The sequence below is a fragment of the Balaenoptera acutorostrata genome, chromosome 3 (genome assembly GCF_949987535.1).
Source record: "Balaenoptera acutorostrata chromosome 3, mBalAcu1.1, whole genome shotgun sequence".
Lineage (NCBI taxonomy): Eukaryota > Metazoa > Chordata > Mammalia > Artiodactyla > Balaenopteridae > Balaenoptera > Balaenoptera acutorostrata.
In genome coordinates this window covers 36,449,984-36,593,451 of record NC_080066.1, presented here as the reverse complement: position 1 = coordinate 36,593,451, position 143,468 = coordinate 36,449,984, and the positions used below count along the sequence as shown (strand labels likewise).

Sequence of the window (143,468 nt, the reverse complement as noted above, 5' to 3'; positions counted from 1 at the left end):
TGTGAACAAAACAGAAGTATCAATAAAGAGATAGGAAGCTTGAAAAGAAACCAAAAAGAAATTCCAGAGCTGAAAAGTACAATAACTGAAATGAAAAATTTGCTAGAAGAATTCAAGGGCACACTTGAGCAAGCAGAAAAAAAGAATCAGCAAACTTAAAGATAAGATAATAGAGATCATCAAGGCAAAGAACAGAAAGAAAAAAGATTGAAGAAAAGCAAACAGAGCCTAAGAGAACTATAGGCCCTCATAAAAGAGACAACACTGTGGGATTTCTAGAAGGAGAAGAGAGAGCCAAAGGGGCAGAGAGAACACTTGAAGAAATAATGGCTGAAAACTTATGAAGCAAAAACTGACAGAATTGAAGGGAGAAATAGATGGTTCTACAGTAATAGTTGGAGACATCAATATCCCACCACAGTAATGGATAGAACAACCAGACAGAAGATGAGTAAGGAAACAGAGGACTTGAACAACCTGATAAGCCAACTAGATCTAACAGACATATACAGAACACTCCACTCAACAACAGCAGCACATGCACATCCTTCCCAAGTGAACATGGGACATGTCTTCTCTGACCACAAAGAGATGAAGTTAGAAATCAATAACAAAGGGAAAATGGGGAAATTCACAAAATTTTGGAAACTAAACAATATACTTTTAAACAACCAATAGACCAAAGAAGAAATCACAAGAGAAATTAGAAAATACTTAGAGACAAATGAAAATGAAAACGCAAAATACCAGGGACTTCCTGGCGGTCCAGTAGTTAGGACTTTGCCTTCCAATGCAGGGGGTGTGGGTTCAATCCCTGGTCAGGGGGCTAAGATCCCACATGCCTCGTGGCCAAAAAACCAAAACATAAAGCAGAAGCAATATTGTAACAAATTCAATAAAGACTTTAAAAATGGTCCACATCAAAAAAAAAAAAATCTTAAAAAAACCCCACAATATACCACACAACATTGTAAATCAGCTATACATCAATTTAAAAATATATATATACCAAAACTTAGGAGATGCAATAAAAACAGTGCTAAGGGGGAAATTTACAGCTATAAATGCTTATGTTAAAAAACAGGCAATATCTCAAATCAACAACCTAACTTTACAAGTTAAGGAACTAGAAAAAGAAGAACAAACTAAACTCAAAGCTAGCAGAAAGAAGGAAATAATAAATATTAGAGCACTGATAAATAACATAGAGAACAGAAAAACAGTACAGGAAATCAATGAAACCAAAAGTTGATTCTTTGAAAAGATCAACAAAATTGATAAACCTTTGGCTAGGTAGACTAAGGAAAAAAGAGAGAAGATTCAAATTACTAAGATCAGAAATGAAAGTGGGGACGCTACTACATGCTACAGAAATAAAAAGGGTTATAAGAGAGTACTGTGAACAATTGTTTGCCAAAAAATTGGATATCCTAGATGAAATGGACAAATTCCTAGAAACTCAAAACAACAACAACAGAAACCTTTTAAAACACTTTTTTAAGGGACTTCCCTGGTGGTCCAGTGGGTAAGACTCTGTGCTCCGAACGCAGGGGGCCTGAGTTCGATCCCTGGTCAGGAACTAGATCCTTCATGCCGCAACTAAGTCCACACACTGCAACTAAACTAAAAAATGCAGATCCCACAGGCCGCAACAAAGATCCCGAGTGCCACAACTAAGACCCAGCGCAGCCTAAATAAATGTCTTAAAAAAAAAAAAACCCAGTTATTTATTTATTTATTTATTTTAAATAAATACATTTATTTAAAAAATAAATAAATAAAAGAAAATGAACAAATACAATACAATACAAAAAAAGCCACTGTGACCTATTCATCATTCTGTGTCAGAATCTAAACATGGTCACCTTTGGACAGAGTCCCACCAGTCAGCCCACCTTGGGCAACACGCCCACTGATGACACTTCTTATCCATTACCCAACCAAAACCATAACATGAATTTGAAACAGGGAAGGAAAAAAGAACCAAAATTTCTAAGGCCCTGCTTTTTTTTCTTCTTTTTCTTTAAATTGAAATATAGTTGACTGTAAAATATTGTGTTAGTTTCAGGTGTACAACATGGTGATCCAACAATTAAATGCATTATGAAATGATCACCGCAAGCCCAGTAATTATCTGCCACCATACAAAATCATTACATTATTAACTCTTAATTAAAATTTAGTTAACCTTACAGTATTAACTCTAACTCTACACCCCTGTAACTTACTCATTTTATAAGTTGAAGTTTGTATCTCTTAAACCTCTTCACCTATTTCACTCAACCCCCGCCTCCTTCTCCTCTGGCAAACACCAGTTTGCTCCATGTATCTATAAGTCTGTTTCTTACTATTCTTTAGTTTTGTTTTCTTTGTTCATTTGCAAAACACTTTTTTAAATGGTAAGGAAGACTTTATTCAAGTCCATTGCAATGGGGACATTGCAGTAGGGGAGAGTGATCAAGCTCAACTCCAAATACAGCAATGAAAGCTGAGGATTTATAGCCAATAAGCAAAATGAGGGGGTCAATAATGGAAAATTACTAAGAGGAAACATCAAGGGTAGGGAGATTCTTGCTAAACTAATTTAGGATTTTTGCTGAAGGCAAGCCAGAGTAATCAGATATCAAGGGTAGGGAGTGAGAAACTTGATCAGGTATTGAGGGTAATCAGATAAAGGGTGAGGGCCTTCTTCCTAAACTAACTTAGAGGATTCTTGCTAAGACTGAGTTAGGCAGGCCAAAGACAGGCCTGGGGCCGAGGTTGAGGCACATCTGAGAAGAAGGCTCAGAGGAGCCTGAGTAAAGTTTGGTCAAGGAGAGTCTTTGTCAGAATTAAAGAATAAATAATGCAGATAAGACTTGAGGGACTAGGGTCTTTAAGAGAAGGGAAGTACATGAGATTTACTCTTGCTTTTTCCCTGAGGGCATTTTCTAATTTGTTGCTTATTTCTCAAGCAGAAAGAACTCAAGAGACAGACTATGAAACTGCCAGAGTAGTTGGGGCAAAGTCCTGGAAAGGAGGGAACTACAAAGAAGTGAACCCCAAAATCTTCATACAAATTAACTTTATGCTATTGGATAACTTCTAAGTTCCACATGGGCAAGGAGAAACAATAGCAGCCGAGAGAACAGAGACAAGGAGAGACTTCACATGTGCTGCAGTGTTGGGGAGACAGAGGTTGTAGTTCAAGGTCCACCAAGATGGAGGAGCCTTAGTGATTACAAGGGACTTTGGCTGAGATCCCATAAGGACATGCCCTAGAAGTAAGGGTTACACACTAGTAGTAAGAGAAAAATTAACTAGGTTAAAACCTGTCTTTGACAGGTTCAAGGTGATCTGTATGAGCTGCTGTGAGGAAATTTAATTCTGTTCAAAGAAAGATATATCATCTGGAGACTCAACATTTTTTCTTCTACAGTGTTGTTGGGAAAAAAATAAAAATTATGAGGCGTGCTAAAAAAAAGAGAGACAGAGAGAGAGATAGAGAAGGAGAAAGAATAGACAACAGAATCAGTTCTATGGATGATTCAGATATTGGATTTATCAGATGAGGACTGTAAAATAACTATGATTAATATGATGAGGAAAATAGACGAAAGATGGAGAATTTCACCAGAGAGTTAGAATCCATGAAAAAAGAGTCAGGTGGAGATTTCTTGACCTGAAAAGCACTATAACAAATTAATACCTTGACACTTTGTGTTTAATAGCAAATTAGACACAGCAGAACAGATGACTAGTATAACTAGACGACAAGTCAGTAGATGTCCAAATTGAAATACAGAGAGAAAAAAGGACAGAAAATACAGAAGGGAATGTGTCTATTTATCATATGAGACAGAATTAAAAATGGAGTACTAGAAGGAGAACAGAGAATGAGGCAGAACAGTATTTGAAGAAATACTGGCTGGACATTTCCCAGAGCAAGTGCCCCAAGAAAACCAGGTAGAGCTGCATAATTTTTTGGATCTAGCCTCAGACGTCATGCAAGGATGCAAGGTCATATCCATTGCATTCTATTGGTTACAAACGAGTCACTAAGACCAGTCCAGATTCAAAGAGGGGGGGACACAGACCCCCACCTCTTGATGGAGTAATATCTAAGAATTCATGGACATGCTTTAAAACCACCACCCTACTAAAACTACACATACCTCTATCCTATGACCCAGCCATTCCACTCCTGGGTATATATGCAACAGGGTACTTATGCCCACCAAAAGAAGTACATGAATGTGCATAGCAGCTTTATTCATAATAAATGACCAAATAATTACCAATAGTAGAATGGATAAATGGTGGTATATTCATACAATGTATGAAAAAGAGCAAACCCTAATATTGAAATAATAGGAATTAATTTCAAAAACATGTTAAGCAGAAGAAGCCAGACATAAAGAATATATTATGATTTCATTTGTATCAATCTTCACCATAGGCAAAACTAATATGCAGGGCTATAGGTATAGAATAGCAGTTAGCTTTTGGGGGGTTGTTGACTGGGAGGGTACATGAGGGAATTTCTGGGGTAACAGAAATGTTCTGTATTTAGTGGTAGTTATAGGGCTGTTGTTCTGGTTATTTATTACTGTGTAACAAACCTGTCCAAAACCTAGCGGCTTAAAACAACAATTATTTTTTGTGTGTGTGAATCTGCATTGCAGGCAGGGTTTGGCAGGGAAGGCTCTTGTCTCTCCGCCCAGAGTCATCTAGGGTGGCTTGACTGAGGGCTAGAAGATCCACTTCCGAGAAGCCTCACTCACGTGGCTGGCAAGTTGGTGCAGGCTGTTGGCTGGGAGCTCAGTTGGAGTTGAGGGCCCAGGACCTTGGTTTCTCTCCACATGAGCCTCTCCATGTGACTGGGCCTCCTCATAGCATGGTGGTTCCAAGGGCAAGTGGCCTGAAAGAGAGAGAGAGAGCCAGGAAAAGGTTCTATCTCCTTTTATGACCTAGCCCTGACAGTCACACAGCATATTACCTCCACACTTAGTTTGTTGAGGTGGTCACAAAGCCCTGCCCAGGTGCAAAAGGAGGAGACAGACTCTGCACTTGATGGGGTAGTGGCAAGTCACACTGTGGGAAAGTCACATGGGATTATAGACATTGTTAAGTCATCTTTAGAAAATACAATCGGTTATAGGAGTTTACACATGTAAACATTTGTTAGCTTTATACTTGAGACTTGTGTCCTTCACTATATATAAGTTATATCTCAATAGAAAAGCAAATAAAATGTGAAAAACTTGTGAAAGAATATATAAACTTACAAAGATTGACAATTCTTGCCCTTCTTTCCTGTACAACCATTCTGTGGGAGTCACCACCATTATCTGTTTGACATGTACACTTTTTTTTATATGTACACTTTTAAACTTTATCCTGTATACTTGAAAACATTGCCTATCTATCTATCTATCTAACTATCTAAATCTCTCTATCTATCCATCCATCCATCCGTCTATATAGACACGTATACTCCTAAATACAATTTTTTAAAAAATAAAAATGGTATCACATTACACATATTGTTTTGAAATTTGCTTTTTTTCACTTAGTACATTGTGGAAATCCTTCCATGCCAGGCAGTTTGGGAGTGGAATGCCTTCAAATGTTCAAAGAATAGATGCTAAATAAATGAGAGCTTAGATGATAGATTTCCAAATTCATATTGTGAAGTTAGCTTAACTTTGTTACCAAAACCTGACCAAGAGAACTCACAGAAAGGAAAACTATCAGCCAATCTCATATGTGAATATAATATCAAAATCTCAAAGTAACAGCAAATCAAATTTAGCACTAATTAAAAGCATAATTAACCACAACTAAGTAAAATTTATTCACGTAGTAATTCGAAGGTAGTTCAATATAAAGAAATAGTACTGGCAATTATCTCTTCAAATATGGACATCTTGACCCAAGTATCAAAAAGACATCTCCAAATACCCTTTGACACAATAGTTTTCCTCTTGGATATTTATCTGATTCAAATATACTCATTTATTTGTGAAATGACAGAAGTACCTGGATATCATGACAGTTTTATTTGTGTAATAAAAGATTTGAATTTCCATTAAGAGAGAACTGGTTAAATTGTGATATATTCATATAATGGAACACTATGAAGTCATTAGAAAGAATGAGGCAGTATTATATGTACTAATATGGCAGCAATTCAAGTTATATTGTCCAGTGAAAAAGGAAGATTACAAAAATAAATTAAAATGAGTTATACAGCTGAAATAATACAAAATTTAGTAGGCATTATAGTGTATAGCAAAAATCCTATGTGACGATGTATTATCCAACTGTTGGCCTTGACCTCTCTCTACCTCAGTTTCCTCATCTGTAAATTTATTATTATATCAATAAAAGTCATATCACAGAGTCAGGAGTGGACCCAGGTTTTACGGGTCTGAAGCTAATACAATAGTGTGTGTGTGTGTGTGTGTGTGTGTGTGTGTGTGTGTGTGTGTGTGTGTTGGGGGGGGTACTTTTTAAGAAAAAGAATGCAAAATCAGATAGAAAATTGGGGTATATGGGTCTTAATTGCACAAGTCTTTCAAACTTTTCTATATGTTTGAAATTATTGAAAAATTAGTTAGAAAAGTATTTATTTATAATGAAAAAAAATCATAAGAAATCACACATTTTTAAAAAGCTGACCAATATCACAAACAGCACAAATCCAGAAAATAACATAATCTTTTAAATTAAGTAACTGCCTGAAAAACTTCTATAATACTTTCCCTCTGTAGTTTTGTCTTTATACTCTTTATCTCTTGACATGAAAATGATTTTGGAACATCATTTTCTAGAGAGAGAACAGAAAAATTATTTATGCTTTTCCTCTAACAGGATCAAAAAATTTATTATTGGTTGTTTAGAGAAGTTTTTTCATGTTCAGAACTTGTTACTGATAATATGCACATTCTAAGCATTATTATGAAACTTGGGAACCTCTCTCTGTCGTTTCTTCTCTGTCTGAGCTGTAACAGACATTTACAGTACTGCTAGACGTTTGTGTCCAACAAACCCAGGAATTCTGATAAATTATATTTTGTGTGATTCCTGTCACAAAAGGCTATGATTAGCTATCATTGTAACCAACGAATAATCAAGAACATTCCCAAAAAGAGAGGACTTCTTTCTTGACCAGATATTAATAAAAACCAAATCTTCCATTTGCAATTTTACATTTTGATAGATTGGAAAAATTTCCCACAGAAATCTGTTGTTATTTATTTTTAACCTTGTTTTTTTCCACTGCCCACATACCTCTGGGGCTGAGTCCCAGAAGATCCATTTAAATTGTAATAAGAGTTCTGGCTTGTACCTTTGTGTCATGATGCTGGGTAAGTTGGCACAAAAGGCAGTAGAAGTATTCCTGGAAGCTATTCCTACAGTGGCCATCTAGCAAAAGTGACTGATAACCACATAAGGATATCCTACTAAACCTAACTAAATCTATCCCTGACTCAGGTTCTCCTTAAGGCCAGAGGCCATTCCAATGCCTCCCGGTGACATAGAGAAATTGCGATGGAAGATTTATCAGAACCACCAGTCTTAACCAACAGTCATTAACATATCTTATTTTGCAAATTTTACAAAAACATAACATTGTGTGAATATATTGCTAGGGCCCCTCCCAGACTCTTGGATGAGGTTTGTGCAAGTGAAGGGCCCTGAAGCTTAAGCTTCATTAGTTTCATGATAAATCTGCCTCTGCATAGAGTTGATGTAAGGCTTAACTGAATTAATATATGGAAAGCATTTAGAACAGCCCGAGTAAGTGCTCAGTAAATACTATTTATTATACATTACTGATATAGAAATAGATAGATAAATACAGCAGACTAGCAAGTCCAGAAAGAGACTCGATTACATATATACATTCATTTATTGGAGGTAGATTATATTTCACTCTCTATTCCAAAATATACACCTGAAAGAATAAATCTATATATTAAAGAAGACTGATAACAGAGAAGAAAAGAAGAAGAAGAAGAACAACACGACAAAAGGAACCAAAATAAAGTGCAAGTGAAATGATCTGGTTTTGAGGTGGGGAATTTCTTTTTTTTTTTAGAAATTAAAAAAATATATATTTATTTTATTTATTTTTATTTTTGGCTGTGTTGGGTCTTTGTTGCTGCGTGCGGGCTTTCTCTAGCTTCGGCGAACGGGGGCTACTCTTCGTTGTGGTGCGCGGGCTTCTCATTTGATGCCTTCTCTTGCTGCGAAACATGGGCTCTAGGGGCGTGGGTTTCAGTAGTTGTGGCTCGTGGGCTCAGTTGTTGTGGCTTGTGGGCTCTAGAGCGCAGGCTCAGTAGTTGTGGTGCACGGGCTTAGTTGCTCCACGGCATGTGGGATCTTCCTGGACCAGGGATCGAACCGATGTCCCCTGTATTGGCAGGCAGATTCTTAACCACTGTGCCACCAGGGAAGTCCCTCATCCCCTTTTTAAAATGGACAAAGGACATGAACAGGGACTGCATAGAAGTATAACCTTTCTGAACAGCAACTCAGAAATGTGTGTTCCAGTTTAAAATCTATGTATCTTTCGTCCCAGCAATTCTACCTATGGCAATTTATCCTGAGGAAATAAGAGCAGAGTATAGAACTAAAAACAACAACAACAACAAGGATGTCAAAGCATTATAATAAATTTTTAAAATGGAAACACCCTAGACAGATGATTGGTTAGGTAAATTGTGGTACAATCATATGACAGAACAATAAATATCTATTAAGGAATGCTTATTTGTATGAGAACGTCTTCTCAACCCATAACACTGAGTGAAAGAGCAGGCTACAGAACAAGATGTAGAGCATACCATTTTGTCCTATGGGCTCAGAGTATACCATTTTGTTTTAAATATCTGTATTATATGTATAACAAAGACAAAGTTTATAACCACTGCTGTTAATTTGATATATTGCAGGGTGATGGGACTGTGAGTGGTTCCACACACTTTATATTACTTTTCTTATTTGAAATTAAGAAAGAGGTAAAAATATTGTGAGGTTTGACTGCATACAATTATTGAATTGGTTAACTGGTAAGTTATAGCAAGGACACCAGCGTGTCTATGCCATAAGATGCAGTTTATTTCTTTGTCTTCCTCTGAAATGCTGTTAGGTATCACCTCTCATTTGACTAAATGCAATTTAATTCAGTTCAACACTCATTGCATACTCCTAGTGCAAGTCACTGGAGATGACATTACAAAGATGACTAGAACATATTACTTTCCTCAAAGAAGCTAATAATTTATTAGGAGGGGGAAACCCACTGGGGCCTGCTTCAGCTAGAAATAAAATTTCTTTTTGGATTAAAAAAAAAAAGCAACAGTAAGGGCAATTTGCCATCCCGTAGACTAAATTCAGCTTATTTATGGAGTTCTTCTTTCTTTGCTTGTCATCGCTTTCTGGAATTCAGCCTAGAAAGTAACATATGTCACCATGTGTGCTAGTTTATAATTAGAACAAATGTGAGGATTTATAAGAAAAAGAGCTATTGGCTAAAAAACATTTAGTAAAACTCTAGAAAAGGCAGTCAGGAGAAAGAAGGAGGAAGAGTTCTATTTTGGAAATTAATTTAATGCTAAAGAAAGAAAAGACTTTTAAAAAATATAAAAGGCAATTATTATGTCCTTAGGATTTTTATGTTTCAGGAGTGCGTGAAAAAGTAGATGCTATTGGATTACCCTGTATTTGAAAGGATGATTATTGTGCGTATAAATAGAAGCTAAGGTCAAGAAACTAAAGGCAGAAAAAGACTCACGTGTTCAGCAGAGACTGATAAGCATGTGAAATAAAATCTTTTACTCATAAGGCTGCAATTATGCCTGTGACCGGAGTTTGAGCTCCAGGGAAGAGGGGAGGGGTAAAAGTCAGAAAGGTCCAAGATCGCCCTTCTTGTAAACCTTAAACCAGTCCAAGACTTCACCAGACTTCACTATGATAACATTAACAGCAGAGACTTATTTCTAAGACCTCTGAGCCCATAGGGTCATTTTCTCCCTACACTTCACCTGTTTCCAACTGAGCATTAACACTTTTCAGAAAGATGTGGTTGACCTAAGCCCTAAAAACCACCATCTCCTCCCCATTTAGGGTCAAGAGTTTCTGAGAAGGCTTTCCCAGAGGCATGGCCCCAGGAATTAAAAAGCAGACAGGGGCTTCCCTGATGGCGCAGTGGTTAAGAATCCGCCTGCTAGTGCAGGGGACACAGGTTTGAGCCCTGGTCAGGGAAGGTCCCACATGCCGCAGAGCAACTAAGCCCGTGCGCCACAACTACTGAGCCTGCGCTCTAGAGCCCGTGAGCCACAGTTACTGAGCCTGTGTGCCACAGCTATTGAAGCTGGCATGCCTAGAGCCCGTGCTCTGCAACAAGAGAAGCCACCGCAAAAAGAAGCCTGCGCACCGCACCGCACGGCAACGAAGAGTAGCCCCCGCTCACCGCAACTAGAGAAAGCCCACGCACAGCAACAAAGACCCAACGTAGCCAAAAATAAATAAATAAGTAAATTTATTAAAAAATTAAAAATAAAAAGCAAACAGGTAGAGGGTCACCTCTAGTCTGAAGTAGCTTGATTTCCCACCATCTTTCCATCCCCCTACTGACCTCCTCTAGCCTAGAATTCCCATGTTCTGCTTTCCTCCTCAGGACAGAGCAATTCAGCTTTCATCCTTCTCCACTGTCCTGTCAGCTTTCATGTCCCCTCAGGCTTTAGCAGGGCATGTTTCCCTGAGCACTTCCCCACCCTCCCCGCCTTGACTGTCCCCTCTGTCTTTTCTTGGGCTCCTGTCCCAGCTTCCCTGGGCCAGACTCATTCACCATGGGCTCCACCACTACGCCCCACTGTGCATGGTTGCCAGGGTCTCCACTGAGTGGTGGTGGGTTACCTGGATGCTCAGCGGATCTGCTGCCTCTTCTTTGTCCTTCTCTGAGGGACTCTGCACTTGACTCTCATCACTAGAGGCTCTTCAAGGACAGGGGAGAGAACTGCCTTTTAGTTTACCAAGTCAACTCAAGTTCTCTAAGTCCACAGCTCTTAGAGAGATGGACACACCTCTCCATGTGGAATATCTCTCTTCTGCTTTCGCCTAGGAGCCACTCTTGCCGACTTGAATGAGAATGTAATGGCTGATACACGGTTTTAGTCTGTGACCCATCTGAGGGATAGGGGGACATATCTACCCATCCCAAACAGATTCTTGGTACCTTTTCACTAAGGAACTGGACTCGTGGGTGGAAACAGGAGGTACTGTCTGTTTCCTTTATCTTTTGGGTCCTATTTCTTAGGTTCCCTCAGGTAATAACATTCCTTCTGATCCAGCTTTCTGGGAGATGAGGAGGGGAAAGCTGAGATTTGTAACTCCAAATAGCCCTAGTTTCTTAACCCAAACATTTGTCCATTGGCTGGCCCTGGGGGATCCTAGGCATGATTTATCTTTATTGCCTTCCCACTATTTTTCTTCCAAATCCCAGATCCCACAGAATTCTCATGGACTCAAAGAATCTGTCATCTTCTGTCAAAATTTCACCTCCTTTCTGTGATCCCATGAGAGCATGCATTATTTTGGGCCAGTACAACTGAAATAAATGTTAGATTTTTAGTTAACTAATGTGACATAGAGAGGAGTGTAGGGAAACTAGGTTTGTCAATCAAGTAGAAGTCAGGGAACTCTGAGGAGAGTTTATTTAGATGCCACAACAATACCAATAAGCATATACACACAAGTACTGAGGATATTGTTTTTGGTAATCACTTTTCTCCTCCTACCCCTCCCCTTCCTTGTTCTGACACTACCTCATCACTTATTTTTAACAACTTTCTTGTTCAGAAATTCCATTTTTAATTCACCCTGGTTGCACAGCCACTGTGGAGAGTAGTATAGAGGTTCCTTAAAAAACTAAAAATAGAACTACCATGTGACCCAGCAATCCCACTACTGGGCATATACCCTGAGAAAACCATAATTCAGAAAGAGACATGTACCCCAATGTTCATTGCAGCACTATTTACAATAGCCAGGTCACGGAAACAACCTAAATGTCCACAAACAGAGGAACGGATAAAGAAGATGTGGTACATATATTCAATGGAATATTATTCAGCCATAAAAAGGAATGAAATTGGGTCATTTGCAGAGACGTGGATGGACCTAGAGACTGTCATACAGAGTGAAGCAAGTCAGAAAGAGAAAAACAAATATCGTATATTAACGTACGTATGCGGAATCTGAAAAAATTGGTATAGACGATCTTACTTACAAAGCAGCAGCAGCATAGCACAGGGAGGTTGGCTCAGTGCTTTGTGATAACCTAGAGGGGTGGGATAGGGAGGATGGGAGGGAGGCTCAAGAGGGAGGGGATATGGGGACATGTGTATGCATATGGCTGATTCACTTTGTTGTGCAACAGAAACTAACACAGTATTGTGAAGCAATTATACTCCAATAAAGATCTATTAAAAAAAAAATTGACACACACACACAAAAAAGAAAAGAAATAGGGACACAGGCGTAGAGAACAAACGTATGGATACCAACAGGGAAGGGGGGGGTGGGGTGAATTGGGAAATTGGGATTGATTTATATACACTATTGATACTATGTATAAAATAGATAACTAACGAGGACCTACTGTATAGCACAGGGAACTCTACTCAGTGCTCTGTGGTGACCTAAATGGGAAGGAAATCCAAAAAAGAGGGGACACATGTAAACGCAGAGCTGATTCACTTTGCTGTACAGCAGAAACTAACACAACATTGTAAAGCAACTATACTCCAATAAAATTAAAAAAACAAAAAAGAAGCAGCCAACAATTTGAAGCGGGATAGCATGAAGTGTAGAGCACACACCCTGGCGCCACACGGCCTGGGTTTGAATTCCGGCGCTGCCCCTTACTGATTGTGCGACCCTGGGCAAGTTGCTTAACCTCTGTATGCCTCAGTCTCCTTACCTATAAAATGGGGATTATGACATCTACTTTACAGAGTTGCTACGAAGATAATGTAATAAAGCACTTAAAATACTGCCTGACACATGGTGAGAGCTCTCTTTAAGTGTTTTAAAACAAATATATGGGGGCTTCCCTGGTGGTGCAGTGGTTGAGAATCTGCCTGCCAATGCAGGGGACACGGGTTCGGGCCCTGGTCTGGGAAGATCCCACGTGCCGCGGAGCGGCTGGGCCCGTGAGCCACAATTGCTGAGCCTGCGCGTCTGGAGCCTGTGCTCCGCAACAGGAGAGGCCGCGATAGTGGGAGGCCCGCGCACCGCGGTGAAGAGTGGCCCCCGCTTGCCACAGCTGGGGAAAGCCCTCGCACAGAAACAAGGACCCAACACAGCCATAAATAAATAAATAAATAAATAAATAAATAATTTAAAAAAAACAAAAAAAACAAATATATGTCTTTGAGCAAATTAGGGAGAATAAGCATTTGATTAGTAAGTTTTCTGAGACTTTGCAGACCTGAGAATGTCTTGGTGTTGCCTTGTTCTATGAATGACAGCCTTGCTGAGAAAACAATCCTTTGGAATAAACCTCACCCGTGCCCCCTCCCCTACCACCAAGCCCTGTAGATGCGGTTCTACTGCATCTGGGCTTGACCGGGTCCTCAGAAGAAGTAAAGGCAATCTGACTTGGATTCATGAAAGCCATCCCTGCTGGGAAAACCTGCAAACTATTTGCAATTGAAACAACCATGTCGCAGTCTCTGACTTGAATAAATTTTTGTTTTTACTTTTTATTGTGGAAGATTTCAAATCTACATAAAAATGAGAGGATTCCTGACAATTTTAATAAGGACTCTGTTTATGTATAAACTCATCTTTTCCCTCTCAAATTACCTTCATATCTTTAGTTATTGACTGTTGAGGGTTGGAAAATCTTCCTGGAGTTTCCCGAGGTCTGGAGTCCAGATGCTATTTTCTGTTGTCTAGGAGTTCTGTGATAAATGCTGTGGAAAGCCTGGATCTAAATTCTGGCTAGATCAGTTACTAATTATGGCTTTATTAATTTTCTCTACACATTTCTTCATTTTTCAAGCAATGTTCACGTCTTCAGATTATTGTATGGGATAAATTAGTTAATACTGTATCTCAGCAAATCCAGGACACCAGTGATTATAAGAACATATTTTATATACCACTAAGAAACAAACAAGGCTTCCAATTAAACTAATACACAATGAATTTTTTTATCACCTAAGATTCTTGTTTTATACTTATTGAAAGAATTCTTTCAGACTTATTTAGAAATATATATTTATCATTTACCACTTTGATAGGATTTCATTAGTATTTTCTATTTGACTAAACCTGTAGTTTTATTTTTTTCTCAGTTGAATGACACATATCAGTTATAAGATGCATTCTGATTTTAGAGCTGTTAAAATGGGAAGAAAATATACATTTAGAATTGATTAAATACAGTATATGTAAACCTTTCTGCTTACAATAGGAGTTCAGTGATTTTCTCCAGTTTTGTTTTGTTTTGTTTTACTGTACATTTTTCTTTTGGAGTTCTTTTATGTTCTGACTGATTTTCTACTGTGTCAATTTTTACTTCCACTGCTTCTAATAGTGACTTTAAGTAGTCTGGTATTAATTTTTTATAATAATTTTAAAACTTGCCTGTTGTTCTTGGATATATGTCCTCTTTTATCTCTTTCACAGCTCATGAACCTCACATGATATAAAAAAAAATCCATTCCAGATTTAAATGTAAAAGGACCAAAAAAAAAATTCTTATAGCAGAAAACAAAGGAGAAGATACTGGAGCAGGCAAAAATTTCTTAAAAAGGAAATACAAAGCACTTTACCCATCAAATAAAATTAATGAATTGGCCTATATTAAAATTAAGAACTTCTGTTTATCAAAAGATACAAATTAAGAGAATGAAAAATCAAGCTATAGATTTGGAAAAGATATTTGCAATACATATATCTGACAAAGGACTGTCATCCAAAATGTGTAAATTGATAAGAGAAAGGAAGCCAGTTGAATAAAAAATGGGCAAGAGGGCTTCCGTGGTGGTGCAGTGGTTAAGAATCTGCCTGCCAATTCAGGGGACACAGGTTTCAGCCCTGGTCCGGGAAGATCCCACATGCTGCAAAGCAACTAAGCCCGTGAGCCACAGCTACTGAGCCTGTGTGCCACAACAACTGAAGCCTGCATGCCTAGAGCCCGTGCTCCACAACAAGAGAAGCCACCGCAATGAGAAGCCCGTGCACCACAACGAAGAGTAGCCTCCGCTCGCCACAACTAGAGAAAGCTCGCGTGCAGCAACAAAGACCCAACGCAGCCAAAAATAAATAAATAAATAAAATTTTAAAGAAAAGGGCAAGAGACTTGAATAGGCACTTCATTAATGAGGTTACTCAAAAGGCCAAGAAGCACACAAAAAGTTGTTCAACATCGTCATCATCAAGGAAATGCGAACTAACACCATAATGAGATACAGCTATACCAGGACCTCAATAGCTAAAAATTAAATGGCTGACAATAACAAGTGCTGATAAGGATTTAGAACAATCAGAATGTTCATCGTCTCCTGATGGGAGTGTAACTTGATACAACCATTTTGAAATATTATTTGGCATTATCTCCTAAAGATGAACATACACATAATCTATAACCCAGAGATTCCACTCTTAGGGATATTCCCAACAGAAATATGTATGTATGTTCACCAAAAGACATGCCCAAGAATGTTCATAGGAGTACAATTTGTAATAAATGAAAACTAGAGAGCACCCAAGTGTTCATCTTCAATGGACAGAAATGTAAATTGTGACATATTATCACAATGGAAACCTACACAGAATGAACTGATACAAGAGCATAGATGAATCCTACAAACATAATATTGAATAAAAGGAGCCAGACCCCAAAGAGTACATACTGTGTAATCCTGCATATGTAAAGTTCAAAAACAAGAAACTAATCTGTGGTGTTATAAGTCAAGGTATAAAAATGATGTGAGGCAGTCTTCTGGTGCTGTTGATGTTCTATTTCCAGATCTGGGTATTGCAGAAGTGCAGACCCACTTTTGAAAATTCACTGAACTATACTCTTAGGATTTGTGCACCTTTTGGTGTCTGTGTTAGACTTTGAGTTGCCAGAAAAATGTTGAAGATTTGTTCTCCAAATTCTTACATTTCTTCTGGATGATTTAGTCAAGAAGTTTTCCTTAGGCTCTTACTGCTTTTTACTGTCATCATCCTTAGATTACTTTTTGCTTGTTTACGTATTGGTGATGATATTTTTGCACACAATAAATGGATGTATTTTATTTCCCTCTTAAATAATGTTCCCACGCAGCCTTCCCTAAGACAGGAGGCTTATCTTCCCAGAGCAGGAAAGAGTGACTATTTGGCCTCCTTATCAAAGTGATTGGTCTAAAATTAGGGTGGCCAGAGAAAAGATGCAGTGTTCATTCCTGAGCCTCTTTTAGCCCCCTCGTAATGTAGAATTGAGAGCCAGCAGCCCTGCCATGGATCTGCTGGGAGTGGGGAGGTGGTGAGGTGACCCCACTGCCTGGACCTCCTGGTCAGGGGCCAGATGGACAATGTGGTAGCGATTCAGTGAAGCCCATGGCTCAGTGAAAGCTACGGTGAGGTCAAGCCAGCTGGAGAGCAGCCCTCAGGCTCTGAGCAAGATAAATAAAACTGGGTTACAGGTTAGAGCAACTGCAGGGGTCAGCTGTGGACACCAGAAGCCAGGGCCAAGGCCAGTTGCGCCTCAGTGGTCACCAGCCCCCACAGAGCAAAGGGCCAGCATGAGGCCACGATATCTTGAGGTCACCAGGGCCCCTTCCCTGTACCAAAATGCTACCTTAGAGATAAGCTGGAGGAGAAGGGTGGAATCTGACAGACTGAGTCGTTTTGACTCTGAAGCAGCCTTACTAAAAGGGCTTGGTCCCATTCCTGACTGGGACTGATTGTACTAGAACGGACTAAAATACATATTTCCGTGTCACCTAATCAGTGGGACCCGGTAAGGTCAGATTGCTTAAAGATAAATAAAAGAGCTACATTTCTTTGGCACTTCTGAGTATAGTGCAACGAAATTTGCAGCCCTCTTTCTCTCTTTTATATTTTCTTGATTTTACCAACTTGTAAACTTTTGTTGCTGGAAATAATTCATTTTAGGAATTTTTCTAGCTATTTGAATAGAATGTGAAGAGAAAGCTCCTGGCATTGCTACTCTCCACAATCATCCCTTTATTTATTAGTAAAACAATTTTATAGTTTCTCTTACCTTTCCATTCTATTCATCATCCAACCATCTATCTACCCACCCAAACAGTAACCATTTTTTGGAGCCATGTTCCAGGTATTGAGCTAGAAGATGAATGACAGTCCTTTGCTATCAGGTGTCGAATACAGAGGGTAAGCAGATAGCCAACACTGTTCCAATTTCACCTTTCCACACATCCACACAGGCTTGTTTTCACTTTTGGTGTCTAGGCATACTAATTGCCAGGAATTATTGAAAGTACTGGGTTTCTGAGTCTTATGACCCGTTGGCAATCATCTTTAAGAGCTTCCTTGCTTTATAGTATGTCAAGATGTACATCTGCTGCCCTAGACCTGGAATCAGCCATTTCTCTAAGGAGCCTCGGTTCCATTTAATAGGAAATATATTTAGAAACCAGAATCTGGCCTCTAAGGAAGCTCATTTCTTCAGGGTTGGTCATTATTTCTAGTTCTTTTCAGTGGACAGAGATGAGATGAAGAATATTAGGGGAGGAACAGATTTTAGAGGGTAAAGGAGAACTAATTTTTCTCAGTCATTTTTCTATTATCAATCATAGATTATTATTTTTGACTATAAATACATACATCTGTTCTAAGTACCTTTATATATAGTTTTTATTCCCCTTTGAATTCATTCACTTAGGATAATTTACTCTTGTAGGTTTATTAGGACCGAGGGCAGGAACACTCAAGTGTCTTGCTTAATTATTTCCTGAGTCTATATACAGGACCAGCTATGTAATTTGCCATCCCATATAAAATGAAAATGGGGGCCCTGGTTCAAACAGCAGTTAATAAGTTCCACAAAGGTACTAAAATAAAAAGCTTTTCTCTTTTTTTTCACCGTCTCTCCCTCCCCGATCCTCCCTCCACCTGTCCTGGTGTTTCTAATTTGCTATTTAATGTCAGGTTCCCCTGGGCCCAGGGCTACTGGCAGGCTGAGTGCAGACCTCACAGGCTCCCTAGGGGGCAGTCCCCTTGGCAGCAGGCATGCACGGGGCAGAGCAGCTGCCAGGTTCCCTTCCCTGGCAAGACCAGCAACGTCCCCTTCCCATAGGCCAGTTGCCCTCACCCACAGGAATGGGAGAACCTCAAAGGTATTGCAACCTTCGTGCCAGGACGTGGTAGGTATCTAGATTTGGGGATGGGTGAGAGGTTTGCCCCGAGGCCAGGGTGTTTCTACTCTGGGGTGAGGTCAGCTGCCTGAGCCACCACCAAGTGCACTGTGCCCAACTCTGATCCTTCCCATGCCCTAGCCAAGGCTCCCACCAGGAACGAGGGTGCCAGTGGTTGCTGGGCAGGAAGGCAGGCCAGGTAAGGCCCAAGGCACCAAGGTTGGGGGAGTGGGTGGCTCAAGCTGGTCCCTGGGAGGCAGGCAGTCATCAGAAGTGGGGGACAGTTCATGAGCCAAGGCTCCAAGCCTCTGGTGCATGCCCCATTGTCCCACTGGACTTCACTTACGAAACACAAATTCAAAGATTAAATTCTTAAGAATTTCATGATGGTGACTACAGAGCATTAAACCCCAAATGTGGGGCTCTTCAGAGCACAGGGCTCTGTGTGCCTCCACTGGTCCTGTGTCCATGAAGTGGTCCCTTCCTGTTTCAGCAGCAATCTTATAAATATGCCTGGGGCCCCTGGGGTTCTTGGAGACCCTTGCAGGGGATCTGTGAGGTCAAAACTATTTTCATAATAACAGGAGGACAATATTTGCCTTTTTCACTCTCATTCTCTCAGGAGTGTACAGTGAGGTTTTCCAAAGGCTGCCTGACAGTGTGATACTGTAACAGATTGAATTCAGAAGCAGAGAATTCAGCTGTCTTCTATTAAGCCAGACATTAAAGAGATTTTCAAAAATGTAAAACAATACTATTCTTCTCACTAATTTCTATTGTAGAAAATATAGTTATTTTAAATAAAAATATATTATCTGTCATTATTTTAAATTTTTAATATTTATTTCTATATAGTCCTTTTTGTTGTTATTTTTAGGTGAATGAAGATATTTAAAATTTTCCAGTTTAAATTCCCAACACAACAAATATCGATAGATAGACCCACATAAACAAAAGCTGTTGGGGTCCTCAATACTTTTTCTAATGAATAAATTTTAAAAATTGAAGTAAAATTCATGACATAAAATTAACCATTTTAAAGTGCGTAATTTGGTGGCATTTAGTCCACTGTGTTGTGCGACCATGACCCCTATTTAGTTCTAAGACATTTTCTTTCATCACCCCAAATGGAAACTCTGTACTCATTAAACAGTCACTCCCCCATTCTTCCCTCCCCTAAGGCCCTGGTAACTGCTAGTCTGCTTTCTGTCTCTATGGATTTGCCTATTTTGGACATTTCATATAAACGGAATTATCTAATCTGTGACCTTCCTTTCAGTTATCATAATGTTTTTGAGGTTCACCCACACGATAGCATGTATCAGTACTTCATTCCTTTTTATGATTGAATAATGTTCCATTGTATGATATGCCATATTTTGTTTATTCATTCATCATTTGCTGGATATTTGGGTTGTTTCCACCTTTTAGCTACTGTGAACAGTGCTACTGTGAACATTCATGTACAAGTATTTCTTGGAATACATGTTTTTAATTTCTTGGGGTATGATACCTAAGAGTAGAATTTCTGGGTCAAATGATAATTTTATGTTTAATTTTTTGAGGAAGTGACGAAGTGGTGATTTTTTTGTTTGTTTTTTTGACAAAGTGTTTTTCACAGCAGCTGCATCATTTTATATTCCCATCAGCAATGTACGAGGGTTCCAATTTCTCCACATCCTCAACACTTGTGATTTTCCTTTTTTTTTAAAATTGTAGCTATCCTAGTGGGTGTGAAGTGGTATCTCACTTGTAGTATTGATTTGCATTTCCATAATGATTAATGATGAGCATCTTTTCATATGCTTACTGGCCATTTGTATATCTTCTTTGGAGAAATGTCTATTCAAACCCTTTGCTCGTTTTAAATTGGGTTGTCTTTTTGTTGTAGGGTTCTAAGAGTTCTTTATATATTCTGGATACTAGACTTTTATCAGATATATGTTTTATAAATATTTTCTCCCATTTTGTAAGTTGTCTTCTTACTTTCTTGTTAGTGCATTGTTTTAAATGAATTTTTATTGGAATATAGTTGATTTCTTAGTAGTGTCTTTTGATGTACAAAAGTTTAAAATTTTGTTTACTTATTTATTTATTATTGAAGTATAGTTGATTTACAATATTATGTTAGTTTCAGGTATACAGCATAGTGATTCAGTATTTTTACAGATTATACTTCATTAAATGTTATTACAAGATAATAGCTATAATTCCCTGTACTATACAATATATGTACTTTGTACATAGTAGTTTTTATCTTTTAGTCCCCTACCCCTAACTTGCTCCTCCCCTTTCCCTCTCTCCTCTGGTAACCACTAGTTTGTTTTTTATATCTGTGAGAAAAGCTTTTAATTTTGATTAAATCAATTTGCCTTGTTTTTCTTTTGTTGTTTATGTTTTTGGTGTCATTTCTAAGAATCTCTTGCCAAATCCAAAGCATGAAGATTTACCCCTATGTTTTTTTATAAGAGTTTTATAATTTTACGTATCATTGTAAATCAAATATACTTCAATTAAAAAAAGAGTTTTATAATTTTAGCTCTTACATTTAGGTCTATGATCCATTTTGATTAATTATTATATATGGTATGAGGTAGAGTTCTAACTTCATTCTTTTGCATGTGGATATCCAGTTGTCCCAGCACCATTTGTTGAAATGACTATTCTTTCCAACATTGAATGGTCTTGGCACTTTTGTTGAAAATCAATTAATCATAGATTTCTTGACTTATTTCTGGACTCTCTATTCTATTCTAATTATTTATATATCTATCTCTATGCCAGTACAACACTGTCTTGAGTCCTGTAGCTTTATAGTAAGTTTTGAAATTGGGAAATGTGAGTCCTCCAACTTTTTCTTTTTCAAGGTTGTTTTAGCTATTCAGAGCCCCTTGTAATTCCTTATCAATTTTATAATCAGCTTGTCAATTTCTGCAAAAAAGAAAAAAGGTCCTTTGAATCTTTGTAGGGATTGCATTGACTGTGTAGATTGTAATGGGTAGTACTGCCATCTTAAAGGTATTAAGTCTTTTAATCCATGATTTCCATTTATTTAGATCTTTATTTTTTTTCAGCAATGTTTTGTAGTTTTCAGTGCACAAGTCTTGCACCAACTTGGCTAAATTTATTCCTAAGTGTTTTTATTATTTTTGATGCTATTACAAATGGAATTGTTTAAAAATTTTTTATTTTTAGATTGCTTGTTCCTAATATATAGAAATATAGCTGGTTTTTGAGTGTTGATCTTAGATCCTCCAACTTTGCTGAATTCGTTAATTAACTCAGTTTTTTTGTGTGTGTATTTTTTGAGATATTCTATATACAGGATCATATTATCTGTTAATTTTACTTCTTCCTTTCCAATTTGGACTCCTTTACTTCTTTTTCTTGACTAATGGCTCTGGCTAGGACTTCCTGTATAGTGTTGTTGACCAGCAGTGGTGAAAGTAGATATCCTTGTCTTGTTCCTGATCTTAGGGGAAAGTCTTTAGTCTTTTATTATTGAGTATGTTAGCTGTGGGTTTGTTGAGTGTTCTTATCATGAAGGGCCCAATAATTTTTTAAAATGTTGGGAATTCCCTGGCGGTCCAGTGGCTAGGACTCTGCCTTTCACTGCCGAGGGCCCAGGTTCAATCCCTGGTCAGGGAACTAGGATCCCGCAAGCCATGGGGCATGGCCAAAAAAAAAAAAAAAAAAAAAGGAATGTAAAGAGGTCCTGCTGGTATAGAATATTAGTTAAGAGCAAGAGCTTTGTAATCAGTCTAGGTCATTTGAATCACAGCTTGGCTGCTTACTTGCTTCATGAACTGCTTGGACAATTTAACGGTGTGCTCCAGTTTCCTTATTTGGAAAATGGAGATTTATTTATAACAGTGACATGATCTACCTCAGAGTGGTAAGTGAGGATTACATGACTACACACTAAAACAGTGCCTGAGGTGGAGTAAATGATCAATACATATTGGCAATTATTCAAAGAACTGAACCAATTTAAATGTTCCCTGGCAATTTCTATTCTGCTAAAGTCTACGCCACATAGATTTAATAATTTGACTTTGCTTTTTTTTTTAAAGAAATTCACGTTCTTTTATTTATTTATTTATTTATTTATGACTGTGTTGAGTCTTCGTTTCTGTGCGAGGGCTTTCTCTAGTTGCGGCAAGTGGGGACCACTCTTCATCGCGGTGCGCGGGCCTCTCACCATCGCGGCCTCTCTTGTTGCGGAGCACAGGCTCCAGACGCGCAGGCTCAGCAATTGTGGCTCACGGGCCCAGTTGCTCCGTGGCATGTGGGATCTTCCCAGACCAGGGCTCGAACCCGCATCCCCTGCATTGGCAGGCAGATTCTCAACCACTGCGCCACCAGGGAAGCCCTTGACTTTGCTTTTGATTATTTAATAGATGGTGTTTCATTTTTCAAATTTACATTTCTGTAACTACTGTAGAGGCTGAAGAGTTTTCAAATTTTTATCACAGTTGTGATTTTCCCCTTTTTAATCTATTTCAAATCTCCAGTTGTACTTTATTATTAGCTGTCTCACATATTAGTTTGATGCAGTCAAGTATAAGATAAATAACTAAAATTAGTCCAGTTTACACCACGTTATCAAGGCTGTTGTCCTGTTCATAAAAATAATATTAGGGCTCCAAGGACAGTGAAGAGCTGGAATTATCTGTCCCACATAATTTGAATCTTCGAAATAAGCCATGGAGACTGAGCACAGTTGCTGTGATTCTGCTGCAGCGATATAAATATGACCTTCCACGAAAAAGCATGTCATGGCCAGAAGTGAAATTCAAAGCAGCAGGCTGGATTTCAGAGTCCACATCATTAGAATAGGCTGCCTCTCTGGTTACAGCAAAGTAAATATAGACCAGGCTTATTATATGAACACATTTCATTTAACTTTGCCCATCTCTATTGATTTCCCAATTCAGTTTCAACAGAAACTGGATCAACCCAATTATAAGTAGGTCTGCTTATTCTTTGCCCATCCACCTCAGACATTTCCTTCCTTCCCAAGGCTAAGTTTTCCACCTTTGCTCTTCAGTTCATTCCCTTACTATCCTGCTGTTCTGTCTCTTGCTTTTCTTTCTGGTGACTTCAAGCTCTCCTCTTCCACCAGCACCTTTTCCCGGTACCCACAAATATGTAAATATTTCCCCTAACAGGAAAAAGGTCCTCAACCCCGTGTCAGCCTCAGAGTGTCCCCACTTCTTCTTCCTTCTTATCACACTATTCACTCTGCTTTCTTATTTCCAGCCACTCCTCAAGCAACAATAGGATGGCTTTGGCCACCACTCCTCTGAGCACCTCTAAGGCCGCTGGAGATCTCCTAACTGCTACATCTTTGTCACTTCATTTTTTTTTTTAAGATTTTTTTTTGATGTGGACCATTTTTTAAAGTCTTTTGAATTTGTTACAATATTGCTTCTGTTTTATATTTTGGTTTTTTGGCCGCAAGTCACGTGGGATGTTATCTCCCCGGCCAGGGATCGAACCCGCACCCCCTGCATTGGAAGGCAAAGTCCTAACCACTGGACCGCCATTTTCACTGGGTGTGATGGTTGACTCCTAACTCTTTGACACTCTCCTTGCCTGGGTCTGTGATATATTTTTATAATTTTTCACCTCTCTAACTTTTCCTTTTCATTTTCCTGCATGACGAGCTCCTCCTCTGTCTCCACCCTTAACCGTTGGTTTACTCAGGATGCAATTCTTGGTGCCCTTTTTTTTCCCCTCCACCCACATTTTCTGCATGATCTCTTCTGTTCCCATGATTTCAGCTAATGCCGGTGATTCTCAAATCTATATCTTCATCTCTGATCATTCTTATAAGCATAATACTTGTTTTAGATATCCAAACGTCTACTAGAAATCTCCTCCTGGAGTCCCACAAATGCATCAAACTGAGCTGACATCTCCTTTGCCGGAAGCTCCTTCAGCTCCTTATGAAGTAAATTGCTGCTAACTTAAAAAATCCAGCTGAAATCCTGGCACTCAAGTGGAAAGAATGTCTGGCTGTCTGATTTTAGCCTCTGGTTTCAACAGATCACAACATACAGAATGCAACACAGTTGTGTTCTTTCTTTCTTAGTTTATAAAATTTGATTTTATTTGGGCAGCAACAAGCACAAGGAAGGAGGACCCTGTCTCCAGGCCTCTGAGAAAAACCACGATAGGTTTCCATATATCTCAGTGTACCTTCATCCCCTGAGTTCCCTGTCCTTTTCCTTCTCCCCAGCTAGCTGCCACTCCTAAATTCTTCTCTGCTTCGTGCCTCTCACATCCTGTTAATCTCCAAGCTCTGTAGATTCTATTCCTAATTTGTCTCTCCTTTCTACTCTCACTGTAGCTGCCCTGGTTCAAGACGCCTTTTTTTGTTGTTATTTATTTATTTGTTTGTTTGTTTGTTTGTTTTTGTTTTGGGCTGTGTTGGGTCTTCTTTGCTGTGCACAGGCTTTCTCTAGTTGCGGCAAGAGGGGGCTACTCTTTGTTGCGGTGCACAGGCTTCTCATTGCGGTGGCTTCTCTTGCTGGGGAGCACAGGCTCTAGGCGAGCGGGCTTCAGTAGTTGTGGCACATGGGCTCAGTAGTTGTGGCACACAGGCTTTGTTGCTCTGCGGCATGTAGGATCTTCCCGGATCAGGGCTCGAACCCGTGTCCCCTGCATTGGCAGGTGGATTCTTAACCACTGCGCCACCAGGGAAGCCCAATTACTTCGTTTGTCTTGCTTGGATTACTGCTCCTCTTATCCCTTTGCTTCCTGTTTCATTCCCCTTCACCTCAAACCCTGCACACCTACTAGAATAATCTTCTAAAATGGCCAACCTGAACATGTCCCTCTCCATCTTAAAAGTTTCACTCGTTCTTCTACCCTGGGGGTACCCCAGGGAGGCTGGCACTTCCTAGATCGTGCTATGGTATTTTAGCCTCTGTTCCATTCCATATGTGGTAGATAACTTCTTTCTGAAATGCCCTCTCTGCCTTGGTCCTTCAGGGATTACTTCCTCCGAGACGCCTTGGTTGAATTAATGATTCCTTCCCTGGGGCACCTTTCATCTTTATTATTATTGTCCTTCTCAAATACAGCTGTGACTGTGATCATTTTTTTATAGGTCTGAGCCCTCTGTAGATTGTGAATGGGTTGGTCACTTATTTACACTTTCCTTTTTTATAACCACAGTGCCTAGTAGAATATGTGGTACATCATCTTTATTCAATAAATAAATGTGTATTGAATGAATGTTTTAAATGTGATTGTTTGGATAGGGAATTCAGTGAGCTCTCCAGTACTTGGAGGCTGATTATAAAATATACAGCTTCTTTAGTCCTCATTCTATATCTCCTTCCCACTTCTCCTTTCTGCTTCCTGCTTTTATGTCATTTCCTTTCTACACTAGACATCAAGCAGGTGGTGAACCAATGAGTGAGGAGTGAATATGACAGCTGGGACAGTCAGTTTTACCGTAAATAGAATTCTTATTGTCTGAGTATTCATTAGTCAAGACCCCACCGTTTGAGTTTATGTAAAGTAGCAGAAGTCAACAGCCTTCCAACATATTCACTAACAAACCAGTCAATAACGAAATCAGTCCCCACTGGACTAGCCAGAGTTTACCTCTGCCATTGAGTCAATGGCTTTTTTTAGTAGTCAGTCATCCTTTCCAGGATTGTGGGGTTGCAGAATTTCATGAAGTTGATTAAAGGGATGTTGGAGAATGGTTTATTCACAAATGAAAATTTGATTATAAAACCAGTTAACAAATGAAGCAAATAAGTGACAAGGATTAAAATGTGATAAGTTCTTCAAAGAAGGTGATTTGAATATCAAAGGACTAAGAACTGCCTTTGGAGGAATTCCCTGGCAGTCCAGTGGTTGGGACTCCACGCTTTCACTGCAGGGGGCAAGGGTTCAATCCCTGATCCAGGAACTAAGATCCCACATGCTTTGCAGTGCGGCCTTAAAAAAAAGAACTGCCTTTGGAAAACTGACTAATCTATTGAATACTTATGCAAAGACACCTGTTTTGGATCTTGATGCAAAACTCAAAAATGATATTAATGTTGTGCATTATGCCATCATACTTATTTTATTTACTTATTTATTTTTATCAAAGTTATACATCTGTTTAATAAAAATAGATGTATGTGGCTTGAAACGAAAACCAGAATCCCTTTCCCTTCTTTTCCCCATTCCTGAATTCTGCCCCTGAAGGCAACATCTTCTAATGCCTGCTTTTGCCCCATATTTCTAAATAACATGTTTACACTGGAATTTCTTGATTTTTTTTCAGGTTTGGATGTTATCTATTGACTTTCTACTATAGAAGATGAGGCCGTTTGCTTAGTTTTCTATTTCCTCTCACTACTTCAAAGTCTCTGGAGTTGTTCATATCTTAATACCTTCAAACATACTAGGTAACCTAATAGTTACATCTTTTTCTAGAGACAGTTCTCCTGGAGTTGCCTCCCTTCTGCCCTAAACTGGACTGCTTGTTCTCCAGGCCTGCTCCTGCACAGCTGTCACCCCATCTTCCTGGGGGATCCCTCAGCCCCGTTCATGGGCTGGAGCTCCTGTTTCCTGAATCCCACATCTTCTTCTACATTGTATACTCCCTTGTATCAGTGGAACACGTTTTCCAGTAGCTTTCTGAGAAAAGGCTCAAGGGAGGTAGATTTTTTGAGACCTTGCATTTCTGAAAATGCCTTTTTATTTTCACCTCTTGCTTGATAGTTTAATTTTTTTGAGTTACAGTCCTGAGCTATCTGGACTAGATAATCTGAAAACTTTCCTGCTTAAAAACACCTAAATGGGAGGACTTCCCTGGTGGTCCAGCAGTTAAGACTAGGCTCCCAATGCAGGGGGCCCGAGTTCGATCCCTGGTCAAGGAACTAGATCCCACATGCCACAACTAAAGATCCCTCATGTGGCAATGAAGATCCTGCAAGCCGCAACTGAAGACCCAGCACAGCCAAATAAAAAAATAAATAAATAAAAATAAAATAAAAACACCTAAATGCTGGATACAATATAACAGGAGCACTTAAACATGTAGCCTAGACTGCAAGAAAGTAAGTGAAATTCCCAGAGGCTAAAACTAAAGTCTGGGGCCTGGAGTCAGCGAGAAATGCAGTGCCTACAGCTCCAGGGAGGTTGTCATTTCAATAACCTGGAAACTTGGTTTTTATGTCTACACTAGTCTAGGAGACCTGGCTTTGAGTTCACTGGATGCGGAACATTGAAACTGACATCCTGCAGAGAGCTGGGACCTTTAAAGGAGACATAAGCTGTGGTGAAAGAGTGAACTAGCAAAAAATGTCCCACCACAAAAGGGGCTAAAGACAAAGATCATAGGTCATGTCCTGAGCTCAGAGTAGTGGGGGAAGCTCTCCTCTGTAAAACTGTAGCCATTCTATACCATTGTTTGAGATCTGAATTTCTTCTACCAGCATATTCTGGGGGAAATTATTGACCTTTCCTATCTGAACCTTCTTATGATCAATTGCATCTTTTCCTGACATCTGATTTGGGTTTGAAGATATTATCTGTCTCCAGCCGTGGATTAGGACAGTGTTTCTCAGAGGGTAGACTGGAGACAACTTTGAGAACTTCTAGATTATAGCCAAGCTCACTGACTCTTGGGAAGGACCTTTGCTTTCAAAGCTCATTAGGTCAGTGAAGAAACTTGCAGGAAACTGACCCTGGACTGAACAAGTGTAAAGAAGCTCCAAACAACATGCACACCTTGACCTGGCCGTTTTGTGTTTAAGTATTGCCACCTGGAGAAACTCTTGATGTGTGCACAGGAGAGAATCACAGAATGTTCATTACAGCATTGTTTATAGAAGTGAAAAATTAAAAACAATTCTGAGATCTATTAGCGGAGCAATGAAAAATAAATCGTGCTATGGTCATACAGTAGAATGCTCTAGCAGTGAAAATGAATGAACAAGTGTATAGAAATCAGTGGATTTCAAAAACTCAATGTTAAGTGAAAAAAATATGTAAGAATATTATCATTTATGTAAATTTTATAAAATAACTATATATTGTTTACATGTATAGAGACATATATAAATAAAGACTGGATATGCCCCAGTTACAGGGTAGTGATTACTTCTAGAGATGGTGGGAGAGGAATGGGACTGGAAAGGGGATTTCAATTTCAATTTTATTAAAAAAAAAAAAAAAAAGGCTTTGAAACACCTTCTTCTCTGTCAGCCCCTCTCAATTTTTGTAGCTGTGATTCTTACAGGGTAAAGGTTTACAATATTTACATTTTGTTTTGTAACTCTGTTTTCCAGTTATTTCAAAAATAGAAAACTTTTTTTTTTTTTGGTTGCAGCAGAGATCTCAGTTCCCCGACCAAGGATCGAACCCACGTTCTCTGTAGTGGAAGCGTGGAGTCTCAACCACTGCACCGCCAGGGAAGTACCTAGAAAACTTTTAAATAGCATAGTTCTGTGACATGTAAATATTAGTCACTAAAGAAACAATTCATGTGATTGGAGCCAGAGAATATTAATAAATGTAAATCCTCATGTCATTTAAACATTGTTGGTCCAGGGAGATCCATTCAAGCATCCCAACGTGATCAATTCTCTTGATTTGTTGCTGGCTTTTTTCACTTCCTTGGGGTTTCAGTTTCTTGTATTCCATGCTGTCTTTTCTTGAACTTTTAAAAAAATTTTGCTGGAAAATATACTGGCATAATCTGTCATCTAGGATGCATGGATAGTAAATGTTCTTGCATATCTGAAAATGCCTTATTACTGCCTTCACAAATTACTGGCAGTGTGGCAGGGTTTAGAATTCTAGGTCCGAGACTGGTTTCCTTGCTAACTGTGAAGATACTACTCTGTTTTCCAGGATTCAATGTTGTTAATGTTAGAAGACAGTTCTGTGTCTTGTTCTTTAGTAGGAAATCCCAAAGATTTTAGGATTTCCTGTTTGCATGTACAATTATAAAATTTTACCAGGATGTGTCTATCTAGATTTTAATTCAATTCAACAAATATTTACTGATGCCCGCTAAAGGTCAGGCACTGTTCAAGGTGCTAGGTTTCACTGGACAATGAACAAATCAGGCAAAGATTCCCACCCTCCTGGAGCTGACAATTTAGCAAGGGAGACAGGCTGAAAATAATATGCATATTTCTTATGCATGGATAAGAAAATTACATAGTATGCCAGCAGGTGAAATATGCTATGGGAAAAAGGAATGAGTAGATCAATGTAAAGGGTTCTGGGAATGCTGGTGGGGAGAGCTTAGTCTTTTTTCTTTAATTTTGTTCAGTGGGCTTTTTCAGTCTTGAAGACTTGTGTATTTCTTGAGCTTAAGAAGATATTGTTCTGTTACTATTTTCTCTCCACTATTTTCTCCATTCTTTCCTAATAGGATAGGTGCAGGACCTCCTGGGTCCCTGCTCCATGCTCTTATATTTTCTGCCTCTTTATTTTTCTTGCTCTATATTATGTGAGATTCCTTGATTGTAGATTAACTGCTTGGTCTTTAACTGTGTCCAAATTATTATTTCAGCCCATGAATTGAATTTTCCCTACTGCAATCCCATTTTTAATTTCCTAGAACTTTTTCTTGTTCTTTGTTCCTTTCTGTTAGCCACGTCTGACCATTTCTCAACTGCAATGCCTTCTCACGTTTCTCTGAGGATGTTAATTGCAATTTTTATAAAGTTCTTTCTTAAATTGTCTCTGTTTCCGCCAAGGTCAGTTTTTCTATTGGTTCAACCTGGGCCTTCTCTTTCATGCTGCTGATGTTCCTAATATATTTAGCAACCTTGGTTTTCTGCTTATAGTTATGAATAAAGGACTGTGTTAAGCAATGTGGGTAGCTTTCCTGAACATCTTGGCAGATTTGTTGGTTCCTGTCAGGCCTCTCCCCTGGCTGACAGAATTGTCTGAGAGTTCTATGCATGTGGGGTTTCAGAAGATAGACACCTTTTTAGGGTACCAGGATAAGAGGGAAGTAGTCAAGTTAGAGACCCTCACAGTTGTCCAAGTGGGTTTTATTCTGGGGGCAGAGTCCTTTAGAATTTCTAACTGGGTTCTGCTTAATTCTCAGGCCCTCCTACTGGCCCCCTCAGACATCTTCTAAACAGATTTCCCTCTTTCTTTAGAGAGCAGGTTTCTTGATTAATGATGAGGGAGAATGCCATTGCTTTCAGCTATTACATTTTCGTGCCAGGAGAGAAGGAAGGGCTGACTATCTGAGCTGTCCACAATACTGTTCCTCAATGCTCGTCCAAACCCCCCCTACTCTGCATTTATTGACTCTGAACTTGGACCTGCTCCTTATCTCCCTTGGGAAGAATTTTGGTGTCTCAGGTTTAAATTGCCTCTGTTCTTTCTCCACTACTGTTTCCTATTTTTCTGTTATCCATGACTGCGTAACAAACCACCTCAAACTTCAGTGGCTTAAAGCATCAAAAATGTCTCACTATTCATGATTCTGTGGGTTGACCATGCAGTTCTTTTGCTTTATGTGGTGTTGATGTTGGGATGGCTGGGAGGTCAAAACTAACCTTCTTCCATGTTTGGTGCTGGCTGCTGGCTGGGATCTCAGCTTGGACTGTCAGCCAGGGGCCTTGGTTTTTCTCCGTGTTGGCCTTTCCACATGGCTGCTTGGGCCTCCTTACACCATGGTGGCTGGGTTCCAAGAAAGAGCACCATAAGAAGACAGACTCTAATGGGCAAGCTCTTATAAGCTTTTGTTTAAATTATGCTTCCTAATGTCCCATGGGCCAGAGCAAGCTAGCCACCTGCCAAGTCCAGAGTCAGTGTGGTAGGGAACTACAAAGGGCACAAATACTGAGAAGTGTGGTTCAGGACACCAGCAAAGTAACAGCTACCACAATCTTCTATGTATCCTTCAGATTTCAGGTCTACTAGGAGTATTCTTTCCTATTTCAAGCACTGTATTGCTTAGTCTTTTTTTAAAATGTATTTATTGGCCAGTTAATTATGTTAACTATTCTTATGTTAACTACTTTTACGTTAACTCTTGAATCAGAGGTTGAAAAGGTATCTAGAGGGGAAAAGTAAATGTCAAGGAAGTCCCTCAACCTCCCCTCCAATGGGTTCTGTCTAACCCAAACCTGACATGTGAGGTCTTTTTTGTTATACCTCAGGAGCGTCTGAACAATGCAGCAACCTCGGGTTTGTTTGTCCCATGCTCATCCTTTTCATGCAAGAGTGTCAAATTACCCTCCATTTGTTTGCCTGTCAAACCATAATGCTCTGTCCTTACTTATCCACTCAGAATGTTTCTTCTCTCTTGCCAGCCACTGTAATTTCAAACTCTCTGTTGCTTCATTTGTAGTAAAATGTTACTATATGAAATAATATTCACAGAACATTGCCTGAAGGATATTCGTGAATACCCTTCGATCAGAGCTGGCAGATTGATTTAAGTTGGCAAGTGAGAAGAAGCCTATTGGTGATGTCCAATCTCCATGGGAGAAGGTTTCATTGATCATTGGTGAATGATCAATGAAACCCATTGGTGCTCTGGACTTGGACTGGACGTGGTGGTGTGCTTGCCGGGAAGGTATTTCCGCCTCTGCCCCCAGATATCGTAAAATTTATCACCGAACCAAACCAAACCCTCTGAGAGTTGCTTATCTGTGAGGAATTATTTTGGCTCCTTTGCACTGAGTGACTCTTGGCAATATGCTAGCCACCTGCACTGAAGACATACTGAGAGACAACTGTTCAGAATTAGATTTCTATATTTATTGTAGGAATGTTGCTGAGGACATACTATATGACATGGTGTTCCCTTTAAGAGGAGCCATGAGAGAGTTCTTCTGAGCCTATGATCTGTTTTTATCTTACGGACACTGTGACTGTTATAACATTGTTTCCCTCTTTGCTTTGATTGCTAGGAAACCCAGGGCAATGGTGCAGATCTCATCTAGCAACTGCACAAGACTTTTTGACAAACATTTTACATACTAACTTTACCTCTCCCTTCAGTCAGCATTTATTGAGCATCTGCTCTATGCCTGGCACTACCCAAAAATATCCATGTTAATCACTGTAGCATATTAAGACAGTCAGGGCACTCGTGGCCAAAGACAAACCCAGTGTTTAATGTGACTTAGTGTTTAGGATAACTTAACGTTTCTTTGAGTGGACTGGTCACTCTCTGGTCCCTTCTCGGGACAAGACCCTAGTAATGTACCCACTAAGATACACCACCCTTGCCCTGGTCACTCTCAGGTCATTTTTTTTCTGTCTCTATACACCCACAGAACAATCTGTTTGTCCCTTTCACGTTTGTCTAGAGTGTTCAGCCTTTCCAAAGAACACGATCACAACTTTTATCAGAAGGATAAAAAATGGGAAAAAATGGGGAGAGGGAAGAGGGGAGGGACAAATTAGAGGTATGGCATTAACAGATACAAACTACTATATATAAAATAGATAAGCAACAAGGGCTAAGCACAGGGAACTGTACCCAGTATCTTGTAATAACGTGTAATGGAAAAGAATCTGCAAAAATTACTGACTCACTATGCTGTACACCTGAAAGTAACACAATATTGTAAATCAACTATACTTCAATAAGAAAAAAATAGAAAGAAAAAAAGGAAGGAAGAAAGAAAAATAGTGGAAAACTGAAGCATGTGAACGGGGAAGATGGCACTGGGGCTGGGGGCTAACGAGTGAACACAGGGCTGACTTCTTCACTCTTCCAGAACAGCCTCACTGTGCTCCCTCAGTTCCTGCCCAGCAGTATTCTTCCTTAGTTCCTACTTCCTATGTGACCAGGTTCTCTGATGTTTTGCTTTCACTTCCCCTCCATGGCAGAAGCAGACATGGTCAGGGGCCCTTCCGTGTAATTCCAGATTCGTCAATTCTTTTGAACCAATACACCCAAAACTGTCTTTCTCATCAGGGAATGGGCAGAGTACAGACCTCCATGTGTCTATTTTTGCTTCCAGGAAGCTTGGAGTCAAATTTCACAGCTACAATATTAGCCTTCATGACTTGCAAGATGGATGGTCCTAAAAAAACAAAAACCAAAAATCAAAAAACAAATTTAGGGCTTCCCTGGTGGCGCAGTGGTTGATTGTCTGCCTGCCAGTGCGGGGGACGCGGGTTCGGGCCCTGGTCTGGGAGGATCCCGCGTGCCGCGGAGCGGCTGGGCCCGTGAGCCACAATTACTGAGCCTGCGCGTCTGGAGCCTGTGCTCCGCAGCGGGAGAGGCCCTGACGGTGAGAGGCCCGCGCACCGTGATGAGGAGTGGTCCCTGCTTGCCACAGCTGGAGAAAGCCCTAGCACAGAAACGAAGACCCAACATAGCAATCAATCAATCAATCAATTAATCAATAAAAAAATAAATCTTTAAAAAAAAACAAATTTATTGTCTGAATGCCTTTTATTTTAAGTCATACCCAACCCTTTTTCAAGAGAAGGGGCAACTTAATAATTACTGATTTGCATAGAGCAGAACTCCAGAATTCAGCCTCCTGAAGCAATGAGTCAACTGGCCAAATCTGTAGTGTGTCCACCCACCATTTCTAAGGTGCCCAATGTGATGCTTTGCTGCTGGTCAGCTGTGGCATCATGGGTATAGTGACTTAAAGTCAGCAAATCTGAATTTAAGTGCACCCTGTCTTAGCCCTTTGACCTTGGGCAAGTTGCCTCACCTCTTTGAGCCCCAGTTTCTTCATCCATAAATGGCTCCATATTCTTCAGAGAACTGCTGTGAAGATTATAGGATAATGTTGATGGAATTCCTTTATAATTTACAGAGTACTGCAGTGCTGGAGAATGAGATTATATTCACTGGGTTTGTGCCCTCCCCGGAAACCTGGGGAGGGTTCCTATCAAATAGTCTTCACCACTACAAGTGTTCTGACCACTCATATTTTCAGCATTAAGACAAATTGTTGTCAACAAAATAATATAATCTCCAACATCTATACCAAAGTACCCCAAAGCTTTGCCATGGCCCTTGGGTCCCTTGCAGACTCCTAGGGAGCAGCTCACAGGTGTGGGATGTTGGATGCTTCTGCCATGGAGTTCAGATGCCCTTGGGCTGCTCTGCTGATGGAAATGCTCACCAGCCCCTCTCAGGTGGCTTCTGTTACCATTCTCTTTGACTCTACCCTCTTCCTGGACACTGAATTCATTTCCTTGATTTTTAAGCCACACCTCTAGGCTGGTGACCCTCAAATCTGTATCTGCAGCCTGTGCTTCTCTTGGTGCCAAAGACCAGTATCCCCAACTGCCTATGGGACGGCTCCTCCTGGGAGCCCCATGGGTACTGGAAACCCAACATATCCAAAACCAAACTCATCCTCAAGCCCCCTTCTCCCAGCTCTCTCCTCTTACAATTCCTATCCAGATCTTTCACATCTGCCCCCTCCTCTTCCCTCTCATTGCCATGACTTTGGTTCAGGTCCTCAGCATCTCTTGCTAGGATAAGCCTCCTAACCGGACTTCCTGCCTCCTACCTCTCCTCTTTCTAAACCATGGTCCACATCAGCTGCCAGGCAGATCTTTGAAGATGCTACTCTGGGGACTTCCCCTGCAGGCCAGTGGTTCGGACTCCGTGCTTTCACTACCGCAGCCCAGGGTTCAATCTCTGGTCGGGGAACTAAGATCCCACAAGCCTCGTGGCATGCCCCCCCCCACCCCCCCCCAAAAAAAGTGACCCTGATTAAGTCAGCCTCTCCTCCTACTCATAAATCTTAAATGCTCCCTGCCCTTGAGGTTTTCTGAGACTGAGTCCCCGATCACCTCTCCATTGCCACTTCCCGCCAGCCCCCCTCATGCATGAGTGTTTCCAACCAGAGCAAACAGCTTGAAGTTCATTGACTGACATGCTCTCTCATACATTTCTGCCTTTCACATGTGTTGTTTCCATTTCCTGGAAAACCCCACTAGTCCCTGCCTGCTTGTCCAGCTTCTACTTGTTCTGCAAGGCTGGTCTAAAGCCTCAACTCCTCTCTGAATCTTTTCTTGACCCCTTCAGACAGATTGGTGATTCCTACAGCAATTTGTGCACAAATCTTTTATCACCTTGCATGCTAATTGTTTACATGTGTTTTCCTCACACTAGACTGTGGTCTTTTTGGGCGAAATGTGTTTGTAATTCATCTTTGTGTGACCACTTCTTAGAACAATGCTGGAAACATGGTAGACTCTCTGAGGATGTTTGAGTCCTCTTGTTAGTGATTTAATTGTCACACCCATTCCTAAAGTAGCAGAGAGCATAACCGAAGCCAGCTTGATAAGATAGGAGGAATACATATAGAACTGTGAAGTCCAATACAGAAGCCACTGGCCACAGGTAGCTATTAAGCACTTGAAATGTGACTAGCCTGAAATGAGATATACTGTAAAATACACACAAAATTGCAAAGCCTTAGTATTAAAAAAAAAAGAATGTAAAGTTTCCCATTAACACCTTTGACATTGATGACCATTGAAATGATCATCTTTTGGACATATCGTGTTAAATAAAATATATTATTAAAATTAATTTCACCTCTGTCTTTTTACTTTTCTAATGTGGTTACTAGAAAATTTAAAACTACACATGCGGTTCACATTTGTGGCTTGCATTATACTTCCGTCAGACAATGATGATCTAGAGCGTTCATTCTGTGAACAAGTATTTCTCGAGTACCTGCTCCATACAGGTGTTAGTCTAGGTGATGGAACTAGAATGGTGAACAAGATAGATAAGGCTCCTGACCTCAGGGAGCTTATATCATAATGGAGAGAGGGACACAGAACAGGAAGCAGACGTGTAAACAAGATAATTTTGGACAGTATAAGTAAAGTACTATGAAGAAAGCAAAGCAGGGTACTTGATAGAGAGGGTGGGGGAGGCACAGGAGGGCGGCCAGGTAAGGTCTTCTAGAGCAGGTGAGGTCAGAGGCAGGGAGACAGGGGAGGAGGCTGGCACATGGAAGACAGTAGAGACCTGAGCTGAGACAGCAATGGTACAGATAGGGAGACAGACTTGAGAGAGATTTGGGAAGTAACAGGAGGACTGTGGTAATCACAGGAGTTCGGGATTGGCCAGAACCGATGCGGACTGCCAGTTTTCTGGATCACCAGGTGAATGGTGGTGCCACCAGATGAGATAAAGCTGGAGTGGTCTTGCGGCAGACGAGGAATTCCATTTTGGCCATGTTGAGGGTGAGGTGCCTGTGGAATGCCAGGGAGCAGCGCTGCGGGGAGACATCGGTGCTAGGAATGATAAAATGGGATCTATTAGCACAGACACGGTCATTAAAACCCAGCATAGATGGGACGAAGTGATAGAGTGGCATGGACATATATGCACTACCAAATGTAAAATGGATAGCTGGTGGGAAGCAGCCACATAGCACAGGGAGATCAGCTCGGTGCTTTGTGACCACCTAGAGGGGTGGGATAGGGAGGGAGGGAGGGAGACGCAAGAGGGAGGGAGATGTGGGGATATATGTATATGTATGATTCACTTTGTTATAAAGCAGAAACTAACACACCATTGTAAAGCAATTACACTCCAATAAAGATGTTAAAAAAAAAAGTTTTAAAAGGGATAAAAACAACAACAATATCAACAACAACCCAGCATGGATGGGAAAGGAAAGAGCGAAGATGGCAAATGGAGAGGACACACAGGTCCAGGGAGCACTTTTCTAAACTGGATCATACACGAGCGTGTGTCTAGGTTGAGGGGAAGGACCCAGGGTGGCTAGAGGGGTTCACGGTATAAGAGAGAAGGCAAGATGGATTTGGCAAGGTTTGGCTGGTGATGGAGGGGTTGGGCTGGCCTGGGAGACTGGCTGGGAGGAGAGAAGGGGTCTCGGACGAGGTATTTGTCCTTGGGGAGGAGGAAAGAGTTTAAGGAGCTGGTAAAGGTTAGGAGTAGTTGTAGAAGAGGATGATGTCCAGGTCACAGGTAAGGACATCACTTGGGGAAGCTTTGGATGTGTCACAGTTTGGGCCAAGGCTTTATCATTATGTCCTCAGAGTTTGAGAAGCCTCCAAGAAGCGCTGGGATAGGGGATTGGGAAAGCTGGCTTTTGAAAGTTGAGTGGCCCTGGGGCAGCTCAGAGCCTCTTTGCCACTCTTTTCTCTCATCTCTAAAACGAGCTGCTGGTGTGTTCAGCTCGTTAGCAGGTGTAAGGTCACTAAGTACATGTGCTTCCCTTGGTTGCTTGAGCTGTCCTCTGTCTGAAACTCACTTCCCTTCCCTTTCCCAGCCAGTAGAGGACTCCAGGCTCTGTCCCAGGGGCCGCCCCACAGCATGGTCAAGCAGCCAGGACAGACTTGGCCCGCATTATTCTCTGTAACGAGTGGGCGTCTGTCTGTCTGACAGCAGTGTGAGGGCAGAGCCCTTGGCTTCCTTGTACTCTGTATGGCCTAGGGCAGGCTGGCTGGTGGTAAGATGGCTTCCAGGAACGTTACCTGTAAAAGAAATGAATAGCGTTCTAGTCTCTTAAATCATCGTATTCCTCGGAGTGTCAGCTCCAAGTAAAAATGGGAATTGCAGGTGATAGCAGCGTACTGAGCAGTACTGGGCACGCACTTCATGCCTATTAACTCAGGGAATCCCCCAGTCACACTGACGTGGGTTATTCCCATTTGGTAGAGAAGGGAAAAGACACAGAGAGGTTAAGTACTTGACCAAGGTCAACATCTGGTGAGTGAGCAGACGGGGTTTAAACCGGAATTCGGACTCGGCGTAGGAGCACTGCTCGCTGCCGGCTGTTGGCTGCTCCGGTGGAGAGGTTCCAAGGTTTCGGGATCATTTATCCCTTCCTATCCCCGGCCCGAGGGTTCCCCACGTGGATGATCTCGCGGGCTCTTCCCGCTCTGACACCCCCGGGGTCTGGCTCCACCCTCTGCCTGCCCGCAGTTCGGCCCAGACACTCTCCAGAGCCTCTCTCGTCGATGACAAGCTCCCGGCTGCGCCCAGGGCCGGGGCCCCGCGCCCACCTCCCGGTCCGCCGCCTTCCCGCAGAGCGCGCGCCTCTGCGGACACCTGTCCCCGGGCAGGGGGCTGTTGCCGCTCCTCGGCGCCGCCCGGCGCTCGCGGTGGAGTCCCAGCAGCCCTGGGCGGGAGGACGGCAGGGGGCCTCTAGGGCCTGTGCAGCGGCCCTGCTTACCAGGTGGCTGCGGGCGGGCGCGCCGAGGGGGCGCTGCTGAGGGCGCAGCGCGGTGGGCGCGCTGGGCGGGGCGCCTTGAAGGGCGCGGCCGAGGGGCGCGGGCGCAGCCGGAAGCTGGGGCGGGGCGCCCGCGCGGGATGCGGTGAAGGGCAAGCGGCGCGGCGGCGGCGATGAGTGCCTCGGCGGCCACAGGGGTCTTCGTGCTGTCCCTCTCGGCCATCCCGGTCACCTACGTCTTCAACCACCTGGCGGCCCAGTACGAGTGAGTGGGTGCGCGCGGCGGGGGTCGGCGCGTCAGGAGCCCCAGCAACTTTTCAGAGGGGGCCGAGCCGCAAACTGCAGGGCAGAGGTTCGCCGGCCTCCAGGGCTCCCCGCGGGCGGCCGGAGGAGGGGAGGCGCCCGGAGTCGTGCGGGCCGGGGTCCTCGCTTAGGCTGGCATCCCTGACATTCGGCGCAATTCTGGGGGCAAGTGCTGGGCGTCCGCTCTGTGCCCGCCCCGTGCCAGGTATCCGGGGTTACAGAGGTCAATAAGGCAATGCCCCTGCCCTTGAAGTGCCCAGGGGCAGGGGTGGGGCGGTACACACACCGACAGCTTGGAGCTTGGTCTTATCTCGGGCTGTGCCTTGTTCGTTTCGCATTTCTCAGGAACGTTTCCATGTATGGACACACGCATACTTGTCATTTCGTATTAATTTTAGAAACTGTTGTGAATGACTAGCAGAAATAGCCCAGAACGAACAGGTAAAGACCTGGGTTCTAGGCCTGGCTTTGGCACTAACCGTGTGGCCCGGCCTCAGTTCTCCTGTCTGTCAAATGGCCTATATTTGCATCCTATTGTCGGGATCCAAAAAGCCGTAAGGGCGCAGTGTTGTGTAGGATGGGCGGCGAGGCAGAGGCAGGGCAGTTCCATGCTAAGGAAATGGGTGGGGCTGAAGGAGGCCGCACATGGATTTTGATCAAAGCCCTGCCTCTCCTCTGTGAGGGACCCCTGGCCAAGCAACGGGCACCAGGCAGCAGCCGGCCTGCTCCAGCAGTGGGAAAGGTGCCAGACCTCCGGGCCTGCTGATGTTTCTTGCTGTCTGCGGGGAAGAGGAAGTAAACCTGTTATGTTTCCCACAGCAGTTGGTGCTAAGGGAATTGCATCAGTCTGTACGCTGCAAACCCCCTCCAGACCTTCAGGCTGTAGAGAAGTGTCTGCCCACAGGGCAGTGACTTGCTCCTCTCTCGTTCCTGGGGTCACCACTTGCTGACAGCCTTATCCAGGTGGCACCCATCCATACTGAGTGCTCCCTAGGCATGGGCGGTGACAGCCCTTGGTCTGGCCCAGTCTTGGGGCACAAATCCTGGAAGAAGCATCTCTGGGCAGTGAATGTCACATGTCTGTGAATATAGTGCATGGAGGACCCTGCCCTCCTAAAATGGCATTATGGGCAGTTCAGCAAATATTTATTGAGCACATATTGTATGCTTGGCACTGTTCCAGGTGCTGGGGAAATAGCTATGAACAAACCACAAGAGATTGGGGAGGCATGTGTTGAGATAGACATCAGCACAGAAAATGGGGCGACATGAGTGATAGGGGGACTGGTGGTCAGGGAAGGCTTCTTGGAGGAGGTGACTTGAGCTGCAGGAGGTGGCCACAGGAAGATCTGGGGACAGAGCTTTCCAGGCAGGGGAACAGGGAGCAGTGCAGGGAGAGGGATGTGGCTGGGTGTGAGGATATTTGGGAGGGAGGGCAGCACAGCTTGTTGAAGGATCACATGGCATGGAGAGGATCTGAGGATGACTGAGATTTTGGCCTCAGCCACTGGGAGGATGGTGATGGCATTTACTGAACACATGGTGAATTATGTATTGCTGTGTATTGTTGAGCACATTGCTAAGCCCTGCAGAGTTTGGAATAATTGGTTCCAACCATTCTTCCTGTCCTCCTGCAGGTTAAAATCCCAGTAGCCTTTGCTTCCTCCCTCTTCTTTCTCCACTCCTTCCCTCCAGCCCTCCCACTGTCTCCTTCCCCCTAATTCCCCGGGCTGGGCTAGCATCTGTTTCTTCCTTCCTGTTCCCCTGGCACTGGCCCTCTCTAGCCCAGCCCATGGCAAAGCCTCCCACGGGAGGTCCCCTTCCCGCCCCAGTGCCCTGTGCATTTCTGCCTCAGCCCACCAGCCCAGCCCACTGTGCTGGTGCTTCAGCCACACTGGACTGTTCTGTGCCCCTAGGACACTCCTTAACTTTCCCGCCTCCTTGCCGTTGCTCACACTGTTCCCTCTGATGGGGATGCCTTCCTCCCTGTAGGTGACTGTTGAAGCCACACCTGGACTTTATGGCCCAGAGGAAAATGCCACCTCTGCCTCTTCCAGGTCCCTCCAAGCAGATGTGATCTCTCCCTCCTCTGAGCCCCGCTGGGTTATGCTCTTCCCACAGGAGTTACTTTCCTGTGGTCAGAACTTACCTTCTCAGGCCATAGCTCCCCTTAGTATTGTCCTGCCCAGCACAGGGCCTCGTGCCTAGTGGGCATCCCGTTAAGTTTGCATTAGTTGACTTAGTTGAAGCTTCCTTCCCACCAGACCTTTTACGAAAGCCTGAAAAACAGAAAAATCAAATTAAGTCGAGGAGTCAGAAAAGGGTGGGATCTCTCTCTTTGTCACATACACACACACACACGCACACAGACACACAAATACACACACACACACACAAATACACACACACACGCACACACAAACACTCTGCTCATACTCACCCATACATGACCCCTCTCAGTAGCTGTCTGTTCATGGAAGGGCATCAGTAACTCCCCGCCCCCCATCCCAAAACGCACACACATTCCAAGACTAACAACATTTCCACCCTTGGGTTAGTGGCAGCCCTTACCCCTCCCCCCACACCCCGAGTCCCTGCTGGATCCATGTCTCCCTGTTCTGAGCAGGTCCTGCACTTGGCTGTCACCGGGAGACACAGGTGATCTGTTGCCCCAGTTTCTCTTCATTTTTTGCTCCTCCCCCAGAGATGGAGAGTGTGAGAGGACACCGTGAACCAGTTCACACTGCTCTCTCATAGTCCAGAAGAGCACCAGCTGTGTGACGGTGCTGGCTGCGAGCCTAGGTCCTTGGTAGGAGCAGGGATGGGAGTTGTCTCCTGGCCACTACCTGTCTCAGGCTGTGATTAAAATATCTGTCAGCTTACATCGCACACCTATCCTCTTCCCTCTTCACCGGATGCTTCAGCCCAGCATCATGTTCCTGACCCACATTAGCTTCCTCTTGCATCCTCTCCTCCTTTGTCTCATCCCTACAGGAGGAGCCTGGAGCATCCACTGATGTGCACTGCTAGAAACCTCCTATTTCAGTCTCTTACCTGGTCACTGACATGGTCATCCTCATTCTTATCATAGAACTATGTCATCCATTCACCATCCGTCCATCCACCCATCCATCCACCATCCATTGTCCATCCATCCATCCATCCATTCATCCGTTCACCATCCATCATCCATCCCTCCACCCACCATCCATCATCTGTCATCCATCCAACTATCCATCCATCTACCATCCATCTGTCCATCCATCTACCATCCATCTGTCCATCTACCATCCATCCACCCATCCATCCATCCATTTCTCCTTCTTTTCTTCCTCTCCCTTTCCTTCCCTCCCTCATTCATCCATCAATTCCTGAACACCTTAAAAGAGGTCCCGAGGCAGACTTTCTGTGCATACTCATCCAGGTTTCTTGAAAAAGGTTGCACGTTCCCATACCCCACCCCTGAAATATTCTGATTCTGTAGGTCTAGGGTGGCATTTGGAAATCTGGGCGCTGCTGATGCTCAGAGCCCACTCCTTTACTCTTAAGTGGGTCCTGGGGCCAGGTGCTGGGGATACAGCTTTCCTGGACCTGGGGCCAGTCTCCTTGGGGTCCATCTACCTGCAAGTAGTTGGATCACTTCCTGACTGACCTCTCTGACATTAGGGGCAGATTTCTGACTGGTGCCTAGCACCCATTCCAGCTGTAGCTGTGTGTGGAGTGAACTTCAGCATAAGTTCGTCCCTCAGATATTAGTAGGTATTGGTGGGCTGTGAAGGATACTTTCCAGAAGTCCCGGGGCATGTGGCAAAGGTTTTCCAAAAGTCCTCTGTGATGGTGTGGAGGGCTCTTGGCTAAGGAGTGGTGCTTGCAGCAGCTCTCAAGGGCTACTGAGGAGTGTAGCAGGCCATGGGAGTGGGCCAGGTGGTGCTTTGTCTAGAACTGGATGCCTTGTTGGTGTGGAGGAGTGAGAGAGAGAACATCTCTTAGGACTGGAGGTAGCCTTCTGGGTGAGAGAGCTCAGAGCCTATTGAGATAGGTTCCCCGCATGTAGAGAGGGATCTCTTTTTCATCCGCAGTGCCTGGCACATAGGGGTGTACAATGCATTTTTCCTCAATATGTTTTTTAATGAACTAAAAAACAGATGATGAAATGACATGATGTTCCTAAGGTCACACAGGGAGTGGCAGAGTAGGTACTAGACTCCTGGTCCCTTGACTGCTAACTCCACCAAGCCTCGTGCCCTAGTGCTGTCCTGCTGAGGAGGGGCTTTGGTCCCCAGTCTCCTTGGTGCCATGCCCTTTCCCAGGAGAAAGACCAGGGGCTGTGCCCAACCTAGCCTCACCCTGGCTTCCTGGGTGTGGGGTTGGATGTTGGCTTGGCTTCCTGGGTGTTGGGGGGCTGGCATCATTCTGGCCTTAGGCCCGGCCTAGGCTCTTCCCTCCTTGGATTGGCCTCGTCCTCTGGCCCCTTTGATTATACACACAGCCTGTGGGCTTGTCCACCGAGAAGGCGTATGTAGTTGTGACTCCTGTGTGTTCCCTGGAGCTCAGTCTGAGGGTTTCCAGCTGGCCCTGAGAGAGGAGGCAGATTCAGTGGTTAGACCTGTCAGACACTGGGAACAGGGCTTGGAGGAGCAGGTGGACAGAGGCAGCGGGACAGCAGCAGAGGGCGCTCGGACACATGGTTCACCCAGGTGGGCAGGATGACAGGAGAGTGAGGACCTAGTACCTCTGGCCCCTGAAAGTCACAGGGGCAGCCCAGAGGGGCCCAAGTGCTGCGGATAAACTTCACGAACTCCACAGTGCTTGAGGGACAGGCAGAGGCAGAGCTGCGAGAGAACGCATTCAATAGCCAGGAAATTCCATGCGCCAGTGTGTTTATTTTGATAAGTGACCACCTCCCTGTTCTGGTTGTTGCAGTTCCTGGACAATTGTAGGGGTGGCTGCCCTCATCCTGTTCCTGGTAGCCCTGTTGGCTCGTGTCCTGGTCAAAAGGAAACCACCCCGGGACCCACTGTTCTATGGTACGTCTCCATGGGCGGGAAGCCCTTTGTGTCCACCTAAGAGCACAACACTCGGGCCTCAGTCTCTTTCCCTCTGTGGTTGTGAATACTCTGAGCCCACTGGTAAAGCGGCGGGAAGGGTGGGAGTATTTTTGTTCTCCTGTAAGCTAAAGTCTCTCCCAGGCTGTGGACCCCACCCTGTGGCAGCTGGGATCCTGGTGGAGGGAAGGTCGCTGCCAGGGCCAGGCAGGACACCCCTCCGTTCCTCTCCCCTGTCCCCAGCCATGCTCTGACCTCTGACCTCGGCTCTTTTACCAGCTCCTTCCTGGCTTCCCGCCTTCAGCCTGCTGTTTGCAGTGCCCTCCACCTGGCACGGAACGTAGCCGAATGGAGCCTCAGTTTGCACATTTGTGGAATGAGGAAAATAATAGTATCGATACTTACCGTGGAGGGTTGGTACAAACATTAAATAAGACACTAGTTGTAAAGTACTCAGACCATCGCCTGGCAAGTACACTTGTATGTTAAAGGAATAAAAAACACCACTGATTGAGCACCTGTGGTGTGCCTGGTGTGACTCTGAGCGCATTAGCAGTATCATTTTATTTAATCCTCACAACAAATGTCCTCCCTGCACAGATGAAGACTCTGGCTCAGAGGTGCTAAGAAACGTTGGTCAAGGTCACAGTTAGTGAGACAGCACTGAGCCGCACAATTTCTCCCAACTTGCATGTAAAAAATGCTGAAGCTTAGAGAAATGATGTAACTTACCTAAGACCTGACAGCCAGTCAGGAGATGAGCTGGGCCTGTCTGAGTTCAAAACCCCACTCCACCTGCCTTTGATCTGGCCTCTGCCCGCCTCTGCAGACTGGTCTCCTGCTGCCGTCTTCCCCCCACTCCCTCCATACTCCGTGGAGCCCACGCTTAGCTGCGCTCATGTCTCTCCCAACTCCTCAGGGTGGAGGACCCTTGCTCCTACGCCCTCAGCCCTCTGTCCTCATGTCTGTCACTGCAGCCACAGGGCCAGACTGGAGGGCAGAGAATGTCCTTGTCATCTCTGACCCAGCGTCTGATGCTCCTGTTGGCACCGGCGATTGTTGGTAGAATAGTCGAATGAGCATGTGCTGAAGGCTTCCTCTCCCGGGGGACACGCAGTGGCCGATCACCTGATGGCTCATCGCTGTCAGCGGGATCTGGACCAGAGGCCTGCACAGAGGCCCGGGGAGGCAGGGTCTACAGGGCCGGGCACGCGTGGGCCTTCTGCTCCTTCTGGGGAAGATGTAAACGCAGACTCAGGGCAAGGCCAGCTTCCCTTCTCTGTGAGTTAACCTTCCCCGCTCTCCTCTCCATTTCTTTTTTCACAGCTGTTTTGATATTCACCATCAGATTTTTCTACCATCCATGCCCATCACATAGTTTGACACCGATTTGTTACAACTTGAACGTGCAGCTTTACTGACAAACTGCCACACACTAAATTTGATCACTCACTGTTTAAAAAGTATTATTCCTAAGCTGTTTGTTGCTGGTAGTTTTCAGCCCGTTGAGGAGATTCTCACAACCTTAGTGAGATTCTCTAAGATGCTACGGCTTTCCTTCTTTAACATTCAACGGTTCCATCTCGTATCCATTTTTTAAAAAAATCACTGGCCTTTCTTCTTAAAGCCACTGTCACTTGCACGTCAGCCGCTGTCTGTCTTTCGGATCTCCAGTGTGGGATAAAGCAAGTGCGTTGGACACACCGTGAGGCGGACTGCTTGGTAACCACTGAGATGAATGATCTCTTTTGAGTCCATGTTTTAAACCTGGGGGTCACCTCTGTGCTTCCTTGGCCACTGGTTAATGGTTTTGTTCCCGCTACCCAGGTGGGTTGCAGATGTGGCCCTGGCAGCCACGTGTAGGAACTGGAGGATGGGTGGGGCAGGCTGGTAGAATCCTCTGGGACAGTCAGTGGGTGACTTTGTCACTCGCTACTCCCTGGGGAGGGGGGTGTCCTCTCCCAGCTCCACAACACGGGCAGAGATCCAGCTGCGTGCACAGGAGGTACGTTCTTTTAGTCCGTATTGACAACGTCCGCAGTATCTTCTGGAAAACATGAAAAGAAATCATTACTGGCGAATGCCAGGCTCTTAGGCAACGTCCCCTGAGCTACGGCTTTTTGAACTCCTGCTTTCTTTGCTCTAGTGTACGCGGTTTTTGGATTTACCAGCGTGGTGAACCTCATCATAGGACTGGAACAGGACGGGATCATTGATGGCTTCATGACATACTACTTGAGAGAGGTACGGGGTCGGTAGCGAGTACAAGCCTTGAACTAAAGGGTCTGCGACCCCAACAGCATTGCTCGAGATGGAAATCCTTTCGTTTAGTGTAAGCAGGGATGACACACAGTATTTCATTTGCTGCCATAGACACAGGACACTTAGTCACGTGGAAGGTGAAGCAGAAAGTTAGGATTGGATCATGGGAGGCAGTTCTCCTCAGCGTTCGGTCTTACAGCTCCTTCCTCACACCCAACCCACCACCTTTCCCCTTTACTTGTATTTAATATAAATGAGGTTACTTTAAATGAATCCAGTATCTGTGTATCTACTGTTATTAATACACTACTCTCTAAGAAAGCCCAGGTCAGTCTTAAATGTATAAAGCCCCAAACACTGAGGCAGTTAATAAAGCCATTTGATTGTGAGGATGAACACGCACTTCTCCCCCCATCACAGCATGACAGACCTACCTGGCACCTGACAGAGCTAGTCCTTTTTCCTCATTTTATGGTGTGATGAATCCAGCCCCAGAGAGGTTAAGTAACGTACTTAAGGTCACACAGGAAATAAGGAGCAGAGCTGGAAGTGTAGTCTTCATCTGTGTTTCAAATAATGGGGAGCTTTGTGTGCAAGCTAAGGGAGTTTGGATTTTGTCCCGCATGTGAGGGAAGATTTTAAGTCAGCGAACAGTGCAGTCAGCTCTGAGAAGGATGGGCTTGACGGGAAGGGTCGATGTCATGAGCTGGGACTCCCGTCAGGAGGCTTTTGCAGGGCCAGCAAGGGCATGAAGATGGCCCAGACGGAGGCCAAGCATGGACAGCAGAGAAGAAGGACGGACTTCAGAGAACTTGGGCGGCTGGAATGAGTAGGTCTCGGGGATGAGTTTGGGGCAATGGGGAGAGTAAGGGCTGAGGTGCCACCCTGATTCCTGCTTTTGGAAGAACGCTGGTGTTATTCAACCGGAGAAGGACAAAAGGGGAAATGCAGTTCCACGGATGTTCGGTGAGCAGACTGGGGGGGTCACAAGACCTGCTTTCTCCCTCCAGGAGCTAATGTGGCAGTGAGATGGCATGGTCCTAGGCGCAGAGATGGAGGCTCATGCCGGGCGCAGCGTGCGCTGAGGAAGAACTGACTCTGGGAGCACTCGGGGGAGCCTCAGCGAGTTGGTGCTGCTGCCCTCGGCTTCTTTAAAAATGGCAGTGGCAGTGGATGATAAACGTTTTCCAGACAGACTAGGGGGTGGAGGGCATGCCAAGGAGAAGAGACAGTGTGGGCAAAGGCTTAAGAGAAGGGACTTCCCTGGCGGTCCAGTGGTTAGGACTCTGTGCTTCCACTGCAGGGGGCGCAGGTTCCAGCCCTGGTTGGGGAGCTAAGATCCCACAAGCTGCACAGCGTGGCCAAAAAAGAAAAAGAAAAAAAAATGAGGCTTAGAGAGGAGAAACAGCATATGTCTCCCCACTGCCGGCCTGGGGCGCACGTGTGCAGGGATGATGCTGAGTTCATCTGGGGACGTGTGGAGTCTCAGGTGGGTAAGGAACATCCTGGCAGGTGTCCCAGCTGGCAGGGCTTCGCAGCTGTTGAGCTCGGGGAAGAGATACAAGGACCATCAGGGTATAGTTGGTACCTGAAGGTCTGAGAGGAAAGGAGAGGGTAGAGAGGAGAGGGCCGAGGGTGGAACTTGGGAGACCGTGGCCAGAAGATCAGGAGCCTCCAAAGTGGACTGTGAGGGGACAGGCGAAGAGGCAGAAGGAAAGCCTGGAGAGCACAGGGCCAGAGTCCAGAGCGGGGAGGTTTCAGGAAGGAGGCGGCTGCCAAGAGGGCCTGGAGGTTGAGCTGGTGAGGGTGGTAAGACAGGGTATGAGATGAGGGGTTGGGGTGTAACTGTGGGAGGGTCTGCAGGGCCAGGCTCAGGGACCCGGCTGCCAGATAAGAGGAGGTGGGGCTTGGTCTTACAGCCACCAGCAGCTTTGGCAGGTTTTTGAGCAGAAGAGTGACATGTCAAGAGCCAGGGCAGCAGTGTGGTGAATTGGAAGGAGAGGAGAGAGGTAGGAAGACCACGTGGGAAAGGTCCAGTGAGGGGCACTGAGGGCTTGAACTAGGCCATGACGAGAGGGAGGGTTGCCTGGGGTGACATTATAGAGGTAAAATTGATAGGACTTGCCAACAGACTGCATAAGAGAACAAGGAATGAACAATGACCCTGTGGTTTTGACCTGGGTAAGTTGAATGGTGTCGCCCTGAAAATAGAGAGGCCAGGTGGGGCTTGGTTGAAGGGGGAAGCCAATGAGTTAAAGGAGGTAAGGTGAGTTTGAAGGGCCCACAGACCAGACAGTTGAAGATGCCCATCAAGCCACCAGGAGAGGTCAGCACTGGCCCCGAGAGCCAGGTGTGTAGGCATCAATGATTAAAACCATGAACTTAGATAGTATTATCCAATCAAAGCATGTCAGAGAGAAAAGATGTGGGCCAGGCACGGGTACTGAAGTATGACTCACGTTGTTTCCTCCACCTCTGTGATTTTCACTTGATTTGATTTTTGAGGCAAGATGACAGAGAGCAGTCTTTGCCCCAGGGGAGTGCAAAGCTTCAGAGAATCCCCTGCTTGGTTGGTTGACTGATGGGCTGGTTGATCTGCACTGTTCCTTGTTGTAGAAAGGACTTAAGGCATCTTAGGAAAACATCTGAAACAAGGCAGGAGAGCACAAATGGAGAAAGAAGAAAGGAAAGTGAGGTGGAGCCAGAATGACACTAAAAACCCAGGCAAGTTTGACAGTGACTTTACAGTAGCCACCCGGAAACATAAGCACCTGGGAAAGGGAAATGTCGTTCATCATATAATCTGTGCTTATAAAATTAAAAATTTCTCAGAAGTGTAGGTCTTCTTGGTAGTATAGTTTCTGCTAGGAATTAGCTGTGTGACCTTAGGCAGGTCAAGTAACCTCTTCGAACCTCTGTTTCCTCATCTGTAAAATGGAGTCAATCGTGTCTATCCCATAGTGGTGTTGGGAAGGTTGAACGAGGGGTTGGGTGTGAAGCTCTGAGTGTAGTGCCTGCCGGTCTGTGCCTGCATGGGGACAGAGGCGGGGGAAAGGCGTACCTTCCTCACACTCATCCTACCAAGCCTCTGGGTCAGTATGAATTTTGAAGGTCAGCCAGTGGCTCTGGTCAGCAGGGTCTTCCCTGGCCACCCCCTCTGCCCAGAGCCAAACACCTTTAGTCACAGATTAGACTTGGCCTCAGTGAGTTCGTCATGTGGCCGGGACTGCCTGTAACGCCATCAGTTTTGCATCACTGTGCACACCTGTGTTGACCTAGCATAGGCCAGGCATTCTCTAATTCCACCCTCTGTGGCAGACCCTAGTTCTGGCGGCTCCAGGGTAAATGTCTATTTTCATGTTTCTACCAGTTGTGTAATTGTATGGGATTAAGAATAGTTTCATTTTAGCAGACGAAGATGTTCTGCTGCTTTATTTTACTTTCAGTACAGGTCTGGTGTTCTGTGTTGAAGTGTCTGAGTCATATTTAAAGTGGACTTCTGTTTAATGCTTTCCTTAGGGTGAACCGTATCTGAACACGGCCTATGGGCACATGATCTGCTACTGGGATGGCTCTGCTCATTATCTGATGTATCTGGTGATGGTGGCAGCCATAGCCTGGGAGTAAGTCAGTTCACCTGGTGGGTGTGCCTTTGTTACCTTAGCAATTGATAGGCGGGTAGGTAAGGAAAATGGATGTATAGAGGCACATACACAGGCAGGTACACATGGACACGAATCTAGGGTCTATGGAGACAAGTTAGACATGGCTTTATTTTTCCTTGTGTCACTGCCTTTCGAACATATGCCTTTGGATTTCTCCTCTGCCATGATGGACAGCTCGGGCAGACCCCTTAACTTTCTGATTATGTTCTTTTGTAAGAGTAGTCTCATTTTCAGAAATTAAAGCCCAGCACATACTAATTCAAAACTTCAAACAACTCCTTTCAGTTCAGAGCTCTCTTTCCCTCCAGTTCAGGCTTACCCCTGAAGCTTAGCAGCCTGCTTTGAGGCTGGGGTGCGTGGTCTGTCCCTTTATTCCTTCTCAGCTTGCTCTGCGGCTGGCTCCTCTGGGAGCATGTGTGTATGTACACGGGGTGAAAGGAAGAGGGGCAGAGTCTTACACGACAATTGCTGTTTTCTGGGAATTGGTAGCCTCTGTTATGATATGCTGGCTCTGTCTTGTGGGGCACATGTGTGGGTTCTTGGAGACCCCTACCACAGGAAGGAACCTCTGCATTACACTGATCCCTGAAATGAGCAATGCTCTCTCAGATTGAATTGGTGTGACTCTCCTGCCCATGGTGGTACACCCACAGCTTCTTTCTGCTGGGGCCTCTGTAACCCAGAAGGCACGCCCTTTGGGGTGGGGATCCTTTAAAGATGGCTCAAGCCCAGCTACCTTCCCAGGCCTCCCCTTGGCTCCAGGTTAGAGAAAGTTGTGCATTTTGCCCCACACCAGGTTGAAATTCAGCTTGACCAACTGTCCTGTGCCACTCCCATGCCCTCAGTCATCCACTCAAGGACAGTTCCAACTAATTTCTGGACTTTTCTAGGCCCCCCGCCCATCTCTTCATGAATGTTCCCAAGCTCCAGGGAACACATCAGGTATTTCTGAGAATGCTCAGGCTCTGCTTGCTGCCAGGAGTGGGGCCAGTGTTTCTATGGTTCGGTTAGCATCCAGCTGGGGAGGAACATTCTGGTCTGTCCCCCTGCTGACAATCCCAGTCATTGTGAACGGGCCTCTTGGGATCTGATGCATTTGGCTTGGGGGGTGGGGCAGGGCAGGAAGCACACAGTATTCTCCACTTCTCTTTCCCATCAGAGAATCTCTTTTTGAATTTCTCATGGCCCTTTATGGAGGTGACTGTCAGTTATCAGTTGCAAACAGTTTTTGTCAACATCGCCTATTAAGATTAGGGGTATGTGTCTAGCAGCTCCTTCAGAACATGGGGTGGGTATCACTTATTACACTTATCTCTGGGGCTTTGGCTAAAATCCTGTGACACCAGGGAAAGTCCACTTAACATCCTACTACTCATAATGATTTAAAATATGGATCCAATTTTCTTTGAACCTTTACTTTCATGCTGTGAGTTTCATAAATAATAGTGAAATGCAGGACTCCTTTGATAGTGATGACCATGGTATGGTTTAATAGATCAGTGTAGCAAGCATAATTTCCTATTCAAAAGGACACAAAGAGGGTTCTATAGCATATCACATATGGAAATGCAGTTTGATCACCAGGGTTCCTTGTATTTGATTTATTACTCTTGATTCAGTACATTTTGATTCATGTACTTTACTAGTTAGAACAAAGATAATATTGTGGAGCATCTTATGCTAATAGTATTCTAAGACAAATGTGTTAAGTCAGGATTTTTTTCATTACAGGGAAAGTTATAGAACCATTGGCCTATATTGGGTCGGATCTATTATTATGAGCATTGTTGTTTTTGTGCCAGGAAACATTGTAGGTAAGAAACTTTATCTTAAAGTTCACTTTCCTTTTCTGAAACAATAGGAATTGTTTTTAAATAGGGAAGCTATTTTGGTTGTAATAGAACCAAGAAATTCCAAGTATACCAAAAAAGCTGTTTTGCAGAATTACTCCTTTTCCCTTCCATCTCACCTTTTAAGAAATGCTTTTGAGCAATTTTCCGAACAATTAGACTATCTAATATCAGTGTTTCCTGACTTTTAGAAGGATCTAGTGGAGTAAGTATTGTGTTTGTGGCTACATTCAGTGTGAAAATATTTCCTACAACTCTTTGTATTATATATAACTCTTGACACACTATGGGAACTTGATAAATGTACTTGAAAATTAAGATTCTTGAAAGCTAATGTAGAAGAGTTATTTATGCGTGCAAGAAATCAGGATATTATATTGTCTATTTTTAAAGTACTGTAGATAGGGCATGCCTGTTAATAATAAACACCTAATAATTTTAAATTGACCTGTTTTTGGTTTTATTAAAAATACTGTCTGGCCCATATCAAAATTTTAGATGACTTGAGATGGGGAGGTGTTCTACATGTTGTGTTTGGATATACTTTTGACTTTCTCTTTTTTTTCTCTCTTTTAAATAGGGAAGTATGGAACACGCATTTGCCCTGCTTTTTTCTTAAGCATACCATATACTTGTCTTCCTGTCTGGGCTGGTTTCAGAATCTATAATCAGCCATCAGAAAATTATAATTATCCCTCAAAGGTGATTTTATTAAGTTAAATGTAACCTGTTCTCAGACTCACAGGGCTCACTCACCACTGGCTACTGGATTGAACCATGCCTCCAGGGATGGAGCCTTTGGGGCATTCAATCAGTGTGACTGTGCTGATTCTGCAGCATTGGTTCACACCTCAGTTATGGTGGCCAGAATGGTCTGTTTCTGCGTGAATAGATCTGCTTTGATTGGCCAGGCCATGCTTTTTGGAACTTCCTGTGCCAGAGGTTACACTGGCTCTTCCCATCAGATTCCGCATTAGTGTGCGGAGCGTGAGGTTTGTCTGGGGCTGTTAACAGCCTGGAGTCTGAGCACCTGGGCACCTCTTTCAGAGATATCTATGCACTACTGCCCCAAAGGGAGGCTGGAGAGATACTGCTGTTCCAGGTAGCACACACAGCCATAGGGTCTGATTACCAAGAGATCCAGGCACATGGAGACTGGCTACAGGACGTCTTCTGAGACACCTCCCTTCCATTCACAGCCGAGGTGGTCAAGGTGAAACAATACTGGCCGGGCAGGTACTCTGTTAAGGTCTTCATTTCTAAGCTAGTGACATTTTTCTAAGTTTCTCTTCCTTTCATAGGTATTAGATCCTTAAGCAAGATCCTTTAAGCAAAATTGATATATGAAAATATGAGTTACTAGAGATAATCAGAACACGATTCTTCATTTTACAAAAAGACTTACAATAGAATTCATTAAAATACATTTTAATTTACAAACACTTCATTTGTAAACATTTAGACACATGCTCTGTAAACTCAGCTTGGCACACTGACAGCTGGTACTCCCTTACACCCTTCTGAGGAATGAGGTGGTTGTTAAAAAATAAGCAAACAGTAACCATAGCCTTGGTCCTCGCTCGGCTCCACGTCAGTGTATCAATACCGTTCCGTTCATGTTGTAAGACACATAGACTGTTCATTTAAAAAAACTGTTAAAACACAGTGATGGCCGGGGAGAAATAGGCATTGTCATACAGTGCTGGTAGGAACATAAACTCAGAATCGCTCTGCAAAACCACCTGGCAGTGTTATCAACCTTAACAAATTTAACTTTTTAATCTATTAATTCTACTTCTAGGGCACTATCCTAAGAAAATCATCAGAGATGCTGTCAAAGATTTATGTACAAAGTTGCTCATCATCACATTAAGTGTAACAGTGAAAATGCCTAAATGTCCAATAATCAGAGATATGGCACTTCCATGTGATGTTAAGTTTTAGAAGAATTTTTAATAATGTGGTAAAGTACTGATAGGTAGATAGTGAGAGGCAAGAGAACAAATGCAAAATTGTTTATACATTAAGTCCTAATTTTGTGAAAAAATAAATGTAGATTATATATTATACATACCTACGTAGTACAATGTGTGTGTGTGTGTATATATATATATATATATATATATATAACTATATATATGTGACTGGAAAATATAACAACTGTTAATAGTAGTATGATGGGTTAATGGTTTATTTTTTAAAAATGAGTGTATTTTACATTTATAATCATAAAAATGCTTTTTCAAAAAAAAATATGGCCTCATAGAGCCAGAAGGGCCCTTTGAGATCACCTGGCCCAGTCTCATTTCACAGATGAAGAACTGAGACTTGAGGAGAGAAATTATTTTCCTGTTACATGGTTAGTGGTTTTGAATCTTCAACATTCTCTTATCACCCATCATCATGGTAATCTATGTTTCAGTAGATCTCAGATTATTCTTCGGCACCTTGGGCCTGCTCATTAGTTACCAACTCTACTTTAGGTCATTCAAGAAATCCAAGCGAAAGACCTGCTGAGAAGACCATTTGATTTAATGTTGGTTGTGTGTCTCCTTCTGGCAACTGGATTTTGCCTGTTTAGAGGCTTGGTAAGCATAAGAGATCATAATAACATAGAGTATATTTTAAATCAGATTTCCTAGTGCACTAACAAAACATACCTCCCATTAGAGCCTGGAGGCGTGGACCTGCTTCCTGACACTCTCCTACCCTCGCCCCAGACCTCTCCTCCCAAAGGGGTAGTCCCTTCTGGGCTGCTCCATACCACCTCCTTCAGGTCCTTAGATCAAGCTCGGTCCCTGAAAAATTAGCCGTTAGTCTCATTCTTTCGGTTCCTTTGATGTTTCTGATTTAAGTATCTTTGGTAAGGGTGGTAACTTAAGACTAGTCAAACCGTGGCACAGAGCATCCATGTGTTCTCAGGAGTAGGGAGATGGGATTGAGGAAGGGGTACCAGAGTAAAGTGTTAGACTCCTGGCCACTTAACTAGCTGTGTGGCCTTGGAAAAATCACTTAACCTCTTTGATCCTCAGTTTCTTCCTCTGTAAAATAACAGTACCTACCTTATAGTACTGTTTGAAGATTAAATGATAAAGCACATCGAACACTTGCAGAGGGCCTTATACCTAATAAGCGCTCAGTTAGTGATTGCTCTTACTATTTTTATTGATCAAGGATCCTTCACAATATCCCAGTTTCATGGTTTATTCTCAGTAGCAATAAATTTGAGCAGCCAGAATTATACGGGTAATTATATTCAGCTTTAATGACAATTACTGTTCTAGGGCTGCTGGCATTACACAGCAGTTGGGGGGCAGAGTGGCAAGTGTAAACTGATGCAGCTGATTCATTGTTTTGGGGCGGCTAGCTGGGTCAGGGTGAGTAGTCTTAAGAGCTGTCTCCCTCTGTGGATCATCAGAAACTTCCTGGAGCAGAGTTGGCTAATAGGAGTGGCATGGAAGGGAAGTAAAGGAGAAAGCAGGGCCATAGGCTTTGCTCAGACCACAGAGCACTGAAACCATTCTTTGTTTAGTTTGCTGTAATTCCTAAAGTCAAAAGAACAAAAACAGCAACAATAAAAATGAGCCCCAACTGTTTTCTTGCATAGCCATCTCCACTCGCCTGTGCACATGAGAAAAACGTGTGCATGGGTGAGTGTGTACCCTTGGTAGGTGGGGCTTTTAGGTTGGGGCCCATTTTTACCAACTCTGCCACTGACGTGTTCATGTTATTTAGGTGGGACAACATTTATGGCTAAGGACACAAGGAATGGTACCTGAGGGAGGTGACTCAGAGGGGACCCAGTAATGTGCCAGAGACACTTTGTCTGTTCTGTGGCCTAAAGTCTACTCTGCCGTGACTAAATCTGCTCTGCCCTCTTTCAAAGTGGATATAGGAGGTGGCTTCAGAGAGGACCTCACTTTCAAATCATTATCCTTTACTGCCCCCAAAGGCCATTTACTCTGTGAGGCACTGGAGATAGGAGGATGCTATTTTTGAATCTTGCAAAGCACAGTTAAGATGAATTTGGTATAGAAATGTACTTTTCTTCCTGCAGGGAATAGTTGGTGAGTTATTCCCAGGAAAAGTGAAACTGATAACCTAAAGCAAGCTGTGCTTTGGTTAGCCAAACCTAGACATTTAAACTGAATACTCGAAAGATCCCCAAGAACAGAGCATTAGTTTCCATTTCCTTCTCCACTATTAACCTCTACTTAATCTCTTCAGAGTAAATCTGTAGAATATTTATTTTCTTTCCTTTTTTTACTGATGAGCTTCTAAAATAGCTTTTGTTAAATAGAAAGCAGCTTGTGACTAAACCTGGCACGTTTAGCCTTATCAGCAAACATAAGAACCAGATGTGACTGTATCTTTATAATGCATTCATTTTTGTTCGTAGATTGCTTTGGATTGCCCAGCTGAGCTCTGCCGATTATATACGCAATTTCAAGAGCCCTACCTAAAGGATCCTGCTGCTTATGCTAAAATCCAGGTCAAGTAGTTATGAAGCCTAAGATTTTTCTAAAATTAATTTTCTCTCTCTTTTTTTTAAGAATGGGAAAAAGTGATACCATGTAGGAAATAGGAGTTAACGTTTTCTAAGGCGAAAATGTTAATTGATGAAAATGTTGTGCTTTTCGTAAGGCCAGATTAACTCTTAATTTACTGATGACGTTATTTCTCTGTTCAATGCAGATGCTGGCATATCTGTTCTATTCTGTCCCTTACTTTGTGATGGCGCTTTATGGCTTAGTGGTTCCTGGATGCTCCTGGATGCCTGACATAACCCTGATACATGCTGGAGGTCTAGCTCAGGTACTAAGAATATGCTGTTAAGAAAGTTTATTGGGGATTTGGCTGTCATTGTTGAGTGTCTAAAAAATATCTCTGCTCTATGTTTTAGGGTAGGAAACAGTTATTAGATATGTTGTGCCCTTTGCTTTACAGTTCTTTGGAAGACATTTCTGCATTACTTAAATCTCATAATCTGGTAGGTGCGCCATTCAGTTATACAGATGAGGAAACTGAGGCCCAGCAAGATTAAATGATTTGTTCAAGGTCACATACCCAGCAAGCGGCACTGCTGTTTCCCAGTCTCTGAGCACCACAGCTACTAAAAGAGAATTGAGAGCTGTTATCATTAAGACGTCTATCTGAATTTAAGATTTCAGAAGTTGACTATATTATGCTACACAGGACCAGGGAAACTGGTTTTAAAAAAGTTCTGCTCCTGGGAAGCTGGGCCTGTCATTCCATTCCTCCCCTCTGGTACTTAGCCAAGCCTCTGGCCTACAGTAGATGTTCAGTGAATGCTTACTTCATTGAACTGGGAATGAAATTATCTATGGAATTATCATTCAAAGCATATTTTTATAACAACCTATCAAAACAAATTGATCTTATGAACAAGGAAAATTATTTTGTTCTTTTATTACTGTAAATTAGAAAACCCAAGTGAACTCATCTTTTAAAATCATTATCTTTGTCTCGCTCTTTTCAAGCAGGCATAAAAATGAGGTTCATCCAGGAACTCTAGGCGTATACAGTTAATTATACTCATGGTATAATAATTATGATGGCAAAAAGACACACTAGAATTTACAGGGTTTAAAACCAGTAACAGCATTTATGGGTTAATACATTGGGCTCAATCTTTCCAGTCTGAGGTACTTCTTCTTAACTATAGAATTAGAATATAAATATCAAAAAAGTTGATGCAGTATTCAGAAGTAATGTTTCCTGTCCTTTCCTTGAAGGACATAAGGAAAGAGAACTAGTATTTACCCTCTTTGCAGACCTCTGAATACCTTATTTCTCAGGCCTTGGTGTGGGTCTTTATTTCTATATCTTTCAATACCAACTATAAGGTGATGACTTTTAATTTCCCATCCTTAGCTCAAACTGTTCCCAGACTCTTGTATTTAATTCCGAACTCCTCCTTTTCACTTGGGTGTCTTACTGACATCTCAGATTTAAGGTCTAAAATAGGACTCCTGATCCTCCCCACAACTTCTCTTTCATTTCCCCATCTCTGAAAATAGCCCTTCCTGGCATCCAGCAGCTCAAGTCAAAAATGTGGAGTAGTTCTTTACACTTCCCATTCCCTTACTGTCTACGTGTAGCCCATCACTAGGTCTGGTTAGTTCTCTCGCCAGAGTAATTTGCAAATCCGCCACTTTTTTTATAGCTCCACTGCCACTATGATAGGCTGAGCTCTCATTACCTTACTTCATGCAAGGCAAGCCATGCTAAGTGTTTTACTTACCTATTTGTGTAAAGACAGGCTGTGTGCTCTGCTGTAGTAGCAAATACCCAGTGGTTAAAAATAAAGTTTTATTTATTGCTTGTGCAAAGATCATGTGGGATATTTTCAAGAGTCAGGCCTGGCACCGACCCAACCGCAGAGGAGGCTGATACATGTGGTCTTCCTGTGTGCCTCAGAAGAAACTGTGTGATGAACACACAGCATCATCTCTGCAAGTTTTTCAAAAGCCTCACTTAAAGATAAGCAGGCCAAGACCCAGGGTGGTTGTTACTTGCCTAAGGTCACAAAGTTACTAGAAGAGGGATATAAAATCCCATCTGACTCCAAAGCCCAAATTCTTCTCCGTTGTGTTATCCCTCTCCTCATGCAAACAATTAACTATGCTCCAGAATCCTACAGCAGAGTAAGACTTTGTACGTGGCGTGTAGGAGTTAAAGGACCTTCTGGGAGTGGGAGGCAATGACACCTGAGCTGTGGGCTTTACTGGCCGAATAGACTTGAGAAGACTGCGGAAGCGTTTAGATGTTGGAGTGTGCCCCGGTTAGAGGGTACAGAGGGCCTCCCACTCGCCCCACTCTTACCAGCCCCTTGATTAGATTGTTCAGGGTTCAACATCTACTCATTACCCGTGTGCTTTTGCCTGCACAATCCAGCTTCCTCTGCATGCCATGTACCTTGGCCTGCCCTGCACCACGCCCTAATGCAGGAACACTGAGTGTCATCAGCTAGGAGGCTGGCAAGAGTAAGGCCAAGTGTTGGACCTGGTCAAGTCTCAGGAGACAACTTGAGAACTAGGCAGGAAGACCTAGGCCAGGGCCTAGCCATGTGCACAGCATCAGCAGAGTCAGGAGGCTTAGGATGGTCAGAGCTTGGGGGCAAATGGGTACTTACATCTGTAACAGTAAGATGAACCCTACACTGTACCTGCTAGTGAGGCTAAGCTTGCAGACAGGCACCTGTGACTCCAGCCAGGAGGTTCTGGGAAAGGCAGTGTGGACAGCAGAGCGGCTGGCAGCAGCAGTGGCAGTCTCAGCCATACGCCAGGCCTTGAAGAAATCTCTGGTCTTATCCATCACTGCCCAATTTGCAAAGGTAGCCTGAGGCTGTCGACTAGATTCTGTCAATGTCAGAAGGATGTTTCTCCCAACCCAACAGAAGAATGGTGTAATCGGAGAATTATGTGTCTGACATTCCCATAACTCTTAGCTGGGCTTTAATATCTACCTATTCAGAGTGTTTAAGCCTAAGGAAAAGTTACAAATCATACTGCACAAAACAGTGCATATGATGAGAATGCTGAATTCCAGTTGTGTGATTTGTCTTCTGCTTAGCGAATACTTGCTCACGAAATGAATTCTCATCTTGAGAGGATATCGGACACATTCATCATAGAAGCTCTCCATTACCTTGATTAGCACCCCGAGCTTGCTAAAACTGCCATTCCTAATTTAGAAGCTTTATGTATTCAAGATCCCACTAACTTTATCAAAATCTGCTTTTATTGTAAGATCTAGTGAACTCCCAAGAACCTGTGACTTAATAATAAGAAAAAAATCCTTGAAAAACTTCTAGATCAGTACAAGTCAATGGAAAACATGGTTAGTAGTTATTAGGTCTCTCATTTCAGACCATTTAGGAATTTGCCAAACCTGCTGCCTTCAGAAATCAAAAGATAAATCAAAAGGTAAACTAAAATGCAATAAAACCAGGACACATTTTACACCGAAGAGTTCCATTGGGGACTTTAACCCAAGTATCTTTTCATATAAAATTAAAGTTTCAAGTCTAATTTGAAAAGTATTACAGGCTGTTTAGATCTACTTATTAGCATTTTTTTAATCAAGTGAAGAATTTTTCTCTGCTAAAATATCACTGAAAATTAAAAGAAAAGATATAGTTAATATGGTTAAGACCATGAGCTCTGGAGGCAGACTGGTTCGAATCTCATTCACTGATCACTTCAGTGACCTTGGTCACTCACCTCTTTGATACTGTTTCCTCTTCTATAAAGTAAGAATAATAATAGTACCTTTCTCATAGAGCTGCTGTTAAGGATTTGATGAGGTAATATGTGTAAAGGGTGTAGAGCAGTGCCTGGCACATTATAAGCTGTGGGCCTCTTTGTTGCTTTTGTTAATATTGTTGTTGTTAGAAGCTTCCCAGTAAGAGTTCGGAGGAGAAATGCCTTATGTTGCTCAGAAGATACATTAATCTGTAGCTGTGTGTATTGCGTGTAATTACCTAAAAATCAGAGAAACTGGAAGAAAGCTCTGGGACAGGTTCACAGTGGGTTTGGCAGGGAGCCTGCCATGCCATCCAATTAACAGCTCGCAGCCATGGAAGCAGGAGCAGTTCCACTTCAGTCAGGCAATGCCAGGGCCCCTTCCCACCTGCTGCCTCAGACTCTCCCACCCCCTGGCTATGCAGGTGCCATGTACTTTCTCACAAAAGGGTCTGGAGGCTCATCTGTGGATAATCTGGTTGTCAAGAGTTGACTCTACTGGGGGACAAGTTTTATTAAGTTTTTTCCTTTATGGAAGCCTTTAAGAAAACCTGAAAGTAAAGGTTTAGGAAGAACATGGATAATTGGGATACTAATGCAAATCTCATTTTAATCATTTGCTTCTGATGTGATTCATCACTAAACATCTTCTTTAGTATTAAAACTAGAGCTTGGGTTTAATGTCTTTTTATGTGCTTGTTATCCTTTGTTGGAGACAGACAGTCTTGAAATTGTCAAAAGATCAGCAAGGGAATCTAAAAACAAAGGGCCCAGGATTTCAAGCAAGTAGAGTGCCAGATCATGAACAAGTATGTCACTTGAGTTTTGTATCTGTCTGTGGAAGAGCTCCATGTGCTTGGCACTGTCCTAAGCACTTGACAAAGATCAACTCATTGAACCTGTATAACAATCCTATGAGGTGGACTCCATTATTATTCTGCTTTTCAGGTGAGGAGCCAGAGGTAGTTACATACCTAACACAAGGTCATATTGCTGGTTTTCGGTGAAGCTGGGATTTGACGCTGTCAATCTGGTTCCAGATTCAGTGTTCTTAACCACAAGACTATGGCGCTCAGAAAACCCTAAGAAACGGTAACACGGTTCTAGATTAGCTATTTATACCATATCAGCCAAACAGCCTGGCTACTGTCCCAATGTTCACATTAGTTTTTGCCTATAATATTTATGTGGACACACAAAACTCTTTCAATTCTCCTTTCTGGAACCAAGATTGTGATTTTTAGTCAAATTCTTTCCAGGTTGTCTCTATAGGAAAACAGAGCTATTAAAATTTAACCTTTTTCTTTGCCTTTATTGCCTTGTTTTCCATCCCAACCATCCATTCTTAAAAAAAAAAAAATATCAAAGTAAATCTCTTAACTAAATTTAAGGTGATAAATGATTTAGAATGAAGTAGAAGAAAAATTATTAGGGGCTCAACCTCACATCACTGAATTTTGGAGAAATTTCTGGGATCCATAACTTGAACCTGTCATCTTGGCCATGTGTCAGTTCAGCAGCACTGAGGTCACCAAGCCACCAGATCCTACTAGCACAGTGCTCAGGCTGAGCTCTTCGGCCCTGTCATAAGGAGGTCTCATGTGCTGGTGGGAAAATCACCCAGGAGACACGGTGCAGCCCCTTAGCAGCTATGTGCTTGGGAAGGGAACCCTCCTCAAGTGAGAATGAGGGTTTTCTGAAACTTCAGCACCCTGGAAACTGGACGCCATATGCCTTGGGAGGAAGCTACGGTCGGGTTGCTTACTCAGCTAGAGGTGAGGCCACTATAAGTACACCCATTAGAACTATGAGCAGTACCGGAAACTGCAGAAAATTGGCCTCAGGCTTTTTCTCTCAATTACATACTTCTTTTGATTAGAAATGCAATCATCTTTGCCCCTTGTTAAAACATTCTGAAGCAAAAGGCCTACTAAAATAGGTATAAAAATAGAGAAATGCTTTGTAGAAGCTTTTTTGCATTTTGACAGTCACAAGACCATTACTGTTGAACGTTTATTGAGCTCTAACAATGTGATAAGTGCCACACAAAACATCAGACACAGTACCTGCCCGGTGGGCTTACAATCTAATCTAAGGACACGATCATTTTTTAATGTTGCCATGAGTTTGCTGTTTGTGAAAATGAGGTATTAACTGCACCGGTTAGTGCAGCAAAAAAGCCTACGAAATCAGACTTTTTAGCAGGTTCCCTATGCAAGTAGGCATGATTGCTCATATTATTCTCTCAAACTATGGTTCGCATTTCCCCAAATTTGGTGATTTTTGAGATGTGTATAAGTGTCTACAAAGATAGACACCAAATGCACATTTCTTAAAACCATGGTTCAAATCTGGCCTCTAGTCCAGAAGAAAAAATTTAGTTACATATTCAGAAAAATACTGTTATTCAAAATAGGCCCTAGAAGAAAACAGTGACAGGGGCCAAGTTCCTGTTCAGTGTTCCTAGAATGTCCACAAGAGCAGCTCCTCAGGGCAGCCTCTCAAATGCCCTTTACTCTCAAGGTCTTTTTAGCCCAGAGATGAAATGCTTAACCTTTGCTGGGTTCTGTTTGGGCATGTGCCCCGGGGGAGGTGTGTTTGAGGGCAGAGCCCTCTCAGTGCCTCACAGATCACAATGCAGACAATTCCTGCATTGGCATTGGCGTTGGTCCCTGGGTCCTTGGCAACACACCACGCTAATTTAATTTCTATCTCCAGAAAGCAGCAAAACTACCAGAGGCCCCCAGAATGTATCAGTAACTTGCAAAAATGTAACCTGTTAAAATCTGTCACTGATACAATCTGTATACATACTGCTTATGAAAACTTGTCCTTTGCTCATCATAGTAAAGTCAAGTGCTAAGTAACACTTTTATCTCTGTTAACCACTTAGCAGAATAAACTGATTTATTAACCACTTAGCAGAATAAAGTGATTTCATATGGAACGAAATGTAAGATAACTCATATGTATTTAAAGCAAATTATTTAGTTTTCATTCTTGTTACTTCTGTGCCTTCTTTAGATTATAGTATCTTAGCAAATTATTTAGTTTTCATTCTTGTTACTTCTGTGCCTTCTTTAGATTATAGTATCTTCTGTCTCTTCACTTTGATCCTGATGAACTAAGTCACCACTTATCACATTTAGATTCCCAATCCTTTATTTGTGTATATCTTGAATTTCAGTAAGGTATGAAATGCAGACTCCAGGATTGCATTCTGTAATGATACAAGGATCCTGAGGAAATACTTTCACAGAAGCCTTTTCTAATAGTTTCCCCTGTGCTTATGAAAAGTATTCAAAAAAGACCAACTGGCACATTCTGAATGCATGTTCTCAACAAGTAATCTAAGTACAAATGGGAAGCTCTTGCCTTTCTGTTTTGTAAACTCAGATTACGCTGACAAGCCATACTTCTAAATAATTTGATTTGAAAAGGTTGCCTGCATGTATATTTGCCATTTTTTAAAGAGCAACCAAATCCCTACCCCCACCTTATCTTACAAAACAACCCTTAGTATTTTTTAAGTTGCATAAAAAAACAAATACGTGAATAAATAAACAAACAAATGCATAATGAAGGGCTTTGAGCTCTTGCTCCAAGGAGTAGGTGAAAGAACTGATAAATGAAGCTGAGGCCCTCCCTCAGTGCTTCTCTTTAAATAGTTAGGCTAAAAATATTTTAAGCTGTCTAAACTCTGTACTTGCTTCATTTTTATTGGAACACATTTTGTGAGCCACAACTGAGTTCCTATATAGGATATCTCCAGAATGTAAATCAGGAAAAAGCAGATTTTATTCAGATTTTTTGTTAAATTGAGCCACTACTGTTTGGTATGGGGGCACTAGATGCGTTAAAAAACAGCTAGCCTGATAAAGACGTGCTAAAGAAGGTTTACTTTATTTGAACAGTTAAGTCAAGACTGGCCCTAAATTCAATGAACTATTGAAGACTATGGATTGTTTGAAAGTCCTAGTTTTGAGGGCACAGCAGCATGGTCTGAATGAATCATTCAGAACTCATCGTGCATCCAACTAAACACAAAATTCATGCTTACCCCCCCCCCTTTTTTTTAATGCAACAGGCTCAGTTTTCTCACATCGGTGCTTCTCTTCATGCTAGAACTGCTTATATCTACAGAGTCCCTGAAGAAGCGAAAATCCTTTTTTTAGCATTAAACATAGCATATGGAGTTCTTCCTCAGCTCTTGGCCTATCGCTGTATCTACAAACCAGAGTTCTTCATAAAAACAAAGGCAGATGAAAAAGTTGAATAAAAGCATTATTTTATGTTTTTTCTCTCTAAATTACTGACTTTTGTTATTTTGGTACCAATATTTGGTCCCATTCCACTCTCTTCCCATACAGGAACATTTACTAATACATAAATTCTTGCTCCGTACTGTATATGTGAGCTATCATAGGAATTATGTGGATAAATTTTCTTTTTTTGAAGGAAAATTGAAGTTATTCAGAAAGCTTGTTTAAAGAAATAATATATTTCAAGTTATTTGTGAATAAACTTGACCACCTATCTCAATATTCTGTTTGCACACTTTAAATATAAGTGAAAAATTACAATTTAGCTCCTATAATAGTGAGCATGAAAAGGAAACTGTTCAAAAGTGAAAATGGTCTATGCATATTAAAAATTTCAAAGTAGCAAATACAGATGGAGAAATATTTTTGCATATAAGATCTGTATGTTTCATTATCAACCTCAGTATAAAAGACAAATTATCATAATATTTAAAAATGTTGTTTGAAAAATGTTTTCCCAAGGAAAGTATATTATTTACTGCTGTTTCAAAAATTGCTTTTACTGAAATTTTTTTGTGAGTCTAAATAGCTAAGGAGGGATCTATAACTTTATCATTACCCTTATTTTATTGGTGACTGGAAATGTTTCTATTGTATTTCTGTGTATATTTTTAATAAATTATTTTTGGTCTTTTATGAAGACAAATCTTATTAAATTTGAAACATTTTGTATATTTTTTTTCAGAAAAAGTTCTGTAGTCTTTACGCTTTTTGTTTTAAAAATCTGTCAGTTATATGTTCCAGTTCAAAATGTCATCTACATTCTCATGTTTTAGTGTGAGCAATGAAGAGGACTTTTCATGAATTAAATTTCATTACTTTTAAATTAAAATATTCAAAATTAAAAAGTACCTTTTAAGGAAAAAGAACTGGACTGGCATTCCTACTATCTTTTAATGAACTTTTCATATTTGGAAATGTGAGTGAGTATAATAGAGGAAAATCAATATTTGCTAATAAGTAAGAGAAACAAACCAAAAATCCAGCCACCTCCTCAGAGCCCGGGAGTGGTAAGTGGACTGGCGCTTTCATGCCCTCAGCTGCCATCATCACCACCACCACCCCTACCATCATCATCATCATCAGTGGCCCTAAGCTTTTAGAGCCACTCATGTTTTTCCTTCATGTTATTTACTAGCTCTTCACCAAAATAAGAAAACCAAAAGAAAATGGGATCCAAATCAATGCATGGATAATGTCAAGTGTGTGAATTTAGGGTCCACTGAACTGGTAAGTATCTTAGACGTGCAAGCAATCATGTAGCCAGTTCCTCTCCCTCCCCACAGTGTTTAAAAAAACCCTAAAACCCATAGAGTGTTAAAAGAAAACCCTCACCTGCACTTGATTCTATTGTCAACTTGCTGTTAACAATTTTTGCTTTAATATATGAATTACATTAATACCTCACATTACATATATGAAGCCAAATTACACTAACTTAGTTGTTTACAACCTCAAACCTTACTCCCAGTACACATTCCAATAAATTTATTCTGTAAAAACAATACATTTTTTTGTTTTTGATTTTTTTTTTACAGTAAACTTTTCAACTACAAACCTCGAATACGCGAAAGATGTTCCAAGGACAAGCATAACAGGATTGATAAAACCCAAACTGACTAAATGTGTTCTCACAATATAAGCTGGCATAAAAATAAATAAAATTTTCTATTATCACAATTGCAACAATAATGTACACATAATAATGGTTTGTGGATGAGTATTAACTATTCTAATTCTAGTTCCAAAAGAAAACAACAGATCATTTTAAAAGTCTATATTTAAAAGTCAATGCTTTGTCTTACTTCCCATAGGGCTACTGCTGATTCCAGCTTTAAAATGTAAAGTATCCAGCTTGAGTGATTAGCTCAAATTGTATTGAGACTGGGAAAAAATAAATCATTGCCTTTATTTTGGAGTAACACAAAAGACTCACTAACTTCACATATAGAAACTGAGTTTGTGTACGTTAACAACATGAGTTTTGAGAAGTATAAGCTGTCAACTAGCTATTTCTAATACGGAATAGATATTTTACAATATGATTAAACTTTACACATGGCCTCAAAACTGAAGAACAATTTTAAGTTTATCTTCAATATGCCAACATTGTGTATCTAGGAATTGGTTCCTGGGTTCTGTCACAGAGAGGAAATCCCTTAAGCATTATGTTGAGTGGTCATTTTAAAAAATGCTAATTTATATTTAACTGAGTGTTTGGTGATGGTGGAGTAAAGGTAGGAGACTGATGAACATAACTGCCTTGATAAAGGATCCTAGACTTGTATAAGCTTGTGCAAAAATCTGGATAATCCTTAGTGGTTAAGGGCAACTTCATGCAACCAAATAACAAATTAAATCAATAACCTTAAAAAAGGCTAAAATGTCTTTTTTCCCCCAAACACAACAGAGAGGAATGTGAATAATGTACATACAAACTGGGGTTCTGTCAATGACAACAAGGACTATGTGTTGGTTCATATCAAATCCAAGAATATTAGACAACCAAACGTATAACCTTCTTGTGGTTTTCTTAATATGCAGCATTCATTATGGTAGTTAGGTCTGAAAAAAAAGAAAGAAAACAAGCCTTTAGATGATTTTGGATATTAAGAATAAAAGCTATCCACACCTTTATAGTATATAACTGGGTTTTCTGAGATTCCAACCTGCACTGCAGCATTAACAATACTTAGCAAGAACAGCCCCTGAGGCTCTGCTTTATACCTATCAGTGCAAAAACCTAAAGGAACGACTAGGACATTTTTAGTGTTCCATTAAGAAAAAAAAAAAGGCTTCCCTGGTGGCGCAGTGGTTGAGAATCTGCCTGCCAATGCAGGGCACACGGGTTCGAGCCCTGGTCTGGGAGGATCCCACATGCCGCGGAGCAGCTAGGCCCGTGAGCCACAACTACTAAGCCTGCGCGTCTGGAGCCTGTGCTCCCAACAAGAGAGGCCGCGATAGTGAGAAGCCCGCGCACCGCAATGAAGAGTGGCCTCCGCTTGCCGCAACTAGAGAAAGCCCTCACACAGAAACGAAGACCAACACAGTCAAAAATAAATTATTAAATTAAAAAAAAAAAAGTCTAATTGGAAAGGGCACTGACAATATAGCTAATATTAAGAAAAAAAAGGAAAAAACCAATAAACTTTGTCTACTGTCTGGCAGGGAACAGAGTGCAGTAGCATGCACTCTGTACAACTCCAGTACTATGTATTGCTGGGATACATACAGTCCATGGAAAAATCAAGATAATCCATCTTTGTGAGGACTTTGGTGTCAGAAGGAAAGGTAAATTCCTGAAAATTTTAAAAGTATTTGAAGAGTATGTAGATTATTCTGTATAATATTTACAACTTAATTACTTGTGACATATGGCTCAAAGAAATACAAAAGTTAATAAAATCAAGATGTACAAAAAGAACGGAAGTCTAGATTTCTGTTAAAATTTAGATTACATCCATGTGACAAAGATAAAATATTTCCGTTTCCTAAAATAATTATGTTTCAATCTGGGTCCCACTTTAAATTGTATCAGGTTACATTTCCCCACAGGGATGCTATTTTTGTTTTGTTCATCATTATCCCAAATACATTAAACCCCTTAGTAATGTTCTCATGAGATGAATGAAAGAGGGAACTCGGGCCCCCAATATTTTTTCTAAAAACACCCTGCTTCAGCTCTTTACTTCACTGAGTGAATGAACTTGTTTGTAAGCATACACGTGCTCACTCATGGGTATGTTTTCACTTATGCAGCCAAAATCTATCCTGTACCGTACATAATACAATATACAAATAATTCCAGAACCTTCAAATAGGAAACGTTACTAAACCTACCATTCACTCAAGATGGCAGAAGTACATTTCTTAGCCTTCTTTGTTCCTACCAAAATGAGAAAGCCAATCAAATAAAAATTACATTTAAAATCTGTGAACTTGGAAGATTCAGTGCCTGATGACTCCTAACAAAGAAAAACACTAGAAATAAGATTATACTCACAGACTTTGGAGGATTTTCCTCCCTTATGAAGGAGGAAGACACCCATTAAAACAATGAAAAATTGTTAATCAACCGAAGAAAATTCTTTATAACAATGTCTTTTTATTAATATTGATGTGAAAGGCAATACATTCTATGTTTACATTGGTAGAAAATTCACAGTAACAACTACTCAATCCATGTTGAAGAATATGTTTGGAACAGAGGGTCTGATGGCAGCCTCAGAATATTACTAGTGCTCCAAACAAAGTACAAGTGGTAGCAAAATGTGACTATAACTTTAAGGACATGCTTTTTTGGGGGTGGGGTCTTTAAACAAGGTGCTATCAAATGAGTACTTATAAAAGCAAATTATAAATCTAATTTTTTTAACTTCTCATACCATAATCACTCTCTGTGCACCTGTGTGTGAAAATATATCTTGCTAATTCATAATGGTGAATGTTCTGGACACACTGTTCTGAGTATTTGCTAGACTGGAAGCCTCCTCCACGTAAGCGGCCAGAAGTTGTTCCTTATCGCGCTGGTTGCCATGCTCAGCGCCACACCACTTCTATACTGGATAATGGCTGGCTAATCCAATCAGATTCTCTCTTGAGGTATTTGAATATGAGGCACATTGAAAGGCTGTAGGGTGGCAGTGAAGCTGAAGGACACCCAGAACATAGTAAGCAGAAGTTATGAAAAAAAAAAAAAAAGAAGTTATGAGGCAGGTGAAGTCATAGGATCATTTTATGGAGCACCAGTTTTACTGCAAAAAATGATGACAGATAAACTATGGTTATTCAGACTTGGGTATTTGGCACTTTGTCAAAAATAAATGAAATGAGCCTATTATTTCAAGGAAAATGGCAGTATTTGTCGCCAGTGATAAAATCTGAGCTTTTAAGTGAAAATTAGAACTACATGTCTATATAAGACCACATTTTCTTCCTATACTTCAACCAGAATAACATATCACAACAGACTGAATCCAGAAGCAAATATGAGAATCCTGCCTGATGTCTTCTATTAAAGCAGACATTAAAGAGATTTTTCAAAATGTAAAACCGTACCATTTTTCTCAAAAAATTTTGGGGAAAATGCATTTATTTTTCACAAAAACGTGTTATTTATACTAAGTAATGGGTTTATTATTATTTTAAAGGAAATTAATATCTTAAAATTTTGTTTTTATTTCTAATTAAGTAAATATCAATAGCTATATCAAAAACTCTTTGGGGCGCTCAATAACTTTTAAGAGTATTAAAGGGGTCCTGAGCCAGCTTGATGAACCACTGGCTTAGAATAAATGAGAATGAATGGTGAGAAATGAGACTGAAAAGATAAATTGGGGTTGGAGTAAATTCCTTATAAGGAGTCTGGGCTTGATCTAGAGGGCAATGGCAAGACATAAGGAGGCAGCACTATACGGCAGGAAGAACAATAGGTCCAGAGTCAGAAGAATAAAGGTGTGAATATTGGTTAGTGGTTACAGTGAACTCTCTGGCTGTCCTCCCAACATTTATTCTATCCTCTGCTCCTCCCCACAATTATGTGATAGCCTTGTGATTTGGGGACTTGACTCCAGCTCCAGGGATGGGGAGAACCTGACTGGTCTGAGCCAGTTCTAATCCCCTTGTTATCAGTGGTTGGTTCAGGGATGGGCAGCTTTCTGACATGGATCTCAATGATGGCTGCCTCCTGGTATTCATACCCTTGTGTAATACCTTCCCTTTGAGTGTGGGCTGGACCTTGTGACTTGCTTCTAATAAACAGAATGAGGCAAAAGTGATGGGATAACAAAAGACTGACTTCTGTGTTGCTAGCATTCTCTCTCTTGCTAATGAAGCCAGCTGCCATGCTGGAGTTGCCTTATGGAGAGACTCATGTGGCAAGCAACCAAGGGAGGCCTTTGGCCAACAGTCAATGAAGAACTGAAGCCCTCAGCCCAGTAAGCTGTGTGTAACCGAATCCTGCCAACAACTTTCTGAGTGAGCTTGGAAGAGGACCACTCCCCCCCAGCTGAGCCTCAAAATGATCTGAGCCCCTGCTAATACTTTTAACTGCAGCTTTGGAGAGATCGAGATAGAGGTATCAACAAGTTACATCTATTTGGATTCCTGACTCATAGAAAATGCTATTTTAGGCCACTGAGTTTTGGGATAATTTGTCACATGGCAAGAGACAACAGAGCAGGTATATTATCTGCATGGCTTCCTGGCCACAAAGATTAGTCCCCTCCACTTCAAAGCCACGTGAGTCAAGAAGGGGAGCTCTAAGAGTTCTGGAGCCTACTACCCCTTTCTGCCTCATGCTTCCACTAGCAGGGGTGAGGATGAAGGCAGAGGGCCTCTGGAAATAAAGGGTGTCTCAGAAGTCTGTGGGTTCCTTGTAAGAACCTCTTCTTTCCTTTCTTTACCAATATTCATAACTTAACACCACTATCTGCCTTGAGCCATCAATAATCCTTTTTCCTTATGCCCTTTATTCTTGCTTACTTCGGCTGCCACAAGATGGGCTCCAGAGCATCTATCACTTCCTGGACTCTCATCCTCAGTCACTTTATACATGTTCGTTTATAACCTCATCTCTTAAATGCTCCCACTGCCCCCAAACCAGATTCCTCAATCTCTTCCACTGGGCCCCTTGGAAATCATAGCCATCAGCAAATTTCCTAAATTCATGAGATATTTTACTCATCAACTTGTTCTAACTGAAACCTGGTTTCCACTGAAGATAGTGCTGCTTCTTTTCCTGCAACCCCCAGATGGTAACTATTTCCTTTGCCACAGCTCTTATACTACAGGCCCCCGAGGTAGGGAAGGTGTCCTTGATCTTAATGACTATTTCTCAGCTATTCTTCCTCTCCCTTGTGCTTCCATCCCCAGGAAGAACAATCCTTCTAGCTTTTAGTCTCAATATTGTGAACCACCACCCCTCCCTACTGCAGTCACCTCCAGACACCCCGGGTCACTCCCCCTTTCACCTTGAAGAATTTAGCTCTGGCCCACTGTCATTCAATACCATAACTGCTGGATGTCGACATGCAGAGAGATCATCTTTCCAATACTCTGGGCTCTTAAGTTCCTAGACTTCCTCTTCTCCAAAGATCTTGTCTTCCACCTTACCTCAGTCACTCATTTCCATGGTTATTTCGTACACAAGTGATTCTCAACCACTGAGAGTATTTGCAAATACTGTTTTAAGTCACTGTTTTTTTGGGGGGAATTATGGGAACATTTTAGGTTATTATAAGAACTTGGAGGTCCTGTGGCATTTAATGGGCAGGGGCCAAGGGTACTAAATGTCCTGCGATGTGAAGAGTGCTCACACAATGAAAAACTGTCCCACTCAAAATACCAAACTCACCTGCACTGTCATCAGCACCTACTGCCACCCTTCCGCAGTTTGATCTAAACATCTTCCTATTCTATCTCCACCTATCTTTCCAGCTCGCTCCCTTTATCCAGTACTCCAACTCCAAGAATTCTTGGATATGCAAAATCTGTTGATCCTATCTCCTTCCTCACATCCTTATTTCCCTCTGAACATATTTTGGATTCCATGGGTCCATCATTATAATTAATCCCTTCCTTGCATACACCCGCAACTCCCTTGTCTTGAACCTCCTTTATTCTCTGGGCAAGCGTCAATTCTAGTTAAATGCAATTCTCTGCCACTCCGTGATTGCACAATTGAATATGCCTGGAGAAAAACACATAGCCATCTGACCGTTCTCACTTTAAATTCATGACCACTAACCTCATGTGGGCCCTTACTGCTGTCTGGCAATTCAACTTCATTTCCCAAGTCCAATCAGTCTTCTGTTCTTCTAAGTAACTAATTTATCCCTTTTCCTCTCTCTTTAAACTTTCAACACTTCTTCCTGTTCTCACTCTCAAATGTTAACCTTGCTTCCTAAGAAGATAAAAGCAATCAGATGAGAACTTTTGCATGCTCTCACCCCAAGTACTCATTTACCTGCCCCTGTGCCCACTCTGCATTTCCTCCTGCTTCAGTGGATGGAGTAAGGTAACTCTTCTGGATGTGCACTAGATTTTATGCCTTCTTGCCTTCTGAAGAGCACTACTGTGGCAATTTTTTCTTACATCATTATTTTGTGATCATTCCATATTTGGATCATTCTGATCAGCATATGTGCTGTATATTCTCCCATCAAGAAAAAAAAAGCCCCTCTGACCTTCTATCCTGGACCATGTCTATTAAATATTTGAAAAAAAAAATTAGGCTACTTGCCCTGCAAGATATCAGGACACATTATAAAGCTACTAAAATTTAAGAAAGTTTAGTACTGACCAAAGGAACAGAATAGAGAACCCAGAGAGAGACCCATGGCTATAGGGCAGATGACACTGCAGATCAGAGAGGAAAGGAGAGACTATTTAACAAATGGTGCTGGTCAAATGGTTATGCTATGGGGAAAATGCAGTGGGAGCCTATCTCACATCATACACAAAAATCAATTCCAGATGGATTAAACACTGAAATGTTAAGAACAAAACTTTACAATTTTAAAAGGAAATATAGGAGAATACCTTTCTGACTTTGAGATAGGAAAAGACTTCTTAAACAAGACAGAAAAACGATAACCATAACAAGAAAAGTTTGATACATTTGACTACAATAAAATTAAGAAAGTCTGTTCACTAACAGCTTAGAGAAGATATCTGCAATGCATATGACCACCCATAGTAGTTAGAATCCAGAATATGTAAAGGAGTCCTACAAGTCAGTAAGAAAAGAAGTCCAACAGGAAAATGGGCAAAAAACCAAAATCAAGCACTGCACAGAAGAGGAAACAAAGGTGGTCAATAAACATGTGAAAAGAGGCTCAACTTCATTATTGATCAAAGAATCACAAATTTAGACTATAATTTTCATCCACTATATTGGCAAAAATTTTAAAGTCTGACAATGCCCAGTTAGTCACAGGGAACTCATACACTGATGGTGGGAGTATACACGGGTCCAACAACTTAGGAAAATAATTTGGCATTACCTTGTAAAGTTAAAAACCTTAAACTCATGACTCAGCATGTCCAGTGTGAGTTTACATACCCTAAAGAAACTCTTGCATATGTGCATTAGCTCAAAAATGAGCAAAATTAAATTATTATTTAAGTATATACGTATATGTTAGGTATGGGCTAAAATTCTGAAAATGAAAAGAAATAATAAATACAACGCTAGTGGTTATCTCTGGGTAGGAAGAAGATAGGATGGGGAAGAACATGTATATAGATACAAGTTATTGTTATGTTCTAGTTTTGGCTGAGTGGTAGGGTCTCTGGTATTCATTAAATTACCATGCTTACTACTTTATTTTTATATTATATATATATATCCTTTTGTGTATAAAATTATATTATTAGAAACAGGTTAAAAATAAAAAGATCTCAGGCTCTTGCTTCAAATTCAGGCTCTCTGACTAGCTGTGTGACCCTGGGCCAATCCTTTCAGCTTCAGTTTCCCCAGCTACAAAATGAAGATAACACCTGCACCTACCTCCTGGGATTTGTATGAGGATCAAATGCACGTACAGCATTTAGCACACAGTATGTGGCACATGGTAAAAATGTTAGCCACTACTACTCTGACTCTGCTGCTGTTGTTACTTCTAGTAGCAACTATCTTCTGAGGTGCTTTCAAGTTATTAAAGTAGAAATGGTTTTATTAAATTAGAAAAATGAATCTACAATGCAAGAGCTACAGAGTGAGAAGTCATCAGTAATACATAACAGCTGAAACCACATAAGTGCATAAGATGGAAACAGGGGAAGCTTTCAGACTGGAAGTGTGCCAAGACAGCCTAGAGAAAAGTGCTCTAGAAGGAGACTGAGGAGCCACTGGGAGAGAAAGCAGAAGAGACTGGTGACCTGGAGGCAAAGTCAGGAGGAGAAAGTGGCTAATGGTATTAAATGCTGCAGAGTAAAATAAAGACTAAAGGAGACACTGGATTTGGCAATGAGAGGATCACTAGGAACTTTTACAAGAGCAGTTTCCATGAACCGGTCAAAGAAGAAACAAGAGTGCCATGGGTTAAGGTAGCGGTCCCCAACCTATTTGGCACCAGGGACTGGGTTTCATGGAAGACAATTTTTCCACGGAACGGGGTGCGGGGGGCGGGGGGGAGATGGTTCAGGCGGTAATGCGAGCAATGGGGAGCAGCAGATGAAGCTTCCTTGCTCGCCCGCCGCTCACCTCCTGCTGTGCAGCCCAGTTCCTAACAGGTCTCTGACTGACAGGTAGCGGTCCACGGCCTGGGGGTTGGGGAACCCTGGGTTAAGGCATGAGTAGCTGAGAAAATGGACCCTGGGAGAAGAAAGAACTCTTTTAAGAAATTAGAGATGAAGAGAAAGGTGAAAAGAGTAGGATACATGGTGGAAGGGAGGTATCTTTAAGGTTAAGGGAGACCTGATACTGTTTATAGGCAGAGAGTAAGGAGCCAGCAGAAAAGAAAGTAAAAGTATAGGAGAGAAAGGGGACCACTGATGGGGTGTAGCCTTGGAGAAAGCAGGAGATGATATTCTGGACTCTGGTGATAGGAAGGTGCAGATTAGTGCTTCTCTTTAATGTGCATATGAATGACTTGGGCGGTTAGTTAAAATGCAGATTCTGATTCAATAGCTCTGGGGTTGAGCCTGGATTCTGCATTTCTAACAAGCCCCCAGGTGATGTTGATGCTACCTGTCTGCAGACCACACACTGAGTAGTACGGGTGTAAACTACCTCTTCCTCTGTCACGGGAAGTACAGCTAGAAATGGGATTGGCAGTAAAGGGGAGACAAGTTGAGGGAGTTTTTGCTATATACATATTGAAGTTACCTAGGATGAAGGAAGATAGCAGGTGAGATAAAAAGAAAATCAAATCCAAGTCAGGTACTCAAGCCTTTAGTGACTGTTAGCAGCTCTGTGTCCCTGGGAGGGCTGCAGGCAAAGGTAATGATAGAGGACTATTTATTGGAGAGAGGTCAAGAGAAGGAAGACAGGCAGAGGATGGAGTAAACTGAGCTGGGTGAGAGAAACAAGGGAATAAACAGAATCATAACTTGGGAAAAATTATGGGTAACTGGAAGCAGGAGGAGACAGTTGAGAGGTAAACAGTAATGACAAGAGTAAGCAAGAACTCAGCTGAAACCAGAATTTAACTAAAGAGTAATAATAATTTATTTTATCAGTATTGTTTTAAAATGATTTGCCGCTGTCCAATTAGTCTTCATAAAGACTCATGGAAAATGACCAGGGGCAAAATCTGCCTTCACTAAAACTTTTACAAAGGTGGACTTGCCTGTGACTTTGAAGTTAACACAGGTTAACAAAAGTTAACAAGATTCAAAGTGTACAAGTTTTCCCCTTGGTTACTTTAAACATTAATATTCACATATAGCTTGAATATTTAAATGTTTATAATCCCCATGGGTATATTAAATTACATACTGCTTCTAAGAAAGAAGGAGCAGTATAAAATACCCTATTTTGAACATGCCATTCATTTTATAAGAAATACAACTGTCAAATTCTGAGGTGGCATTTCATAATTTCAATACTTCATGCCTGACTTCTAAAAAACTCTCAAGGTGCTGAAGTTAGTTTAAAAAAGAATAAACCTGTCAGAGTTCCAAACTGATAGACAGGTGTAATTCCCACCCAGCTCTCTTTTGTTCTCAGACTCTTAAGCATCCGATCACTTATTCAGGAGCTGTGAGTGAATGTATATGTCAAGCTGAGAATGTTTCTCCATTTACTAAGGCAACGTTTACTAATGCTGAGATATGAAACCTGTTCTGAGGCAAAATGTCTTCTAAGTTAATAGGAAGATAAGAGAAATTACAGGTATATTCTTACCCCTTCACTGGTTTTTTGCAAGTCTGAAGTTGTGTTTCTTGTGTCATTGCCGGCATCTCCACCCTCAGAGCTGCTTTTATTTTCTTCTTCTTTGCAGTCCTTGTCATCTTCATCTCCTGGAGATTTCCGGGACTGTTTGGAGGATTTCTAAATATTCAGACAAGTTAAAAAGTACAGTCAAAAGTAGAAACCCAAATGCACAAATGTAAGTAAGAAATGTAGAAGTAGCTGACCTATATCCAGTCTTTGTGGCTTGATACAGGATATACCAATACAACATGGCAGTGTGCCACGACTGAGCTAGGTGACCTTGGACAAGTCATTTCACCTCACGGGGCCTCAGTTTAACCAGCTGGAAAGGAAGTAGAGGTGGACTAGATAACCTTCTAGTTCTTTCCAGCAGTGTGATATTAAAAGCAGAAAATAGAGATTCACATACCTGGAACACTGTCAATGAATAAATATAGCTGACGGACACCACTCTAGGAAGGCTACAGAGCTAGAAGGCACCCTAAAGGTCTCCTTGTCCCTCCCCATCATTTCACAGTAGAATGTTAGGTCTAGAGAAGCAAGGTAAACTATCTAGGATACTATATGGATATTCATGTTGGAACACTTATGGAAGCTGTTTGGTTAATGGTATACATGGAATGATCTTGACAAAACTTTTCTATCACTAAATGATATGAATTAACTTTAATCTTTTAAATTATGGATAGTTATTTAAGAACTCAAGGCCACACTGGTAAACTAGCCCTTTTTTTCTTATCAACTTGCATTTGAAACCAAGATGAACTCTACAGTGAAGATGAAAATACAATTATAGTTTGCAGCCAGAGCTGCTTTGCAGAACAGCATTAAAGTGATCAAAAGCTGGCCCCACTGTGCACCTTTAAGAAAATAAAATGTAGCATTTCACTTACATTTCCTTTTTGAGAAATTTTATGAATCTTTAAGCACATGGCAAATAACAGCTAAGGCAAAACTCATTAAGGCAAGTCACTTTTGGTCTTACAGAAATGAATTAGCAAATCTGAGCTTCCTGAGACAATCAATATTTTAAAATGCAACTTTCAAAGAGAAAATATCTTCTAGCTATGTGATAGAATATGTAATTACATTGCTTCTATTTTACTTAACTGAAACTACCAACCAAGCCCAAAATGTCAGTTTAAAATGACTCCATTTTTACTTTTTACAAGGAGGGAAAGCAGGGATTTAATAATCCAAACATGGAGTGCCTGGAGTTAAAGTTTAGATCAAGTATGATGATATAAAAAGTGAAATACTTTTGTTTTCCTAGTAAATACAGTATAATTATTGAAATGCAGTAGTTGCTTTATATAGTAATTCTCAAGTAATAGTCCTTGACTTGCAGTTCTTACAGATAATAAGGCAGAACTCCCCAAAATTTATAGCGCTTACAAAGGATACTTACGAGTAATCCTACAAGTGAGTTTTTAAGCTTTATAATTTGATATACATAGACTAGAATTAGGGCATTACTATGTTTTGCTAATGAGTCACATTCGGTATTCTACTAAGAAATCTGGCTGCCAAGCTATATTTGGTAACCTTAGAAAGCTCTTACTGTGCTTATGCAGATCGTCACAATTCCTGTAATTTTGGGGAAGGACTCTTCATCAGTTTCATCAATATGGTTTTGAATTGGTTGTGTGTCCAACTGTTGCTATCTTTGGTTTTTAACTAAGATTACTAACGGTTTACTATCATCATCAGTTTAGTTTGTTGTGAGGCTCTCTGATTAGCCCTACTTTATATAGTAAATAACTTGCATGCATAATATTTTTTGCTTATAATTTTCTAGTATCTGTTATGGCTCAAATATGAATCACACATACACTTACTGCTAAAATGATATATATATAACCTCCCTCAAATGTGCTTATACTATGGCTCTTCATTATGAACTTTTTTTTCCACAAAAGAACAGAATTAGGTGAGGTAGAGGGAAAGTGGGACTTCTCCCTCAACCTAACTTGGATGCAGTCAAAAAAGTCTGTGAACCAAAAGTTTAGAGGTAAAGGAAGATTATTCAACTTTAAGAAACAGATGTAAAAAAAATCACCATATTCAACAAAAAGGAAGCATTTGGGGAGCCAAAGAGAGCAGTGAGGTTATATGAGGTAAGTGGTTCTCTAAATGTGGTTCCCAGATCAGCAACATCAGCTCACTGGATATTTAATTCCCCACCCTGGACCCCGCCCTAGACTTACTAAAATAGAAAATGGTGGGGGGTGCTGACACTCAGCAATAAGTGTTTTAACAAGCCCTCCAGGTGATTCTGATGCATGCAAAAGTTTGAGAACTACTGTGCTAAGTTATTCAGTTGATATTGAAAATTAAAAATCATGGTTCTTAAGTGATCATGAAAGTTGTGATCTTGAAGGAAAGCAAAGGAAATGATTCTTTAATTTAAAATCGATAAGCCTTAGTAAGTAAAGTATGTCTTTACCTCTTCACTACTTTAAATTATAAATCCACCCCGGGTATGAGCCCTATTACTTCTGGCTTTCACAAGAGTGATGAAATAATGACATTTAAAAGCCACATATCCACACTATTAAATACCTCAGGTACCTTAGAGAGCTTAGATAATTTAGGGTGGTGCAACACATTACATAGAAGCTCAGCAGGCAATCATAAACTAAATTAAATTCAATTGGGTGTTTAAATGAAGTCCAAAACGTTAAAAGAAATTCAGCTTAAAAAATAACCCCTATGGAACATACAGTCTGTTAGGGAAAATTCTAATTATTTTGTTGCCATTTGCAAACTTTACCCCCATTTAAGGCAGATACCATGTTTTTCATTAGGTGTACAGGAAGTAACATGCATTCATACAATTTTACCCGTATGCCAGTTGGGTGGATTTTATAGACTGTAAAATAAAATGTTGATAGTCTAAGAAACCCTTGATACTTGTTTTAAGGAATTTCCTAAGTATATCCAGCCACTAAATACCAGAGTCTAAATGGAAGTAATTTGTCCAAGTATTCAACTGTGTGACAGACCAATTGCAGCAAAACTTGTACCCATCTTTATCTTCAAAGATCCATCTACCTTGCTTTAAGTTTCTAAAAGGTGAACAATTTCCACAATATCATAGTTTTTTCAATTGTATTTCTAAATTACTGTATGAAAAACCTAAACCTTCAATTTGTAAATCAGGGATCATGTCACGCCTCCAATAAATTATTGTTACATCTGGAATAAAATTCAAACTCCTTAACATGGCATGCCAGTCTCCATTATTTAGCCCTTGCCTGTCTCTGCCTTCTTTCAATCCAGGGCATGTCAAACTCTTCCTTCCCTCAGAGCTTTGCTGCTCTGCCACATGTGCTCCTCGTCCCATGCTCTTCTTTCAGGTCTCAGCATAAATTTCATCTTTTTGGAAAGGCCCGGCCACTCTATCTAAATAGATACACTTATTCTGTTGTTCCCTGCTCCCATTCATTTCCTTCATAGCCCTTTCAGAATTTACAGTTATTATTTGTTTTTTAACTCTGTGTTTCCACCCCCCCCAACCCACTGTATTGTAAGTTACATGAGGGTAGGAATGGCGTTGGATTTACTCACCACTATCTATCTAGTACAAGTGTCTGACATAGAATAGGTGACCTGGAAATATGAGAACTGAACAAATAAAGAGCCAAAGCACATTCTTTAAAGCAGAGAGACAAGAAAGAGTCTATCTTTATATTTACATCTATAATACTAGACATAGTCCTAAATTGTACTGAGTCTCTTATATTCCTAAATTCTTCAGGGCTCACCTGGGGGTTGTTATAAGAGGAATACCTATTCTTACATCCTTGATTAAAGAACAGTCCTCCTCCAACGGAGAAGGTGCTATTTTCAGGGTCTATAGCCCTTATGAGTCAATACCAGTTACCCTCACATCTAAGATCACCTGTCTTATTCCCCTCAGATATATTACTGTCTCTAAAGGCAGAGGCTCCACAGAGCTAATATATTTCTATGTGCCCAGTGAATGAATTAAAAGTAATCTAAAAACCTTTAATGAATATGCATACAGCATTAACAACAATGGAAAAGGTTTCTCAGTAACCTTTGACGTGTATGACTTTTTCCGTTTTGAGCCTGCTTTTTCATTCTTTCTTTTGCCTTTTCCATCTTCTTCTACTCTATCACCTTCTTCCTCACTGCTTGCATCTGCAGTATTCCCGCCTTCTCCCTCGGTTTCTGAAGAGCTCTGTTGCTGAATTGCCTAAGAGATAATAAAATATTAGCTAATTACATTTTTGAAAAATAGCAAAGACTACAGACTATGAAAAGAATCATTCTATTCTAATTAGAAGAAGTTCAGCTTACTCAAGATTTTCAAAATAAACAGCTGTCAACTTCAATTTTCCAGTGACCAATTGACATGAACCCTCTTAAGGTAAAAGAATTACAGGCATACCTCAGAGATACTGCAGGTTCAGTTCCAGACCACCGCAATAAAGCAAATATCACGATAAAGCAAGTCACATGAGTTTTTTGGTTCCCCAGTGCATATAAAAGTTATGTTTATACTAAACTGTAGTCTATTAAGTTTGCAGTAGCATTATGTCTATAAAAACAATGTGTATACCTTAATTTAAAAATACTTTATTGCTAAAAAATGCTAACCATCATCTGAGCCTTCAGCGAGTCGTCATCATTTTTGCTGGTGGACGGTCAGCCATGCTGATGGTTGCTGACTGGTCAGGGTGGTGGCTGCTGAAGGCTGGGAGGCTGTGGCAACTTCTTAAAATAAGACAACAGTGAAGTTTGCAGTATCAATTGACAAATGATTTCTCTGTAGCAGGCAATGCAGCTGGATAGCATTTTACCCACCATAGAATTTCTTTCAAAACTGGAGTCAGTCCTCTTAAACACTGTCACCACTTTATCAACTAAGTTTATATAATATTCTGAATCCTTTGTGGTCATGTCAACAATCTTCACAGCATCTTCACCAGGAGTAGCTTTCATCTCAAGAAACTACACTCTGCTCATCCATAAGAAGCAATTCCTTATCGATTCAAGTTTTAGCAGGAGTTTGCAACAATTTAGTTACATCTCCAGGCTCTGCTTCTAATTCTAATTCTCTTGCCATTTCCACCACATCTGCAGTTCCTTCCTCCACTGAAGTCTTGAAACCCTCCAAGTCATCCATGAGGTTTGGAATCCACTTCTTCCAAACTCCTGTTAATGTTGATATTCTGACCTCTTCCTATGAATCATGAATGTTCTTAATGGCATCTAGAATGGTGAATACTTTCCAGAAGGTTTTCAACTGACTTTTGCCCAGATCCATCAGAGGAATCATCATCTACGGCAGCTATAGCCTTACAAAATGTATTTCTTAAATAATAAACTTGAAATCTAAATTACTCTTTGATCCATGGCTGCAGAATGGATGTTGTGTTAGGAGGCATGAAAACAACACTGATCTCATTGTACATCTCCATTAGAGCTTCTCGGTGACCAGGTGCATTGTCAACGAGCAGTAATATCAAGATTTTCAAAGGAATCTTTTTTTCTGAGCAGTAGGTCTCAACGGTGGGCTTAAAATATTTAGTATACCATGTTGTCAATAGACTGTGCTGTCATCCAGGCTTTGGTGTTCCATTTATAAAACACAGGCAGAGGAGATTCAGCATAATTCTTAAGGGCCCTAGGATTTCTAGAATTTCAATGAGCACTGGCTTCAACTGAAAGTCACCAGTTGCATTAGCTCCTAACAAGAGTCAGCTTGTCCTCTGAGACTCTGAAGTCAGGCACAGACTTCTCCTCTCTAGCTATGAAAGTCCTAGATGGCATCTTCCAATAGAAGGCCGTTTCATCTACATTGAAAATCTGTTGTTTAATGTAGCCACCTTCATTAATTATCTTAGCCAGATCTTCTGGATAACTTGCTGCAGCTTCTACATCAGCACTTGCTGCTTCACCTTGCACTTTTATGTTATAGAAATGGCTTCTTTCCTTAAACCTCTGGCATCAACCTCGGCTAGCTTCAAACTTTTCTTCTGCACTTCCTCACCTCTCTTAGTGTTCAGAGAATCGAAGAGAGTTAGGGCCTTCTCTAGATTAGGCTTTAGCTTAAGGGAATGTTGTGGCCGGTTTGATCTTCTATCCAGACTACTCAAACCTTCTCCACAGCAGCAATAAGGCTGTTTTGCTTTCTTATTATTCATGTGTTCACCAGAGTAGTACTTTTAAATTCTTTCAAGAACTTTTCCCTTGCATTCACAACTTGGCTCCAAGAGCCCTAGCTTTCGGCCTATTCCAGTTTTCAACATGCCTTCCTCACTAAGCTTAATCATTTCTAAGCTTTTGATTTAAAATAAGAGATGTGTGATTTTTCCTTTCACCTGAATACTTAAGATGCCATTGCAGGGTTATTAACTAGCCCAGCTTCAATACTGTTGTGTCTCAGGGGATAGGAAGGCTCAAGGAGAGGGAGAAAGGGGAACGGCTGATCAGTGGCACAGTCAGAACACACACAACATTATCAATTAAGTTCACTGTCTTATATGGGTGTAGTTTGTGGTGCCCCAGAACAATTATAATAGTAACATCAAAGAGCACTGATCACAAGTCACTATAACAAATGTAAGAATAATGAAAAAGTTTGAAATATTGAGAGAATTACCAAAATGTGATGCCAAGACATGAGGTGAGCAAATGCTGTTGGAAAAATGGGGCCAACAGGCTTGCTCAATGCAGGGTTGCCACAAACCTTTGATTTGTAAAAAATGCAGTATCTGTGAACTGCAACAGAGCAAGGTATGCCTGTACATTTAATCCAAAATGCTACTGGAGCCAGAAATAATTCTGACTTCAAATGGGTGGTGGGTAATCATTAGTACAAAGGACATATAAGAAAGATCCAAAAAAGAATTAAAATAAAAAATGAGATGTAGCAAGTGATAATGAAGTAAACCATCACCTGATATCCAGTAAACTTTACTCCTGGGTTATTTTCTATTTCCCACAATCCTTCATTAAATCCTTTCCGTTTGTTTGACTTTCCAAACTTGTCTTTGTATTCCTTATAAGGGAAAAGGTCTTTGGGACCTAGAAATGCACTGCAGAGATATATTAGAAAGATATTTGATATTTTGACCTTCAAATGTGAGATATTTTTAATATCAACTCAAGTGTCAGAGCATATTTTAGTAAATACATTAAAAGTATATATAAACCCTCTCAGTTAGACACATATCACAAAATGTTTTTTGCAAATAGATTTCAAGGTAGAAAAAATAGACAGCTAGGTATGCAAGCCAGCAACCCTGGATGGTGTTACTTTGATTTTACTTTTAAATTACTAATTTCTTTTTTGTTTTGAAATTGATTTTTAGTTAAACTACTTTAAAAGTAGTTTTAAAAATATCTACTTTGACCACTTAAATCATCATCTTACACTAAGACTTACCTATGCTAATCTTTCATAGGTAAGGGTTTTGTAAGACTCACAGTAAAAACATAAACACTGGGTTAAAAAATGATTTTAACTCTATATGCCACATTAGTGTATTTATTCACTATTATTTCTATAAATTAAAAAAGCATTAGTGTTTAATGAGGCACTACACAAGAAAAAAATTAGAAGTGGCAAAGTAGATAGAATCTTATCCAATTTAAACCTTATCCTAAATTAGTCATAATTATGAAAAGAAAATGAGTTAGAATAAATCCTGGGGCTGGCTAATAGATCTGAGCATTTAAACTAGAGTCTTCAGCATTATTATCTATGATATTAACCTGGTGAATGAGATGGTGGAGGCCCACATGCTGGCTGAGACTCATTTCAAACTAAGATTCATTTATTCAACAAATTTTATCAAACATCTCTAATGTGTCAGGCACTATTTCCAGAGGTGCTGGGGATTCTTCAGGGAACAAAGAGATGAATGTCTCTACCTTCATGGAGCATACATTCTAGTAGCAAGGGTAGGGGTCTAGACAATAAAGAAGATAAATAAATAAAATACATAGTACTGTGTGCTGAAAATAAATCAATAAATATATAGATGAAGCAGAGGAGGGGGATGGTTAGGGACTGGGGTGGATTTTACAGTTTTAGAAATACAGATCAAGAAGGAAGGCCTCACTGAAAAGGGAACATCTAAGAACTGAAGGGGGTGAAGGAAGGACCCATGCAGTTATCTGGGGAAGAGTAGAGCAGACTGAAGGAAGAGCAAGTACAACAGACCCTGAGGTGGGACAATGCCTAGTGTGTCTGAAAAATTAAGAGGCCAGTGTGGCTAGACTGAAATGAGTGAAGAGAGAGCTGTGTGAGATGAGGTCAGAGAGGTAACAGGGTGGGAGCACAGATTATGTCAGGCCTTGGAGGCCACTACAAAGGCTTTGAGTCACATGGGAAGCCATTAAAGGTTTTGAGAAGTGACAATTTGTGTTTTAACAGCGTCACTTTGGCTGCTGTGTTGAAAACACACTGAAGAGCTGGGTACTAGGGTAGAAGCAGAGAGACTAATTAGGCTACTGAAGTAACAGTGGTGACTTGGACCAGGTGTAAGCAGTGCAGTTGGTGAGAGGTGGCTGGATTCTGAATTCACTCTCAAGAAAAGAGCCAAGGTATTTGTTAATGGGCTAGATGCGGCACGTCAGCGAGAGGGTGGAACTGGGGATATCTCCAAGGTTTTAGATTGAGCAACTAGAAGAATGCAGTTGATATTTACTGAAATGGAAAGATTTTTGAGAGAACAAGATTTGAAGGTGAAAAACTTAGTTTTGGATGTTGAATTTGAAAACTTGGTTAGATATCCCAGTGAAGATGTCAAGAAGGCAACTGGGCAGGTGATTCTGTAATTCAGGGGAAAGGTCTGTGCTGGAGATATATATTTGGAACTTATCAGCAGAGACGATGTTGAAAGCTTTGAGACCATAGGTTAACAGTTTACTGCTGATTTTTATAAATTTCATTTTCTGACTGGATCTTAGTACTGATCCCTTCCTTACACTGCCCAGCTGGTCAAGAATTCAAGTTGATAAAATCACCTGAGGAAGCTTTCTGACCCCAATCACCAAACTTTCCTTGACTGTTCACCTTTAATCGTTCAGCATGACTGCATTTCACTGAATCCAGAGATAGTTTATCAGGATACTGGACATTCTAACCAAATGCCTGACAAACTGAGCATGAGAAGGAAATGTGACTTTGGGTACGGTGATTTCACTTTTAGAGCAATTTGACATGAATTATTAGACTGTGGCTTTTGACCTTTCTCCAGTCCTTGACTCTACGTATAGGAATTAATTGTGGGCTAAGCTGCCTGAGGTTCACGTCAGCTACAGATGCTAACCAGAGCTTGTCTGTACTTTAATTATGCCACAGGAGTCAAGGTTAATGATTCAACTGACCATGTTAGCTGTTGCCAGAAAAAGGAACACTGAATGAGCTATTCTAAAACAAGTTCTTGTTTTTCATAGACAACCTTGGTTTTTCCTGGATTATAGATAATTCCACAAATCAAATCCCCTCTCAACTGGTTAACTTTGCTGTATGTTTTATAAATTTTAAAGGGTAGGCCAGAAAATAGAATTGTTCAAAGTTACATGCTCTAAGGATGTTATTTTTTTTCCTGACAAAGGCTGCCTTGAAAATTGTCCAGACTAAAACTACTGGGGTAAAGTTATATGGAGCAGAAGAAATTGGGGCTCCAATCACCTACCTGTCTGAGCAACAGATTCAAAGAAACTGGGGCTCCAATCACCTATCTGTGTAAGCAACAGATTCAAAGCCATGTTCTGAGGAAAATTCTGGTCCTGCCTTGGGGTGCTCCTGCTGACACAGTTTTCTTGTTAAGTTCCTCACCTTCCACATACTTTCCCCCCCTTTCATTTATTTCATTTAATCAATTTTAATTCATTCAACAGCTAGTTTTAGACACTCCCGAAGTCATTCTACGAGGCCACCATCACCCTGATACCAAAACCAGACAAAGATACTACAAAAAAAGAAAATTACAGACCAATATCACTGATGAATATAGATGCAAAAATCCTCAACAAAATACTAGCAAACAGAATGCAACAACACATTAAAAGGATCATACCTCATGATCAAGTGGGATTTATCCCTGGGATGCAAGGATTCTTCAATATACCCAAATCAATCAATGTGATACACCATAATAACAAATTGAAGAAGAAAAACCATATGATCATCTCAACAGATGCAGAAAAAGCTTTTGACAAAATTCAACACCCACTTATGATAAAAACTCTCCAGAAAGTGGGCACAGAGGGAACATGCCTCAACATAATAAAGGCCATATATGACAAACCCAGAGCAAACATCATTCTCAATGGTGAAAAACTGAAAGCATTTCCTCTAAGGTCAGGAACGAGACAAGGATGTCCACTCTTGCCACTATTATTCAACATAGTTTTGGAAGTCCTAGCCACGGCAATCAGAGAAGAAAAAGAAATAAAAGGAATACAAATCGGAAAAGAAGAAGCAAGACTATCACTGTTTGCAGCTGACATGATACTATACATAGAGAGTCCTAAAGATGCCACCAGAATACTACTAGAGCTAATCAATGAATTGGGTAAAGTTGCAGGATACAAAATTAATGCACAGAAATCTCTTGCATTCCTATACACTAATGATGAAAAATCTGAAGGAAAAATTAAGGAAACACTCCCATTTACCATTGCAACAAAAAGAATAAAATACCTAGGAATAAACCTACCTAGGGAGACAAAAGACCTGTATGCAGAACACTATAAGACACTGATGAAAGAAATTAAAGATGATACCAACAAATGGAGAGATATACCATGTTCTTAGATTGGAGGAATCAATATTGTGAAAATGACTCTACTACCCAAAGCAATCTACAGATTCAATGCAACCCCTATCAAATTACCAATGGCATTTTTTACGGAACTAGGACAAAAAATCTTAAAATTTGTATGGAGACACAAAAGACCCCGAATAGCCAAAGCAGTCCTGAGGGAAAAAAACGGAGCTGGAGGAATCAGACTCCCTGACTTCGGACTAAACTACAAAGCTACAGTAATCAAGGCAATATGGTACTGGCACAAAAACAGAAACACAGATCAATGGAACAAGATAGAAAGCCCAGAGATAAACCCACACACCTATGGTCAACTAATCTATGACAAAGGAGGCAAGGATATGCAATGGAGAAAAGACAGTCTCTTCAGTAAGTGGTGCTGGGAAAACTGGACAGCTACATGTAAAAGAATGAAATTAGAACACTCCCTAACACCATACACAAAAATACACTCAAAATGGATTAGAGACCTAAATGTAAGACTGGACACTGTAAAACTCTTAGAGGAAAACATAGGAAGAACGCTCTTTGACATAAATCACAGCAAGATCTTTTTTGATCCACCTCCTAGAGTAATGGAAATAAAAACAAAAATAAACAAATGGGACCTAATGAAACTTAAAAGCTTTTGCACAGCAAAGGAAACCATAAACAAGACGAAAAGACAACCCTCAGAATGGGAGAAAATATTTGCAAACAAATCAATGGACAAGGGATTAATCTCCAAAATATATAAACAGCTCATGCAGCTCAATATTAAAAAAACAAACAACCCAATCCAAAAATGGGCAGAAGACCTAAATAGACATTTCTCCAAAGAAGACATACAGATGGACAAGAAGCACATGAAAAGCTGCTCAACATCACTAATTATTAGAGAAATGCAAATCAAAACTGCAATGAGGTATCACCTCACACCAGTTAGAATGGGCATCATCGGAAAGTCTACAGACAACAAATGCTGGAGAGGGTGTGGAGAAAGGGAACCCTCTTGCACTGTTGGTGGGAATGTAAATTGATACAGCCACTAAGGAGAACAGTATGGAGGTCACTTAAAAAACTAAAAATAGAATTACCTTATGATCCAGCAATCCCACTACTGGGCATATACCCAGAGAAAACCATAATTCAAAAAGACACATGCACCCCAATGTTCACTGCAGCACTATTTACAATAGCCAGGTCATGGAAGCAACCTAAAAGCCCATCAACAGACGAATGGATAAAGAAGATGTGGTACATATATACAATGGAATATTACTCAGCCATAAAAAGGAACGAAATTGGGTCATTTGTTGAGACGTGGATGGATCTAGAGACTGTCATGCAGAGTGAAGTAAGTCAGAAAGAGAAAAACAAATATCGTATATTAACGCATATATGTGGAACCTAGAAAAATGGTACACATGAATCGGTTTGCAGGGCAGAAATTGAGACACAGATGTAGAGAACAAACGTATGGACACCAAGGGGGGAAAGCGGCAGGGGGTGGGGGTGGTATGAATTGGGCAATTGGGATTGACATCTATACACTGATGTGTATAAAACTGATGACTAATAAGAACCTGCTGTATAAAAAAATAAATAAAATAAAATTCAAAAATTCAAAAACAACAAAAAAACACCTACCATGGGCCAGGCACTGTGTAAAGCACTGTGTATATAGGGCTTAGCAACATCCACACAATCTCTGCTTTCACAGAGAGACTGAATGTTAGGTACTTGCCAGGGCATATAATCTCAGGTTTAAGGACACCCAATACTTAGTAAATGATCAGCTGAAACAATGTTATAACAGGTTTTCTAAAGTTCATTCTCCTCCAGATGTTTTAAAATCTACCTCTGGATGATCAAACCAGCAAAAAACTCACATACGGACTGTATCACACTGCTCCTTGGTAGAACTGCTTTTACTGAATTGAGACTTGGAATTATGCCACTGACTTATATTAAGGATGCTATAAGAAATAACTCCATAAAATCCTTCACACTGTTTACTGGAATGATTCTGTTACTTTTACTAGCAATATACCAGGTGGCAAATTCTTTAAGGGCAACTTTTATTTTCAGTGCCTTAAAGAATATCTAGAAAATGTTTACTAAGTGAATGAAAGTTACCACATAATATTAGTAAATGGTTGATTTTGGTGTATGCAATGGAAATGTGATAATCTTGTTTATCAAATCCTGCCTTGTTCTAGATATACAATCAGATCACTTGGAATTAGGTCCTAAAGAAAAAGCAAAATAATGGTATAGACATAAAAGGGAAGGAGGAATGAGGGAAATACAAAAATAGGTATCACAAAGCCCTACGCACTTATTACTATAGGTAAAACATTTATTTCTAAGCTTCGAGCAACCTCTTCAAGGAGAAAAACATGTTAAGTTGCATAGTCCACAAGTGTCTATTAGATAAAAATAGGGCTTCCCTGGTGGCGCAGTGGTTGAGAATCTGCCTGCCAATGCAGGGGACACGGGTTCGAGCCCTGGTCTGGGAAGATCCCACATGCCGCGGAGCAACTAGGCCCGTGAGCCACAATTACTGAGCCTGCGCGTCTGGAGCCTGTGCTCCGCAACAAGAGAGGCCGTGATAGTGAGAGGCCCGCGCACCGCGATGAAGAGTGGCCCCCACTTGCCGCAACTAGAGAAAGCCCTCGCACAGAAACGAAGACCCAACACAGCCAAAAAAAAAAAATTAAAATAAATAAATAAATAAATAAAACAAAGAAAATAAAACCTCTTGAAAAAAACATAAATTTCTCACATGAAGACAAGAAAGAAATATGCCTTAAAGGGCCCTCTCCCAGCTAGCTCTCTTTCAATACGAGAACGAGGAAGATGTCAGAGTGGTAGAGACAGCAAGAAAAGAAAAAGTTCATGCCCGGCTCTACTAACATTCACATGAACATAGGGGGTGGCCCTGAATATAAGATTTCATCTTAGTTTTTAGCTTTCCCCCCCCATTTGCAGTTCCTATTCCATTTGTGTCCTTGTTGTAAATAACCATATACATTCTCAGTGTGTCAGGTTCTGTGTGTCAAGACTGCCTATGGTTCCCTAGCATCCATTACCATTGTCTTTCTTTTAATGGATACTCCTCCCAATTTGCTTCCCCAACAAAGTTGCCTAGCTAGAGACTATGCTTCCAGCTTCCTTACAGCTAGATGTGACCATATGGCCAAGTTCTTGCCACTGGAATAAATGCAACTGTAAGCCACATATTCAACTGCTGTGTCATTTCCTTACCTCTTCCCTCTCCCCCTTCCCTCTACCTGGAAGATGCACAGGTACTGCTGAGCCAGTTTCTGCTTTTTTTTTTTTTTTTTTTTAAATAAGCAGACAAGGGCAATGCCCTAGGGAATGGCAGGCCAACACAACAGAAGAAACCTGGGTCCCTAGAGCAGAGCTGAACATCCACCTTGATCTACCTACCTTGATAGACAGATCTATCTATCTATCTAGATAGATAGATAGATCCCCCATCCCTGGACTGTTTCCAAAAAAAGAAGTAAATTCCTATATTATTTGAGACACTGTATTTTCAGTTTCCTTTATTCAATAGCTTAATCTGTACTCTGACCAACACAATTACAAAAACTTAGAAAGGTAGTATGTTTCCTTCAAGGTCTGACAAATTGAAGGAGCCTGAGAGAACATAACTTTGTTCTGTGAAATATGAATGGAAGACATCTCTCTAGGTCTTAAAAGTGTCCTAAAGGAAACTTCTGGGTCATGCCCAACATTTAAGCAGAAACAGAAATGATATTCAAAAGCAAAATAAATGAAAAATCTTTACATTAAGAAAAAAATATATTATCTTTGCAATTTTATGTAATTGATTATAATGATTTTAACAACATATAAAATAATATAAAGTGATTTTAACAACATATAAAATAATGTAGTCTTAGCAGAATCAAATTAGAACTGTTGAAAATGTAAGTTGTTTTGTTGACTTACGTTTCATGGGTGCCAAAAAAGAAGATAGGATACTTATTTGCTGGAGGCTTCACAGCTCCCTCTGGGAGTTCATCAATCTATTAAAGATAAAATCATGTAAAATAGCATAAACATGATATAAACATTATTCCAATAATTTATTGCTAATTTCAAAATAAAATCACTCTAATAAAAATCCCAACAGTTTTTCTTTTCTTGAACCTTATAAAATGATTCTAAAGGTCGTATTTGGCACACCATATGGAGAGTAACACTGTAAATTGATTATAACTATTATGGTAATACGTAATCAGGAGCCAAAACTACTCATTTCCTTCAACTCAACAGAATTACTCTTGGGAATCTGCCCTAGTGAAATAATTCAAAAGAATAACAAAAAAGAAACAGAAGATGCACTTTTGGGGGACAGTAACAAATTTTTACACCCCACCCTACAAGATAGGAGAATTATGGAAAATTAACTCAAAATACTTTGTAGTCATTGAAAGATATCATCTCTTGCTCGGACTAGGGCAAGTCTCTCCCCATCCACTGAAGCTCACATTATCTTTTTAAATGCATATTTGATTGTGCCAAATCCTTCAACAGCTTCCCATAGCTGTGCATCTGAAACCTCTGGGGCTTTTAAAAAATAAAGATCATCAATCCTTCCCCAGACCCAGCAATTTTTATGTACAGCTGAGGTTGAGAACTTCTCATAGGATAAAGTCTAAATTCCTTAGAATGCAACATAGTTATATATACATTATTCCCTAGAATGTTTCAAGAAATGGTCCTTGACTCCTAAATCTCCATCTGTAGTCCCAATCTTTCCGTTGAACTCCAGGCATGAAATTACAAACATCTACAAACCATTTCCATTTACAGGTCCTACAAACAGCTTAAAATGAAGAAAAGGCCTGGAGTTCTTCAGAAGAGGCATACTTGGAGTTTATAGAGCAAGGAAAAGGGTCTGGTATCCTGTGTCCTGAAGATATCTGCAGGCCTTCTTAACTAACATATGGCGACAGCCTGAGGATTACTACAGCATCACAACATTCATCTCTGAACTGAATGAACCATGTGTCACAGAACAGATGCTCTGGTGTACTGAGAAAAGATGGCCTTTCAGTCTAGAAACTTCTGCTTCTGACTTCAATTGTGATATCGAAGATATCACTTAATGACTTTCACATCTGTAAAATGAGATGGTTGCACTAGGTAACCTCTAGGTTTCCTTCAAGTCCTGAAATTCCATGCCTTGCCTAAAACTGAACTAATTTTCTCTGAATCTGTTTTTGTTTCCTATCTTAAGTATTGGTACACTCAGTACCAAGAAAGAAACCTTAATGTTTTTATTATTATTCAGTTTTTCACCAAATTCCCCAATTTGGCTCCTGAAATGTCTCCAAATTGAACACCATTCCCATTACTAAATTTAGTTCCCTAAAAAAGTTCTCATGATCTTTTGACAAGGCCACAGCAGCCTGTCAAAGTATCTCCTTGCCTCTGGGCTTTCCTGTTACTGACTGTACAACTTCTGGGTAAACCCTGTATGTTTTACATTCAATACACTACCCTACAAAGACAACTTAAAATGAGTAATTTCATTTTGAATAAAATTCAATATATATTCAATTATACACACACACACACACACACACACACACACACACACACTCTCTCTCTCTCTCTCTCTCATACATATATTATTGTGGTAAAAAATACATAACATAAAATTTTCTATCTTACCCATTTTTAAATTTACAGTTCAGTAATGTTAAGAATATTCACACTATGATACAGATCTCCAGAAAATGAATAACTATATTTTAAATGGACAAAAAATAGAACTTAATATGGAAATGTATATGTTTATGTATGTGGGAGGCACTGAATTGCTAGCTGACAAAACACTATCACATCATGTTTTTTTTTCACTCTTGTGAGAAAACTGAAAGTGAATCTTTTTTAAAAAACTTTTAAAACTTTTCTTTCAAATAAAACACAACTTTTGGTTAAACTTTTCCTTTGCTGTGTTATATAACTAACATCTACTGTAGAAGTTGCAAACTGACGGCCCTTAGGCCATGTCTGGCCTGAAGAAATGTTTTGTTTGGCTCACACAGTGTTTTTAAAAAACTGAATTAGGTATCAACACTTTAAAATTGGAAGATTGATCTTAAAATCCAGAATAGCCTCTGTGAAAAAATATCGAAGGTAGGGATAAGCAACATTAAGCTTGCATTCCCAGGAGGCAACAATTAGCTGAAGATGTTCAACAGCCGCCTTCAGACAAGGTATGTTCTCTCAAGTTTGCTACATTCCCCACCACTCTCTAGGTAATGTTGTAAATGCCTTCTTCCCTTACTTACATTGCTTGCCTGGCCCCTCTGAATATGAGTTCATGCCCCTGTAATAAATAATGCCAAAATAGTGGCCTTACCATCACGCTGGTTCCCTCATAAAGGTGTTAAATGTTGACATGCACTAACTATATTTTACTGAGTCTTGTTTTGAAAATTACATTGACAGTTTTGGAATTATACCAAATTGTTCAAGTGGATATACCTTCTTGAACCAATTAAAGAGTGCACCTCCTAGGCACTGGTTTTTGTTTGTTTGTTTTGGCTTCTAGAGTGAATACCAAGTGGCAATAGAACTTTATCTTCAGAGTTTCTGTTTTTCTACTGTTTCTATTTTCCTGACTTTTATTTTCACTTTTATTTCTGGTTCTTGGCTATGTTTGGTTCTGATTCTGGTTTGCACACAGCCAATGTGTTATTCCCCATTAATAGGAGGATGGGGACCTATTCTCTTTTGGGTATGACAGGGCAAATAATCTGGTACAATAGTCTTTTGGTCTGTAGAAGAGTAAGTCTTGCTTTTACTGGAAAGAAGAAAAGCCCTTTGAGATCTAGATCAGTGAGTGTATGTATTTTGTGTTTCCTTTAACCTGTAACTGAAGTTGTAGACCTGAAGCCGTAGGCTCTCTGTGTGCCTATCATACTTGAGAGTCTTTACCCTTCCTTGTGTGAGTTTGAAACATTTTCCTATTTCTGGGAAGGGTATTAACAAATTAGATATAAATTTCTTAAAATGAAAGAGCTCTGTTTTTACTGATTTACAGATACTAATAAGATTACAAAAATCTAATATAAAGGAACGTAAGAACCCTCAAGAAATTAAAAAGTGAATGTAGACTACTTCAAATACGGTGGCCTTTTTGTTATTGTTCATTGTTTATCTGTCTGCTTTGTTCACTGCAGAGACACAGGGAATGTCAGTTAGAACTGAGGCTCTGTCCCTTGGAGTCTACAACTCTAACAAGCCCCATGGACTTGGGGCCTGGAGGCAGGCAGCCTCACATTTCCTAGAAAACTTGTTCTCAGAGTTTCATCCCTGGGCCTTCACCATCAGTGTCACCTGCGGACTCATTAGAAATGCTAGTTCTCAGTCCAGAACCCTAATGAGGGTTAGGCCCAAGAATCAGTGTTTTAAGAAGCCTCCAACTGTTTTTGATATACATTATAAAACATTCCATCCTCCTGCTGTGGTTTCTGTGGATGAGTTGCCTTTGTTTCTTCTGATTAACGTTAAGTCTGCTTAGGGAGGAGATATGGGGATATATGTATATGGAGAGCTGATTCACTTTGTTATAAAGCAGGAACTAACACACCATTGTAAAGCAATTACACTCCAATAAAGATGTTAAAACAACAACAACAACAAAAAACATTAAGTCTGCTTAAATCTGTGGGATTTTTGCCCTGAGACCGCAAAATTGCATCAGTGCACATTTATTTTCCTAATATTTTAAAAAATGTATAACATGTCCAGTTTTCTATTTTTTAATTAAAGGAGTGCTACACTATATTAAATGTGGTGGCTTTTTAAGGAAAAAACCCTTCTCACAGGAACTGTTAGCTCGTAAGTATTCTTATATAAGAATCCAAATTTAAGTAATCAAAGTGAATCTTTGAACAAATCAGACTGGTTTACAATTTTGGTTTAAAAATAACTATTTGGGGGCTTCCCTGGTGGTGCAGTGGTTGAGAGTCTGCCTGCCAATGCAGGGGACACGGGTTCAAGCCCTGGTCTGGGAAGATCCCACATGCCGCGGAGCAACTAGGCCCGTGAGCCACAATTACTGAGCCTGCGAGTCTGGAGCCTGTGCTCCGCAACAAGAGAGGCCGCGATAGTGAGAGGCCCGCGCATTGCGATGAAGAGTGGCCCCTGCTCGCCGCAACTGGAGAAAGCCCTCGCACAGAAATGAAGACCCAACACAGCCAAAAATAAATAAATAAATAAATTAAAAAAAAAAAACAAAGAACTATTTGTCTTTATCTGGATTTAATCATTGTAGAGTGTAATATAAGTAAATTTAAGAAAATAAAATTGGGGTTTCTCATGAAGATACTAATTTACATCTGAATTTCTTAAGTTCTGAAGTTCTTACCTAACCTCCCTCGGCAGACTTCCCTGGTGGTGCAGTGGTTAAGAATCCGCCTGCCAATGCAGGGACACAGGTTCGATCCCTGGTCCGGGAAGATCCCACATGCCGCAGAGCAATGAAGCCCGTGTGCCACAACTACTGAGCCTGTGCTCTAGAGCCTGCGAGCCACAACTACTGAGGCCTCACGCCACAAACTACTGAAGCCCATGCGCCTAGAGCCTGAGCTCCGCAACAAGAGAACCACCACAATGAGAAGCCCGCGAACCTCAAGGAACAGTAGCCCCTGCTCGCTGCAACTAGAGAAAGCCCACATACAGCAACGAAGACCCAACGCAGCCAAAAATAAATAATAATAAAAAATAATAAAGGCATCATCATATAGATAAAAACAAATAAGGAAATAACAAAAGAATAAAATGGACATAAAAAAAAGGAAAAAAGGGTCTACTGATAAGCTAATATTACTTCCATATAATGTTTAAGATGAAGGAAAACGTAAACTTAAATTATAATTCTGACAAACTTTTCTATATCAACAGTAATTATGTTCTGTGGTATGTTAAGATTAAACATAATTTCCGGGCTTCCCTGGTGGCACAGTGGTTGAGAATCTGCCTGCCAATGCAGGGGACACGGGTTCGAGCCCTGGTCTGGGAAGATCCCACATGCCGCGGAGCGACTAGGCCCGTGAGCCACAACTACTGAGCCTGCGCGTCTGGGGCCTGTGCTCCAGAACAAGAGAGACCGCGATAGTGAGAGGCCCGTGCACCGCGATGAAGAGTGGCCCCCACTTGCCGCAACTAGAGAAAGCCCTTGCACAGAAACGAAGAAGACCCAACACAGCCATAAATAAATAAATAAATAAATAAATAAAAATTAAAAAAAAAACACAACATAATTTCCAATAGTTAACTTTAAGACCTTGGACTAATATTAAATTGAGTTAATTAAATGATCATCTTTGCATCTTTGAATAATTCCTAAGTAAGACAGAATACTGAAACATTGGTCAGCAAGTGTAGTTTTAACATATATATGATTTTAATTTTTGTATGTTATGTAGTGGAAAGGACACGTGTATTATGTGTATCCATGAGCTTTGATGGTTTGTTAAAACACTTGTATATAACAGAAATTTCTCAGTTTCTCTGTGAAACAGAAGTTAGTTACCTTGGTTAAGTTATAATTGATATGGCGATTGAGACTATACTAAGAACAATAGTGACACAGAAATACAACCATGTATGCAAAGGTAATGAATGGCATGTGTTCTTGTTTATTAATGGGAAAAGATTAGTCTTTTGTACTTGAAGTAAAAGTATCTAGGTTGTTCCAAAATGTGAAAGAGGATAATGAAGGACAAACCTGGATATTGAAAGCTGTAGAACATTAGTGGAAAGGGAAATTTATTTGCCTTGGACTATAATAACTGCAAATAATAATCTAAAATATGCAATGAAATATTAAAATTTTTCCAAAGCTGGCTCAGTTTTGATGGATTTATTCGTAAGATTAAAAAGGGAAAGCTTCTAAATCCATTAATGTCAAATATTTATTAATATAAAACCAGAATTTGGTTTTCTCTGTTAAAATAAAAAATTGGTCTTGGAGTATTCTATCTGTTCTTAACAAAATATGGTAAAAGGTTATTCTTTACCTCCTGAATAATCTGCATAGGTAGCCATATCTCACTAGAATAACTTCCTGGAGTTTGTGCTGACTCTGTCATATCATAAATTTGTTTTTAAACAAACAACGAAAGTTCCTTGCTAAAGAGTTAAAGTTCTTCTAAAAAACTGGGTCACCACCTTCTATGTTAATTTAAAACATTATATTGTTACTTTGACTAAGTCATTATTCATTATCCTCAGATATCTAAGCTCCTATCTTAATCAAGCAATGAAGTCTGATAATTCTTGTGATGCTGCTGAGTTCAGAGAACTCACTGTGAAACAAATGATTTGGTTCAGATTGTGGTGTAAGACCAAAGTGCAGTATTACGTGCTGCCTCAACATTTTGTAAAATGGGGATGGTCTTGAATGGTCTACCTGCAAGTTCTCTTCCTTGCTCTGCTCCTGTGGATAAGGTCCCCTAGTCAAAAAATCCTCTTCATCAAAGGGACCAAGCAAAGTTTCTTTTTAATCCCTGCTAGCCTTTATCCCCAGTTTTGGTTCCCTGCTAGCCTCAGAATTATTCAGACAAGCCAATCACATCCTCCTGTGTGAACCCCACTCTCCTGATACTACAAAGTCTTCTTCCCATTGCCTGAGTTGTTCACTGTTTCTGAGTGCAACCTCCAGGTCGCCCTGTACGGCACGCAGTGTCCTCCTCCTCTGGGATGTGAGTTTATGTAACTAATAAATTGTTGCCTATCTTATCTGTCCAGTGTTGTGTGTTGAGCCATTCCCAAAAACATATGGTGGGAATCCTCTCTCTCACCAATAGGGTGAATAGGAAGTGATTAAAATACAGATAGGCACCAACATCAGGGGAATCTTATCAGAATGCTGGGGTAAGAGGTTCCACACAGTGGCTCAAATTTATTATGTGTGGTAGCTTAGAGGTTTCATGCACCGAGTCCAGATGGTAGTTGCGGGTGGGGTTGAGTGGAGGAAGAGAAGTCCTGAGGGCCAGAGGGCTAGGCAGAGATACCAAGGTCCCTCCCTTGGCAGTGTCTCTTCTCTCAGAAATGCTCATGGCCCATTCATTCCCTTACTTTGTTCAAATCTCTGCTCAAATAGCACTGCATCAGAGGGCTTTTCCCCTACAACCCAACTTAAAATAACACCTCTTACCCTGTCATTCCCTATTCTTTTATTCTGCTTTATTTTTATTGTAAGAATTTCCCTGCCCTTGAGTATTTGTTTGTTTCTTCACATTAGAATATAATCTTTGTGAGAGGGAAACTTGCTTTGTTCTCCACAATAGCTCTACTGCCTAAAGCAGCACCTGATACATGATTGGTGCATAATAAATACTCCTCGAGGACCAAGGTTTCCTTACTGACTCAGGATCTGAAGAAGCCTATCCTTACATGCAGAGAATCAGTGACCCTGGCTGTGAAGAAGAGAAAGGTACACCACAGACCACTTTCAATCACAGATTACTAAGAAAAACTATTATGAGGTTATAGTATAAAGGAGTCTTTATGCTTAAGAAAAGGAAATAAGAAGAACAAACTTGTCTCTTTGAATATGCCAATAAGAAGAATTTTGGGGGCTAGCTGACTAAGAATGCGGAGGAAAAAAAGACCATTTTACCTATTAAAGTTGATTAGGTGAGGTTAAATTACAGAGGGGAAAAAAGCTTGTGATATTATAAAATGGCTTTAGATAAAGAGAAGTCTATAAATGAGTCAACAAATTTACTGTAGGGGAAGAAAAGGGAAAGCACACTATGGAAAAAGGAAATGTGCACAAGAGGAAGGGGAAAGAATTTTTAAAATTTGAGTATATCTGGACTAACAAACAGGTAACTGATCAACTTAATATCTGAAAACAACACTTTGTTAGAAGGACCCCAAACATAAGGAGATAACTTCCAAAATAACAGTTCAAAAAATCTGCTGAAAACCAGTCCCTAATTAGCTTCAAGAATATAAAAACCATCACTTGTTAGTTGACAGAGCAATTTCACATTGAAAGACATTTTGTTTTTCACTCAATAAAACTTTGAAAAACCTCGCCATTTTCATCTTTAGAAAATTATAAATAATTTTGAGGTCACAATACACTTAGAACACAGTGCTTTTAACTTATTGTAGGCTTTATGTAGAGGATAGGCCAGATGACTGACTGAGGTCCCTCATTCGTATGTTACATTGCTGATTCTGGAGGAGGAGCATATATGGGGCATTAACACATCCTCACAGTACACCTGGGGAGAGCCAATCTGACAAATGGAGAAACTCAGGCTGAATAGTAAAAAGTGAGGGGTTTGGTGTATGATTTTCATTTATATCGTCAGATCCCTCTTTTTAAAAAAAAAAAAAAATTATAGCAGGCACATTTTAAATTTAAATGTATAAAAAATCTGGCCTATTCCCCCAACTTTCCCTCAGTCTTAAGCAACTGTCCACACAGGTTCAATCTTGAACAGGTATAAATACACTCGTTTTTAGGGTTTATCTGCATTTTTAAAAAATTTTATTTATTTAATTTATTTATTTTTGGCTGCGTTGGGTCTTCGTTGCTGTGCGAGCTTTCTCTAGTTGTGGCGAGTGGGCGCTACTCTTCATCGCGGTGTGCAGGCTTCTCATTGCAGTGGCTTCTCTTGTTGTGGAGCACGGGTTCTAGGCACGCGGGCTTCAGTAGTTGCAGCACGTGGGCTCAGTAGTTGTAGCTCGCAGGCTCTAGAGCGCAGGCTCAGTAGTTGAGCGCACAGGCTTAGTTGCTCCACGGCATGTGGGATCTTCCTGGACCAGGGCTCGAACCAGTGTCCCCTGCACTGGCAGGCGGATTCTTAACCACTGTGCCACCAGGGAAGCCCTCTATCTGCATTTTTATTGACGTAAAATTTATAGTGAAATATACTGATCTTAAATGTATTGAATATATTTAACAAGAATTTGATACATGCATATACCCATTTAACCAACCCCTAATCAGGTACAGAACTTGTTATCTCAGAACATTTCCTTGTACTCCCTACCGGTTATTTCTCATCCACCACAGGCAACCACCTTCCTGATTTCCATCATCACAGATTGGTTTTGCCTGTTCCTGAACTTAAAAAAAAAAATAAGCAACAAGTTTTTGGTCATTGGCTTCTTTTGCTCAATGTCTTTTTGAGATGAATTCATATTATACTAGTAATATAATTCTAATATCATTCTTTTATATTGCCAAGTAGTATTCTACTGCATCCATTCTCTTTATGTGATGATGGACATTTGTTATTGTTTCTAGTTTTGACTATTGTGAATGAAACTGCTAAAATTATTCTTGTACCTTTTTTGGAGGGAATATATGCTTTCATCTTTCTTGGATAAATACCTAGGAAAAGGATTAGTGAGTAATAGTGTAGGGATATGTTTAACTTTGTAAGAAACTTCCACACTGTGTTCCAAAGTGGTTATTATACCTTTTTTTTTTAAATTTATTTTACTTATTTATTTTTGGCTGCGTTGGGTCTTCGTTGCTGCACGCGGGTTTTCTCTAGTTGCAACTAGCAGGGGCTACTCTTCGTTGTGGTGCGCGGGCTTCTCATTGCGGTGGCTTCTCTTGCTGCAGAGCACAGGCTCTAGGTACATGGGCTCCAGTAGTTGTGGCACGTGGGCTCAAGAGCGCAGGCTCAGTAGTTTCAGCACACAGGCTTAGCTGCTCCGCAGCATGTGGGATCTTCCCAGACCAGGGCTTGAACCCGTGCCCCCTGCATTGGTAGGCAGATTCTTAACCACTGCGCCACCAGGGAAGCCCGGTTATACCATTTTAAACCCCCTTGAACAATACCTGAGTTCCAGTTGCTCTACATCCTAACCAACACTTGGTGTGGCCAGTCTTTTTAATTTTAGCCATTCTAATAGGTGTGAAGTGGTATCTATTGTGGGTATCTTTTAACATACCAAACTGTCACAGTGTTCTACACATTTACCCAAGAGAAATGAAAGCTTATGTCCATACAAAGATCTGTACAAGGATGTATATGGCAGCTTTACTCATAATTGTGAAAATCTGGAAACAGTCTAGATGTCCATCAACATGAGAATGGTTAAACAAACTGTGGTGTATTCACACAAGGGAATACTATTCTGTAGTAAAAAGAACAAAGTACTAATCATATGATAACATGGATGAATCTCAAAAGCATTATGGTAAATGACAGAAGTCTGCATAAAAGAGTAATACTGGTATATTGCATAAATGGAATATTGCATGATTCCATTTATATGAAGTTCCAGAAAAGAAAAAGCTAATTTGTGATGAAAAAAAACTCTAAACAGTGATTACCTCTGGGGGAAGGTGGGAGTAGTAACTGTCTGGGAAGAGGCATAAGAGAATTTTCTGGGGTGATGGTATATTTCATATCTTGATAGGGGTTTGGGTTATATGGGTGTATAAATCTGTCATAACTCATCAAATGGAACATTCACTGCATGTAACTTTTACCTCAAAAATGTAAATAAACATTAAATTCTAGTTAATTACATGCATGCTAAAGTGTTTAGGAATGAAATACAATAATGTATGCAAATTCACTTAAAATACATAAAAATAAGATAAATTGATGGATGGAGAGAAATTGTCAGATGGATACAAATGTCATAAAACAAACCTAGCAAAATGCTAATTGTAGACTCTAGGTGGTGGGTTATGGTGTTCACTTTTTATATCAACTTCTGATACGTTTCAAAAATTTCATAATAATATTTTGGTAAAAATAGGAGAAGAGGGGAGAGAGGATGAGGGTAGTATAACAAGTTGGTTATAACCTTGTTCTTAAAATGGAGTCAACTGATATTGTTTAGTCAATAAATCAATATGAGACAGGAGGGGCTTCCCTGGTGGTGCAGTGGTTAAGAATCCGCCTGCCAATGCAGGGGACATGGGTTCAAGCCCTGGTCCAGGAAGATCCCACATGCTGCGGAGCAACTAAGCCTGTGCACCACAACTACTGAGCCTGTGTGCCACAACTACTGAAGCCCTCCTGCCTAGAGCCCAGGCTCCACAAGAGAAGCCACCACAACGAGAAGCCCACGCACCGCAACAAACAGCAGCCCTCACTCACTGCAACTAGAGAAAGCCCGTGTGCAGCAACGAAGACCCAATGCAGCCAAAAAAAAAAAAAAAGAGACAGGAAACTGTTGTGCTTTCTTATAAGCCGAGTTGGTTTTCAAAACTGTGTACGTACAATACTTAAGCTAAAAACAACTGAATTCAAAAAAGAATTTTTAATGAAGCAATGCCATTTGCAGCAACATGCATGGACCTGGAGATTATCATACTAAGTGAAGTCAGACAAAGACAAATATCTCATGATATCACTATATATGGAATCTTAAAAAAAAAAAAAAAAGATACAAAATGAGCTTGTTTACAAAACAGAAACAGACTCACAGACATTGAAAACAAATTTATGGTTACCAAAGGGGAAAGGCAGGGGAGGGATAAATTAGGAGTTTAGGATTAACAGATACACATTACTATATATAAAATGGATAAACAAGGAGGACCTCCTGTATAGCACAGGGAACTATATGCAATATCTTATAATACCCTATAATGGAAAAGAATCTGAAAAAGAATATATATATAAAACTGAATCACTTTGCTGTACACCTGAAACTAACACAACATTGTAAATCAACTATACTTCAATTTAAAAAATTTTTTAAAGTTTTTAAAACCATCAAATTGTCAATTAGTGATTGCACTTCCACCAATCATGTGAGTCCCTAAATCCCTACATCTTCACTAATAATGAATAATTTATTATCTTTTTATCTTATCTAAATTTGCTATGTGAAAAATGCTGTTTTGTTTTGATTTGTACTTTCTTAATTATAGATGATGTTGAACATCTTTTCATATGTTAAAAAGTTATCTGTATTATGTTTTCTATAAACTGCTTTTTCATATCCCGTGCCCATTTTTCTACTGGGTTGTTGTCTAGTTTTGTTACTGATCAGTAAAAGCTCATTTTGTTTGTATGCCTGTCTGTCTGTCTATCTATCTATGTCAGCCCTTTTCCTACCATTTGTTATGTTTTTTACCCATTTATCATTCGTCTTGACTTCATCTGCAAAATTTTTTTCGCTAGCAGAAATTTCTTAATTTTTATATAGTAACAGCTATTAATCATTTCCTTTGTGGCTTATGGGTTTGTATCTTGCTTAAAAGGCCTTTCCTACTTTAAGATTACCCAAAAATTATCCCATATTTTCTCTTGTATTACTTTTGTGATTTCACAAGTCACAAAATAATTCTATGAATTATTTTCTTAAGCTAGAAATGTGCCTAATAGTAAGTGTAGGGAAATGAGCACCCACATAAATAATTACTAGGACTATAAACTGCTACAAACATTTAAGAAATTGATATGATTGCATATATTATAAAATTAAAACATACATACCACATGGCCTAACAATTCCACTTCTAGGAACCAATCTATCTTACAGAAGTAAGAACATGAGTGAGTATGTAAACATAAACAAACCAGTATGTTCACTGAGGCTCTCCTGCCAAAGAAACAACTACCGGGCCATCAGTGGAGGAACGGTTAACGAAATTATGGTGCAGCCATAGTATGGCGCAGCCATAGCCAAGATCTATGTGCATTGACTTGGAAAGCTAGCAATATATCAAGGACAAGTGAAAAGAGCAAGCTGCAGGATAAAAAATGTTAGGACAAGTGAAAAGAGCAAGCTGCAGGATAAAAAAATGTTAACTACATAAAACCATGCGTGCATGTGAATGCTTATGTAAGTGGAGGAAAACATTAGGAAGGGTACACGCCAAACTATCAATGCTAGTTATCTCAATGGGGTAGGAATGGTAGTGCTATAAAACATTTCTTCTGAAATTAAAAATAAACAAAAATATTATTTTGTCAGAGTAACCCAATAAAAACATTGATGTTTAGGGCTTGCCCTGGCAAGTCTGATTAAAAAAATAATTGCAGAATGGAATTTTTATTAGGTAAAGAGCAAATGGACAATTAAACTTCCAGACTCTACTGTCTATGTGTGCTGGATGACTTTTCCTTTAAACCGTCAGCCCCTCTATGGTTCAGCCCCTCTGAACCAATGAGAACCTCATCTGATCAGATATAAAGGCACCTTTTCCCACTACAAGGGGGGTTTGGAATGAGTCTCCAGTTATATACTTGGTTTGAATTTCTAAGGACACTATATTTGCAGAATGTAGCCTTCCCTTTTCCATTTCCCTAGTAAGGAGTCTTAGCTGGTCTTCCTCCAGCAAAATTTCCTTAATTATATGCAAGATTTTATATAGCACATTTTAATGGGGAGAGAATTCACTGCTTTACTCATATCCTCCAAACCCTGCTTCCCCCATCAAAAAAATGTAAAGAAAAACAATCATGCTAAACTAAATTCAGACACTTGTGAATCTAATTCACAGTGTTTGTACCAATTTGGGAACATCTTTTATTTTTGGTGTCAACTCATCAAGCTTTATGTTGTCAACAAAAAATGATATACAATATCTGTTTTTTTCCCCCTTAAATTCTATTTTATATGATATAAATTACTGCCATTTCTTGTTTTATTCAAATCTGATAAATAGATCTTTCCAATTGGGGCGAATTTTTGTCTTCTACTATTTTGTGTTAGATCGGTCTCTTTTAAACACTGCATTGCTGGGTTTTATTTATCAATCCAAATGGAGAACCATTTATGTTTGTAACATAATGTCTGGCTTTTTATGCCTATTTTTTCTCTTCATGTTTATTTTTATTACATGAATTATAACTCAAATACCTCATTTTTAATTCACTAAGTACTTCCTATATTTCAAGAACACTATTAAAATAATATTTACACAATAATATTAAGATAATATTTACCTATTTATTCTAATCTGAAACAAAATATTTAGTGCTTTCCCCTCTCTTCTTCCCTTTCCCAATCTTCCCTCCATCTTTTCTCTATTAGGTTTTACTGTTTGGTTTAATAAATTAGTTACTAATCACTTTTCTTGTTATAGTGACTGTAGGCAACTATCCAAGGGAGACGCCTTCAAAGAAGGAGGAGGAAGAAGGCAAACAGCATGTAAAACAGGATGTTGATATGGAACTACCAGAGTGTCAGTTTCAGCTGAAGATCTAAGACAATAGATAATACATTCCAAAATGAGGTGAGTAACCACCATGCCAAACTTGCAAAGAATGTGGGCAAAAAACTTTGTAAACTTTAGCTCTAGCACAATAAGAAAACAAAACAAAGAAAGGTTGGAGAAGGAAAGAAAAGAGAGATTAGGAGAGGATTTTTGGAAAAAGCTTCTTTTCCCCAAGGACCTTGGCCTAGGGAAAGAAGTTTCAACAAGACTACTTGGAAAGCTTAAGATATATCTTCTAGAGCTTGGGAGTCACAGGAGACTGGTGTTTGACTCAGGTCTGAGAAATCCTGAGAAAGAGTACAGGACTTCCTGGTCAGTTCCTCTGATGGCAGAGTGAAATGGGTGATGAATGCACTGAGATTGGCTTGCACTTCAAGAGTTTCTTGTGGTAAGAATGCAAGTCTTCCATGGACCATTAGCTAGAGATACAGTAAGTCCTCTACATATGAACCTTCAAGTTGTGAACTTTTAAAGATGCAAACATGCGTCCGCACGTCCAACCACGTAAGGTAGTTCACGTGTCTGGTATACATTGTCACATGCATGCATTCTCTACAAGTGGTTGTGCTTTTGTGTACTTTACCGTATAGCACTGTAGAGAGTACGGTAGTACAATATCTTTATTTCAAGTCAGGATGTCTGGAAGCAAGCGTAAAAGCAGCAGTGATGTAGCTGGTACTGCTAAGAAACGCCAAGCGGTAATGATGTAAACAAAAGTGAAAATAATTGAGAGTGGAACAAGGCAAAAAGATGGTAGGTGTTGCTCGTTCTTACGACTCGTTCAACCATCAGCATGATCCTAAAGAACAAGCGCGATCATGAAAAATGTGAAGTCTGCTGTGCTGATGATGTTGACAATAATATTGAAGAAGCGTGGAAGTGATGGAGGACATGGAGAAACTTCTCAGTGTGTGGATGCAGGATCAGCATCAGCGTTGAGTCCTGCTCAGCTTAATGTTGATTCAAGAGAAAACTAAAAGCCTTTATGAAGACTTGAAGAAGAAACACGGCGAAGAATCAGAGGGTGCATCTTTTAATGCCAGCCATGGCTGGTTTCATTGGTTCAAGGTTACAGCCAAACTTCACAATGTAAAAGTTAAGTGTTGAGGCAGCGAGTGCAGATATGGTAGCTGCCCAGGAATTTCCTGAAATGCTTCAAGAAATTATTGATGAAGGCGCATATTTACCCAAGCAGGTTTTTCATGTGGATCAGACAGGACTGTACTGGAAGAAGATGCCAGACCGAAGTTACATCAGTAAGGAGGAAAAGTTGATGCCAGGCTATAAAGCAGCAAAGGACAGGCTAACTCTTGTTGTTTGGTGGCAATGCTTCCAGTGATATGACGCTGAAGCCTCTCTTAGTTTATCATTCAGAGAACCCAAGAGCCCTTTAAAAATATAGCCAAGGGCTCTTCCTGTTGTGTGGAAGAGTAACCCCAAAGCCTGGGTTACACAGGCCATTTTCCAGGACTGGTTTTTCCACCACTTTATCCCAGAGGTAGAGAAATATTGCTTGGAGAAGGACGTCCCATTCAACATTCTATTGCTGCTTGACAGTGCTCCAGGCCATCCCCCATTCATGGATGACTTTCATCCCAACGTCAAAGTAGTGTTATCTGCCACTGAATACTACGTCACTTATCCAACCTATGGACCAGGGAGTTATAGTGACTTTCAAAATATTATTTGCATCACACTTTTCATCAGGCAGTAAAGACGAGTGACAAATCAGGAACAACCTTGCGACAATTTTGGAAGGACTGTAACATCTACAAGTCCAGAAAAAACACTGACTTTGGCGTGAGGTTACAGCCATCACCATGAATGGGGTTTGGAAGAACCTTTGTTCACACAGTTTGTTCACGATTTTTGTGGCTGTGAGAAGGTGGATGAGGAGTCCAAAGAAGTCTTCAGCAACTTAGTGACCCTCAGCGAGAAGTTGGAGCTAGATCTCCAAGAGGATGACTTCACTGAACTCCTTGCTGTGCAACATGAGGAGCTTACTAATGAGGACCTGATGGAACTGAAGGCCCAGAGAAAGGACAGAGAGACAAGAGGAAGAATTAACTGAAGAACCGAAGATTCACGATGCAGGAAAAGGGCAAGGGGATTTTCTGTTATTTGAGGAGGCACTGTTAGTTTTTGAGGCACAGGACCTGAACGTAGAACGGTACACGAAGCTTGCAGCAGCCATTCAGAATGCAATCATGTGCTACTGTGTCATCTATGATGAGAAAAAAAGAGCTAGTACCCAGACATCACTGGGTTGTCTTTTCAAGAGGGTAGATAGAATTGAATCCAGCAAGGAACCAGAATCTGTGCCATCGACGTCAGGTGTGAGTGATGTTGCAGCTTGCCCTCCATCTCCTATTGCTGATAATCCTTCAGCTCTACCATCTCCTACCTCCTCTCCCTCCTCCAGTCAGTAACTCTTCTTGCCTGTTCACTTGATGCCAGCCCCTGGATGCCAGCTCTTGTACTGTACTACTGTACTTTTCAAGGTACTGTACTGTAAGAGTCAAAATGTTTTCTTTCTTGTGTTTGTTTTTTATGTATTGTTTGTGTGAAAAGTATTATAAACCTGTTCCAGTACTATATAGCCGATTGTGTCCGTTGGGGACCTAGGCTAACTTTGTTGGACTTAACGAACAAACTAAACTTATGAACGCGCTCTTGGAATGGAACTTGTTATACGTATGTAGGGGACTTACTGTAGTATGAAAGTTGTCTTAAATCCTATCCAAGAGGGCCATGTGGAGGTGCGGGGACCACAGCAGAAAGAAGGCAAAATGTACCGTGATATGTCTAGGGAGGAGGGACTGGACTAAGTGCCTATACATAGGAGATACATTTGCCTGTATCAAGAGAAGTGAAGATGAGATAATCCCAGGATTACTGGAGGTGGGGTGGTAGGGTGCTTCTAAAATGGTTCCCAATAATCCTCATTTCCTGGTATTCATGGCCTTGTGTAATCCCCTCTTCTTGAGTGTGGGCTAGATCTAGTTATCTACTTCTAATGAATGGAATATGGCAAAAGTGATGGGATGTCACTTCCAAGACTGCGTTAAAAAAGGCTGTCACTTCCAGCTTGCAGACACTTGCCCTCTTGATTGCTTGCTCTGAGGAAACTTGCTGCCATATCATGAGTTGCTCTGTGGAGAAGCCCATGTGGCAAGGAACCCAGGGATGGCTCTGGCCAACAGCTCATGAAGAAATAAGGCCTTTAAAGTCAATAACTCATGAGGAACTGAATCCTGACAACAACTCCTGGAGTGAGCTTGGAAGCAAATCCATTCCCTAGTCAAGCCGTAAGATGACTATGACAGACACAGAGGCAGAAGGTCCAGGTAAGCCATGCCTAGATTCCTGATCCACAGAAATTGTGAAATAATAAATGTTTATTGTTTTAAGCCAGTAAATTTTGGAGTAATCTGTTATGTAGCAAAAGGTAAAACAGGGTAGCTCTAAAGAAAGTACAAAAGAATTCATGAGCAAAAGAATCAGCTCTAAACAGCTGCCCAGTCCAGACAGCATCAACGCCAGCTCACAACAGCTATTAGTCTAATAAGAACTTTCCTGCTACCTTCTACCCATTTCAACCCTAGAGGGCTGAAGAATGTTGGATGAGCAGTCAATACATTAAGTAAGGTCAAAAAAATTAGTTGACCCCCCCCCCCTTAATACAGTAGGCCAACCTTTGGTAGGGAGAAATTTTGGCTTTAAATAAAGTTTGAAGTTTTAAATAATTATACAGAATTGACCATATTAATTATTGAACTTAGTCTGCTTTTGTACTAGAACTGCTTTGAGGACTTCTCATTAGCAGAGAGTGATCAGAAAAGTTATAGGACTTCATCCAAAGGGACTGGAGCAATGTTAGCATCACAAAATGGGTCTGAACAGAGTAGAGGCAAAACGAAGCTTCAAAAAAGCAAAATGAGGAAAGAAAGAAGTCAGAGCAGCTAAATCATAGAGAGAAACAGCAAAGGTGGGGGTAGGTCAAGATGAATACTAAGTAATGCATGAAGACAAGGCAAGAGAAAATCAGCTAGGCTAGAATCCAACATTTTGTAAATGGTAGTTTCCAAACCCAGAGGTCTTCACAGTGCTCTGAGAAGTTTGCATTATTAATGACAGTCATGGTATCTGTTTCAATTTCAATTTAAAAATCAATAAATACAATAATTTAAATACTTTCTTTCTAAAATTGAACAGTATGAGAGCCTCTTCGTATCTACTGAGCAAGTATGTGTAGCAACAGTAGGTAAGTGTGTTCACGACTGAAATATTCAGTTAGGTTTATCACTCAACTGAACACAGCTAGCTGCTTCTGGATTTGACCATTAATCTGTTCTAATTTTTATTCTTTGTCTCATATTATTTAGCTTATATCCAAAACAAACTGTTTGTTAAGACTGCAAAAGAAATATGGATGTTGAAACAGAAGTTAGTGAAAAGCACAAAATGATAATAATCTTGTAACATTTTTTCAAAATTATCTTTATTCTATCTGAAAATTGAATTTATCTGATCAATATCAAGATTCTCCATCTGAACCAGTATTGAAAGGAGAAAAAAATGATGACAAGTATATCCCAATTTAGCATTTTATTTAAAAAAATTAATTATACTTTAGATTATTATTTTGGTGACTATCTTTTCATGTCTTTTATATACATGCACATATATTTTACATAAATGGGATGTGTTACAGAAGCTGTTTTATCATGGAGATCCTTTTTCTTTTAAATGGAGACGTGTGTGTGTGTGTGTGTGTGTGTGTGTGTGCGTGTACGTATTGAGTGGTAGGTGAGTGGAGGTTTACCTCTACAACCTCTCTCAGACCTACTTATCCCAAGGTAATGATTATAGTTGGAACCTTCAAAGTCATGGTTCCTCATCTGCTGATTCGACCAACCGTGGAATGAAAATTATTTGCGAAAAAAAATTCCAGAAAATTCCAAAAAAGCAGAACTTGAATTTGCCAAGTGCTGGTAACTATACAGCATTTACATTGTATTAGGTATTATAAGTAAGCTAGAGATGATATAAAGTATATGGGAGGATGTATGTAGGTTACATATAAAGGACTTGGGTGTCTGCAGATTTTGGTATATGCAGAGGTACTGGAAACAATCCTCCTGAGAATATCGAGACATGATTATTCATAGCAAAGTATGCTTTTCTCCATGTTCATATACAAATATTTTATACACAGGCAGAAGTGTTTTTTTGTGGGGGGGGCGACTACGGTGTTTCTCTCACACACATGCACACAAAATGAATCACATTTTATCAAATTCTCTGCATTATTAAAAGTCCTTGAAGTCAACTGGCATAGATTTAACTCATTTATTTTTAATGACTGCATAATAATCCAGTGATTGGATAACCTATAATTTACCCAACTTTTTCCTGAGGAATGTTAAATAAGGAATTTACCTTATTTTTAGTGTTTTTGCCCTTAAAAAAGGCTACAGTAAACATACTTAGATTTTTATGCACTGGTGCTTCTATTTCCATGAGATACGATTTCCAGGAGTGAGACTGCTGGATCATATATTAGAGGTATTTTTCATTTTAATAGATATTGCCAGACTGCTTTCAAAAAAGGTTATAATAATTCACTTTTCCACCAAGATATGAAAATGACCTCCCTTCCAATATTTGACAGCATTAGGCATTACTGCTCTTTTAAATTTGCATTTCCCTGATTAATGGTGAGGTTAAGCATCTTTTCATAGGTTTATTGGCTATTAGGATTTGCCCTTCAGTGAATTGCCTATTCATATCATGTTTGCATTTCTCTATAGGCTTCTGTCTTTTTACCATTCATCTGTAATATATTAACCTGATATCTATACTCTCCATTGCAAATATATTTCTCTATTATATAATATGTCCATTGAAACATTTTCTTCTCTTCAGTTCCAGGATACTACACTCTCCTGATTTTTTTTTTTTCCTTTCTCACCATCCACTTCTTTTCAGTCTTCTTTTCACAGCTCCTCTTCTCTACACAGACTTACTCCCCTGGTGATTTCATCCAATTCCATGGTTCTGAATGCCATCTATATACACTGATGAGTCTCATATTTCTACCCCCAAAATCCAGACCTCCCTTTTGAGCGTCAGACTCACCTACCTCAGTGTCTCATAGGCATTTCAACTCTTAATCTTATGGCCTAACCCATTTATCTTTCAGTATTCTCTAATGTGAGTAAATGACATCACTGTCCAACCAGCTGCTCCTATTCGAAACCTGGAAGTCATTATTGATTTACTTCTCTCCCATACAGATATGTCTCAATAACACTAATTCCTTTCAATTATACCCCCTCAAATATATCACCAAACTAACCATTTCTTTCTACATCCACTTCTGTCTGCTCTGGTCTACTCTACCATCATCTAATGCCTAAACTTCTACAAAAGGCTCCTAACTGGGCCCTTTGCATCCACCTCCCTAGCCCCTACCTCTGCCCCCAACAGTCAATTCTTCAGATCCTAAACATAAGTCAGATCATGTCATTCTGCTCGAAACACTCCAGTGACTTGCCATATTTTTAAAAATTCTAAACTCATTGCTAAAGCTGTAAGACCCATGATAGGAATTTTGTCTACCTCCTTGAACTCATCTCCCGCCCTTCTGCCCCTAGCCCTAGCTCATTCTGTATTAGTCTCATTTGCCTTCTTGCTCTTCCTTGAATATGCCAAGCTCATTCCAACTTTTACCCCAGAGCTGTACGACTCCTTCCTCTCGAACATTGACTCTGCTCAAATGTCACATTTTCAGAAAACCCTTCCTTGATTGTGCAGAAACACACACCCACACAGCATCACATCATATGCTATCCTCTTTGCTTGCTTCATCTTTTTCCATATCTCTTATGGTTACATTAAATTACAGATTGCTTTGCTTGCTTGCTTAGTTATCTATCCCACTCTAAACTAAAACATAAGCTTTATGAGGACAGAAAACATGTCCATTCTCGTTCACTACTAAATCCCTAGCACCCAAAACAGTGCCTGGCACATAGCAGGAATTCAGTGTAATTTTTTTTTTTCAAGAATGACTAAATGTTGCTTTATTATTTTTTGACACCGATCATTGCAAAGCTAGCCTAATTACACTGAAAGAAACCAATATATAGCTGTAGTTCATTCGTTTTTAATGTTTAATATTTTTACATCAATATACCACCATTTAATTTTCCATTCTCTGTCAAGGACATTTGGGTTACTTCCAAGTTTTTTTGCTATTATGAATCATGTTGGTGTGAATATTCTTGTACACATCTTCTAGTACACACATGTGAGTTTCTCTAGGATTACAGATGTTGAGTCAGAAAGTATGCAAAATTCAACTTCATAACATAAAGCTAATTTGTTTTCCAAAGTGGTTGACCAATTTATACTCCTTCAGTGGTGTATAAGAATTCCTCTTGCTGGACTTCCCTGGTGGTGCAGTGGTTAAGAATCCTCCTGCCAATGCAGGGGACACGGGTTCGAGCCCTGGCCCAGGAAGATCCCACATGCTGCAGAGCAACTAAGCCCGCGAGCCACAACTACTGAAGCCTGCGTGCCTAGAGCCCCTGCTCCACAACGAGAAGCCACCACAACTAGAGAAAGCCCGTGGGCAGCAACGAAGACCCAACGTAGCCAAAAATAAATAAATAAAAATTTTAAAAAATTAATAAAAGAATTCCTATTGGGATAAACAACAAGGTCCTACTGTATAGCCATCTCCTGGGATAAACAATAATGGAAAAGAATTTTAAAGAAGAATGTCTGTAAGTGTATAACTGAGTCACTCTGCTGCACAGCGGAGATTGGCACAGCATTGCAAACTATACTTCAATTAAAAAAAAGAAAAAAAATACTCAAATAAAAAATCACGGAGTCTAATAAAACAGATAATGGCCAAAAAAAAATTCCTGTTGATCCACATCCTCTCCAACATATGATATTGGAAAATCTCTTAATTTTTGGCAATCTCATTATGATCTTAATTTGCATTTCCCTAACTACTAATAAGGTTGAGCATCTTTAACTATTATGTATAGGCCTTATGTAATTCTTCTATGAAATGGCTGTTCATGTCTTTTTGCCTATTTTACTATCCAGCTATTTGTCTTTTTCTTATTGATTCATTCTGTATACTAAAGCTTTGCTGGTTCTGTGTGTAGCAACTTCCTCCAGGTTGTGGCTTATATTTTCAAGTTCATTAAAGGATTTTTTAATTCAACAGAAGCACTTGATTTTAACGTACTAAAATTCATCAATTTTTCCTTCCATGGCTAGTTTTTTTCTGTGTTGTCATAGAAAATTCTTCCCTACTCCAGGGATATAATATAGTCTCCCCATATGCTTTAAAAGCTTTTTACACTTTCATCTATGTAGAAATGATCTTTGTATATAGTATGAAATAGGGATCCATCTTCATATGGACACTATATAATTAACTCATATGGATAACTAATCATGCTAGCATTGTTTAAAAATACTCTCTCCATATCCCCCCTCCCCTACCTGCAATGCCACCCTTGTCACACAGCATGGTTCCATATATCTGTGGACCAGTTTCTGGGTAACCATTCTGTTCTACTGGCCAGTACAACTCTCCCTGAGCCAAACACTGTCTTAATTTACTATTAACTACTATTTGAACAATTCTACATTTTGATATCTGATAGGACAAGTCCCACCATCTTGTTCTTACTGTTCAGAAATGTCTTGTCTTGGTTATCTACCCTTCCATGTATATTTTAAAGGACAACAAAACAAAACCATAATTTAAAAACAAACACTCATTTACAAACAGCAACAAAAAGTATAAGATACCTAAGAATGTACAGAGACTTATAAAACAATTTAAAAGGATTTAAGAAAGCCCACATAAATGAAGAAATAGACCACATTCATGTATTAGAAACCTAAATAAGATGTTAATTTTTCCATATTAATCCATAAATATAATTCAAATTCAATCAAAATCCCAACATAGTTTATTGTGAATCTTGACAAGCTAATATACTGTTTTTAACCCTCACTCCTTGATTGGAAGCATAAAGAATTATAAATTTAGTATAAGATATAAAACTTTAACCAAAATATGTATTAGAATCTAAAATGTGATCAGCCTTATCTATTTCCTATGATAGGTCTTTCTTAATCGAAGTCTAGAAATTTTCCTTTATTATACTTCAGATAATTAATTTTGAAATATCTGTCCTGTCTTCTAGAGTTCATGTTGTTAGCAAGCTGACTCTCTCGGAAATATACTTGTTGTGTATCATCTCTTCCCTTATATTTGTCTCCAAACACTTCTTTTGCTTTCTAGATATGTTCTTCAAAGTCTGTCTTCTATTTGACTAATTTATTGATTCTGCTTGTTACCTGAGGTGTTTACATACTCTTTACTCTGGCTATTCTTATTTAATAGAGTCACTGTTCACATCCTAATGTTCTTTACTGAAAAAAAAAAAAAATTTTAAAGAACACAAACGTGTTACAGCACCATAAAGAAAGGCTTTGGACAATCATAAGGCATAGCATAAAAGGACTTTAAAAAAGCCAGCGAGAAAGGGAAGAAACAGCATAAAGGTTGGAAAAAGCAAATACTCTTTGCATACTTTCAAATTTAGTATAGAAGCAATTATCCTGAATGGCTCTGAAAACAAGGGACCTATGCCCTAGACTGCTGATATCAAACAAAAGGCAAAATCACAGAAGCAAAGTACAAGTATGATAATCCATGAAATGCCTCAGAAATTTAACCTATAGCAGCATTAATAATATTCTAAGGATTTAGAACCATCTCCTAAATGTATCCAATTGTAATTTATCTCTTTTTAAGGATAAAGATGTGAAATTAAGTTTTGTCTTTCTGCCAAAAGCACCAATCTACCACAAATAAAAATTAAAAAAGCAAAAAACAAACCCCCCAAAAATGTAATGACCGTGTTCCTGACAGGGTTGCTAAACAAATATTTAATAATAGAAAGTAGACAGCAGGAAGAAAACACGAAAAATTCCACAGGATAATTTTCTCAGAGATTCTTTCCTTCAGTTTATGTCTCAGGGATGAAATTCATCACTTGTAAATTAGAATAATTCTACACATAAAACAAAATTAAAGCATATAATAGTCTTAAACTATGCCTGTTTTTGACAAATAAAGGTGGTAGCTGAGCCAAACCATCTTGACTGCCTCATCTATGCAAAAGCTCATTTAAACATTTAAATAATCACTCACAGGCATTTTCTGAACACTGTATCTCATTTTCCTTGTTCTCAATTATACCCAACTGCCTCATATAAGGCTAGGCCTGGGCAAACTTGTGCTTTGTCTTCATTCTTACCTTTTCATCTTTCTGATAAGATCACAATGACCCCAGGACCTCATATTTCACTGCTCTTGCTTTCCCCACATATGCTGCATATGGATGTCCATAAAAACTCACTGTCCCAGGAATATCTGTTCAGAGTCCTGTTCTTTGCTTATTTTAAAATAAATTACAGGGACTTCCCTGGCGGTCCATTTATTAAGACTTTGCCTTCCAATGCAGGGGGTGTGGGTTCGATCCCTGGTCTGGGAGCTAAGATCCCACATGCCTTGTGGCTAAAAAACCAAAACACAGAACAGAAGCAATACTGCAACAAATTCAATAAAGACTTAAAAATAAATAAATAAACAAATAACAACAAGCACAACGATCAACAGAGTGAAAAGGGAGTCCACATAGTGGGAAAAATATTTGCAAATCATATATCTAATAAGGAGTTAATAATATTTAGAATATATAAAGAACTCTTACAACTCAATAACAAAACCCCCCAAATAACCCAATTAAAAAATGGGCAAAGGACTTGAAGATATACTTCTCCAAAGATATACAAATGGCCAGTAAAGCACATGAAAACATTCTCAACATGGATAATCATTAAGGAAACGCAAATCAAAGCCACAATGAGATAACACTTCATACCCATTAAAATGGCTACTTTCAAAAAGAAAAAAACCCAAAAAACAAAAAACAAAAACCCCAGAAAATATAAAGTGTTGGCAAAGATACGGAGAAACTGGAACCCTTGTGCGCTGTTGGTGGGAATGTAAAATGGTGCAGTCCCTATGGAAAACAGTATGGTATTTCCTAAAAAAAATTAAAAATAGGATTATCATATGACCCAGCAATTCTACTTCTGAGTATATACCCAAAAGAATTAAAGGCAGGGTATCGAAGAGATATGTGTACCCACACGTTTATAGCAGCATTATTCACAATAGCTAAAAGGTGGAAGCATTCCAGGTTTTCATCAATGAATGAATGAAGAAACAAAATGTGGGGTATACACGCAGTAAAATATCATTCAGCCTCAAGAAGGAAGAAATTCTAATACATGCTACCACATGGATGAACTTTGAGGACATTATGCTAAGTGAAATACTCCGGTCACAAAAAAGACATGTACTGTATGATTCCACTTATATGAGGTACACAGAGAAGTCAAATTCATAGAGACAGAAAGTAAAATGGTGGCTGACAAGGTTTGGGGGTAGAGGAGAACGGGGAGTTACTGTTTAATGGGTACAGAGTTTCAGTTTTGCAATATGAAAAAGTTCTGAAGATGGATGATGGTGATGGTTACACAACAATGTGAATGTACTTAATACCACTGAATTGTCCACTTAAAAATAGTAAATTTTATGTTATGTATATTTTAACACAATTAAAAAGAAAAAATTACAATTAGCACATAAATAGCTCATCCTAAGACTGGTTTTAAACCCTTTTCTTACCTGAGCCTTAAATTTTCTAAATTAAATAAGGGTTTCTGTCTAACTGTCAAAATGGTTAGAGTGAATTCCGTATTTTCTTTCACTTCTCGCTCTCATCGTACGCAGGTGAGTAAAGAGGGCAATGGATTGTACTGCAGTTCTTCCTACTAACTTGCTCTGTAACTCTGAGAAAGTCACTTGGTCAAGAAGTTTAATGCATTTTAGTTTTCTCATCCCTCCCCTCAAAGTAACAACACTGGAAGTCATCTTAAATCTTATGTCTCAGAAGGTACTATCACTAAACTTTTCATTAACGACTTCAAAACTGACTGCAGGGAGGCAGGAAGCAATAGCACAAAATGTAAAGGAAGGTCCATTCAAGATGCAGTGTTCTCTCTCTATAACAGTTAAATTGTGTAAGTCCTATTACAAATAATAGGACAATAAATAGTTCTAAAAACTACATTTCAATGTCCTATAACCAAAAAAGGGCTGAAACCCAGCCTTTTTGTAAGGAAATGCCAATAAAAAATGTCTCTATTCTCTTTTTCATGTTCCTTCTGGGTTGGTCAGTTTTATTACTTGTTCATTTAGTCTAGCTGCCTTGTTGATAGGAAAATCTTCTCATCACTTTCTGCACACATCTCACTTTTATTCTTTTCCTTTATGCATCTATGGTTCTCTTCCTTAACCTATCTCAAGCTTTTTCAAGGTAAGGTCATGTCTCATTCATTTTTGTAATGCTAAGTCTATCAAGTCTACCATGGAGACTAACGCAGAGTATACACTCAATGACCACTTAATGGGAATGTGATGATGCAACACTAGTGTTACCCAATTCACACAGCCCCGCCTTCACAAGGAAATAACTGGAAATTAAAAAGATGAAAGTTTCAATGACAGAAATTAAGAATGTTACACAACAAACTGTTTAAAACCAGGAAGCATTTCTGCTAACCAAAAAAGTAGATAAAATCTTGAGGAAGTCTGTTAACAAAGAGTGGAATAGGGGAAAATCTCCCAGGGGTGGTCAAAAAACATTAAGCTACACATATACTGTTTATACAATTTACATCTCAAAACAGGAAAGAAAAGTTATGAGTGAAAGGTTGGATAAAGACACAACAGCCAAATGTATACAAAAATAAAAGCAGGTTACAAGTTACAAGTACCATAACTTACAAGCTAAAAAAGTATGAAATGGTAGAGTGGATCGTTATATATATATTTTTTGTAATTTCCCCAGTTTATCTGAAAACAATCTTTTCTGACATATATTCATAGGAATTTTAGATCAGTCATCTCCAAGTACACAGAAATTACCTATATTTGCCTATAAACTAAGCACTGATAAAAGAATACTTAACATATCAATATTTAAGCATTCCAATATAAAAGGACTTTTCCCAACTTATTATTTTTTTCCCACCTAAGCTGATCTATATTTGACATTCAGGTTAATTACATGCATGTAAAAGCAGGCGCGGTCCTCAAACTAACCTAAGGTAAACCAGCACACAAGTGTCCTTATTCCCGGACATAATTACATTTCCAGAGGCAAAGTGGTTCAAATGGGAACAAATAACCTAACTTCCTTATGAAATAAACTAAACAGACACAAACTAAGGAGTGAAGGTGCTAAAGATTAATCCCACAAATCTTCCTCCTTCCTGTCCTGTAAATGCACAAGTGTGCACTGTGAGCATGTATGAACACTTCTCACCAACATCACTGGACACCAGGCCCTGGCATCAAGAGGTAGTGCAAGGGGCTTCCCTGGTGGCGCAGTGGTTGAGAATCTGCCTGCCAATGCAGGGGTCACGGGTTCGAGCCCTGGTCTGGGAAGATCCCACATGCTGCAGAACAGCTGGGCCCGTGAGCCACAACTACTGAGCCTGCGCGTCTGGAGCCTGTGCTCTGCAACAGGAGAGGCTGCGACAGTGAGAGGCCCGCGCACCGCGATGAAGAGTGGCCCCCGCTTGCCACAACTAGAGAAAGCCCTCGCACAGAAACGAAGACCCAACACAGCCATAAATAAAATAAATAAATAAAATTTAAAAAAAAAAAAAAAAAAAAAAAGAGGTAGTGCAAGGCAGGGGGCCCCATCCACACAGAGGGAAGACGTAGTGCAGATTCTTGGAAGTGCCGATGGGATCAGATGCTGATGGGCCTTACAGTGATGTTTTACTTCATTATGTTCTATTTTGTTGCTCTACTATTTTGTTTGTTCCACTATTTTTGTAACTGCGGTGAAGTGGGAGGTTCAACTAGTCTAAGAACATTTACCCCATAAACTGTCTGAATCAAAATTTTTATTTATTCTTCCGCCAAACACAACTGATTTCCATCTACAATTTTTTTAAATTTAATTTTTATTTTATATTGGAGTATAGTTGATTTACAATACTGTGTTAGTTTCAGGTGTACAGCAAAGTTATTCAGTTATACATATATCCATTCTTTTTCAGATTCTTTTCCCGTACAGGTTATTACTGGATATGGAGTAGAGTTCCCTGTGCTATGCAGTAAGTCCTTGTTGATTACCTATTTTATATATAGCTGTGTGTATATGTAAATCCCAAACTCCTAATTTATCTCTCCTGCCCACCTTTCCCCTTTGCAGAGCACAGAATCTTAAAAGGGAAAGTTCAGGGTAGGCTTCTTGGAGGAGGTGCCATTCTTTCTAAGGATAGTAGAACCTCCTGGGGTGGCAGGAGGGAGTAGTGTGTCAAAGTTTGAGAAATATAAGAAAATATGGCAAAACTAAGGTACACGAGTGGAACTCCGGGTTTGGGAAAGAAATGAGAGTTGATACTGGAAACCTAGTGGGGACAAACAGAAAGGGGCCTTGTTACAATTATTTTTTAAAGTAAGAAACAGTGAGTCAACTGAAGAAAGGGCTGTGGCCTTGGCTAGGGAATGGTGACACTGTGTCACTCGACTGAGAATGTGGGCCTATGGGGACGAGCCTGGGCCGCAGCAGGACTGGAACCGGGTCAGTGAACCTTCTCCAGCAAGGCTCTGCAGCACCGCACACACTGGTGGTAGACGGTCTCAAAGTCAGCGTCATTACCATAATAAGGATCTTCAATAATGAGTTGTTCCTGTGGATCCTAGCTCCCAAGTGTTCAATTTTCGCTCTGCAGTTTTAAACTTGATTACTTTTCCTATTCACATCTCTCAGGTTGCTTTCATCCATACATAGTATATAATCAAAAGTGGCAAAGACTTCTTTGGTAACTTGCCAGGCAACGTGACTCATGGGGATAACCATGCTTCTTCATGCAAGCCTGCCCCCGATAATCAGGAGGGTTTCCTAGTTCATACGTGGACACTGCTGCACTGTCTATCCTCCAAGTATCTGAAATGTTTTGATCAGTTACAAGTTTCCTGAAAACTGTTTCTGCGATGGGTGATCGACAGATGTTACCCAGACACACGAACAGCACTGACTTGGTCACCCGTATGGCCATCTTCCCGCACGCATAGAGGCGCCCACTTGGATCATTATATTCTGACAAAAGGTACACTACCCTGGAGTTATAAGTCCTAAACACTTATGTGCCAAGTGAAGCCCTGAAATAGTCAAAAATATTGTGAGAGATATGTAGAAATATAATAGATATGGTAGCTATACTTCTGCATCTCTAAATATTGACTGCTACAGAAGCCTTCTTTTTAGGAATACAAAGAACACTTTAAAAAAGTTGATCACAGGGACTTCCCTCGTGGTCCAGCGGTTAAGACTCTGCATTCCCAATGCAGGGGGTCTGGGTTCAATCCCTGGTCAGGGAACTAAATCCTGCATGCTGCAACTAAGACCCGGTGCAGCCAAATAAGTAAATAAATAAATATTTTTTTAAAAGTTGATCACATATTAAAAGAAAACTCAAATTAAAAAATAGTTTAAAAGACTACATACTCTGATAACAAGGTAATCATGCTAAAAAAACAAATTTAAACATTGTATAAAAACGTTTAACCAATGATAATTTCTAAAATTATCTCCTAAACATCTTTTAGGCCAAAAAAGAAAAGAAAATCACAATTAAAATCTATGTTGAAAATGATTATAAAACACCAATTACCCAAATCTACATGTTGAAGCCAAATCTGACCTTAAGAAAACTAGCTTTAAAAATTTTCATTTTCAAAAAAAATTTCAAAGAAATTTCATGACTTTCGAAATAAAGAAAAGAAAGGTAGTGAAGATGAAATCAGAAATTTATGATGTAGGGGAAAAAAAATTAGGAGAACTGATTAACCAAAAAAAAGGGAGAAATAAAAACCAAGAGCTAGAGTTTTGGTGAAAAAAAATGACAATAAAGCTGACACATCTTTGGCAAATCTAAATACAAAATTTTTTTTTAAATATATAAAATTAGTAATGAGATGTAACTACAGTGACTGAGACTAAAAATTATAATAGAATGATATATATATATAAAACTCTACACTAGAAGGTTTACTATATCTATGAAATAGACACTTTTCTAGGAAAATAAAAATGGTAGAATTGACTCAAGAAGAGTAGAACATGTGAATAAACCAATAACCATGAAATTGATTTAAAAGATGCCCGAAAAAACCCTCAAAAAGTTTCCAGGCCTGAAGTGGTTTTAAGGTCTTTCAAGTCTTGGAAGTAGACTTGCTTGCTTGCTAAATATAAATTATTTTAGGGACTTCCCTGGTGGCGCAGTGGTTAAGAATCCGCCTGCCAATGCAGGGGACACGGGTTCGAACCCTGGTCCGGAAAGATCCCACATGCCACAGAGCAGCTAAGCCCGTGCTCCACAACTACTGAGCCTGCATGCTGCAACTACTGAAGCCTGTGTGCCTAGAGCCCGTGCTCTGCAACAAGAGAAGCCACTGCAATGAGAAGCCAGCACACTGCGACAAAGAGTAGCCCCCGCTCGCTGCAACTAGAGAAAGCCCGCATGCAGCAATGAGGACCCAATGCAGCCAAAAATAAATAAACAAAAATAATTTTTTAAAAAATTGAAATTATTTTAGGGCATCTAAAAATTGGAAAGCTTACCACACATTTTACCAAATCAGCAAAGTTGTGAAAGAAATCAGACAAAAGACTTACTACAACAGACAGAACTGAAAGGAGAACAGACAATTCAACAATAATGGATGGAGACTTCAATACCTCACTCTAAATAACGGATAGAACAACTAAACTAGACAGAAGATCAAAAAGGAAACAGAAGACACTATAAACTAACTAGACATAACAGACATCTATAGAACACTTCACTGAATAGCAGCAGAATATGCATTCTTCTCAAGTGTACATGGAATATTCTCCAGAATAGAACATACGTTAGGTCATAAAACATGCTTCAATGAATTTAAAAGGACTGAAGTCATACAAAGTATGTTCTCTGACCACAAGGTAATGAAATTAGACATCACTAATAAAAGGAAATTTGGGAAATTCACAAATACATAGAAATTAGACAGCACGCTACTAAACAATTGGCAAAGGAGAAATCACAAGGAAAATTAAAATTACTTGTAAATGAATGAAAACATAAACATAATATACCAAAACTTATGGGATGCAGTGAAAGCAATGCTTAGAGAGAAATTTATAGCTATGTACACTTATATTAAAAAGGAAGATCACACATCAATAACCTAACCTTCTACCTTCAGAAACTGGAAAAAGAATAGCACACCAACTTAAAGCAAATAAAAGGAAGAAAAAAATAAAGATTAGAGTGGAAATAAGTAAAATAGATAATAGAAAAATACAGGAAATCAATGAAACCAAAAGTTAGTTCTTTGAAAAGATCAATAAAATTGACAAATCTTAGGCTAGAATGACCAAGAAAAAAGAGAGAAGATTCAAATTACTAAAATCAGGAACGAAAAGAGAACATTACTACTGACCTTACAGAAATAAAAATGACTATCAGGGAATAGTATGGATAACTGTATAGCAACAAATTAGATAACCTAGATAAAATGAACAAACTCCTAGAAAGGCACAAACTATTGAAACCCACTGAAGAAGAAATAGAAAATTGTGAGTAGAGCTATAATAAGAGATTGAATTATAAAAAAATACCATAAGTAATAAAAAAAAAACCTACCACAAAGAATCTAAAAAAGGGCAACTCATAGAAACAAGAGTAGAATGATGGTTGCCAGGGACTGGAGGGTAGGGGAAATTGGGAGATGTTGGTCAAAGGATACAAACTTCCAGTTATAAGATGAATAAGTTTTGGGGATCTAACATACAGCATGGTGATTATAGTTAACAATACTGTATAGACTTGAAAGTTGCTGAGAGTAAATCTTAAAAGTTCTCACTACAAAAGAAATGGTAATTATGTGAGGTGACTGAAGTGCTAACTAACCCTACTAGGGTAATCACTTTATAATGTGTAAGTGTATCAAATCAACACGTTGTACACCTTAAATTTACACAATACTTTATGTCAGTTAAATCTCAATAAAGCTGTTTAAAATTAAAAAAACACCCACAAAGAAAAGCTCAGGTCCAGATAGCTTCATTGGTGAATCCTACCAAACATTTAAAGAATTAATACCAATCCTTCACAAACTCTTTCAAAAAACAGAAGAGGAGGGAACACTCCCCAACTCATTTTTTGAGGCCTGTATTACTCTGATACCAGGATCCCAGAAATAGACATCACGCGAAAACAGAACTATAGATCAATATTACTTACGACCATAGATGCAAAAATCTAATACAAAAATACAGATCTCCCTCAACTTATGATGGAGTTACATCCCAATAAACCCATCATAAACTGAAATTATCATTAAGACAGAAATGCATTTAATACACCTAACATACCAAATATCATAGCTTAGCCTAGCCTAGCCTACCTTAAATGTGCTCAGAACACTTACATTAACCTACAGTTGGGCAAAACAATCTAACACAAAGCCTATTTTATAATAAAATGTTGAGCATCTCATGTAATTTATGGAATACCATTCTGAAAGTGAAATACAGAATGGTTGTATGGATATAGAATGGTTCTAAGTGTATTGGCTGTTTACCCTAATGACAGTGTGGCTGACTGGGAGCTACGGCTCACTGCCACTGCCCAGCATCAGAAGAAAGTATCTTACTGCATATCGCTAGCCTGGGAAAAGATCAAAATTCAAAACTTGAAGTGTGGTTTCTACTGAATGTGTATCACTTTTGTACTGTCATGAAGTCGAAAAATTATAAGTTCAACCGTCATGTGTCAGGGATTCTATTTCTTATTAGCAAACAGAATCCAGCAATGTATAAAAAGAATTATGCACCATGACCAAGAAGTTTTATTCCAAGAATGTGAGATTGGTTTAACACACAAAAATCAATCAATATAATACACCATATTAATAGAACAAAAGACAAAACATCACACAGTTATCTCAATAGATGTGGGAAAAGCATCTGACAAAATCCAACATCCTTCCATGATAAAAACATTCAACAAACTAGGAATAGAAGGAAACACCCTCAACCTGATAAAGGGAATCTCTGAAAAACCCACAGCTAACGTCATACTTAACTGTGGAAGTCTAAAATTTCCTGCATAAGATAACAAGACAAGGATGTTCACTTTGACCACTTCTATTCAACATTGTACTGGAGGTTCTAGTCAAGGTCATTAGGCTATATGGAATATAAAATGGTATAACAGCTTTGGAAAAGAGCCTGGGAATTTCTCAAAGGGTTAAACAAAGAGTTACTGTATGACCCAGCAATTCCATTCCTAAGTATATACCCAAGAGATTGAAAACATTAAATCCACATAAAAAATTGTACACATATGTTCATTGCAGCATTATTTATAACAGCCCAAAGTGGAAATGACCCAAATACCCATCAACTGATGAACAGATAAACAAAATGTGGAGTACCTATGGAATGTTATTCAGACATTAAAAGGAATAAACTACTAGGACTTCCCTGGTGGCACAGTGGTTGGGCCTCCGTGCTCCCAATGCAGGGGGCCTGGGTTTGATCTCTCATCGGGGAACTGGATCCTACATGCATGCCGCAACTAAGAATTTGCATGCCACAACTAAGGAGCTAGCGAGCTGCAACTAAGGGGCACACCTGTTGCAACTAAGACCCAGCGCAACCAAATAAATAAATGAATATTAAATAAACAATAAATAAAAGGAATAAACTACTGATACACACTACAACATGGATCAACTTTGAAAATATTATGTTAAAGAAGCCAGACATAATTGGCCATATATTCTTTTTAAAAAAATAAATAAATTTATTTATTTATGGATGGCTATGTTGGGTCTTCATTGCTGTGCGTGAGCTTCTCTAGTTGTGGCGAGCAGGGGCTACTCTTCATTGCAGTGCGCGGGCTTCTCATTGTGGTGGCTTCTCTTGTTGTGGAGCATGGGCTCTAGGCACGCGGGCTTCAGTAACTGTGGCACGTGGGCTCAGTAGTTGTGGCATGCGGGCTCTAGAGCGCAGGCTCAGTAGTTGTAGCTCATGGGCTTAGTTGCTCCGCGGCATGTGGGATCTTCCCAGACCAGGGCTCAAACCCATGTGGTTTAGAATCCCCTGCACTGGCAGGTGGATTCTTAACCACTGCACCACCAGGAAAGTCCAATTGGCCATATATTCTATGATACCTTCAAATGAAATACCCAGAATAAGCAAATTCTTAGAGACAAAGTAGATTAGTGATTGTCATGGATTGGGGATAAGGATGGATGATGACGAACTGCTTAATGGGTATGCGTTTCCTTTTGGGGTGATAAAAACGTTCTAGAATTAGCAATGGTTGTATGGCATTGTGAATATAATAAAAACCACTGAACTGTATAACTTAAACAGGTGAATTTTATGTTACCTAAATTATATCTCAACAAAAAAAGAAACGTATGTACAGTAGTCCCCCATTATCTGCAGTATCATTTTCTGTGGTTTCAGTTACCTGTGATCAACCATGGTCCAAAAATATTTAATGGAAAATTCCAGAAATAAACAATTCATAAGTTTTAAATTGCATGCCATTCTCAGTAGTGTTATGAAATCTCAAGCCATCCTGGAGTGGGACATGAATTATCCCTTTGTCCAGCATATCCTACCTGTTAATAACTTAGTAGCTGTCTCAGTTATCAGATCAACTGTTGCAGTATTGCAGTGCTTGTGTTCAAGTAGCCGTGATTTTACTTAATGAGGGCCCCAAAGCGCAAGAGTAGCGATGCTGGCAATTTGGATATGCCAAAGAGAAGCTGTGAAGTGCTTTCATTAAGTGAAAAGGTGAAAGTTCTCGACTTAATAAGGAGAGAAAAAATACCATTTGCTGAAGTTGCTAAGATCTACTGTATGAAAGAATATTCTATCCATGAAATTGTGAAGGAAAAAGAAATTTATGCTAGTTTTGCTGTTGCACTCCAAACTGCAAAAGTTATGGCCATAGTGCATTATAAGTGTTTAGTTAAGATGGAAAAGGCATTAAATTTATACAATAAGATATTTTGAGAGAGACCACATTCACGTAACTTTTATTACAGTGTATTGATAGAACTGTTTTATTTTATTATTTGTTATTTAATATTTTACCATGCCTAATTTATAAATTAAACTCTATCATGGGTACACAGGTATAGAAAAAAACGTATACATAGGGCTCAGTATTATCTGCAATTTCAGGCATCCACTGGGGGTACTGTAATGTATCCCCATGGATAAGGGGGGATTACTGTACTGAAACAAAGTAAGATGTATTCCAGGTATACAAGTACAATTTAATATTTAAAATATATAATTAATAAAAAGGCCAAAAGAGAAAACTTACAAGACTATTACAATTCGACAAAATTTAACTTTAACAAAATTTAACTTCCATTCTTGATAAGAATTCTTAGAAAAATAAGAATAAAAGAATACATCAATGGAAAACAGTATGGGGGTTCCTTAAAAAACTAAAAATAAGAGTTGCCACATGATCCTGCAATCCCATTCCTGGGCTTATATCTAGAGAAAACTATCATTCAAAAAGATACGTGCACCCCAATGTTCACTGCAGCACTATCTACAATAGCCAAAACATAGAAACAACCTAAATGCCCATTGACAGATGAATGGATAAAGAAGATGTGGTATATATACAGAATGAAGTATTACTCAGCCATAAAAAAGAATGAAATAATGCCATTTGCAGCAACATGGATGGACCTAGAGATTATCATGCTAAGTAAGTCAGAAGGAGAAAGATAAATACCGTATGATGTCACTTATATGTGTAATTTAAAATATGACATATGAACTTACCCACGACACAGAAACAGACTCACAGTCCTAGAGAACAGACTTGTGGTTGCCAAGGGGGAGGGGGGCTAGGGAGGGATGGATTGGGAGTTTGGGGTTAGCAGATGCAAATTATTATACATAGAATGGATAAACAACAAGGTCCTACACAGGGAACTATATTCAATATCCTGTGATAAACCATAATGGAAAAGAATATGAAAAAGTATGTATATATAGGTATAACTGAATCATTTTGCTGTATAGTAGAAATTAACACATTATAAATCAACTATACTTCAATAAAATAAATTTTAAAAAAAGAACATATCAACATGATGTGGACCCCAGCTGTCATAAAATTTTATCATAATGTTCTGAAATGTACACAAATATAACAGTACTACTATTATAACAATACATTATAAAACCAAGATAAATTTATACATTATTAAGTAGAAATAAAATGACACCAAAAAATCCAAATTAATAATTTAATGTCATACTGTTTTGCTGGAATTACATCCTGTTTACAACATGAATACGCCTCAGGTTCTTTTGTGTTTAGCATTCTTACGCTGCCCTGGGCTGTATAATGAATCAAATTTCACACTATTTTTCTCTATCAGAACTACCACCAGGCCTCCATTTGCACAGCCCATCTTGACATCATTAGGTGATCAATAAGATGTTGGAGGCAAAGAATAAGGAGCATCTAGGATAATTTGAGGTCTTTGTTTTTGGGGGTGACTGGCTAAATAGTAATCTTTAAGTAAAACAGGAATACTTGGGTTGGGAGGGGTGGCTAGATTACTTTTGATGATGAATTTGTGGTACCTGAGGGACAGCTAGATGGAGCTGTCTAGTAGGTAAACGGATGTATGGATTTGAAGTCTGGGCCTGAAACAGAAATTTAGAAGAATGGTGGCTTGAAGCCAAAGAAGAACCTGTAAAGTTATGGTTAGAGAAGCAGAAGAATCTTTCTAAAGAAACACATGAGGGAAGTCAAGGGAAGAGAATTTTTTAACAGCAGTGTTAATTTCCACAGAGGCAGCAATTAGGGTTGAAATGAATTCTAGTAATTGGCAGGTGATGGTGACTTCTGGGAGAGGGGTGAGAAAGAGACAGTAAGGTCAGTTATTTAAAGAAGCTTGGCTACCAAGGAAAGCAGAGAGAGCAGTGCCTGGAAGATAGAGATTATTCTTTCTAGTCTGAAGAGAGAAAGTCAGTGGAGGGGAAGAGGCTGATGACTTAAAGTCTATGAGAACAAAACTTTGTTTAGGTCACCTCTCTGCCCCCAGCATCTATTAGGGTGTTAGTGTTTGGGACACAGCAAACACTCAAAAATATCAATATTTGCTGAATGTTGAATGAAGAAAGGAAAAGGGTGGGCTCAAGCAAGAAGGGGAGGGTCTTAGTAAGGAGGATGGGGAAGAGGCGATGGAGAGGGAAAAAAACATTTTTTTGATCATCCGTTAAACTTCAGATTCTTTATGTTCAAAATCTTTGAAATAACCCTGAAAAGAAGGCATTATTGTCTCCATTTTACAGTCCATCAAAGCAAAGAGATCAGGTACCCAAGGTCATTCATCTGTTGACGGATAGAGACAGTAAGCAGACATGGCTTTATCTGCACATAAAGCTCCTGCTCTTCCACTGCACCTTGAAAATGAACATATAAAATATGAAAGTAAAATAATTTGCTGAAAATAAGGGGAAAGAAGTTGAGTTGGAAGAGGGTAGTAAAAGTATCTACTAACACCTGAGGAGGATGGACAAGGAGCTGACCCAGGTCAAGTAAAAGGAGTGATGAGCAGTGTTGAGGACCTAACTGAAATTAATACTGGAGCAGCCCCAGTCTGCATGCCTTTGTGATTAAGTCTAGTTGGTCTCAGCAGGAGTTTGTAGGGTGAATGCATGAAAGTGTGCATGGGGTGAGAGCAGTTCAAGTAATCATGTAGATCTAATTTGGATAAGGAGTGAAGCCAGGAGGTAGCTGGGATACCCAGAGAAAATGGAGAGGTCAAGGGCTTATTTTTTAGAGTTTACAATATTGAATGAGAAGCAATTTTAATGGCGCAAAGGAGGGGTCTTCAATCACCATCATCTCTATTTCACTTCAACAAACTTCTCTAACCGCCCGCTCTTGCTGAGCTGCCCTACTTCTGTAATTTGCTTTTATGACAATATTAAAAACAAGGGACACATTTGTTCTGGGTTACCTGATCCCTTGTAGTTAAATAAATATTTGCCCCAGACAAGGAGCTTATTAAAAATGAACAATGGAGACCATCAAATTTCATAACTCTACAAAGGCTCTGTCCTTCACCCGCCACCCCACCTAGCACAAGATAGGGCCAGTGAACAACAGCAGTGGCAAAAAGCTGAGCGGAGAACCACCAGAGTTCTTGAATACCTGACTTAACACAAAGATTAACCTAACCCTTTTGTTTCCAGATACTTCCACTTAGTATAGTGGGGCTATTTTCCAATAGAAGTGTACTTATTTGTGTGAGTCAGTCAGCCAGATGTGAGATATAAAACTGTGCTTACTATAACTTTTCAGAAATATATCTTTTTCAGAAATTGAAGTGTCTTACTATCATCAATATTAGATTGTCTCTTCTGAGATTGCTGTTATCTAAATAGTAGCAAGGAAATCTCTTTTTGATTGGACAAAAGTGATTGTAAAGAAAATACAGAACCATTAAAATGTGGTAGTCCCATGACTTTACATCCACCTCAGAGGGTACCACAAACCTACCCCACCTATAGGTTTTCTGGACTTACCAAAAGCCCATCAATCCCAGTCATAGAAAGCCTGATACCTCCACAGTCTAGTCTCACAAACCCAAGAAAACCCCAGAACCTCATATTATCAGCCAGGGAACACTAGATAGTCAGTGTTTATCACTAACTAGTTAGCAAATGTATGAAGCTTATTACCCTCAACAAACCATATGTATGAAACTATAATTAGCTTCATAGAGAAAGCTAAGAAAGTAGTAGGTATATTTGCAGTTCAAAGAATAGAAGGAAAATGAGAGTAGAAATATCTGATCTGTATACCTTTGGAGATCAAGTAAAATACTGGCCAGGGTGGTTAAGTGACCTAACCTAACTTTCATTTCTTATGTTCATGTGACCTCCATGTAGGCCTATGGCTACAGCAGAATAAAAAGCTCAGGACTATTAACTCATCTCAAAAATCCAACTACTAAAAAAAAATAAAAAAAAAAAAATCCAACTACTGTTCTATATAAACATATATAACTCACATAGATTAATCTCCCTTTGGTCTAACAGACCAGACCAGTGCTTTTCAAACTACAGGTAGTGAAACTGATTTTGTGGGTTACAACCTGATTTTATACAAAATGAAATATAAAAACATCAAGATGCATCACATATAGTATGTTTTGGTGAAAATCTTTTTCTAGTGTGTGTGTATGAAATTAATATTTATTTCTTACTGTCAGTTACAGTCAAAAACAGTCTGATAGCCACTAGACTAGACTGCAACAGAATCAATCAGCAACAATGACTCATTTCCAAAGTCTAAATACTTTTTCAAAATTATTGACTTAATCCTCATTTAGCAGTCCAGCGAAGGAGATAAGAACAGTTATGCCTTGTTTGAAAATAGCTGGTCTCATTTTGAAAGTCAAACAGAAGTCTTGAGGGAATTAATTTTCAATCCATTTAACATATGCTAACTCCAAAAAAAAAATGAACTGAGAATTCATAATACTGCTCCCTCTAAATATGCATTTCCTCCAAAATTAAAGATGTCATTAGTACAAAAGTTCTACTTCAGTGACAGAAAGGAAGAAGAGATCTAAAGGCATGGGTTTATTTTTTGACATTTTTCCCTACATAAAAGTTTTTCAATCTGTGTGAAACTCATTTTTATATTTGCTAACCACTACTGAAGCTAAATGAACCCATCACTTACAACAACTCTCATCTTAAAACATATTTTGATAGAAACTAAGAAGTTACTAGTATGTTAGTAAGAATTACCCAGTCCACTTTGAAACGGTACCTCCACTTTTGGGGAGCCTTCAAGACTCTATAATCAGGCTTAGGGAATCCACTCAGAGCTTGAGTTTCAGTGATCAAGTGGGAGTAGTTGATTCATAGGCACCGTTTATCTGCCAACGAAGTCCAGCTTAGTTTGCCCCCAAATCCTGAAGCTATGTGGACCCTCTAGAGATGGCTCATCACACTCAGAAATCTGGAGGGGTAATATTAATGGGAAGTCCCCACAACTCCCAGAGCCTAAAGCCAACTTACTATTATAAAGTCAAAAGGAAACTGCTGAAAGACACACTTGCCAAACCACAAAAACATTTACTGAGACTTTACTAGGTCTGGTGTTTCTAGGAGGTAATTATTAGGTACTTAATTAGCAAACACTTCCTTCATGTGTATTTTCACATTTGATTACTAGGAAAAAGGGTGAGACTAAGAATTATCACTCTCCCTGTTTTACAAAGAGGTTGTAATAAAAAAAGATGCCCAAACCTAACAAACCAAGAGAGTGGTAGAATGAGGTGCTTATCTTTTAACTCCTGGTCTAGTTGTCTTTCCCGACATGGCAGGAAGTCTTGCTCAGAAATCTGGAGGATGTCACTCTAAATGTCTGAGCTCACAAATCATTAGATTATTTCACTCTTTTTAACCTCTACGTGGCTCTCTGTAACCCTACAGATGGTACTTACCTAACTACAGCAAATTCTTATCAAGTAAGAAGATATAGTAGAAAAATTCAATTACTACCTCCATTTTAATCAGCTGAAAGGAGATTACATATACAAATGGCAGTGATACACTGTACATAGGAAAATGCTGTTACAGAGATTGGGAATGCAGTAAACTGGCAAGAAGTTACACAGGCTAGTAGTAGTAGTTCTTATGATTTAGCTTCTAGGCTCTACTGAACCAGTAACTCTCATAACTACCCTACCTGATGTTCAAAGTAGATGTGTTCTCTCACACATAAAGGTTTTAGAACTTACACTAAGTCAACATCATGCTACTCATTCAGAATTGATTTTAATGGGTCTCTGCTTTCTTTAAATGCACAACTAATATTTATTTTTATATTGCCTTGTGTCAAAGGGCTTTCAAAGAGATATAGACTAAAGATAACATAATAAATGTTACAATAGTAAATGTTCTCTGACTGAATATTTCCAGCTTCACAGAAACTTGTGAGCCCTACAAACACACATATATGTATGGTCTTTTTACATACCGCCAAATGCTTCTTTAGTCCTTTACCTAATCTGATATCACATTTCTTATGTTCTTGTGGCATTCTTAATAATCTGGGATTAAGACACTTAATTAAGTTGTCTTTAGGTGAATTTCTTAAGCTAAGTCTTGGTTCTCTTATGGGGATATCTACCTCATAGTAGTGTTATTATATATACTCATTCTAACTTGATAATCAAGACACATATACATTATTGATAGAATGTCATATATGATACATATATTCTGCCTAACTTGTAACCAAAGAAATTAATTCAATTAAATATTTGTGCTTATTAAATTGAGAAAGATTTTTAAAAGTTTGAATCATCTACTTTTAATGAATATGTGAAAAAACAAGTATTCTCTTATTCTGGTAGTGGGTAAGATAAGATAGTGAAATCTTTGTAATACAAACCTTTAAAACATGCACATGCCCCTTGACTCAGAAATATAATTTCCAGAGACTTGTCCTAAGGAAATAACAATTAAGCCAAAAGAATGTTTCTCAGAGTATTCTTTTATAGTATAAAACTGGAAATAAAATAAGTGTCTTACAACAGCAAGTAGTTATAATTTATAAAAATAGGTCCATGCCATAAATTACCAGATGGCTACTACAAATAATGTTATAAAAACATATTCATTGCCATTGAAAGTCTTCTAAAGATACAGTGTTTAGTGGGGAAAAAAGGTTGCAAAACTGTATATATTACAAAAATTATGTACTTACACATATAGGTACATATTCATGATGCTTGTAAGTATGTCTAGGGATGTTAATCTTTCTACAGTGGGGCTTCCCTGGTGGCGCAGTGGTTGAGAATCTGCCTGCTAATGCAGGGGACACGGGTTCGAGCCCTGGTCTGGGAAGATCCCACATGCCACGGAGCAGCTGGGCCCGTGAGCCACAATTGCTGAGCCTGCGCGTCTGGAGCCTGTGCCCCGCAACGGGAGGGGCCGCGATGGAGAAAGGCCCGCGCACCGCGATGAAGAGTGGCCCCCGCTTGCCGCAACTGGAGAAAGCCCTCGCACGAACCGAAGACCCAATACAGACAAAAATAAATAAATTAATTAATTAAAAAGAAAATCCTTAGGGCTTCCCTGGTGGCGCAGTGGTTGAGAGTCTGCCTGCTAGTGCAGGGGACACGGGTTCGAGCCCTGGTCTGGGAGGATCCCACGTGCCGCGGAGCGGCTGGGCCCGTGAGCCACAATTGCTGAGCCTGCACGTCTGGAGCCTGTGCCCCGCGACGGGGGGGGCCGCGATAGAGAGAGGCCCGCGCACCGCGATGAAGAGCGGTCCCCGCACCGCGATGAAGAGTGGCCCCCGCTTGCCGCAACTGGAGAAAGCCCTCACACGAACCGAAGACCCAACACAGCCAAAAATAAATAAATAAATAAATAAGAAAATCCTTAAAAAAAAAAAAAAAAAAAAATCTTTCTACAGTGAACATTATTACTTGTGTAATAACTGTAACTCTGTTACACAGGTGAAATTAATATATAACATGAAGGTCAGTCCATTCTCTCTTTTAAATAAGGATAGTTTAAATAGTTTACAGTATGAGTAAATTGTTTTCAGTGCAAGGAACACTATTGACTGTTAAGGGTCCTCTATAGTCAGTACTTCTATTCTGTGGTGAAGGAGAAATTTAAAAAAATTCTAATCAGTTACAGACATTTTAATAAAATACATTAAAGATGAATTATTAGAAAATTAAAATTAAAAGGCATACAAATACAAACCTCAATTTTAAACCAGATTCACAAACAAAAAGTTACTCTATCAAATTGCTAAAAAAGTTTCTAAACTCTTGCTCTCAATTTCTGTATCTATCTTGTCACTGACAGGTAACAAACAGTCCACAGACCATGCTTTCAGTACTGCTTGAAATGATTAAGAAATCTTTTTGCAGTGGGCTAACAACCGTATTAAGTGGACTATATTTTGATCAGACATCTGGAGACTCTTCTGCAATAGAAGATATTTCTCTAATAAACAGGAATATTTGGGCTCTTCCTCTACTATATTTATTAGTCTATAATGTTTTTCTAATGCTAATAGACATTTTCAACAAAGTCATATATCATTTTAAACCATCAGTCATTTTCCAAAAGAATCAAACACAATCTCATATAGTGGAATTAAGAGAATTAATATTCTTCAAATCATGGGGCAACAAGTAGTCATTAGGGCATTCCAAAGGGGATATGCCAGATATACAGATTCACCTGGCTGATGGAAAATGTAAATGTTGGTATTGAGAGTTTAAGTTGCCTGTTTGCTCCCAGGGTTAAGCTGAAGAAAATGAGACAGTTTGCCAGTCTCAAACTGGCAATGTGAATATAGTCTCTTGGGGAAAGGCTGAGTGAGCCTGTGCCACTCTACCTGAGGAATGAACCAACGATGGACTTCTGTGGACTCAGGAAAAAGTAATACAGATTATAAACATCTTACTTTATGTCGAGATTGAAAAGAATTTAAGTGTCAACTGATTCTCTGAAAATATGTAGCCTGGTCTCCAGAAATAAAGGTTCACAGTCTAGCAGTTTACTGTCAACGCCAAAAAAAAAATGGAAAGTGCTATGGATCAGAAACTGAGGATTCCCAACCAGTATTTACATTAATAAGAGGACAGGGAAACACTTTAATTATTCAATTACAATGTTTTAAAATTGCTGCAAGTTTAATCTGTTGGTAGAAAAACAAAAAAATACACCTAGTACAGTGCCTTACATACAGTAGGTACTCAATAAAAGTTCAATAAGAGTTCAGCTCTTTGAACTGTCATAGAGGGGTAAGTCAAATGCTTAATTCTTAAGTTTTAACAAGTGAGAGGTGGAGAGCTAGATCAAAAATATGATGAGCAATGAATGATTTACCATGAAAGGAACAGAAAGACTCTAGCAGAGTTAAGCAAAAGACAGAGGCAGAATCCAGAACTACAAAGAAGCCTCAAGAGAAAGCTGTGAAGTAGTAAATGAAGCTTCTAAAATAGTCAAAGGGAATAGGAAGATGCAACTTTGTAGGACTGAAGCCCTAAAGGAAAAAATTTCTCACTGAAAGCTAAGAATGGTGAAATTCAATCCATGAAGAAGCTTGGAGTGTTAGATTCTTTTTCCCCACCTCATACAAAGTGTGCTTTTAAAATTGAGGCATTATATACACAAATTGAGACATTATATACATAATAGTGCATAAATCCCCATGTGCAAGCTTGATAAATTTTTACATACGTACAAACCCAGATCAAGATACAGAACATTTCCAGTGCCTCCTACCAGTCAGTAACCCCACCACCACCTCCACCTCCCACAAACTGATCACCATTGATCAGCTTTGCCTGTTTTTGAACATCATGGGATCATACAGAAGGTACTGTCTTGCGTCTGGCTTTTTTCACTCAACCTTACATTTCTGAGATTCATCCATATTTTTGTGGGCATCAGTAGTCTGCCCCTTTTTATTGCTGGGTAGTACTCCACTATACAAACATACTACAAATTTGCTTATCCGTTCTCGTGTTGATGGACATCTGGGTTGTTTTCAGTCTTCTGCTATTATGGATAAAGCTGCCATGTACGAGCATTACTGCATAAGTCTTTTGGTGGACATAAACACCCATTTCTCTTGGGTATATGCCTAGAACAGACTGCCAAATCACAAGGCAGGCGTGTGTTTAACTACAGTAGATCAGGCCAGTTTTCTAAAGTGGTTATATCAACTTACTCTCCTATTAAAGATGTTTGAGAGTTCTCATATAAAGTTAAATTTTTTTTTAATTTTTATTTATTTATTAATTAATTTATTTATTTATGGCTGTGTTGGGTCTTCGTTTCTGTGCGAGGGCCTTCTCCAGTCGCGGCAAGCGGGGGCCACTCCTCATCGCGGTGCGCGGGCCTCTCACTATCGCGGCCTCTCTTGTTGCGGAGCACAGGCTCCAGACGCGCAAGCTCAGTAATTGTGGCTCACGGGGCCCAGCCGCTCCGCGGCATGTGGGATACCTCCCAGACCAGGGCTCGAACCCGTGTCCCCTGCATCGGCAGGCAGACTCCCAACCACTGCGCCACCAGGGAAGCCCCAGAAGGTTAACTTTTAAAAAGCTCTTTAATTGAAACACAAGAGCTTTAAGACTTCCTGGTTTTTTTTTTTTTTTTTAAAGGATTTTCTTATTTATTTATTTATTTATTTATTTATTTTTGGCTGTGTTGGGTCTTCGGTTCGTGCGAGGGCTTTCTCCAGTTGCGGCAAGCGGGGGCCACTCTTCATCGCGGTGCGCGGGCCTTTCTCTATCGCGGCCCCTCCCGTCGCGGGGCACAGGCTCCAGACGCGCAGGCTCAGCAATTGTGGCTCACGGGCCCAGCTGCTCCGTGGCATGTGGGATCTTCCCAGACCAGGGCTCGAACCCGTGTCCCCTGCATTAGCAGGCAGATTCTCAACCACTGTGCCACCAGGGAAGCCCCAAGACTTCCTGGTTTTTGTATTGTTTTTTGTTTTTCCATTTTTTAGAGTAGGGGTAACATAAGCAGAGTGCTCACACCTCAGGGGATACACAAGATGATTTTAGGGGGTCTGAGAAGAAAATAGTACAACTTCTATCTTAGTTTCTTATTCTTTCACCTAAAAAGTAAATTTTACTAATATCCAATACATCAATTAACACTAGTTTGCTTATTTAGATAGTTATATTTATTCACTTTAGGCATACTGTGACTTACTGCCATTTGTGTGTGCCTGGTTGAGTAGAATTATGGAACATCTACTTCTAACAGAATTCTTGCTAAATGAACAAGTGGCTAAAGGAGTCCTACAAAGATGACACTAATAATGTAAGCACAAGCAAACAAGGAAATGGCCAAGCTGACAGTTCTATTCTATAATATCTCTTTAGAAGACAAAAACTGTGACAATCTAGTCAGATCTCACAAGAAGGAGGCAAAAATATTCCAAAAATTAGTACTTTTTAAAATATAAACTTAATCTAGTACTATTAATGACATTTTGCCAATAAGAATTTTAAAACATAAAATATCTATATCATCTGTCATCCCTATTAGTTTTTTCGTATGTATCTTATAATATGTATAATAGTACAAAGTACATGTATATGTAATTTTAAAGTAAATTTACACATAGTAGAGATGCATGCTCTATTTTTTTTTTTTTTTTTTTTTTTTTTTTTTTTTTTTTACCAACAAGGTACACAATCAAAAGCCTTCAGAGGGGGGCTTCCCTGGTGGCGCAGTGGTTGAGAATCTGCCTGCTAATGCAGGGGACACGGGTTCGAGCCCTGGTCTGGGAAGATCCCACATGCCACGGAGCAGCTGGGCCCGTGAGCCACAATTGCTGAGCCTGCCCCGCGACGGGAGGGGCCGCGATAGAGAAAGGCCCGCGCACCGCGATGAAGGGCGGTCCCCGCACCGCGATGAAGAGTGGCCCCCGCTTGCCGCAACTGGAGAAAGCCCTCGCACGAACCGAAGACCCAACACAGCCAAAAATAAATAAATAAATAAATAAATAAATAAATAAATAAGAAAATCCTTTAAAAAAAAAAAAAAAAAGATTCCTAAGGATTATTTAAAAAAAAAAAAAAAAAAGTCTTCAGAGGGACTTCCCTGGTGGTTCAGTGGTAAAGAATCCGCCTTCCAATGTAGGGGACTCGGGTTCGATCCCTGGTCAGGGAACTAAGATCCCACATACCATGGGGCAACTAGGCCTGCGCGCCTCAACTGGAGAGAAGAACTAGAGAGAAGCCCGCATGCCGCAGTGAAAGATCCTGCATGCCCCAACTAAGACCCTACGTGGCCAAAAATAAAAAATAAATAAAATATTTTTTAAAAATTAAAAAAAAAAAGTCTTCAGAGACTCTTGTTTTAGCATAAGTATTTTTTAGTATTAAGCTAGTTAATCCTTAGGCATAAATGAACTTCTAATTTTTAAAGTCATATACAACAAGTATAATCCATTAGAAACAGCCAGCTGCTACTTAATGTTAAAATAATACATCTGAAAAGGGAGGAGGACAACAATCAACTGGGAAGAGGCATAAGGGAACTTTCTTGGGTACTGGTACTGTTCTGTCCCAGTAGGGGCTTGCATTATACCAGTGTATACATTTGTCAACTCACTGAATGGTACATTTAAGGTAAGTGTGTTTCAGTCTATGTAAATTTTACCTCAAAGGAAAAAAAAAGAACCTATTAAAAATATTGACCTCTAGTTAATGAAATACATTCTGGAGTGTCTAGGAGTAAATTATCTGCAACTTACTTTGAAATGCATTAAAAAAAGATGGACTGCTGTATGGATAGAGGGATGGATATGTGAACAAATAGGTGATACAGCAAGTATAGCAAAATGTTAAGTGCAGAATCTAGGTGGTAGATATATGGCTGTTCACTATACAATTTTTTAAATTCTCTATATGTTTGAAATTTTTCATGATAAAATGTTGGACAAATAACAAATCTACTTAAGAGCTGAAAATTTTAAATAGTGTAGTGATACAGGGGAAAAATTAGAAATTCAAAAAGCAAAAAAGATAGGAACATTCAAGTACTGCTGCTTAGTGCTTTTACATACACTAAATCTGTGAGGTGAGAATTATCCCTATTTTACAGAGTAGTAAACTGAAACTTAGACTACAGAACACACCCTGGGCACAGAGTGTGAAGCTCAGCCAAAAGCTGAAACCAACCTGATCAAATTTACTAGATGTCTGAATTCTCTAGGCTCACATTCCTCACAAGGGGATTCCTAGGACCAAAACAAATGTCTTCTCTACAGCAGAGAAGTCACTTCTCCATGCCACATGGACCAGCTCTGACCATCAGAAAGCTCCTCCCCATAGCCTGAAGAAATGTTTCCCCCATGTTCTCCCTCCTATGTTTCATTCCTTGTGGCCATATATTGATAGAATCCCAACATGGCTGGCCTTCATATCAAGGGACAATATTTGAAATTTAAATAAGTAGGATTTTCCCCCCCATACTTGATAATATCATCATCTACAAAGCTATAGCTAGGTGTAAAGTGGGGATACTATTTCACGGAATTGGGATGCAAATAAAACGAGAACACTGACACATTCAACTGTAACAAAGAGTAGGGACTCAAATATCTTTCTTCTTTTTCTAACCTTTACCTTTCTTTGGAAATTACAACATGTCACTCACTATAAAATATTTTTAAAAAATTAGAGACTTAGGTCCTTCCCTTGAGGAGCTCACGTTAAATGTGAACAGACACACATTTTTTCCCCTGTATTTACTGTATCTTATCTAACAATGTAATTGATTTTATTTCCTCATTTTATTTTCCATTTTGCCTTGGTTGGGAATTATAACTCCTAGGAATTTTATGTACAATTAAATATACAACTACGACTACTTCTGCAGCACTTTTTTGTTTCAAAATTACTACAGGTGGCCAACATATGCAAGCAACATGTTAATGAAATTTTAAGTCTATTTTCTTTTTGACTCTCAGGAGATATTTTCAAAGGTAAGATTAAAGAAAGCCATTGTGTTACAAGAAAATGACCAACTAGTGATGATAACTTTTAATTCACTTTTGACTATGTATAAACATATGTGCCCTATAGCTGTTTATTTCTTACTTAACGAATATATTCAAGGGGTTCCCTAAAAGACTCCTAAAGTAACAAATCTTGCCCCAAAGCATTATGGCACTGTAGTAGGAAAAATAACCCATTATTCCACCATGAAAACTTTGCCTTATTTAAGGAAAACCTACAATTCAGATGTGGAGAAAAGTTATTTGCACAGCCTCACGGAATCTGAATAAGACTGTTTTTTCCCCTTGAAATCTGAGGTTGTTAGTGTTGGAAGGAATCCTAGAGATGATCATTTTACAGTTGCAGAAATGGATATTCAGACAGTTGAGATGATTAGCCCATAACAGAGCCCAGACCTGATGCCAGGGCCCCCCAATTCCCAGTGTTCTTTCCATTTTACAATCGTGACAAACTAAAAACAAAAAAAGTGATTATGTCCATCCATTACTTCAACTTCACTAAATTTCAGTCTGGCCACCCATGATGTCACTTCCTTTTGTGAATGGGTGTATTTGGGGGAGGGGGGAATCTCAGTACCTTCACTTGCATATAATACAACATTTTTAGAGCCTGCACTCATATTTATGCCACCATTTCCCATGTCTACTTCTATTCCTCAAGTTTACTAACATAATCTTCAACATGTTTTGACCCTTCTTTTCACTGTTTCTTATTTCAAGCAATTAACTGCCAACTGTTATAAAATAAAAGTAAAAGGGATTTATTTTAAGACACAAAGCACACATGTTAGCAAAGGGCCTAATAAAATTTAATGTTATGTATTACACGCAGATGCTTTCTAGAGAAAGAGCCCAGCGAAAACCCTGCTACACAGAAAGAGAGCGCTATTGTGGACTGTTGTGGGAGGCCGAGGATAAGGTCTGGGATCTGACCTAAAACAAACATGGAGGTGAAAAGGCACGAGGAGCTTACAGGACACACCAGCCAGTGCCAAGCTGCAAGCTCCCGGCTATTTGGTGTCGGTTTAAAAGAACCATGGGCACCAAGGATGCACGTACCCCAGGACAAGGATAGGGCAGGCGGGGCACCCGGAATCGCGCTCAGGGAATACTCAACAAGTCTGGATGGCGAAGGATGCAACGAGAGACGGATGAATGACTGCCAAGAGGCTCCAGCTAGCTCTCAATGACCACTACCCCTTTCCAGGATTTGCGCCGCAGGCGCCCGCCGGCTCTCCGACAGCCATTTGCACTACGCTCCTCTACGTGCCCCGACGTTCGCCCGGGACCGCGGTGTCTACCAACGACCCTGCCCGGAGCGAGGCTCCACTCCAGGCCCGCTTCCCGGCGGCGCGGGCTCCCGGTCACCACCGGCTTTCCGGGAGGAAGGCAGCAGCGGGCCTGCCGGGGCCGGAGCCGCCTTCGAAAGTGGGCGGAAGGATGGCGGCCCTCGCGGGGTGCGGGCGCGGCCCGGAACCCTCGCCTCCGGCGCGGCCCCGTCTTCCCTGCGCAGCGCCGCCCGCGCCCTCAGCCACGGCCGCAGTCGGCCGCTCGCGGCGGGCTCCGCGCTCCGGGCTGAGGCGATGGGGAAAGGGGGCGGGCGCGCCATCATGAAGGGGAAAATGGTGGGCGGGCGGGCCCGCGCGCGGCCGCCGTACTCACCCGGGCCGGCCAGTGCGGGTAGCCCTTCATCTTGGCGAAGACCAGGTCACCCGCCTTGTACTCGCGGGGCCGCGGACGCGCCATCCCGGCCGCTCCCCTTCCTGGTCGTCCTTGGGCGACGCGAAGATGCCGGGAGGCCGCCCCCCCGCGGGCCAACGGACTGCGCCGCGCTCCCCGCGGGCCTCGAGCCGGGCGGGCGGGCGGACGAGCGGCCGCTCCGACGAAGGGAAGCGGCGAGGCGGCGGCTGGGGCGAGGGGTGGGCGGGGGGCGCAGCAGGCCCGGCAAATCACCGCCCGGCAGCGGGGGAGGGGAGCCCCCGGCCGCTCGGCTCTCCCCGCGCTGAGGTTCCCCGCCGCCGCCGTGCGCTGCTCACAGGCGCCGCGTCGCCTGCCTCATGCCGCCGCCGCCGCCGGCGGCCTCTTTCCCGGGCTCCCGGGCGCGGCGCGAGCACCGGGCCTCGCGCCTCCTCCGAATTCCTCCTCGGGCAGCGACCGCAAACACGATCTTATTATTGTTCTCGCGCGCGCTCAACATCCCACCCCCCCACCACCACTTCCCGCTCCCCACCCCTCCCCTCCAGGGCCGGCCGGTTAATTCCTAGGTACACGGCCGGCTTTTGCGCAGAAACCAAGCGCGCCAGCCCGGCAGCTCGGCGGGCGGGCGGTGGGTGCGTCTTCCCCCAGCACCGAAGCCCGCGCCGGGTGGACGGGAGCACCTACTCCAGAGGCCGCCCGCCGCCCGCTCTCTTTTGTTCTTGGCCCGGAGCTGCCAGCCTCAGCCCAGCCAATCACCACCTGGCCGGCCCCCTCCCCACCCGTCCGCGCCACATCGGGGGCGCTCCCACCGGCACCCCCAGTCCCACGGCCACCTCCCGCTGACTGGTCTCCCTCCCGGCTCCCCGCCGCGGGCCGCTTCTGCGAGTGCTCTCGGGTGAGTGGGGCACAAAGGCGCTCCAGGCCGGGGGCCGGCCGCGCGAGGAGACCCGCTACGCAGAGCATCAGGCTGCTGGAAAGAGAACCGCTCTGGAGTCAGCGACCTTGTTGGGGGTCTCACCCTAGGCCTGCCCTTCACAATGTGGTGTGACCCACCCAGGGCAAGCTAACCGGAGTCACCGGAGGTTATCTAATTTGCCAAGCGGGACAGTCGGGATTCGAACACGGATCTCCATAACTCCAAAGTCCGGAAGCGGTTATGCTTTTCCATGCGTGGACCTTATAGGCCTGTAGTTTTGTGAAAGGGACTTATTCTGGCAGGTCACTCGTTTCCAATCCTGGCAACATTTTGGACAAAGTTTTTTTGAATCTGCCCAATGAATGCTGCCTCTCTCATCATCCTGAAGCTCATCTTTAAGAGGTCAGCTGACGCAGCTCCTGAGCGTAACGGACTTTCTGTGGTCCTCATCTTGTCTCCTTGTTTGTGTCTGTCCCCTCTTCTAGGCTTTCTTGCCCTCTCCCCCTTTTATAGAAGCTACAGTTCCTCCCAGCATTTGCGTTCCTCACTTGCTGTGTAGAATTGTGCGTGTGTTTTAACACCTGCTCGTGTTCCTTTAATGGGGCTTTAAATTCTCTAGACTTCCTGTGGATTGTTTACTTTAATAGTGCTTAACATTATCTACTAATGCATTTCCTTACTACTTGCATCTGGTGATTTTCCTTTTTAGATATTTACCCTTCCTCACCAGTCCTACAGGTTCACCTTTTCCTGTTTTCTCACTGTAGACTAGTCTAGGTCCTTTTGCCTCTGTTGCAAGAGCCTGTGTAAATCGTAGTCTCTTCGGGCTGCTATAACATAGTACTGTAAATACTGTAGACTGGGTGACTTATAA

General features: G+C 40.4%; 2 protein-coding genes and 1 pseudogene across 10 annotated transcripts; 1 reads left to right on the top strand and 2 right to left on the bottom strand.

Annotated features, from left to right (window-relative positions):
* Positions 1 to 38,589: 38,589 nt before the first annotated feature.
* On the top strand, positions 38,590 to 91,976 carry TM6SF1 (transmembrane 6 superfamily member 1). Of its 9 annotated transcripts, none has more exons than XM_057544668.1 (11): positions 38,590 to 38,795; positions 43,757 to 43,860; positions 46,025 to 46,122; positions 47,444 to 47,629; positions 49,660 to 49,763; positions 51,537 to 51,619; positions 52,236 to 52,357; positions 54,139 to 54,243; positions 56,055 to 56,147; positions 56,351 to 56,470; positions 91,770 to 91,976. In XM_057544668.1, exons 1-11 carry the CDS (start codon positions 38,704 to 38,706, stop codon positions 91,785 to 91,787), a joined length of 1,125 nt encoding a protein of 374 aa, XP_057400651.1. In that variant the 5' UTR covers positions 38,590 to 38,703; the 3' UTR covers positions 91,788 to 91,976. The 9 variants fall into 9 exon arrangements, with proteins under 9 accessions (XP_057400651.1, XP_057400653.1, XP_057400654.1 ...); XM_057544670.1 differs by lacking the exon at positions 91,770 to 91,976 and adding an exon at positions 60,871 to 60,945; XM_057544671.1 differs by lacking the exon at positions 91,770 to 91,976 and adding an exon at positions 65,783 to 66,645 and having other exon boundaries at positions 38,592 to 38,795.
* On the bottom strand, positions 66,627 to 142,177 carry HDGFL3 (HDGF like 3). Its single transcript, XM_057544673.1, has 6 exons — positions 141,643 to 142,177; positions 90,903 to 90,979; positions 83,057 to 83,195; positions 80,189 to 80,347; positions 76,096 to 76,242; positions 66,627 to 66,809 (listed from the first exon to the last, which is right to left on the bottom strand). The coding sequence occupies exons 1-6, from the start codon at positions 141,724 to 141,726 to the stop codon at positions 66,804 to 66,806; spliced, it is 612 nt and encodes a 203-aa protein (XP_057400656.1). The 5' UTR covers positions 141,727 to 142,177; the 3' UTR covers positions 66,627 to 66,803.
* LOC103010660 (low molecular weight phosphotyrosine protein phosphatase-like) lies at positions 119,917 to 120,393 on the bottom strand (annotated as a pseudogene).
* Positions 142,178 to 143,468: the final 1,291 nt, after the last annotated feature.

Excerpts from the sequence above, each read along its gene's own strand:
- TM6SF1 (XM_057544667.1), top strand. The coding sequence starts at position 38,704 with ATGAGTGCCTCGGCGGCCACAGGGGTCTTCGTGCTGTCCCTCTCGGCC. Across the intron at positions 43,861-46,024 it reads CCGGGACCCACTGTTCTATG|TGTACGCGGTTTTTGGATTT; the intron begins GTACGTCTCCAT and ends TCTTTGCTCTAG. Across the intron at positions 52,358-54,138 it reads ATTATAATTATCCCTCAAAG|GTCATTCAAGAAATCCAAGC; the intron begins GTGATTTTATTA and ends ACTCTACTTTAG.
- HDGFL3 (XM_057544673.1), bottom strand. The coding sequence starts at position 141,726 with ATGGCGCGTCCGCGGCCCCGCGAGTACAAGGCGGGTGACCTGGTCTTC. Across the intron at positions 90,980-141,642 it reads ACCCGCACTGGCCGGCCCGG|ATTGATGAACTCCCAGAGGG; the intron begins GTGAGTACGGCG and ends TATCTTTAATAG. Across the intron at positions 83,196-90,902 it reads TTTTTTGGCACCCATGAAAC|TGCATTTCTAGGTCCCAAAG; the intron begins GTAAGTCAACAA and ends ATATCTCTGCAG.